This window comes from Lepidochelys kempii, chromosome 6, assembly GCF_965140265.1.
Source record: "Lepidochelys kempii isolate rLepKem1 chromosome 6, rLepKem1.hap2, whole genome shotgun sequence".
In the NCBI taxonomy this organism is placed as follows: domain Eukaryota; kingdom Metazoa; phylum Chordata; order Testudines; family Cheloniidae; genus Lepidochelys; species Lepidochelys kempii.
Window position 1 is genome coordinate 60,478,467 of NC_133261.1, and position 116,460 is coordinate 60,594,926.

General features: G+C 52.4%; 2 protein-coding genes across 20 annotated transcripts; both read left to right on the forward strand.

Moving 5' to 3' along the window:
* The first annotated feature begins 8,460 nt into the window (after positions 1 to 8,460).
* Positions 8,461 to 97,705, forward strand: DGKZ (diacylglycerol kinase zeta). 19 transcript variants are annotated; one of them, XM_073348180.1, is made up of 34 exons: positions 14,159 to 14,589; positions 30,300 to 30,398; positions 59,937 to 60,045; positions 61,131 to 61,226; positions 62,972 to 63,049; positions 63,403 to 63,459; positions 66,423 to 66,491; positions 66,945 to 67,016; positions 67,347 to 67,463; positions 67,552 to 67,623; positions 68,003 to 68,098; positions 68,388 to 68,470; positions 69,071 to 69,131; positions 69,988 to 70,101; positions 70,877 to 71,017; positions 71,798 to 71,876; positions 72,319 to 72,374; positions 73,320 to 73,382; positions 73,628 to 73,701; positions 73,816 to 73,927; positions 74,558 to 74,757; positions 75,368 to 75,468; positions 75,812 to 75,891; positions 77,136 to 77,180; positions 77,511 to 77,580; positions 81,121 to 81,161; positions 83,477 to 83,667; positions 86,580 to 86,611; positions 88,190 to 88,233; positions 88,757 to 88,877; positions 89,594 to 89,630; positions 89,947 to 90,046; positions 91,803 to 91,928; positions 94,035 to 97,705. In XM_073348180.1, exons 1-34 carry the CDS (start codon positions 14,432 to 14,434, stop codon positions 94,149 to 94,151), a joined length of 3,111 nt encoding a protein of 1,036 aa, XP_073204281.1. In that variant the 5' UTR covers positions 14,159 to 14,431; the 3' UTR covers positions 94,152 to 97,705. The 19 variants fall into 19 exon arrangements, with proteins under 19 accessions (XP_073204287.1, XP_073204281.1, XP_073204282.1 ...); XM_073348186.1 differs by lacking the exons at positions 14,159 to 14,589; positions 30,300 to 30,398 and adding an exon at positions 8,461 to 8,624; XM_073348181.1 differs by lacking the exon at positions 30,300 to 30,398.
* Positions 97,706 to 102,057: 4,352 nt separating this feature from the next.
* On the forward strand, positions 102,058 to 116,197 carry MDK (midkine). Its single transcript, XM_073348161.1, has 5 exons — positions 102,058 to 102,231; positions 111,967 to 112,046; positions 112,243 to 112,404; positions 113,823 to 113,984; positions 115,208 to 116,197. Exons 2-5 carry the CDS (start codon positions 111,968 to 111,970, stop codon positions 115,231 to 115,233), a joined length of 429 nt encoding a protein of 142 aa, XP_073204262.1. The 5' UTR covers positions 102,058 to 102,231; position 111,967; the 3' UTR covers positions 115,234 to 116,197.
* Positions 116,198 to 116,460: the final 263 nt, after the last annotated feature.

A 116,460-nucleotide genomic window follows, 5' to 3' on the forward strand; every position in this document is an offset into this window, starting at 1 on the left:
TTACATGAAAGTGCTAGGTTCTGTTTATTCAATAATTTGTTTTTATGCTATGTTGATTTTTAGGTGGTAGCTGGTAAACACAGCAAATAAGTTAAAACAAAAAATGACGGGTGATTAAATGATGAATGAAAATTGCATTTGTGATTTCAAGTACACTGTAACTTAAGTACCACTAACAATCAGTAAATCCGCAGTGAGACCTATGCCTATTATTAATAGTATTAGGACCCTTTCCTCCCCCAAATATAGAAGTCAAACTATGCCTATGCAGCTGGGCCTGTTTGCACTGCATCCCAGAAAGCAAACCGCAGGGGCCCAGAGGTTAGCCAGTGTGACAGCCTCCATGGCTCGGGCTTGTTGTTGCTCATGTGCTCAGGACAGGGAACGTGCTGTGGCTCTTGCAAGGCCAGCAGAGCAGCAGGGAGTGAATCCGTTTCCCTTTTCCTTCTCAACCAGCAGGGCTCCACCGGGGCTCTGGGAGACTCCCCCAAAGGCAGCAGCCAGCTCCAGCACCGACCACCTCAGCTGGCCCAACTGCACACTCAGCAATCCCTAGCTCTTGGACCTCATTTGCTCTAGCAAGGCTGGGGCTAATAGGTCTCATTCCTGCCCTGCCAGACCCTCTCCTCTGGGGCTGCTTGGGCCAGTCAGCCCCTCTGTTCTATCCTGACGCTCTTTGCTGACAGCCCCACGCTGCCCCTCTTGAGGCAGAGCAGGACCTGCCGCAGCAGCCTCATGCTTATTTCCTGCAGTGGTCCAACGATGAGTTCTCATCTCCCGCCCTGGTCTCCAGTGTGGCATTAGCCCCACAGGGAGACTGGTAGTGCTGCAGCGTGTCTTCTCCTATGCCTGCTTTGCAGAGAATGAGGCCCCAAGGTGAATCATGGGCCGCTAATGAGGGCTGGAGCTACAGCATCATGGCTTCTCAGCAGGGCCACAGGGATGGCAGGTAGGATGCACCTGATGCTTCTCACAGGCTGTGCCAGGGAGCTAAATATAACCCAGAGCAGTGGGAGGGGGCTGCTTTGCAATGTAAATAGCGAGGGGTGGGGGTGGGGGGGAGAGAGCTCTATGGCAGCCTGCTTCACATGCAAAGGGTGGAGTGGAGCCAGGGAGAGCCAGCAAGACCTGCAGAGACGAGGGAATCTGGAAAGCCAGGGGAGCTGGTTGCATCTGCACCTCTGCTCTCATTCAGCTGTGGCTGGCTCCTGTGCAGCCCAGGGGTTCCAGTTCATTCATTAGCTGCTCTGCTTGCTACGTTGCAGAGAAAAACTATTGAAACTCAGTGGTAAATCCAAGGCATCCAAACCCCACAGCAGGCAGCTGATACCAGGATGCTGAGCACAGGAGAGAAACTCTGCCCTGCTCCACTTCTGAGATGCAGTCCATTTGTAAACCCCTCCTGCTGAGCCACTGCCTAATGGCCCCTTTGCAGTTGCTGTGGGATAGACAGATTAAAGGAGCTGCATAGGGCCCTCAGGAGGGTACTCCCAATGGACAAGGCCCTCTGCAGGAGCTGCAGAGATGGTTATGAGCCATGGCAAAAGCCCTTGGGAACAGGATTGGGCTGGGGACAGGAGGAAGTGTGGCCGGGGTGTTCTTGCACCCTGGATTCTCCCCAGAAGCTGCAAGGCACCCAGGCACCTGGGCAGGAGTTAGGGCTCCTGGCAGCCCAAGTGCCTCCACTTTACTCTGTGCCAGGCTGTGTGCCAGCAGTCAGACAAACTACTAGCAGATGCTGTGTACTTGCAGGTGACATCATCTACCTATGGAGGGGACATTTCCCCTTGATCTGAAGTAAGGCCTGGGCTGAAATCAGAATAGGAGCTGCATCTGCGTGGTCAACACACTAATTCCTGTAGCCTCAGCTAGCACATGTTACTGCTCCCTGTATGGGTAACGGGCAGGTAAAGTAAAGGCTTATCCAGACCATTATCTGTTATAAGTGCATGGGATGTGCAGGGTTGGGTTTTGTTAATTCATAAAGTTAAACTCAGCAGAACTTGGCCCTTTGTAAACTATCCCATGTTTACACTGAGCCCAATGAACTCCCTTCCCCATCAATTACAAGGTGGTCTAAATCTCTCTCCTTGACTCTGCTGGCTGCATTAGGAACATAATATAATAGCTATCTGGGTAAGGCGGTGCACACCACTGTCCTCTTGTGGATGGAAATATGACTGCTCTGTTGTGTGTCATAGGTAAACAGGTAATGGAGATTCTTCTTTAGCCCATGTGACTTATGGAGCAGGAGCCCCTGAGCTCTGCCCCTGCTGCTCTTTGAGAGTCTCTGAGTGGTCTTGCTGTGCAGCTTGTCGACTGTCGTGAAGTCCTGGGTAGCTCAACACCGAGCAGAATGCTGGAGCTGCTGTCATTGAATGTGGGTGTGAGGAAACGAGGTGCAAGAGCACATCAAGTGCACCAGCTCCCAGCAGGGGGGCCGTGTGCGGAAGGGGAGAACAGCTTCTTCCAGCTCAGCCTCTCCTCTGAATCCTGTCTGCTAGCCTTTTAATCACATTAATCGGCTGCACAGAACCACGTAATCAAATTCCCAATTATTCCCACTAAGCTGTGCCTGCAGCTCTTTGACAGAGCCATCCATCTCTGCTTCCCTCTGTGCATCTGGGAGAAAGGGAGTGCTGCTGGAAGAGGGTGACGCTCACCAGCACTGCTGTGGCAAAGCTCACGCTTCTGGAGTCCCAGCTGGGTACCGCTGTGGGGAAGCTCCCGCTGCCAGAGTCTCAGCTACGCTCTGACAGGAAGTCCTGGGTAAACTGTTTGCTCCCTGTAGTTCAGATCTCTGAAGAGTTTGGGGAGGTGTCCCTGACTCTCTGTGTTTCCCTGGTTCCACATGGGTAGATGGATTCACTTGCTAATGTGTTCTCCTTCCACCTGCCCTGCTCTAGCTGAATCCTGTCCGTGGGACTGAGGAAGTGGAAAAAATCCAGCCTGTGCTATGTGTCAGGGACTCACTTGGCACATTTACTGCCACTCCTGCTCTGGAGCTCAGTCAGCTTTTTGACCAAGAGTTTGTTCCCCTCTCGGGAGCTGCATAGGGCTAGGCAGGTGCTTCCTGGGCTCAGCAGTCTGAGAGCTCCCAGGCAGGGGCCTCATTTCAGAAAAATGTTGTGGCAAAGTTGTGTCAGAATACAGAACATACGTGATATTCTAGCCTGAAAAGGTGGGAGCAGTGGAAGAGCGTATAGACCTATGAAAAGTCTGGGGGAGGGCAATTCCCATTGGAAACGAGGCCCCTGCTCCCAAATGCATGGGGTAGGAACTGACAGCCCCATTTCCTCCATGTAGGCGCAGGCTGTTTCACACTGAGTGTAGCGCAGGCCCTGGTTTGGGAACGGTTGGCATGCATGAGTTAAGTTGCTCTAAGAGGCAGGTGTGAAGCAAAGAGCTCACTAGGGCTGGCATATGTTGATTCCCTGTCCTCAGCCCTTCCTGCTGCTGGTCACAGTGCAGCCCAGCTTTGGGAATGCAGCAGGTTCAGCCTGATGGGAGGAGGTGTGGTGTGAGTGTGGGTCAGCCTTTCCAGGGAGTCTCCTCTTTCCAGCAGCACCATCCGCTCTGCACCTAGGGAGTTAGGGGGCTGCTTGATTTTCTTGAGCGATCCCCCTTCCCAGCAGGCTGTACCCTGCCCCGGGCTTGGTGGTTGCTGTAGCCCTAGGGGCTCAGCTCCCAGCCGGGGCTGCAGCACTGAGGAGAGGCAAGCAGGGGGGTCTGGGTGTGGGAGGTTCGGGGGGGTCCAGGTGCCGGGGGTGTGTGGCTTAGTGTGGTGGGGATCCAGATGCGACTGATTGGGGCTCAGTGGGGTGGTGATCTGGGTGCATAGGTGCTGGAACTAGAGGAGCTGGGGGTGCTTCTGCACCCCCTGGCTTGAAGTGGTTTCCATCATATACAGGGTTTACAGTTGGTTCAATGGCTCTCAGCACCCCCACTATACAAATTGTCCCAATCCTCCTGGAGGCAGCGGGCTGCAACGAAGCCTGGCTGCGTGGAGGGCAGGTATGTGCCATTCCTACCACCCTGCTCTAGCCCGGTCCTCCTCTCTTCCCTCCAGGACACATTCCCTGTGCACGCTCAATACGTGTGCAGTGCAGCGGAGAACCTTGTGCCATCTGCTGGCAGGCTTCTGGAAGCACAAGTACCATGCTGGCTGGCTGGGGAGCACTGGGGCAAAGAGATCCCGTCTCAGGGCTGCTACAAACTGCCCTGGGTCTGCTGCCTGCCTGCCAGGCTAGGGTGGACACGGCCAGCTGCATGGTAGGGGAGAGTCAGTTAGCAATTTCAGGTCCTCCCGCACGGGTGTTAGTGACACAGGGATGCAGCCTGTCTGTGCTTCCCTGAGTTTTCTGATGGCAGTGTCTGTGAGGGAGTGACAGGGGCAATGATCATCCCAAATCCAGGGCAGAGCAGGTTGGCATACAATCCCTGGTTCTTTTACCCTTGTAACCCTCATTCAGCAAGTCTGGGCTGTGTTAAATCTCTGGACCTGCCTGGTGTGATCTAGGTTTCCTGAAGCCTGAGCAGACTGACCAGGCTGCCTCCACTCCTGTACTGTTCACCAAAGACTGGCCCAGAGACTCCTTTCTGTCATTTATACTATGCCCGGTGTATGCTGGGGCAGGACTTTGGAAGTTCAGAGAGTCTTTCTTGAGGGGATACACATGCAATGTGAATGAGATCCAGTGAGGGACCTTGCTGGAGCATGTTTGTGTTTCCATTAACCTGCCACAGTAGGAACAGGTCGCAAAAGTGCCCAGCATTTCCCTGGAGTTATGCAGCCTAAGTAAGTAGGAGCTGCTGGAGGCTATAAAATGTACAGGGAAAGCAGGCTTGTGTTAGCCCTACTATCTAGTTTGTAATGAAAGAGGGGGAATGGGAGGGGGAGGTTACAGAAATGTGAAAGTCTCAAAGAATAGAGGGTTCCTTTGTGTGGCAAGGTCTTGATCAGTGGAACTGGAGTCAGAGGGCCAATGTTCCTTGGATAATGTCTGTAATGGCCAGGGGAATTATCATTCCAAATTCTGGGTCAGAGGCTGACATGCAGTGCTTGGCTCTTCCACCTTTATTCCTGAGGGCATCCTGAGCCAAAAAATTAAAAATTCTGCGCACAGTATTTTAAAATTCTGCACATTTTATTTGCCAAATAAACGTGGAGGCTCCAGCATGTCATTGAGGAGCACAGGCCACTGGCTGCACAGAGCTGGGAGATCACTGTGCAGCTCCCCCGCCACCCTGGACACAGACTCAGTGGGGAGGCTGCACCCAACCCTGACACAGCACAAGGACTGGGCCTGCCCCAGAAACACGCCCCCTCCTCTGTGCTAGGTACACCAGGTGTGGGCAGGAGGACTCATCAAGTCAGGATCCTTAGTGTGGGGGGATCCTGCTGTGGATTGAGAGGGTTCTGTGTGGGGTAATCTGGGTGTGGGCAGCTCAATGGGAGATCCAGGTGCGGGGTGGATCTGGATGCACAGGGGCTTATTGGGGGGTTCTGGGTGCAACGGTAATGGGACTGTGCAGGGGGGTCCAGGTGAAGGTGGTTGGGGCTCAGCGGGGGGGGTCTGGATGTGTGTGAGGGGATAGAGCTTGGCAGGGGGGTCTGGGTGTGGGAGGTTCGGGGGGGTCCAGGTGCCGGGGGGGTGTGGCTTAGTGTGGTGGGGATCCAGATGCGACTGATTGGGGCTTAGGGGGGTGGTGATCTGGGTGCGGGTCGCTTGTCAGGGTTGTCCAGGTGCTGGAGGAGTGGGGCTCATCGTGGAGGTTCTGAGTGTGGCGGGGTGGGGGTGAGGATCGGCAGGAGGGTCTGGGTATGAGGGGTTCTGGCTGCACAGGGGTTAGGTGGGTGCGGGAGCAGCTCCCTGTACAGGGATCCCTCTCCCTGAAGCTGAGGGGCAATGGGTGCAGGAATCAGGGTGGTGGTGGGGAGTTTACAGAGCTTCCTGCAGCTGGGGGAGAAATCTGGGGGTGGGGGAAGAGGAAGTCCCGTCCTCCCCAGCTCAACCAGGACTAGCAGCTGAGCCGAGCAGGTTAGGGAGCTGAGTCTTCCTCCATCCTGCTGCCTGCACCACAGTGATTTACCTCTCTGCTGGGTGCCCTGGATACCCGAAACATATCCCTGGGGAGGGTCGCGTGAGCACTCTTGTGGCTTCCCCTTGCTTCCCTGTCAGAAAGTCATTTTTCTGCGGGGAAGCAAAGAAATCTGTGGGGGACATAAATTCTGCATGTGCGCAGTGGCACAGAATTCCCCCAGGAGTACACCTTGTAACTGTATTCAGCAGGTATGGGCTGTGTTGAGCCTCTGGGCATGTCTGGTGAGATCTAAAGGTTTCCTAAAGCCTGAGCAGATTCAGACTAAGCTGAGTATCCATGTGCTTGTAAAAGTGCTCATTCTTGTCTAGCTCCCACCACATTACACCAGGCAGTCTCGCTTTTCCCTGCTGACGCAGGTGCTGGCTGTGAGTTTAGGTATGTTCAGTCATCATAATAGACATGTTCAGACATATCAGTCTCATAACAGAATGTGCTTTTGCCATTTCCACGAGGTCTGTAGCTTGTTTTTCCCGGCTTTCTTCTCAACTGCCTATGCTACTGTAACGATGTTGGCTTTGGTGGGACCCAACTGAGAGTACCAATTCAGGACAAATTGCTTAAAGCAGGGCAGTTACAGCCCAAGGCTGGGGTTCCTTTGCACACCAAGGCAAACCAAGCCAGCCAAACAGAGAAGACTTCAGTTTTACCCCACTGGCTAACCACAAGTCACACAAGCAATTTCCTTAGACATTCCAGTTTCCTAGTATCACCACCAGTGCCACTCATTATGGGGATGAATGGTTATGAAAACCAATACCCCAGTAAAAGAAAAAAGGTTCTCCCGATCCCAAAGGACCAAGCCCCCGACGCAGTTCAATATGCAAATTAGATCTTACCCACAAATCATGCTGTTGCCAATCCTTTAGAATCTAAAATCTAAAGGTTTATTCATAAAAGGAAAAAGATATAGATGAGAGCTAGAACTGGTTAAATGGAATCAATTACATAGAATAATGGCAAAGTTCTTGGTTCAGGCTTGCAGCAGCGATGGAATAAACTGCAGGTTCAAATCAAGTCTCTGGAGTACATCCACAGCTGGGATGGGTCTTTCAGTCCTTTGTTCAGAGCTTCAGTTTGTAGCAAAGACCCTCCAGAGGCAAGAAGCAGGATTGAAGACAAGATGGAGATGAGGCATCAGCCTTTTATAGTCTCTTGCCATGTGGTCTTTGCTTTCTTTGTCCTAAGGACACCCTATCCAGCACATGGCATAGAAAAACCTTAGAGTTCTGTCCACAGGCAGGTCCCTGCATACCTTGCTGAGTCACAAGGTGTGTCTGCTGTCTCTCAGTGGGTCAATTGTATGGCTGATGGTCCTTAATGGGCCATCAAGCAGGGTAGGCAGAGCTGACACCAACTTGTCTGGGGTATCACCCAGAAGCATAGCATAAGTTTGAAATACAGACAGTATAGAGCCAATATTCATAACTTCAACTACAAAAACAATACACATATACAGATAGCATAATTATAACCAGCAAATCATAACCGTCCCACGACAACCTTTGTACAATATTTGCTGTAAATATATAACAGTGGTTGCAACAGTGATCTATACGGTTATAGATTCTGTCAATAACATCACACTGCCACTGCCAGAGACTGGCTCAGTGTTATTTAGTGCTGTTTTGGAGTGAGAATGGGGTAGCTGCAATAAGACGGATTGAGTAGCTGTGCTTGTGACAGCTATGAGTTTTTCTGTGTACTGTCCCTTTAAATACCTCAGGTCTCTCTCTGCCTGTCTTGAGCAGCTGCCATTTTATATGACTGTATGATGGGGGGGAGAGAGACACCCTATGCTCTGCCTTGGAGACTTTACTCTTGTGCTTTCTTGTTTTGTTGGTCCCTTAATTTGTGGTGAAATTTACTGGATCTGAAAGGTGCTGGGATCCCACTGGTGGGTGCGATATAAGAACCTGGATAGATGAAACGTTCCCAAGCATGGGGAATACAACTGTCCCTACAGCATGTATTGTGGGCTACCTACTGTGTCTCAGTCAATCCTGAGTCCAGGCAGGCGGTGGCCTGGGGTGCCATTCAGTGCATTTGCTACTGAGGCTGCCTCTTTTGGGGTGTCTGGCTGATCTGAGGTGCTTTGCCCTTTCTCCATCCCAGAGTCCTGTGTACCAGGGCTTGTTTCCTCTTGCCTGGGATGGAGTAGAGGCTTCTCTGGACAGGCTTCTGGGCATCCCAGCTCTGCAAAGGAACTTAGCTTATGGTGTGGGCTGTCCGGTGCTGGAGCATTGTTTAGCGAGGTGAAGCAACAGCTTTAGCTGCGCTTTCAGGAAGTGCAGAAAGAGGAACCAGGTGAAGAGAATGAACAAAGCCACTAGTCCCCTACGATTCTGATGGCAGAGAGCTGGCAAGAACCTGCCCGTGGAATGACTCCAAAACTCAACCACAGGGGGAAGCAGGAGAGTGAAGCCAGGCTGCTGTGAGGAGCACCTGCCTGCACTGCAGCAGATGTGGCGGCACCAGTCATGGGACGTCCCCCAAAGCCTACCAGAGGCCACAGATACAAGGTACCCACTGTGCCTGGGTCTCTGCTCATTTTCTCTTGCTTGCTGGGCCGATGCCCTCTGCTTCTAATGCTGACAGCAGCCACTTATATCTTACCTTGAGGGGGAAGGTTTCTTTGGGGCTTGCCGTGTTCCCAGATCCTTGCCTGTAATCCCCTTCCCTTATCCCAATGCCTGTGGTCGGGTATTGAGATTTCCTGGCTCTAACATTCAATGGGTGTCTACCTATGTAGTCAGTTTGTTCCTGCATCTGATTCCATTAGCACATGGAGCATGTCATGTGTCCTGCTGGGAAAGGGGTGGGGGAGAGGGTCATAAGACTGTCTGCCCTCCCCCTGAACCCCCGAGTCTGCTGGAAATGGGTTGTGGATGAGGCTCCTTAACTCCTGCCTAGAAAAGGTTGTGGGGACACCCAGACTAAGCATTTCCCAGGGGTGCCTGGCCCACAATGACAAACCTACCCCTCACCCTCATCTCTAGGAGGGGATCTTCCTCTTCCAGCCTTTACACACTGAGCCCTCAGCCTGACTTTGCCTAATTCAGGGAGAGACACTGAGCTCATAGGGCCCTACCTCACTTCCAAAGTTACTTTCTTTCTGTGCAAAAAGGATTGGCAGCTCCAATTGCCAGGAAACAGGTTTCCTTGGTGAAATCAACATCTCCATTATTAAACCTAACTCTAAAACCTCGGTTTCAGAGTAGCAGGCGTGTTAGTCTGTATTCGCAAAAATAAAAGGAGGATTTGTGGCGCCTTAGAGACTAACAACCTCGGTGTGTCCTCAGGGATGTTGATCTACGGAGCAGGCCAGCACGTTTAAAGCTTTCGATTAGGGCTGTTGATTAATCGCAGTTAACTCACACAATTAACTTAAAAAAATTAACGGTGATTAATTGCAGTTAAACAATCGAATACCAATTGAAATGTATTAAATATTTTGGATGTTTTTCTACCTTTTCAAATATATTGATTTCTATTACAACATAAAATACAAAGTGTACACTGCTCACATTATATTATTATTTTTATTACAAATATTGCACTGTAAAATGATAAATAAAATAAAACTTGTTTGTCTTAGTGATTGGGTGAACAAGAAGTAGGACTGAGTTGACTTGTAACCTCTAAAGTTTTATATTGTTTTGCTTTTGAGTGCAGTTATGTAACAAAAAAAATCTACATTTGTGAGTTACACTTTCACAATAAAGAGATTGCACTGGAGTACTTGTCTGAGGTGAATTGAAAAATACTATTTCTTTTGTTTTGTTACAGTGGAAATATTTGTGATAAAAAATAAATATAAAGAGAGGACTGCACACTTTTTATTCTGTGTTGTAACTGAAATCAATATATTTGAAAATGTAGAAAACATCCAAAAATATTTAAATAAATGGTATTCTTTATTGTTTAACAGTGTGATTAATCACGATTAATTTTTTAATTGCTTGACAGCCCTACTTGCTATTTCAAAGTTCATGAGGAAAACATTTGAGCACCTGGGAGAAAACAGAAAGACCTTCGATGTGTGGAATAAGCTTGACGCTGACTTGGAAATGGATAGAGGGGATTAAACCCAAGTCCACTGTACAACCCCGTCCTGGGGAGATGCTGTCTCCAGCTCTGCAGCAACCCTGGGGTCTGCGTCTGACCTTTTAGTAGCGTTGCTACTGCTTGTTCTGACAGTTGAGAGTTATAGGCTTGAATTGTGGGTGTATGAGTGAGGCAGCAAAAGGAAGGGGCTTGGAGCCTGAAAGGTTGTGGGGGTAGGAGATGCTGAGGGAGGGCAGTCTGGGGGAATGATAGTTTCTGAGGCAGCTATGTGAGCTCAGCCTATGTCTCTCCCTGGGGTAAGCATTAGCTGGGCTGGTCTCTCATTCCCAACCACCAAGGAGATGGGGAGGGATTTTGACTCTGAATAAAATGCAGTGACCTGAAATCAGTAATAATGGAGAATGTAGTAAGGGGAGTTTCCAGCAAGCTCTTGGGCTGCCCTGAGATCCTGTTCCCACAAGCTTAGGTGCAGAATGGGAGGAAGCCTGTTTGGCTACTAGCCCATCCTGTGTCTGTGGTGTTGCTGCCCATTCTTCCACAGAAAACAGGAGCATGTGGCTAGGGCTGGCCAAGCAGCAGGTAACAATCCTGCATGCACAAGGCTGGAGTAGGTGATGTAACAGGTCTTTCTAGCCATACAGAATAAGAGACACTGCAATTCAGAACTTGTGCACAGGATATTGCTGGAGCTTGGTGCAAAGGGGGCAAATAGTGCTGGAGAGCAGAGCATGGTGAGTGATGTAATTTTACAGCTCTCTGCTTCTTGCAAAGATCTTGCCATTTAGCACGTATGATATGGCCACAACATGCTGCTAGGCTAGAGAATACTGGGGGTGGGGGAATAATGCTCACTGTTTGTCACAGGAACATATTGCTGCCTGTGTGGTGGTTTGGACAAGGAAATAAGCAACCCGCCTGGCTTCTGCCTTTCCTGGAATCATCCGTCTGCTGAGGAACTTGAGAACTAATGTGTCCAGGTCTCTGTGTGGCACGTGGGGGATAAAGAGAGAAGTGGACAGGGAGCATGGGGTCGCTTTTAAGGACAGTCCCTGCCATGTCTCTGGGGCTTTCCTGAATTGCTGTGTGCCAAGGGAGCTGATTTTAGGGCCTAAACAGCTGTTGGGGACACACCCAGGGAAAATTCAGATGGTTCCTTTGGGGAGATGCACAGTCAAGAATCTGGCCTCACTTGCCCTTTGCTTTGATTTTATTATCATCGTTATGTGTATCCAGAGGCCCTAATCAGCATTGGGCATCATTGAGCTGGACACTACATTTAACACAATGCTGCCCAGAAGGGCTCACAGTCCAATTTTAAACAGGATGCTACTGTGAGTGTAACAAAAGAGGGAAGGGGAAGCTCTCTTGTTTTTGAGTTTGGGCAGCAGCTTCCTGCTGAGAGAGGGAGTGTGAGCGACACTACTTTACTTCCTGAGCTGACAGGCTGCACTGGGAGGGGGCTCAGCACATAGAGGTCCCTGCACTCTAAGGTGCTGAACACACAGTTGAGGGACTGGATCTCTTGAGTTTTAATTCTGGCCCTGACAATGGTGCCCTACATGATCTTAGCAGGTCTCTTCCCCTCTCTGCCTCTGTTTTCCCATCTGTAACATGGGGGACATGGTCCTGGCCCTCTTGGCAGAGGGATTGTGAGGCTTCAGGAGTTAGTAGTGTCTGCAGAGAATTTTAACAATGGAAGGTTGTCACAGGGTTCCCGCCACTCACTGCTAGGGCACCTCTTTGTGGCTCGCCACTGGTTTGACACTTTGTCTTGTGGTTTCTCTGCCCTTTGTCCCGGTCTTTCATTCTGGGGCCTCTCTCGTACGCCACACACTTCAGCGCTGTCTCTTCATCGCTTGGCCGTCTGGCCAAGTCACGATAGTTTTTCCCCCTTTTGGAATATCAGTCTCTGTAAACAAACTGCCTCAGGCAATCTTCAAAGTCCAGTATCTTGTCCGTGCCACTCCCGCAGTGACTGGTAGGGAACCCAGGCCCACCTTCTACACTGGGTTCCAGCCTAGGGACCCTACAATCAGCAGCTAAGATCCAGATAACTTCAGCCTTGCTGTTGTTTCCCCTAGACTTCTTCCTACTCCTTTCTCTCAATCCTGAGAGTGACCGCTGACTCTCTTCCCCCTGGAGCAGCCCCTTTCTGCTCTCCTCTTCCTGCCTTGCTGGGCTTCAGATTCAATGAGGGCTGTATATCCAGCGTATAAGTCACCCGATGCAGCCCATCCTGGCAGGTAGATCCTTCTGAGCCATTTTAACTCCTTCAGGGGTGGTGTGGGATGAACACGCCATCACAGAAGTACTGGATAAGTGGTCAGCACTAGTTCGTCTCCTCCTCCTCCCTTTGCTGTGTAAACACCTTGCTATGGCCCATAGGCCAATAACAGTAGTAGCCACAGGAATCAGGCATGGGGTGGCCCTTGGGACAGGTCCTGAAACATCCTTGCCCCTCCAAGTATGCTGTGAGCTGGAATGGGTTCATTTCAAAGCTACCTGCTCCTATTGATACCAGCTCCCATTCCAGTAAGGCTTCACCACTCAAGCATCTACCAGTGTGGCTATCTGTGTCTTGCTGTGTGAGTTGCTTGCAGGCTACTGATCCAAAGGTGAGCAGCAGTAGCAGCTTCGCAGGGGGGAACCAAGTCTATGGAATGAAGGCTGTCCCTGGATAACACTTTCTTGCTGCCTGGTAAGTTGGGAGGTCTTGCTAAAGCATTTCTGAGACATGGACAGCCAGCTGAAGCCAAGGTGGCATTTACACAGAATGGATGAGGTTGGAGCTCAGCCTCTGACTTGCTTGGGGCGATGGTGACCTGAAATCTAGGATATAAACAGGGCACTACAGCAAGGAAGTTCACTCAGCTAGAGTCACAGATGGCATTGACTGGCAGTGCTGTGTGGAAGCTTGTGCTACTGGAGTCCTAGTTAACTCTTCCTTAACCAGAATGACACCATCCTCATTCTAATGTGGATCAGTGGCACTGAGTTTTGTCCCTGTGAGGCAACGTTTTGGCTAAGAGGTGTTAACTGTTGTCATATGAGGTTGATTTGGTGTCAGATAAAGTAAGGCTTCTTTAAAGCACTAAGACAAATAAGGTGTTGAGACAATTGCATGAAAGTGAAAGGGTTGGCAGGATGTGGCTTTGCTGCAGATGAACCAATCCAAACATGACTAAGGCACTGTCGGGAGAGTCTTTGTGTTGGCACCAACAAGGCACTGCTCTGAGGAAGCTCACATCAGTAGAACCTTAATTCAAGCTAAACAGGGTCAGTTCCGGTCAGTATTTAGATGGCAGACCTCCAAGGAACATCCCCAGGGCGTTAGTGCTTCGGCAGATGGCACTCTATGCACAGTCGGCACCAAAGTAGTCCCCCTGCACTGTGCAGGAGCCATATTTTGGATGAGCCCGACCGGCGGGGTCTTGTCCACCTGTGGTCATGAAGGATCCCACAGCGCTCTCTCCCCAGGGTCTCAGTCAAATCCAGGTGGCCTCTTTCATTCCCCCCCGGCAGTTTCCGCTGGCTAGAGTCATTTCCCTCCCTTCCTGCCCTACGCTGTTGGTGTGCGCTGGTCCCCCCAGAGTAGGGGGCCCAGTGCCCCGGGGAACTGTCCAGCGTGGAAGCGGGAGGGAGGGGGGCGGCGGCGGGCGATGCGGTGGCGTGGGGCCCCGAGCTCCTTCCAGCAGCTCGCTGGCCCTGAGGGGCCCGACCGGGAAGCGGCGGCTCCAGAGCGGGGCTGTCCCCTCCCCGGGGGCTCTGCACCGGCTGCCCCCGCGCCGCATCGCCCCGCTTCGCAGCCCGGCCCCGCCTGGAGGCCGGCGCGCGCCCCGCCGGCTGGCTGCAGTGCGGGGCTCGGGCGGCAGGTGGGGCTGCCGGCTCGGCGTTGCGGCGCGGAGGCAGCGGCGCGGGCAGCTATCGGGGTCCTCGGGCGCTACCTTGCGCCGCTCCACGCTGCCTCTTCCTGCATCGCTCCGGCTGCCCGCGGGGACGCGCCCGCGGCTGGGGCCGGCTGCCCGCGGGGACGCGCCCGCGGCTGGGGCATGAGCCGGGCTGCCTGCGGGGCGCGCGCCGTGCTCTCCCAGCCCCTGGGCCAGGCGCGGGGCCGGGCTGCCTCCGGCGCGCTGCTCCTGCCGCCGCCGCCGCCGCCCCGCATGGGCGGGGGGCTCCCGCTGGCCGCCGGCACCCACGGGTATGACAGGGGCTCCCGGCGGCGGGTGAGCGCAGAGCCCCTGGGCCGGGTCCGCCACGGGTCATGGAGCCGCGGGAGCAGGAGGGCTGCGCGGGGGCCCGCGCCTCCAGCTCCCCGTCCTCCAGCAGCTCGGAGGTCTCGCTGGAGCCGGAGAAGGGCCCCGCGCCGGGGCGCAGGCACAGCAGCAAGAGGTTCACGGGGCTCAGGATCTTCGGGCGCAGGTGAGCGGCGCGGGGCCCGCGCGCCCTTGGGGAATGGGGGCGTGGGGCAGGTAGCCAGGGGCTGCAGCGCTCGCGGCCGGCCTGTCCCCGGGGCCGCTTGCCTGCAGCTGCGTCTTAACGTGGGCGCTGGCTCAGGATCCTGAGGGCGCCCTAGCCGGACTTGCCCGAGCACAGGTGCCTGCGGTGCTCCTGCCCAGAGCTCGCTCCTTCTAGGCTCTGGTCTTCGCGTCTAACTACACTTAAGTTTTGTGGGTACTAACGAGTGCAGCAATGCCTGCAAAAGCCTCAGCCACATTATACCAGCAGAAAGGTACTTTTTGCCAGTATCGCTTATTTCATTTCGGGGGGCTGGCTTGAGCTGTACTGGCAAAAGAACTCTTGCTGGTGTAAGCTGCATCTCTGCTGGAAGGGTTTGTTAATATACCTAGGGCTTTCTAGTGTAGACAAGGCCCAAGTCTTTACAGTCATATTCCTGATGCTGCAACTTGCAGGGTGGGGGAGTTATTATGTAGAGTTTGGAGAGAACAAACTACAGTTTAGCGTTTCCAAAGAACTTCACAAGTCAGGCCCAACACCTCTTTCCCCTTCCCTCATGTTTGCCATTGGACTTCTTTATTTTGCTGCTTACTATATGGTTAAACTTCGGAACTCAATGCTGCAATATATTATGGAGTCAGGAAAAGAAAAAGCCCAGTAGTGTAACAGCAGTGACATTGGCTTTTGTACGAATGCAAGGGGTATTGATCCTCATACTTCAGGGCATCGGTTGATCACTAGGTGGGGTCAGCAAGAAATCCAAGCGTACAGTGTCATAAAACTAGCTTTTGGCTGTTGGAAATAAAAGAGGAGGCTAGATAGACCATTGGTCTGTTTTTTGCTGCGGTGGGAGGTGATCTGAGGCAAGAAACTCCCTATTATTCGTACACGGTCCATTTCCCCCAGACACGCCTTTCCTTTGCTCCTGGGACCCTCAGATAGTACCGCTCACCCTCTAGTGAGTGAACTTGAGCCATGTTGTTGCTGGTTCACACTTCCTGCCGTTTGCTGATTCCTGTAGAATTTAGGCTGTATGCTTCTTTGGAGCAGGGACCATGTCTTTGTACTGTTTGTGTATGTACAGTGCCAAGCACAATGGGGACCTGATCCTGACTGGAGCTTCTGGGTGCTAATGTAATAGAAATACTAAATAATCAGATTGGGAATTCTCCCTGCAAAACCAGTGGAAGAGGTTCCATGTGTGGGCTTATGTGGAGAGTCTAGCAGCTCATAGATATAAAGCCCCTGTCCCATCCTCTCCTTAAATTGCACTGGATCAGCCTGCCCTGGAGGTCTGAGAGGAAGCAGGACTGTTCATAGTTAGTAAGGCCAGAAGGGACCATTGTGGCCATCTAGCCTGACCTCCTGTGTAACACAGGCCATAGAACTTCCCCTAAATAATTCCTGGAGCAGAGCTTTTAGAAAAACATCCAGTCTTGGTTTAAGCATTGTCAGTGGTGAAGAATTCACAAAAACCGTTGGTAAATTGTTCCAATGGTTAATTACCTTCACTGTTTTAAAAAAAACCAAAAACAACCCCCCTCCCCCCCACAAATTTTCATTATTTCTAGTCTCTTATCCAATTAGAGATAAGAGCACAGCTGGAGTGAAGACAGTGCTTGGCTATCAAAGAGGTGTGTTGGGAGTTGCAACCCAGGAGTTGGTATTAGGGACAATATGCATCTCAGATGAACAGAGAGGCACATATCAGCTGGATTGAAGTATGGGGACTGGTGACCAGAAGGAGCTGTTTCTTCAGGTTCCCTGTTGCTCCAGTGTTTGTGTCTTTACTTAGTGCTTGTGGGGCAGGGGTATCTCCAGACCAGGAAGGGTTGGGTCTCTTAGGGTATGTCTGCACCGTGCGGGGAGGGAAATCCACAGCAGCGAGTCTCAGAGCCTGGGTCAGCTGACTTAGCCTTGTGCTACAAGGCTCAAAATGGCAGTATAGATACCCATAGTACAGTATAGATCAGAGGTTCTCAAACTGTGGTTCACGAGCTCCATTCGGGTGGTCCGCAGATAGTTCCCTCTAAGGTGCATGTCTGGCCAGCCACACGTGAGAGAATGAAGGGCCACCCACCTTATTAGTGGAGCCATGCAGGCGTGGCACCGACTAGGTACCTGGACCCTGGAGAAGACGCACATGTAAGGTGAGGTGGTGGCCTTGTGAGGCATGGGGGGGTAGGTGGGGGGGGGAGTGGGGTGAGAAGAGGGGGTGGGGGAAATATGGGACATGCAGGGCTGCGGCGGCCAGAGAAAGAGGCGACTTTCCCCAGCTCTAGGGCTGTGGTTGCCACGGAGAGACCCCCCCTCCTTCCCAGCCCCAGCTCGAGGGCTGCCGCGTTGTGGGAGAGAGGGAGAGAACCCCTCCTTCCCAGACCCAGCTCGAGGGCTGCCGCGGTGGGGGAGAGAGGGCACATCCATTTAGTTAGAAAGGTAAGACTACTGATATTAAAATATGAGTTGTGTGCTTTTATTTGTAGAACAAAAAGCCATTAATTATTATTCAGGTTTATTCACCTAGCGCTTTTATCCAAAGCACTTCACAATAGTTAGCTAATGGTACAAACAATATTTGGAAAGATTAAGTGGTCCGCCGAGACCCGCAGCAATTTTCAAGTGGTCCGTGGAAAAAAAAATGTTTGAGAACCACTGGTATAGATACTGTACTGCTATTTTGAGCCCTTTAGTGTGAACCTGAGTCAGTTGACCCGGGCTCTGAGATTCGCTGCGGTGAGTTGTTAGGTTTGGTCTCGTTTTGTTTTGCAATATAGCTGTAGCCATAGGAGCAGGCACCATGTCTTCCTCTGTATCTTGTACTCCTTTCTCCTTCATCTCACTGGGCCACATTCCATCCTTCGGCTGTGGAGCTGCTCTTCAGAAATCCACTACTTCAATCCAGCTGATATGTGCCTCTCTGCTTCCTCTTTGTGCAAGTAGCATCAGTACCACTTGCTTTGCTGGGGAGTGTGGGAAGGGGCTGTGTAGGTCTGTGCACCTGGCAAGCAGGGTCAGGCTGCTGTCCTTGGACCCACGGATTCTGTGTTTCATAGATGTACCCTCACTGGGCTGACTGGGATGCTCTGTGTGGGTGGCTGATGGTCATAATTTCAGTCCTAGAGATGTAATTAGAGGCTCCTGCCCACAAGAGAACGGCCTAGTGTCTGATTAGGCAGTGAACAATATGCAGTGGCAAAGGACTGGACCAGATGTTGTGGTGACAGCTGGTTGAGTCAGTGTGTAATCATGCTGGTCAGTGTGGAGGCTGCACTGTGCTCTGTATGGTGGGTGTTACTAAGCGGTTGCCAGTCTGTTCACACATTGCAAGATAATTCAAGGTAATATGTGGTGAATCAATGTGAATCAAATGCACCTTGTTCCTGGCCTCTGCTATTTCAGTCCTGGGCAGCCCATATACAGCTCTGACAATGCCCCTTGATCCTGACATACCACCTGCCCACACCCCACTGTTTCAGTCCTGAGACATCTCCACAACTGAAACTGCTGACTGTGTGAGGGGAGTATGTGAGGGTTATTTTTCCTGGTAATGTCAGAAGTGTTGAGGCAGGTGCAGAACCTTACAGGTTAAGAGCCTGGTTACGCTGTGAAGTGGCCTGGGGTGAGCTGGACACAAGGGTGATGGGGTCGGTGATGTGTTTGGAATCTCTCTGAGCACTGTTTCCTTTGACTCACTGAATGTAAATTGAGTAAAGGAAAACTGGGAATCATCCTCCCACACAGCCCTCTTTGCTGCAGATATGGGACTCTGGCATCTCTGGTTCTGCACTCTGAGCTGACTGAGTAACATCTCCTTTCCTCTCTGGCTGTGACAGAACAATCCTGCAGCCCCTGGGAGATGAGTGCCATCTGCCCCCTGCAGAGCATTAAGCCTGCAAGCCTACCAGGCGCTTCAGGCAATGATTGTGATGTCCCCTGGGCTGTGAGGCTCCGGGGTGCTTGCTTGCTTTTACCCCATTTTCCTTGTCTACAGGCCCCATGTGCTGCTTCCTCCCCCATCACTCACCTGAATTTGTCAGACTTCCAGTGTTTGCCCCATTCCTCCCCAGCCTTAATGCTGTGGGGCACTAGCTCATTGTTCAGTGTTCTGGAGACTGTTTGATTCCCATCCTCCTGGCAGTGCCTCATGCTGAGGTTCCATGCCCATGTGAGTGAGGGGCAAAGAGATGTACACCCATTCTGTGATGCACACGCTCCAGTCAGCTACGTAAAAGAATAAATGGACACAAATCAGATGTCAAGAATTATAACATTCATAAACCAGTCGGAGAACACTTCAATCTCTCTGGTCACGCAATCACAGACATGAAGGTCGCTATCTTAAAACAAAAAAACTTCAAATCCAGACTCCAGTGAGAAACTGCTGAATTGGAATTCATTTGCAAATTGGATACTATTAATTTAGGCTTAAATAGAGACTGGGAGTGGCTAAGTCATTATGCAAGGTAGCCTATTTCCTCTTGTTTTTTCCTACCCCCCCCCCCCCAGATGTTCAGGTTTAACTTGGATTTAAAAGCAAGCAAGTTTGGATGAGCTATTACCAGCAGGAGAGTGAGTTTGTGTGTGTATGGGGGTGGGGGTGTGTGTGAGAGAACCTGGATTTGTGCTGGAAATGGCCCACCTTGATTATCATGCACATTGTAGGGAGAATGGTCACTTTGGATGAGCTATTACCAGCAGGATAGTGAGTTTGTGTGTGTGGTTTTTGGGAGGGGGGTGAGGGGGTGAGAGAACCTGGATTTGTGCAGGAAATGGCCCAACTTGATTATCATGCACATTGTGTAAAGAGTTGTCACTTTGGATGGGCTATCACCAGCAGGAGAGTGAATTTGTGTGGGGGGGTGGAGGGTGAGAAAACCTGGATTTGTGCTGGAAATGGCCCAACCTGATGATCACTTTAGATAAGCTATTACCAGCAGGACAGTGGGGTGGGAGGAGGTATTGTTTCATATTCTGTGTGTGTATATAAAGTCTGCTGCAGTTTCCACGGTATGCATCCGATGAAGTGAGCTGTAGCTCACGAAAGCTCATGCTCAAATAAATTGGTTAGTCTCTAAGGTGCCACAAGTACTCCTTTTCTTTTTGCGAATACAGACTAACACGGCTGTTACTCTGAAACCTCTTTACTCTCTTTCTCTCATGCCAGCCCTTATATTGATATGAGCAGGCCTGACGTGTTGCCAAGGTGACTCCATCACAGGGCTGGCTTCCTTCTGCTCCGGTTTCAGATTTGGCAGCAGAGGCTGGCACAGTGCATGATGCCATCTCTGTCCTTCTCCCAAGATTAGATAGTCTCTCCTCTCCTTCTTAAGGACACGTACCCCCTTGTGGGGGTATATATACTGCAGTTTTAAGTGCAACATTATCTGTAGGGAGAGAACTGTGAGGTGTGTGTCTGTGTGGACCCCTAGGTGATGAGGAGGGTGGGAGTGTTACACAGGACAGTATAGAAAGAGGTAGGGTATGTGTGTGTGGGAAGGGACGTCCTGCATACTCATCACATTGTACTGTCCAGCATTGCTGGAATATCTAGTCCAGCAATCTGGTGGCTGTATCCTTTCTTGTACCTCTTCTTTCAGCAGAAGTACCGTGCTAGGTTGTTCCCCTCTGGATGGGGATACATCACTTAAGAACCTCAGTCATGGGCACTGCAGAAAAATATAGGGTAGCTAGAATTCTTTATGGGCCTTGGAGAAAGGGAAAGTCCTTGTACAGTGATCCTTGGAGTGGGGTGTGGGTACCGTGTAGGACATCAGCTGTGAGCTGCTTCAGTTGCTATGCAAGCGGCTCCCATCTGAATTTCAGAGTGGCAAATGGGTTTGAGTCCCACTTGATTGGGAGTGAGGTGGGGCTGGCATTTGGTGTATTTGGGGCAGTGTTTTGGGGAGGATAGTACTGGACAGTCTTTATCCCTGGTATGCGCTTCCTTCTAACCGTGATTGACTGAGAAGCGTACACCTCCCTTAGGCTGGAATGTGGCCAGCACATGGGGGTTAAATCCACAGGGACCTTTTGTGACCACAAGTGATCAGAAATTTGGGTTTATGTCCTGTCTGAAAGATGTCCCCTCCAGAATCACAATGACCCCTAACATTTGGGTCAATCCTCACTTAGATAGGAGGGCGCCCCCAGCTGAGTCATCCACACCATGCTCTGAAGCACCTGACTGCTCCTTGAAAGTCTCCCATCCTAGCACTGCCCAGACCTGACATTGCTTACTATAGCTTGAGCTGGTGATCTTTGTAGCCTCAGGTGACATGGCAACAGCCTTCTTGCATTTAATCAGGTAAGCAGTGAGTACATGGATCTACAGGCAATACTGTATAGGAGAGATTGAGCCATTGCCAGCCCCTCTGCCCTTTGCCTGGCATGTGCCTTCACCAGCCATGTATGCCCCAGATACCCGCCCACCCAAATAGCTGACACCTGATGTATCACCACTACCTCACTGCAATGGAATCCTGCGGGTGGATTGCAGCGTAGCCCAAGCTGCTTACAGCCACGCTCTGCTCTAATAAAAATAGTGTCACTGGAGGGGCAACAAATCCAAACGGTGAGGGCATTCCCCCTGCTTCCCACTCTTTTCTCTGGGATCCAGAGCGGGCATCAGTGGCACGTGATGCCTGTGAACTTGGTGCCACCTCTAATAAAGTGCTCCCTGGAGAGCTGAGATTGGGCCTGGTAGGCGGAAGAGGCAGTGGCACTAGCTTTCTCTGAAAGCCACAACTGCAGCAAGTTCGGTTCATGCATTCTGAGACCAGGCTGATTTCTGTATCTTGTAATTGTCTTAAAGGGAGGGTGGAGTAATTGGCTCTGGAATTGATACAGACAAGCGCACGGTGCATGCATCTGGGCCCCAGATGGGCAGTTCTTTTAATTGGGCTGATGAAGAGAGTGGAGCTGATCAGGTGATAAGGAATTTAATCCCCACCACCTTTCTGGCTACCCCACTCCTCACGTTGTAAGTGAGCCATCAGAATGAAGTCCCTCCCATGGGGTGGGGGTAGGGCGGGTTTGCATGTGATGGGGATTAAACCTTTCCTAACCTTCCTTTCCGTATAGGTGAGCAGTTGAAATAGGGCCGCATCCATGGGGTGTAATGGGCTCTTCATGAGAGGAGGTAAATAGGGTGATCAAACCAAACACTGAGAGTTATAAACCATGGGGATGTTCATGATCAGCAGTGATGGCAGTACAGGCCCCAGTCCAGGGTTGTAGATGGAGCTGCCAGCTAGCTTGTCGTATGAGTCTGGCTGACCTCCTTCCCTTGTCTCTGTGCTATCACACTGTGACCCTGGGAACGGGGTGAGAGGAGCAGTTATGCTAGGGAAGGTCTGTGGGGTGGGGCAGTATACAGGCAAACATGAAACCAAAGCAAGCTCCCGCCTACACCTCTCTGAGATGTTACTCAGTTTGGGAACTTGGTGTCTTTGTTTCATGTATGTGTGGAGGTGTGTGAGAGGAGTCTCTGTAGCCTGTACTCTGCTGGGCTGTCTCCTCCTCCCCCAGTTCCCATTGCACTAGCTGTATTGTTCACTGTCCTCTTTAATTGACTACCTTTCTGTATGTGAACTCTTCTAAATCTGCTACTTAATTTTCAGTCTGTTGCTCTTGTCACAAACCAGGGGGCCTTGCCACAGAATATGGGCCCAGTTTGCTGCGGTGTAGTACATGGGGCCGTGTATATATCTCCATATATCATGCATATATCACTTCAGACACAGCTGTACCTGGATGTGGCTCTTGAGCAGAGGGTGGGAAAAGATACCCCCCCTGCCCACCCACCCCCCCACACGCACACTAGCTGGGGTCCAGGAAGCCACCCATGGTGAAACCTTCAACCTCCAGTTCTTCCCGTTCCTTTCACTTCACAGGTAATGAGCATAGGCGGGAAGAAGGGCTTTGCTGTTTGCTTGCCTGTGCAGGAGCCAGTGCCTGGGCTCCTGAGCTAAGCTGTATCTGCAGGAGTTTTGGGCAGCTGCTTCTTCAAATCAGCGGCACTGCTATGGGTACCCGCATGTCCCCACAGTATGCCAACGTTTTTATAGCTGACTTAGAATAACGCTTCCTCAGCTCTCGTCCCCTAATGTCCCTACTCTACTTGCACTACATTGATGACATCTTCATCATCTGGACCCATGGAAAAGAAGCCCTTGAGGAATTCCACCATGATTTCAACAATTTCCATCCCACCATCAACCTCAGCCTGGACCAGTCCACAAAAGAGATCCACTTCCTGGACACTATGGCGCTAATAAGCGATGGTCACATAAACTCCACCCTATACTGGAAACCTACTGACCGCTATTCCTACCTACATGTCTCCAGCTTTCACCCAGATCACACCACATGATCCATTGTCTACAGCCAAGCTCTACGATACAACCACATTTGCACCAACGCCTCAGACAGAGACAAACACCTACAAGGTCTCTCTCAAGCATTCTTACAACTACAATACCCACCTGCTGAAGTGAAGAAACAGATTGACAGAGCCAGGAGAGTAGCCAGAAGTCACCTACTACAAGACAGGCCTAACAAAGAAAATAACAGAACGCCACTAGCTGTCACCTTCAGCCCCCAACTAAAACCTCTCCAACGCATCATCAAGGATCTACAACCTATCCTGAAGGACGACCTATCGCTCTCACAGAACTTGGGAGACAGGCCAGTCCTTGCTTACAGACAGCCCCCCAACCTGAAGCTAATACTCACCAGCAACCACACACCACAGAACAGAACCACTAACCCAGGAACCTGTCCTTGCAACAAAGCCCATTGCCAACTGTGTCCACATATCTATTCAGGGGACATCATCACAGGGCCTAATCACATCAGCCACACTATCAGAGGCTCGTTCACCTGCACATCTACCAATGTGATATAGGCCATCATGTGCCAGCAATGTCCCTCTGCCATGTACATCGGCCAAACTGGACAGTCTCTACGTAAAAGAATAAATGGACACAAATTGGATGTCAAGATTTAGAACATTCAAAAACCAGTCAGAGAACACTTCAATCTCTCTGGTCACTCAATTACAGACCTAAAAGTGGCAATTCTTCAACAAAAAGACTTCAGAAACAGACTCCAAGGAGAGACTGCTGAATTGGAATTAATTTGCAAACTGGATACAATTAACTTAGTCTTGAATAGAGACTGGGAGTGGATGGGTCATTACACAAAGTAAAACTATTTCCCCATGTTTATTCCCTCCCCCCTTCCTCAGACGTTCTTGTCAACTGCAAAAGGTTCCTCCTCCCCCACCCCCGCTCTCCTGCCTGTACTAGCTCATCTTAAGTGATCACTCTCGTTACAGTCTGTATGGTAACACCCATTGTTTCATGTTCTCTATGTATATAAATCTCCCCACTTTATTTTCCACAGTATGCATCCGATGAAGTAAGCTGTAGCTCACGAAAGCTTATGCTCAAATAAATTGGTTAGTCTCTAAGGTGCCACGAGTCCTCCTTTTCTTTTTGCGGATACGGACTAACAGGGCTGCTGCTCTGAATCCTCTCCTGCTGACACTTCTGTTTTAGTGGGGGAGGTGACAAGCTACAGCTCCTGCTTGTGCTGCCCTGCAGAGGTCAGAGCAGTGGGCTGCCTGTGTCTCCATGCTCACTGCTGTGGAGAAGGTGGCAGGTCTCCTAATCTGATTAGGGGCCAGAATGTGCCTTCCAGGAAACTCTGTAATCCAGTCAAGGGGACGAGATCCAGGGGAGGGCAACTAACCCTTTGTCCTGCGGGAGTGGGCCCTTCATTAGAGTGCAAAGGGGAACATTTCTGCCTGGGCCTGTTTCTCATTCCAGGGGCATTGGAAACTTGTTGGATATTGGTGTTGTGGGCATGGGGTGCGGCTAGAGGCACTTAGATTCATGGAGTCCAAGGCCAGAAGGGACCATTGTGATCAACTGGTCTGACCTCCTGTGTAACACAGGCCATAGAACTTCACTTGTGTTGGTACGGGCCATGTCAGGAGGGTTGTTGGGCATTGGAAATGTGGGTATGGGCCCTATTGGGGCAGAAATGCTGGGCATCAGGGCAGGGATAGGCCCTGGCAGCAGGGACAGGGGTCCCTCCCTGGCAAGGAGGGCAGGAGCTCGGGCAGAGAGAGGGGGAAGAAGTGCTACGAACAGGAATTGATGGAGTGATTAAGGGTCCCTGGATGGTGGGGGTGGAGAGGCGCTGCCCCAGTACAAGCAGTCATTAAAACTCAGGTCATCTTGTGTGTGGTATCTAGAGCAACGAAGGACTAGTACCTTCAACCATGCCCAGACTCTGTCAGTCCTCTCCTGTCTTTGTATGAGGATGCCATTCCCAGTGGAGTGCACTCCTATTTTCAGAAGGAACCCTTGGAGCATCTTTCCTGAGTCCTCTGGGTCCAGCTGTCCGGCTCCAAGAGCCAGCAGGTATCTCCCACTGCTGATCCCAACCTTCATCTCTTTCCAGCCTTCTCTGGCCTTGGCTCTCTGGCTTAGGAAGAACAGCTGGTTAGCCTCTCCCTGGCTTTTTCCCCCTCAGCCCTTTTCAGCCTCCCAGCACTGGCTTTGGGTCTATAAGATCAGCCAGTTAGTCCCTCTGCTTTAATTCCTGATAATTCCTTCCTCTTTGCAGGAAGCACCTGCAAATCTTTCCCTAGAGACCTCCTCCAGTCTCCTCCCCACTGCTCTGATTCACGGGGGTGTCACTTCTGACCTTTTTTAGCCCCCAGGTGCTGCCCCACCCTCTTAATTGGCCAAACTGGGAGCAACCATTTTGGCACAGGAGGGCTGGACATGCTTCCTTTACAGGGGCCAGCGACTCTGTGGTAGGACTGTAACTCTACAGCAAGATGAGTCTATGGTCTACTGAAAGTGTGGGGACAGCGTAAGTGTGGGGACAGCGTAAATTATACTGAGTTCAACATCAAAGCAAGCAACATGGATAGCTGCAGCAATTTCACACTTTCCAGCATGGATCGGAAGTAGCTGTAGAATGCTGAGACTTTCTGTGGAGTTTGGATCTGGCTAAGGAGAAAGTTGGGTGTGTGTGAAGTCTGCTTCCTGTGCTGTCCCCAGTCTGGGGAGAAATAGAGGCCTCTGTCTCCTGGGCTCTGAGTCAGGCATCTTTCTCTAGGCCAAAATTCAGCTAATAAAAAATTAAATTCTGCCTGGTCATGCTGTGTAGGTGGCCACTGCCTCACTCAGGGGAGCTGAAAGCCAGTGTCCAGTGGGAGAAGGGAATGGGAAGCAGAGGCATTTTTTTCCCTCTCCTCCCTGTATTGGGTATATTCAGCGAGACGCTGATATGAAATGCCTGCATTCAGTTTATATGTCATTGGCTTGACAAGCTATACAAACACAACCAGTGTGTAACGGAGGTGGAGCTGTCAGGTCTGTGTCATAATCCGCCTAGGGCAGGGCTTCACCCTATGTTGGGGGTTACTGCCCAGTGGTAGGTAGCTCGGTTCCATCTATACAACTCTCCCTCGTCCATGCCCAGCTCCTCCTCGTTGCTTTTTGATTAAGTCTTTTGTCCCTGATCATCTGGGGACTTTCTGGCTCCTTCATGTGCAGACCCTGGCCAGTCTCTCCCTGTTATGCTTTTTGCAGTTGCTCCTTGCTAGGTTTGGAATGTGCTTTGTGACTCAGTTTCCACCTCTGGTTTATGATCAGAAGTTCTGCATCTGATGAGAGTGTGCAATAAGTTTGCACCTCTCCCCACAATGAGGGATCTGCTGGGATGACAGATCCTTGCAGGCAACTTTAGTTATTTGTCCATCCCTATGATTTGGATGTTGGTCTGGTACACTGAGCATCATTCACCTTTGTGGAAGGTTGTGTGCTCTCCTGTTTGGGAGGTGAGACCTGACTATGGTGCTGTAGTACTGGAGCACGGTTTTGTTTGAATATAGTCAGACACCACGGATTAATCCCCACCAGCTGCTCGTGCAGGCACGTGCGCATGCCTGTGCCTGCTGCACTATGCTTACAAAGGCTACTGAACCGATCTTCCGAGTGCCCTGCAGAACGTTCCCTACTGTCAGTAACCCTCACTGCTGCGGTGTTAAACTACTCTGCTTAAACTATGCATGGAGCAGCAGCTAATGGCAGACTTGAGTCACAATGCGAAGGTGGTCGCAACCCCACGTTTGGGTGTGTTCCAATAAATGCTGCCCTGGTGCCATTCTCTTGGGGCACAGAAATCTGGTCCGGGTTAGTTTTTCCTCGCACTCCAGCCAAGGCTTCACCCCAGGTCCATTCCAAGGGAGCACAGGATGCAAGGTTCATCTCTTCCCAGGACGGCTACTTGGGGGCAGTCCTGGGCTTGGAAACCAAGTCTGTGCTGGAAGTCACATGAGTCCATAGGCTTCTGTCCCAGGAAGCTAACAAAGCACCTCACTGCACAGGGGGTTTCCCCTACTATGGTGCAGCTTGTCTCTACGGGAAGTGCTGGTGCCACAAACAGCCTGTTGTTCACCCGCTGCTTGAACTCTAGTGTGACAGATGGCCCAGGTGCAGCTCCACTGCATGTATCCAGTAGAGTAGATGCTCCAGCTCTTGGAGTCTCCCTTTCCCTTCCCCCTAGGTCATATATCTCTCTTCCCCCTCCCTCTCCTGAAGTCTGGGTCTGGAGCCTGGAGCTGAATTCTCCTCTCCCCCTAGGGGAGGTTGTCTGGCTCCATTGGTGGGGTGAGGAATTTCAAGCCTCAACAGACATCAGCCCTGAAGCGCTCAAGGAGCGGGGGTCCATGCAGATGCTGATTGGGACCCAACTTCCCCATGTAGCCCTCAGGGGAAGGGGAATGTGCTGGGCCACGTGCTGGCTGCTCTGTGTGAAAGTTCTCTCAATCGGATTATTTGTATCTTATCGTATAGTCAGTGCCTTCAGTTGCCCTGATTCTGCTGTAAGCCTCTTACTGCAAAACCCGGGGTCACCATTAAACAGCACATCACACCCAGGAGCATTGCTGCAGGCACTTGGCAGCCAGCTGACTGTGTTAAAATATGGGAGGTTCTCCATGGATTTTGCCCCTCTCAAGGGCTAGCAGATGGCAGGATTAAGGGGCTGCTCCACTAGTATGGGGTCCCTCAGTGACTTTCTCTGAGTGTTGAAGTGGGATCTGTCTTACTGGGGCTTGCAGGGGGGTTAACACAGTAGGAGCTGGCTAAGAGGGATGCTAATCAGGGAGGAGATGAGATCCAGCATCCTGCCTTTCCTCTGTGGAGCAGTAGATCCACCCAGTGTAGGGGACAGCAGGGCCTAGGCCAGGGGCTTGGACACACTTGTTGAGCTGGTTTCTTGCTGTTGCGCACTTGTGCTAGATGCTGGCGGACATAGGCCTGCAGGTGTCATTGCTCTTCCAGACCCAGCTAATTCCACTTTAAATCCATCTGCCTTTCTACCTATCTAGGTATAGTACTTCTTGTAACTGGAGTAATCCCTCTTCCCCAGCAAACACACCCACCTTGCCTTGCTGTCCCATGTTTTCCAGGTGCATGTGACAAGGGCTCCTTTCTTGCGATCTTCCCCATGAGCGTCCCTCTCTCCCTTCAATAGGGGGCATGGTTATCAGGGGCACACTGCCATCAGATAGGTGATCATGTGGTTATCAGATCAGTGGGAGAGGCACACAGAGGCTCCCTGGCTCTAGGAGCTGGTGGTGTCCTATGGTGAGGGCTGGTGGGCTGCCCAAGAGAGAGAGAGGCTGGGATGTATCACTGGGCTGGCCTGTGTGGTACATGGGGAGGAGCAGCAGGGCAATTCAAGTTTCACATTTTAAGGTTGGCAGCATTGCGGTCCTGTGGCCCTCTCAGGCTTTGCTGGGGCTGCCTTATACACCTTATTTCAAGGATATGTCATTCAGCTGGAGCTTGTAATCGGTACTGTTGGCCCAGGTAGGGGCTTTTTATAGACAGTGTTGTTCATCGGCGACTTGGGTGCTGTGTGTGCATCTCATCACTGCCCTGCACGCCCCCTCTGGGAAGTAAAGGGTGACAGCGGGATGTCACACCTCCTGTCTGAGGCTTCCAGCAAGGACCCAATTGTACATGTCTGACATCAGGCCGTCACCTGCCTGAAAACTTTGACTGTAATTTGAATACTGTGGAGAGCAGGCAGCAGGCTAAATGGGCCCTTTTCCATCTGCAGTTTCTGTGGTGACTAACTCACTTCACACACAGGCCACTCATTTGGTTTGGATTTGAACTGCTGACCGAAAGCCCAGTAAGCCATTCCCACTGCCCCTTGGCTTGGTCGGAAGTGCGACTGCTTTTCCGTAAGGCTGGTGTCCGTGGTTGAGCCATGGTGGAATTCAGGGTGCAAATATCTTGGCTTGTTTTCCCAGCTGCCCTGACTAAACAAGGCTTCGTGCTGGTTCACGCAAAGTTTGTCAGGTGCCTCTGTCATTTATTTGAAATTCAAATAAATAGCTGTGACTGGCAGCCAAGGTGCTGGATTGAGGGCTGCCAAGGGACAGGAGCCACTGTGGTGCCGTGGGCAGGAGGGTGGGGGAGGTGAGCACAGTTCCTGCTGTTAGATCAATCACCTGACTCTCCTCCCTCAGCCTTGCTAAAAAGTATCTGGGTCACACACAGGCAGCTGTTTAAAGCACATTGACACAGGCCTGTGCACTCTTGCTGCTTGTAGTGCAGTGCTGCCACCTGGTGGTGAAAGTCATTTGCTGCATCTATTCTGTTGTCTGAGTTGAGCCTACAGATCCTGTAAAAAGAAAAGGAGTACTTGTGGCACCTTAGAGACACGTACTCCTTTTCTTTTTGCGACTACAGACTAACACAGCTGCTACTCTGTCATACAGATCCTGTGAATCGGTGGAAGAGGATATAAAAGAGATACGGTCTAATTCTTCCCCCCCTCCCTCCCCCAGCCCCCCGCAGTTCCTGAGATCCCCACAGTGTTTCTAGGGGTGCAGGAATTAGAGATGTGACCTGAAGGGCATCCAGTCCTCCTGGCCAGAGGCTGAGGGATCCCATGCAGAGGGTCAGTAGTGCAAATTTTCAGACTTTGCCCCATGTGTTTTGGGCTTGGTGGCTGATTGGCTATGGGCACAAAGCGGCTCTGCTGCCCACTTATCAGGATAGTCCCAGCTGATGGCAGTAGTGGCCTGAGTGCTGTGTTTGGTCTTTGCTGGCTGTAAAATGGAAACGGAGGTCTTTCCCGTCCCACCATGGTGTGGCCTTTTTATTGTATTTAAAGTGAATTTAGTAATGTGGTGTTACACTCAAGGTACCAATTGGGGATTGGTCCTGCTTTGAGCAGGGGGTTGGGCTAGATGACCTCCTGAGGCCCCTTCCAACCCTGATATTCTATGATTCTATACAGGTATGGGCTCCAGTGACATGCTGCTGGAGTGACTCATAGATTCCAAGGTCAGAAGGGACCATTGTGGTCATCTAATCTGACCTGTGTAACATAAGCCACAGAACTTCGTCCCCCCCCCCCCCCCAAAAAAAAAAAAAAAGAATAACTTCCCAGGAATGGTGGTGCATACACTGGGGGAAGTGCAACCAAGGTGGGGGCTTCAGAGTGCTGGGTGTTGAGGATGGGGGTGACAGGGCAAGGTTGCTTCGTGGTGGGAGGGGAGGCTGTGCGTGTCATGGTACTGGCAGGTGGGGGTATGTGGAGCTTGCTGACCACTCTCTTTGTGTCCCTAGACTCCACCTGCCCCACAAAGGCGTCCTCCCTTCCCTCCAGGGCAGCCAGCCCAGCCGTTGGGGATCCAGGAGGATAAAGCACAGGCCAGCAGTGTATAAGTATGTGGCATTTTTATTAGCTTCCCCAAGCTGTGTAGTTTCAGCAGCTGCAGCAACATCACTGTTCAAGAGCTCTCCTCCCTCCCACTCGCATCTCACCTTATGTTACCCTCTTGTGTCTGCATGAAACCAGGCTGCTGAGGGCCAGGCTGCCTGCCCATCTTGTGTGTCACTAACCTTGTCCCAGAGGGCAGCGCTCTGAGCTGGACTTTAATCTGCTAACGTGGCAGCCTTGCCCTGGTTGTTCTGCTACCGAGAAGCTTGTGACCTTCCGATGTCACCGTCCATGAGCATTTCTGCTGGCTGCAGAGGTGGGGGACAGTGGAGCAGCTGGTGGCTCCCCTTATGACACTGTAGTGCCAAGAACCTTGACAACTGGAGCTCTATAAAGACCTAAGACTGGTAGATGATCTAAATCAGTCGTTCTCAACCCCGGGTACTCAGAGATCTTCCAGGGGATAGGTATATCAACTCATCTAGATATTTGCCTAATTTTACAGCAGGCTACATAAAAAGCACTAGCAAAGTCAGTACAAACTAAAATGTCATACACACAATGACTTGTTTATACTGCTCTATATACTATACACTGAAATGTAAGTGCAATATTTATATTCCAATTGATTTTTTTTAATAATTATATGGTAAAAATGAGACAGTAAGCAATATTTCAGTAGTAGTGGGCTGTGACACTTTTGTATTTTTGTGTCTGATTTTGAAAGCAAGTCATTTTTAAGTGAGGTGAAAGTTGGAGGTATGCAAGACCAGTCAAACTCCTGAAAGGGGTACAGTAGTCTGGAAAGGTTGAGAGCTACTGATCTAAACAAGGCTGTCCAAGGGGTTGAGGGAAGGCATTCGAGTCGGACCAGGGCATGAAGCCAAGCTTCAGGAGAGTCTGAGCATGCCAGGTATGGTGGGGTATGGATGGGAACCCCTTTGGTCAGGTCATGTCTGGTGATAGACAAGTTGTGCCCCAGGAGTGAGACCTCAGACCATCTCACTTCATTGAAGTGGGGCAGGACCTAGAGAGGTGAGTCCTGAGGGCAGATTCCATTGGGTGAGCTGAGGTGGTGTTCCCAGGTCTTGGTCCCAAATTCTCTTTAATTGTTCTTTGTAGTATGGTAGCACTCAGAGGCTCCCATTGTGCCCACTGAGCTGCGTGCTACAGAGACACACGGGAGCATGTGGTGCCTGCTCTGAAGATCTTTGTTTCCTTGTTTCCGTTTAATGAGCTTGTGCCATCCCCTCTGTGTTATACCAATAAAATAAAAACCAGCAGGCTCTTATTAAAGGGGAAAAGGCAAAATGCCACATTTATTATGAATACAGAAAGAATCATAGTAAGCAGTTAGTTATCGCTATAACATTCCATTCAATCTCATATTTATTCACACATTCATTCATGCACGCGCGCGCGCGCGCACACACACACAGGTTCTGCAAGGTTGTTATCATAGTTACCAGCCTTAGAGTTGCTCGTGCCAAGCCACTGGCCAGGTGGCCTGGACATGAGGAGGGAGCAGGGCCTTGTCAGATACTCATCTGATGCTCCTGGAAGTTGATTTGCAGAATCAGACCCCAAAGTTCTCACTTTCTAGAGTCCATTTTTATAGGAATTTCTTCCTATACCATTCTATGGGAATTGCTTCATCATGCTGCTGCTGAATCAATCAGCAGATGGCACATTCCTGATGGCTCCGTGCTGCTAGATGTTATCTTGTTGTTTGGTTCTCCCATCCTTGAGGCTGTTGGGTGGATTCCAGTCTGCCCTCCGGGGGGTCCTCTGGTTATTTCCACTTGACGCCTTCTTCAGCCAATGGACATTGGATTCTTACCCCCTGATCTACACTAGGACTTTAGGTCAAATTTAGCAGCGTTAAATCGATGTAAACCTGCACCCGTCCACACAATGAAGCCCTTTGATTCGACTTAAAGGGCTCTTAAAATCGATTTCCTTACTCCACCCCTGACAAGTGGATTAGTGCTTAAATCGGCCTTGCCGGGTCGAATTTGGGGTACTGTGGACACAATTCGACAGTATTGGCCTCTGGGAGCTATCCCAGAGTGTTCCATTGTGACCGCTCTGGACAGCACTCTCAACTCCGATGCACTGGCCAGGTAGACAGGAAAAGAACCGTGAACTTTTGAATCTCATTTCCGGAGACTGCGGGAACTGTGGGATAGCTATCCACAGTGCAACACTCCGGAAGTCGACGCTTGCCTCGGTACTGTGGAAGCACTCCGCCGAGTTAATGCACTTAATGCACTTAGAGCATTTTCTGTGGGGACACACACACTCAAATATATAAAAACGATTTCTAAAAAACCGACTTCTATAAATTCGACCTAATTTTGTAGTGTAGACATACCCTTAGGCTGGCACCTCCCTGATCATTCAGTTATTATCCACACCAAGCATCCATCCTCTGTCTCTATTTTAATCACAATTGTTAACAAAGCGAGATGAATACAGCAAAAGGGTGGGGAGTCTCTGGGTGCTGTTTCTGTTGTTACAGAGTATTGTTTTGAGTCTCTCTGTGTGAGAGTAGTTGTTGTTACAAAGAATTGCTTTGAGAACAGACTCTGTCTTAGAATGTAATAACACAATTAGCAGCTTGCAAGTTTCACACAGAGAGGGAGAGAAACAGTACCAAAAACCAAGAGACCTCTTAATTAGTAATACCCTGGAATTTAAACTAGGGGGAATCAAACTCATTTGTGATTTTAATACAGAACTTCTTTAATATGATCCAACATCTGCACAATGACCCCCGTGTTTCCATGTTTCCCTCAGTGCCTTGTGTGGTGGGTGGCAGGTTCGTGGTGAGCAGTGCCTTCCGGGCCAAGTCCCTTTGTGATCCCCAGTCCAGTGTCCCTCCTTTGTTAGATACCAAAGGCTTAACCAGGTAGAGATGTAAGCAGTTCGCTGCTCAGTCTGGGGCTTCTTGGAAGTCTTTTGGGTGGAGGCAGTGTGGCTGAGACGCTGCATCTTTGTGTAGCACCATGGGAGACAAAGGGAGCGAGCCCCAAATCTGTGTGAGGCAGAATGAAGAGGTTTGGCAGGAAGTGAAGTGCTTCAGGTTTCAGAGTAGCAGCCGTGTTAGTCTGTATCCGCAAAAAGAAAAGGAGTACTTGTGGCACCTTAGAGACTAACGCATTTATTTGAGCATAAGCTTTCGTGAGCTACAGCTCACTTCTTCGGATGCATACAGTGGAAAATGCAGTGGGGAGATTTTATATACACAGAGAACATGAAACAATGGGTGTTACCATACAGACTATAACGAGAATGATCAGGGAAGGTGAGCTATTACCAGCAGAGGGGGGAGAGAGAAAGAAAACACCTTTTGTAGTGATAATCAAGGTGGGCCATTTCCAGCAGTTGACAAGAACGTGTGAGGAACAGTAGGGGGAGAAAAATAAACAAGGGGGAAAAGTTTTACTTTGTGTAATGACACATCCACTCCCAGTCTTTATTCAAGCCTAATGTAACGATGTCCAGTTTGCAAATTAATTCCAATTCAGCAGTCTCTTGTTGGAGTCTGTTTTTGAAGTTTTTCTGTTGAAGAATTGCCACTTTTAGGTCTGTAATCGAGTGACCAGAGAGATTGAAGTGTTCTCTGACTGGTTTTTGAATGTTCTAATTCTTGACGTCCGATTTGTGTCCATTTATTCTTTTACATAGAGACTGTCCAGTTTGGCCAATGTATGCGGCAGAGGGGCATTGCTGGCACATGATGACATATATCATATTGGTAGATGTGCAGGTGAACGAGCCTCTGATAGTGTGGCTGATGTGATTAGGCCCTAGGATGATGTCCCCTAAATAGATATGTGGACACAGTTGGCAGCGGGCTTTGTTGCAAGGATAGGTTCCTGGGTTAGTGTTTTTTGGTGTGTGGTTGCTGGTGAGTATTAGCTTCAGGTTGGGGGGCTGTCTGTAAGCAAGGACTGGCCTGTCTCCCAAGATCTGTGAGAGCGATGGGTCGTCCTTCAGGATAGGTTGTAGATCCTTGATGATGCGTTGGAGAGGTTTTAGTTGGGGGCTGAAGGTGACAGCTAGTGGCGTTCCGTTATTTTCTTTGTTAGGCCTGTCCTGTACTAGGTGTCTTCTGGGTACTCTCCTGGCTCTGTCAATCTGTTTCTTCTCTTCAGCAGGTGGGTATTGTAGTTGTAAGAACACTTGATAGAGACCTTGTAGGTGTTTGTCGAGAGGTTGGTGCAAATGTGGTTGTATTGTAGAGCTTGGCTGTAGACAATGGATCGTGCGGTGTGGTCTTGTCTGGATGAAAGCTGGAGGCATGTAGGTAAGTATAGCGGTCAGTAGGTTTCCGGTATAGGGTGGTGTTTGTGACCATCGCTTATTAGCACTGTAGTGTCCAGGAAGTGGATCTCTTTTGTGGACTGGTCCAGGCTGAGGTTGATGATGGGATGGAAATTGTTGAAATCATGGTGGAATTCGTCAAGGGCTTCTTTTCCATGGGTCCAGATGATGAAGATGTCATCAGTGTAGCGCAAGTAGAGTTAGGGGCATTAGGGGACGAGAGCCGAGGAAGCATTGTTCTAAGTCAGCTATAAAAACGTTGGCATACTGTGGGGCCATGCGGGTACCCATAGCAGTGCCGCTGATTTGAAGGTATACATTGTCTCCAAATGTGAAATAATTACGGATGAGGACAAAGTCACAAAGTTCAGCCACAAGGTTTGCCGTGACATTGTCAGAGATACTGTTCCTGATGGCTTGTAGTCCATCTTTGTGTGGAATGTTGGTGTAGAGGGCTTCTACATCCATAGTGGCGAGGATGGTGTTTTCAGGAGGATCACCGATGGATTGTAGTTTCCTCAGGAGGTCCGTGGTGTCTCGAAGATAGCTAGGAGTGCTGGTAGCATAGGGCCTGAGGTGGGAGTCTACATAGCCAGACAATCCTGCTGTCAGGGTGCCAATGCCTGAGATGATGGGCCATCCAGGATTCCCAGGTTTATGGATCTTGCGTAGCAGATAGAATACCCCTGCTCGGGGTTCTAGGGTTGTGTCTGTGCGGATTTGTTCTTGTGCTTTTTAAGGGAGTTTCTTTAGCAGATGGTGTAGTTTCTTTTGGTAACCCTCAGTGGGATCAGAGGGTAATGGCTTGTAGAATGAAGATCTCTATCAAGTGTTCTTACAACTACAGTACCCACCTGCTGAAGTGAAGAAACAGATTTACAGAGCCAGAAGTTACCTACTACAGGACAGGCCCAACAAAGAAAATAACAGAACGCCACTAGCTGTCACCTTCAGCCCCCAACTAAAACCTCTCCAACGCATCATCAAGGATCTTCAACCTATCCTGAAGGACAACCCATCACTTTCACTGATCTTGGGAGACAGGCCAGTCCTTGCTTACAGACAGCCCCCCAACCTGAAGCTAATACCAGCAACCACACACTTGTCAACTGCAAAAGGTTCTCCCTCCCCGGCTCTCCTGCTGGTACTAGCTCATCTTAAGTGATCACTCTCGTTACAGTCTGTATGGTAACACCCATTGTTTCATGTTCTCTGTGTATATAAAATCTCCCCATTGCATTTTCCACTGAACGCAACTGATGAAGTGAGCTGTAGCTCACGAAAGCTTTTGCTCAAATAAATTTGTTAATCTCTGAGGTGCCACAAGTCCTCCTTTGCTTCAGGTTAAACGCCAGGGGGCATGGGCGTTATTCTGTGCTGTACACTTAGAGGAGTTTGAGATGGAGGAAAGCTCTCCAGGGCTCAGTGCAGAGTTACTGCAACCGCAGTTTTCTGGTGCTTTGTCCAGCTATGCTATACCATCCCCATTGATGGGACTGCCACCAGGAGATAATTCCCCAGCCTCGTCCATCTTGCTGCTGGGGCATTTTTCCAGAGCTCAGCTTGTTGTCCTGTTAGCAGGCTTGGCAAATTTGATTTTGATTTTGTTTAATCATTTGATGGATGACACTGATGTTTATTTTTAAGCCTTTTCCCCCAATTTTTATTTATTTAAATTTTTGCAGTTGTAGGAAATTATGAAGGGTCAGACAATGGGTGGGGGGTGTCAGCCAGCAATTATGTAATGATGGTAGATGCTGAGATTCAGAAAGTTAAAGCTGTATTACCATTCAAACACAAACTGTCCATAGTGTGTGTCCAGATTTTCACCTTAAATCAAACTCTAAGTTCTTACGCAGCATTTTTCTTACTTTGCCTCTCTGCATTTTGATTATTATCAATGGAAATGTTTGTTTGTATACAGTGACATAAACATTTACCAACAAAAATCTTAAGCCTTCCAAACCAACCCATTGTCACTTCATCGCATGCTCCAAGTTCTGCCCCAAGTTTCTTCTAACTAAGTCATCTCCCTCCTTTGAAATTTACCCCACCTAACATTTGGAGACTGTTCTGACACACATACGCCTTAGCCCAGTCAGAGAGGCAGATTATTTAGCTTTTAAAAATCACTCCTCTGAGAGGAAGCTCAGCAGAATCTGCACACATGGGTTATTTAGTTCTGGTATGGAGTGGAATGAGTGAGATCAATAGCATTTATCCATTAACTCTGGCCTCGGTTCCCCTGTCACTCAGGCCTGCCCCCTCAGGGGCAAATATATAGCCAAAGGAAGCCGTTAGCCAGCTAACTGGCTTCTGTGCTGACAGCAGTTCTTGGGTCCCATTAGTGTGTATGTTAACCCTTTAGTGCCCATTCCTGAAACATCCACACAGCCGTTGTGAGACACTGACCTGGTGTTTGGATTGCTCTCCTATACTGGGGCTCCCAGAGTGCTTTCTCCAGCAGTGCTGGAAGCAAGTGAGCAAAGGCAGCAGTCTGGGGTTGAGGGTACTAGCAGTCATCTTATTGTGGGGCGAAGGCAGTGTCAACAAGCAATATGCAGAAACCTGGCCAGTTCCCAAGTGTCTTTTTGCATGATGCAGCATGGCAGGGGATGGGGCCAGACAAGGAAGCCCTGGACTGCTAGCTCGTATCAGAGTGCCCAGCTATATAAAGGACAGAAGAGAATATTATGGCATTCTACAAGTGAATGTTACCTCCTGGCCTGGAATTCTGGAGTTTTGGTCTCCTTGTCTCCAAAAGGACAGCACAGAAAAAGAAACAGGCCAGACAGACCATCCATGAAAAAGATTAGTGGCCTGGAGAGACTTTCACATGAAGAGAGACTGAGAATGATAAGTTTAGAGAGAGGGAAAATAAGAGGGGACATGAGAGAGGTACACAGAAAAATGAATGGTCTGGAGAAGGGAAATTGCTCTTACTTACCCTTTCTCATAATACAAAATCCAGTGGACATTTTGTGAAAGGCAATAAATTTTAAACTGCTAAAAGGAATTCCTATTTACATAATGCATGATTAACCTGTGGAACTCACTGCCACAAAGTTATAAGTGACACCAAAGGTTAAAAATAGGATTAGACGCTTATGTGAATAGTAAGATCCACAGTTATATTAGCTAGGATGGACATGGGCCAGAGCGTGCCATGCTTGGGCTTGTGGTTAAAGCACTTGCCTGGGCCCCGGAAGTCTGGTTTTCATTTCCTGGCTCTGCCATGGACTTCCTGTATGACTCTGGGCAAATCACTTTGGGCCTGATTTTTCAGAAGTGCCACTGATTTCTAGCCCTCCAAGTCCTCTCTCTCCTCTTCATTACAGACTCTGCTACATGACTGGGCACCTGCAGGAACTGCTGCTTGCTCTGTGGTTACAGGTGCATTTCCCAGAATGGAGCCCAAGCTCAGTTGCTTGGAAAACTCGACTCAGGGCTGTGTGGTGGTGGCTCAGGGGGAACAGCCCTTTGGAGGATCATTGCTGAGAGCTGTGGTTTCTGCTTGAATGCATCAGACTGAAACTGGTGACAGCAGTAGAAGGCGACAGAGGCCTTTAGTTTCCCCGTCCAAACTGCACATGGGGGTTAGTCTCTCACGTATGTGGGCTTCAGAAAGAGATTTGTATTGTTGATTCAGTGCAAGAGTTCTCTCTCTCCTTTTGAACCGCACTGGAGGGGACACCAGCCTATTTGGGAAGAGAGGAGAGTTCAGCCTCTATAGCCCACTCAATTCCCAGGCTCTGTGCTGTGATTGTCATCCACGCACTGGGAACTGGATGAGACCCTCAATTTATTCCACACTGGCCTCTAAACAGTCTTCTGACAGACAGGACTTTGGAGGACTAGATGGGTCCATGGAGGGGCCTTTGGCCGCTTTGCCTTTTCCTAGTACCTTGGAAATGGAGCATTGCTTGTTAACTCAGGATTATGAAGGGCTTTCTAGGAGGTGACCAGAATCCACATGGAGCTGAGCACCTGCTCTTGTGGGGGTGGTATTTTCACTTGCATGTCCACCTCCTGCAGGGCCAAAACAGGAAGTCTGCTTGTGACATAGTTGAGAAACAGGAATTGATGGAGCCTCTGTTCTCTCCTAGGGCTGTCCGAACCGCTGGGCTCGGAGATGCAAAGTGTGTCAGTAGGACACAAGTGCCTCTGGGTGATCTCTGCAGGGTGAATGTTACTGCCTACGATGGGGACCTAGAAAGATCTGTGCTGCCGCTCCCAACCACCCTGATCTGGCATCTCACTGACACTTGAAAGTAATGGAGGCCAATTGCATATCACTTTTTATGTCTTAAAAAAAAATAAATTGGAAAAATAATCCCCCGGTCCCACTATGTGAATCTGGATGATGATGATGGGCTCAGGAACCACTTTCTAGGCAGCCCAGTTACAATCTCTGCCCTCCACCTTTCAGCATCACACCCATGCTTGTTACAGCTAGCACCCCAACCACTCTGGGAGCATGGGGGGACACCTGGATGCCCAAGAAATCCCCACTCCCTCCAAGTCCTGAGATCAGGCACCCCTTGGCAGGCCCTTTAGGCTCCTTTGGAACATCATGCAGAGCTAATGGCTGTTGTTCATAGCTAGAAGGGACAAGTACTTGGGAAATGGCCCAGAGCCTGGAATGGAGTGGGGGCTGTGAGCTGGCAGGAAAAGGGGTACTTAGGGGCTGGAGAGGCACAGTGTCTGCTCTCTGCTAGGCCCTTCCCTGCAGGAGCTCTCTGCAGATGCCTTTTGGTATCAGAAGGGGAGATATAAGTGATTGTGTTTATGCAGGGAGTAGGAGGAGGACAGATTCCTCCCCTGTGTGCGAACTGGGCTTTACTGAAGAGGGAGCTGAGCATGGGCTTCAGCAAGTTAATGTTTACTGCTGCCTCCCCTTGAGCGTCTGCAGGACTCTGGTTTCCTTCCCAGCCAGCAAAACAAAAACAGGGCCGAAACCAACTGCATTTGCTGCAAAAACAGCAGCTCTGTACTGCAAGGTTCAAGAATTGCTAATGTCTCGTCCTACTGGCATCTCCTACTGCTGCTTTGCTAAGACTGTGTGTTCCCTCTGCAGCGACAAAGATCTTGTCAGGATATATAGCTGCATGTAATGGTAGCTGCTGCTCAGCCTTTGGGCCCTGGCTCTCCTCTGGTTAATGGTTTCCTGTGCGCTGCTTTCTAGATACCCATCAGCAGCAACCCTGTGTTTGACTGTGCTGCTCTGGCAGAAAGAACCTTGACATTTGGTTATTATGAATTTACTATAGTCTCTTGCCAGCCCCCAAAGTGTGCTGGGTGCTGTTCAAACAAATGCAAAGAGCGCTCCCAGTCTAATTTTAGAGGTGACGTGGTGAGGTGAGGGGAACAAACCGTCAAAGGAGACAAGGGGAGAAAAGACGAGGTCCAGCAGTAAGGTCATGCAGTGACTCAGTACAACTGTGTGCATTTCTAGAGGCTCTAATTACCAGTGGTTTTGTCTTAAATAACAATAACCATTGACTCATTTCTTATGAGTATCGTGGGAAGAGTGAGTCTTCAGTGCCGCTCTGCTCTGCAAAATGACTGCAGCAATGGCCCCTTCAGATCCCGCGGATCTGTTCCTCGTGTGTCAGTCACAGCCCTGCCATCTGGGCAGATAAGAATTGGGAGGGGGCCCTGTCGGAAGAGGGCAGCCTGAAAAAACTTGGGAGGGGATGTGTTCAAAATGTCAGCAGCAGATAACACCCTCCAGCCCCTGCATTCTCTACAGTCTCATCCCCAGACTACTTTCTGGGTGTCATGGATGGACATATTCAACACTTGGGCAAAGCACAATAACACTTCTACAGGTCACAAGAGAGAATCCTGAGGGACTGACAGGCCCAAGTGAACTCTGCTGTAGGGCTGTAATCCTCTAGGTCAATGGTTCCTATCTGGACCTGATCAAGGGGACTGGCAGGCTAAGGGGTCCTGGTGAATAGGATACATGCAGCCTTTCACCTCTAGGTCACTGGTTCCAGTCTAGCATATGTCAGTAGTGACCAAAGGCTCTTCCCATCTGATACTTGTTCTTTAGCTGCTGTGTGAAATGATTTGATGGTCCTCAATACAGTTTCTGGTGGGCTGGTATCCACAGCACATGTACCACCCCTAGCTTGGATGCTAGTCTCCCTCCTTGTTGGTAGACCCAGCAGAGAGGCCAAGAACTGAATGAGCTATGGAGACCTCTTGCCCCAAAGGGGGGGGTCTCAGGTGGGGAAGAGGGATTTTGTACTTGACCTGTGGAAAAACAGAGACCTCAGTCTCCAGGGCTGTCAATTCGGCACCTTTCAGGAGTACTAAATTTACTTTTTTTTCTTTTTTCTTTTTTTTTAATTGCTAAGTGAGCAGGAAACCCCCACCACCCCAGCCACCTCTCTGTCTTACTGCCTGGGCTCAAGAAGAAACTTGTTACATGTACAAATGCAGTTGCAGAAGTGGGTTGTTTGTGAAAGGAACGTACAGGGTGTGTGCCCCTCACTGTGTCACTGCAAGGAGGCCAGGCAGGGACTGTCCAACAGGGAGTTAGTTCCCTGCTCTCGGCCAGCCTCCAGCCCAGGGTGGTGCCTGGAGCAGGCAGGGGGTTGGATTGGGGTTACTCCATAAAATCACATCTGAATGCAACAGCAATGTCATTGCACACAGAGAAGGCAATACGTCACTGTGTGCCGGGGTTGCATCCCTCCCGAAGAATGGAGTGTCCCTGTAAGTGGGAGCCACTGTCACTAAATCTATTTATCTAGAGAAGCTGTTAACAAAGGGAAGGAAATGAGTTGGAAGGGTGACGTTTGCTGGAGTGACTGGCTCCGGGCATGTCCTTGCCCTGGCTGAATGGCAGGGACACATGGGAGGGAGAGCCGAGGGGTGACTGGGGAAATGAGGACAGTTATTTGAGTTGGTATTGGGCTGCCTGCAACCTTTTGCTGTGTCCGTGAGTGTTTGGGGGAGAGGTTTGGAATACACGGCAGCCTGCCATTGTGTCGTGAATAGACACTAATGACAGTGGTCATGAATGGGGTGGGGGTACCTTGAACATAGGATGAAGTTCTGTCCCAGGCAGATTGTCCCCATCTCGGACACAGAGCAGCTGAGAGCTCGTTCTCTTACACTTGAGTTTGTCAGACCAATAAAGTCTCATTGCACTCAGGTGTGTGCGCTGGGGTGTCTGAGAGTTGAGAGGCAGCGAGAGTCTCTTCCCCCCGCACTCCTCCCCCTGGGAGAGCCTGCCTTCAGGGCTGCTCGAAGAGGAAGTACAGTCAGTTATTTTAACAAGCGCTGTCACTGTTTTCAGCGTGGGGAGGAGGCGGAGGGATAAACAGAGCCCTCGCTCTCCAAACTAGGACTTAATCTGTGCAGGGCTGGGTCTGCTCCTCCTCTGCCACTACCGCGGGCTCTTCACCTACAGGAACTCGGCTCCGCTGCATCGGATCAGGTCACAAGGGCTTTTCCCACCTTTTCCCCTTTCTCCTTTCCCTTAGTTTTGTGTCTTCCGTTTATGTGGTGTTGGGGGAGGAAGTGAGGGCTTTGGAGAAGGGGGTAAATCTCTGGCTCAGTGAGTATAGTCTGAGCGGGTACTTCACCCCACCATACTTGTTAAAAGGCAGGGAGGACAGGCCCTGGGCAGGAGGAGATAACCAGATCCCAGGGTGAACTCTGAGCCCTTCAGCCTACTCCTTGCTGAACTGTTTCACTGGGGAATGGAACAGAGCTGCCCTGTTGTGCTGCCAGTTTCCTGCATGTTGACACAAAGGGTCTTGGAGCAGAGGCCCCCAGTGCATGCAACTTTAGTCACAGTGCCACCCTGCTGCACACAAGTGTGAATTGACCTTGGAGAGGAAGGGAGGGGTCTCCTGGGGGATACGAGTCTCTAGCTGCACGACCTGCCTGTTGGTTTGTTGTTGCCTGTGTGCCATCAATGCACCCAGCACGCTAACGGGGCTCAGGAAATAACAAAGTCATTCTGTGCAGCCAGGGACTCTTGTTTGCAGGAAAAGCCCCTGGCGCAGATCTGCCCTGAAGAGCTGATAATCTCACCGGGAATTCATCCTCTACTAGTTTGTGAGGATGGGACAATGACTCCTGGGCTCTCAGAAGCTCCCTTCTCTCTGGCATTAGTGAGCAGTTCCCTTGTACTGGGGTTCTGCTGGGAGCTGTCCCCACGCCATGTCACAGGGAGGCCCATGGCTTTTGTGTGGGTCTCTGTGTTTTCAGCTGCCCATGAGCCTGTAGCTGAGTGACTAGGACTCTGCTGCCTTCCCTGCATGCTTTCAGCTAGTCTTTCCAGCTTCCCCATTGGGAAGCACTTACCCTTGTTTACACACGACCTTGTCCAGCTGTAACGTTATGGGCAAAGCTATACTCTTCTGAGTCCTTTAGCCTGGTGTCATTGTATCCATGCTAGGCAGCTGTCATAGCGTACAAACAGCCCTTCAGATGGACCCCTGCCAGGAATTTCTCCACCTTGCTCCTGTGTGGCTGGGGGAAAACACTGGAACCCAGGCAGGGAGCTGCAAATCAGACAGCTGGGCTGTTGGACAAACTTTTTGTAAACAGTGTGTCCCTTGGTTTGAGTCTGCTGAAACCCCAGTGTGTGAGCCCCAGAACTGTATATACTGTAAGATAGGATGGCCCTGAGGGATGATACTGGAGTCTGCTGCAGAGCATCAGCTCAGGACCAGTTTAGCTTCCTTATGCTGTGCATCTCGGGCCTCGCAGTGCACCCAAGGTGCCGGGGGAGCCAGTCTAACTCCCACCATGCTTTACTTTGCTCTTATGCATGGAATTCTGCAGAGGGCACTTGGATAGATAAGAAACACTAATGTCCTTCCTTTCCTGAGTCTCGAGTAACCCCTAAGACAGTGGTTTTCAACCTTTTTTTCATTTGCGGACCCCTAAAAAATTTCAGATGCAAGTGCAGACCTCTTTGGAAATCTTAGACATAGTCTGTGGACCCCCAGGATTCATGGACCACAGGTTGAAAACCACTGCCCTAAGATGATTAAAACAGAAACCAAATGGTCTTCTCTTCTCCCCCCTCCCCCATCCCTACCCCTCCACACTCCTGGTGCCTGCTCAGTTTTTGTACTTCATTCTGCTTGGACAATGGAACTGGATCAGTCATTTTTGCTTTATGGATCTCCCACGCTAGCTCAAGGCTGCAGTGTTGGTGTTGCAAACACAATAGGGGATTGCTTAAATCCATACAAAACACTTTTATCTTTGGCCTTTGTTTAAAAAAAAAAATCTAATATTGCACAGGAATATTTTCTTTGGTCTTAAGATTGGCAAACCCTTAATTTTACAAAACTTAAATGTAGGGCCTTAGTCAGTTTGATGGGATCCCTTTAAGCAGGCTGAGAGCTGACTTTGGGCTGTAGGCAGAGCGGTGAAAAGAGTGTCGCTGATGAGGAGAGGAGTGCACTGAGAGGCTGAGGCAGCCTGTGCTGTCTGTGCTCTGTCTCCTGGGGTTGGTGTATAGCTGTGGGAATTGTGAAATGCTCTGCTCTTTGGTGCCAGCCTGAGGCTTGCATTGCTTGTGGGCCACCTAGGAAGAGGGGAGCTAGGATGTTCTTATTTGGTAACTCTTTATAGGAGCATGTGCTGAAGTTGGTCAGGATGGCTGGGTATGTTTTGGGAGTGCAATGGGGAAGACTACCTGTGAAGTCTCAGAGGCACTACCATGCAGAATGGCAGGGGCAAGAAGTGGTCAGTAAAATTCCCAGCTTGTTTCTGACTCTCCCTCTCCCACTGTCCTACAGACAGAACCATGAAAGAGTTCAGTTCCTGTGCAGGGTAGTGGGGAGAGTTGTCACCCTTTGCTTCGTCCAGACATTTTGCTTGTAATGGTGGATGGCGAGAAATCACACGTTCAGGAGTAACCCATCCCCATTGCACTTGCTCCCTCTAAAGAACCGCAAAGCCCCTGTATTCTCCTCCTTAAAACTAACTTCTGCTTTGATGTCTACAAAACACTCGGTGATGGCTAGGCAGTCAGTGTGCTATGACGGCTGTTTATTACTCCAACTGTCGCCATCTTGCTGTCACCTGCAGCTCCCTGCCTCAGTTTAGTGTCTCCACTTTTTTTTTTTTTTGGCTTATACTCACCAGAAAAATGTGTGACTTTGTTCACTGGTTTAAAAAAAAAATTGTGTTTTTTAGATGGAGTTAGGCCTCTCAGTGTAAAATCGCAATGCAGACAAGTCACAGGTGGTTTTATTTTGATGTAGATAGCGGAGGTAAACCCAATACCACCCTACACACACCTGAAGTTTACTTCATTCGCTGTATCCAGGTGAAAGCTACTCATGCCTTGCTTCCACTGGGATTTGATATCAAAAAAGCTGTCTTGATGTAAAAATGCACCTCTTTACCAGTAAAGACATGGCCAGAGTGCTTTGGGGGAGTGTAGGGTTGTGGGGGTTGGTAGCAGGGGTTGGGGGAGTTAGGGAGCAGGTCTTACCAGCACTCCTGTGAGTCGGATCCTTATTGCATGAGAGCAGGAGGGAGCCTGTCAGAGAGCCTGCAGGTCTGGGCAGTGCCGGGGTGGGTGTCTGAAGAGGGCAGGCAATGGTTGTTTGGGGGTGAGTGGTGTTTGCTCAGCTTCTCTCCAGGCCTTGTCTTGACTGGGAAAAGGGTGTTTGTTAGCTGGTCATGTTAACCCTAGGGCGGCTGCCCTTGGTTACAACAGGACCAGCCAACTAATGTGTTTTTCAGCTATTTCAATCAAGGGGTATTTATGGTATAAGTCATGGACTGGTCACAGGCCATGATTTTTTGTTCTTGCTTGTGACCTGTCCATGACTGTTACTAAAAATACCCATGATTAAATTGTAGCCTTAATTACAACATGAGGCTTGAAGGTGTGAGGGTGCTTGGCAGGCCAAAGCTGAGGGATCTGGGGTTTTATTGAGAGAGGCTCTTTGTGAGAAGACCTTGAGGAGGGATTATTCAATGTGATGACTTCAGGCAGTGAGGCAAGGGGAGACAGGCAGCCTTAATATATTTAAGGAAGAATGGAATGACCAGGAATTTATCAAATGGAAGTGGGCTGAGTCAGTTCCATGTTTGCTGGGAAAGGAGGTAGCCACCTGACTTGCCCTTAGGTGGGTTTGGAGGGAAATTTTGTAATGACCATGCCTTTCTCTCCCAATTGCATTTGATGGTGGAAGGGTTATTGGCTGCTTGCTCCTTTTTTCCTGGGAGTCTGCATGCTGCCCTCTGGCACAAAAAATATAAAGGTGCATGATGAACTGGGATAGTAGAGGTGTCAGCAAAGTTGTCTTTTTTTTCTGGTTCTTTACCCCTGTGTAAGCTACTCTGGGCTTCCGAGTCAGAAGTAATTCTGTAGTATAGCCCTTTCACTGAACTGGGCTGCTGTTGACTGGGATGTCCTCTGGCTGTGCCATGAAATTCCTGCCCTATGGAGTAAAGCGTGTGAGTTAGCAGCCTCTGCACTGATGCTGCATGCCACTGCTCTTCCGTCTGTTCCATTCTTGGTGGGAGCTAGGCACTAAAGTGAGAGTGACAAGATTGCCTGTTTCAGGAGCATCTCATTATCTCTGTGCTGTTTCCTTCCTAGGTGGAGCAGGCTGGAGAAAGCAAACTAGAAGGGGAGGGAGATGTAACCAGGTCACTAGGGTGGGTCTGGGGACCTGAAGAAAGAGAGAGAGATGGAAAAGAGTAAGGAAAAAGAGGAGGAGTGGCAGACAGGGTTGGGGAGGAAGAGCCAGACAGAAAGGCAGTCCCTGGCTATTGAGTGCAATATAATGACAGTGAATAAGGGGAAATGAACCCACCCCACTGAGCTCACAACCCTGGAGCACGTGCATTTTTTTTCAGATATAGCTTGAGTATCTTGTGCCTAGTGTTACGCATTTAGGGAATGACCAGTGTCTGCAGCTATGGACTGTTGGCTACACATGGTTAGCAAGAGAGGATGGTTCCTGTGTCCAGTGAAATGTTGTCTAGAGCAGTGCTACTTAAAGTGGTGGTCTGCGGACTGGTGCCAGTCCGCGAGCCATTGGCTGCCGGTCTGCGCGCACATTGGAAAAAAGAAAATTCTGGTCTAGAGCAGTGGATCTCAACCAGGGGTATGTGTACCCCTGGGGGTAAGCAGAGGTCTTCCAAGGGGTGCATCAACTCTAGATATTTGCCTAGTTTTACAACTGGCAACAAGCACTAGCGAAGTCAGTGCAAACTAAAATGTCATACAGACAATGACTTGTTTATTCTGCTTTAGATACTATACGCTGAAGGGTAAGTACAATATTTATATTCCAATTGATTTAATTTACAATTATATAGTGAAAATGAGACTGCAATTTTTCAGTACTAGTGGCTGTGAGACTTTTGTATTTTATGTCTGATTTTTGTAAAGCAAGTTTGTTTTTAAGTGAGGTGAAACTTGGGGATATGCAAGACAAATCAGACTCCTGCAAGGGGCACAATAGTCTGGAAAGGTTGAGAGCCACTGGTCTAGAGTAGCTGGGAGGAGCCCCTGATGAAGGTGGCTGACATGTCATGTTAGTGTGTGATGGAGTTGGTCTCTCAGTGGTTACTGCTGGGTGTCTCTGAGGTGCCACCCGCAGAGAGGCCTTCGCTGGGCACTGTGAGCTGCACATGCAGAGATCTCAGGGCCGTGGGGAAGTCATTTGCTGCTTACTGCACTGTGAATAGCCAGTCTGTTCCTAGGCACGTCACCGGCATGCTGGGGGCCCCATCCCTTCATGTGGTTTCAGAGTTCCCTGAGTCAAACTGACTGGAACCGAGGATTGTCTAGAGGATTGTCTTAGATTTCACAAGAAATAGGGAGATCATACTGCTCAGAGAGCCCGGGCCACAGCCAGACTGAGGGATAGCAAAGGGCTTTTGTATATCATGTGTTCATGGCACTCTGTCACTAGCCACTAAGCCTGAAGGTGAGCAGCTGCACCCGTTCCTCACACATACATTGGCACTTGTTGCAGTTCATCAACTGAATGAAGCTTAAAATAGAAAACAAACACAACCAGGAGCCCAACCCCCTCAGCAGCTGCTCCCTGTACAATAATTCAGCATCTCAGTTGTAGAGGTGGGGAGCCCAGAAGGGGCTGAGACCTCTGTGCTGTCAGCTCCAATGTATTCCAGAGCCCTCCGTGTCCTAGCAGCCCTTCCGCTGGGGTCAAATGGCAGATAAGGAGGGGCAGTTGTCTCACTAAGGGCCTGATCCTGCAAAGTGCTGAGGGCTCATATCAAGGTGTTGAACAGTAGGAGCTTCAAGGGGAGCCGTGCACCTCCCAATATCAGGCCTGTTGTCTTGCTCTCATGAGCAGGGGCTGTGTGTGTTGTGTTGTTCATGCACAGTCTGATAGCGAATGGGAGTGATAGCAGGGGCTGGGTGACAGCAGATGGGAGAGCTGGTGTATATGAGGCAAGCTCTCTGCTAAATTTTGGTCCCTGCTGTGAAAACTGTCGAAGAATCCTGTAGCTCAGAGATTTTCATCTGCTGTCATAAAACCATTGTGGAGTGTTGCTCTGTGTGATTAAACTGCTGCTACATCCTTCCCCAGAGGTGTGTGCATTTCGGTGCTGTGTGAGATGTCTGTACCCTAAGTATAAAGTTAATAGAGTGCTTGCGTTCCCTGGGGTGGCAAGAGCAGTGTATAGAAATGTCAGTTGATGCTCAATTATTTTCAGACTCTGCTACCCTAGGGCCCTTATTCTGGCTGAAGTTCCCCCACAGGCAGCTTCTGACTCTGTTTAACTGGATGCTGTGTGTGCGGCAGATTATTTTTACCAGAGATTTTCCCTAGCAATAAACCACAGAAAGCTTGGTGTCTCCCTGAAACCACAGAAAGCACACCCTCCCACCTGTAAGACCACAGGGTCACAAGCACACCAGCTTTCCTGCACCACATCAGACGGTTGTCTCATCTAATCTGGTGTCCAGTCTCTGGTAATGGCCAGTGCCTAGTACTTGAAAGGAAAAGAAATCTTCCCCCAGTGCGCCTGGCCAATTGTGCAGCACTGCGTGTGGGCTGGGGAAGTCATGGAGGAGGGAGCTGCAATGGCCCAGGCCGGGAAGGGAGATGGGTAGGGATCTCAGCAAATGGGAAATGAGGCAGCATCATACATGGGAAAATTAAATCCTGCAGTGCTTAGAGAGTGGAGGAGTAGGAGATTTCTATGGAAACCAAAGCTGAAGGAAAGCTATGGTATGTGAACTGAGCAGGAGTCCTAATGCGCTCCCTGGACGAGCTCCCAGGCCTGTGCCCCTGGTCCCCTCAGCATCCTGATTGCAAGGACACAGCAGATCCCAGAAGGTCTCTGTTATGCAGTGAGGGCTATTAATAGCGCTCATACTTTCTGTGTTTTCCTGAGCTGAGGAGGCTGGCAGATCTTGACAGAGGAAAAACCCCATCTAGCAAACCAGAAAGGGCCTTTTACACACCCTGCCAGCCTTGGCATCCTGTTACCCTTCTAGCAGACTGCTGATTTACTATTGCTGTAGCTATTCAAAACATTCATGCCATGCTCTTGGCTTTGTGCAGTCAGGGATGGGGAAGTTCTTGTGGCCTCCTGTCTGCCCCTCCCCTCTGTTTGAAACAAATTCTTGCCAAATCACTAACAATGCAGGGAGGAGGCTACAGGAACCCACCCACTGCCCAAGGGCAAGAGCATATTCTGAATGCTGCTGGTCTAAGCCTCTGGAGCGCTGCCCTCCCAGCAGACTTGGTGGTGGAAGATGGTGTGCCAGGACTGGCAGGGTATGTAGGGTAGAATGCCACTTTGGGATCTCATTCGGTTCTGGGCAGCTCAGTACCAGGAACAGATGGAGAAAGTGGAGGAGCTCAAACAAGCAGTGCTAGAGGGACATCTAAAGGGTGAGCAAAGTAGCAGTCTGCAATCAGAGAAAGGTGTAAAGGGATCATTCCGTGTGATGTGCAGGGATGTAACTAGGGATAATTGGGGAGACCAGGAAACTGAGGCTAAATCTCAGGAAGCACTTCTGGAAAGAGAGATGTGCAAAGCCCTGGAAAATGTGCAGGAGGGGCCAATCATGCCTGGGCTCCAGGAGATGGAGTGACTGATTCTCCAGGCACTTTCCATCTCTGTTTATACCCTTTTTGAAGACATCATCGATATATTGTGTTACGCTCTTGTGGACTTGCTCTTGTGGACACTGGCCTCGTCTAAAGACAGCTTGAACAAAGGGCAGTTGTACTTCAGTAACTTCGTTGGTGCACATCAGAGTCACAAGCTTACTGAAAGAGTATGTGACACAGAGGAAAGAGATGGGTTGGTAGCTCTTGGGATCTTCCAGTGTTTTTCCTGGTTTTGAAATAGCTACGACCTTTGCCCTGCATGAGATTTTTGAGATGCAGTTATCCTGGAAACATCAGTTGAGGAGGCGAAGCAGTCAGCTTTTGGGCCTAGGTGAAGTAGGAACTCTACAGATATAATCCAGACCTTTATAAGCTTCATGGCCTAGTCCAGTTCTTTGTTTGGAAAAGGAGCCATCTGGTTTGAATCCACACTAGGAGCCTGCTACCTCTCTGAAAGCTCAATTTTGACTGCATGGCTGAAGACTTATCCAAGTTCTGTGTATGTCCACTAGCTGGGATGCATTTGTGGTGACTGGAAACGCCTTTTTTGCAAAGGGTAGAATAATTTCCAAAAAGTCTTTTGATGGTTTGCCAGGCTAGCCGGCTAGAGTGAGAACAGTCTATCTTAGTTGACTCCCTGTCTGTCCATCGATCACATCTGGTTTGATCCAGCAGTTGAATGAATTCCTGTTTGTCACCAGCTGATTTGAATTCCTGGTAGAGCTTAATTGCCTCTGACCACCACCTAGGGATATACTGTCGGCAATAGCCTCTAGGGATCAATTTATTAGCAGCTACCCAAATTAATTTGCAGAGAATTTGGTAAGTGTCACTTACTGGTTGGACATGTTAAGTCCAACTCAGCCAGTTTGCTGACAGATGTATCTAGTTCTGTTTGAAAGCTCCACTGAGCTTTCAGAAAATTCCACTGGGCCTTGGTAAGCCATTTGTTGTTGTTAGCCACAGGTCTGTGGTGATCAAAGATGGCTGATGCAGAGACTTTGGAAAAGCTTTAAACACCTTCTGCTTTATGGCCACTGGCAGCATTTGCCTAGAAGATTGATGTTGGGTGAAGAACCTGTGGCCCATCTGCTACTGTGAAAGCTTGCCATTTGCTTTGGTCACAGAGAGGCTGTAGATCAGCAACTGGCTACCTTGCCACTGGACCGACGACAACACTCTCCACCTGTGTTGTTGTTAGGGTATCCCCAATTGTGACTCTGCAGTGGGGTCAGCAACCAAGGTGAATGGTTAGGATTCCTGACATCTTTCCTTATTGTCTTCCTGCTAGTGCCCAGGCATTCTTGTGTGCTCCTCCACTGGCTCTCCTGACCTACAGTGCTGTCCCTGCAGGGTTGGTGCCCAAGGCTGCATGTAGGGGGGCTCTGAATCTGCAGCCGCTTCTCTTTGTGCAAACTAAACCTGGGCAGGAAACTCCCAAGGGTGGGACCGTGGAGGTGTGTTGCCTGGGGGAAAAGGCTCTTTCCAAGGTTACTTTATTCATGGTCTCTTCCAGCTATAGGAGCCAGAGGACCGTGCCTCCATGACTTTGCCAGCCTGTTTATTATGCTGGGGCCCCATCTGCCTCTTGTCAGAGTTATATGGTCCCCATTAGGAAAGCTCATCATGACCCTGATTGCAGTTCATTAGCAGATCAAAGCTACCACATTGTGAGTACAGAGGGATTATAAAGCTGCTTGTGACAAGAGCCAAGGCCCTCAAGTATGCAACATTATTTCTCTTCCCTCACCCCCCCCCCCCCCCCGTGAATGCCAAATTGCCTCTGCAAGGCCCTTTTGTGCAACATATCACGAGTGATGTTCACTCTGAAATAATCACAGGCACTGAACATTCCTTCCCATCTTACCATCAAATGATATTTTAAAAAGCTTCCAAATCACAGCAAGAGCATAGAAATCTGAAAGGCTAAGACAAATGGCTGTTGTGGGGTCTCTCGCAGCTCTGTGCATGCCCCTTGATCCCAACATGCAGTCGTCTTCCAGGTCTGGGCTCTGCACACAGCTCTGCCCCTCAAACCTGGGCTGTGGCACCCCCTTGCTTGTCCTCCCCTCCTACAGCACTGCCAAAGCACATTAGTCCTGGCCCTCCAAGATATGTCTACATATTTTGGAGCAAGCCTCCCAGCCCAGGCTGATAGATTTGGGCTAGCAGGGCTCGCACTAGTAGTCTAAAACTAGCTGGGCAGCTGGTGCTTTGAAATCGCCGTTTTGGCTGGAGCTTGGGCTCTAAAGCCTAGTGACAGGGTTGGGCTTCAGAGCCTGAGCTCCAGCCCGAGTCGCGACTCCAAAGCACTGACTACACGGCTAGTTTTAGAGCACAAGCCTGACTAGCCGGAGTCTGTCAACCCGGGCTGGGGGGACTCACCCCTGCACACTCAAAAAAATGCTGTGTAGACAAACCCAAGTAGGCCCTAAAAGATCCCATGATGTGGTTTGGAAGATTGCTTTTGTTCTGCCAACCTGCTCTAAAATTCCCTGCAGTTTCCACTGGACACGGGTTTATTTCTTCTTCCCTCTTGGATCTAAGATGTTGTGTAGCATTGCTGTGCAGCTGTTAAATAGCTGCCATGTGTGTCCCAGCCCGACAGTAAGTAACGCGATTCTTGTGTGAACTGGATGTAGCATTTTGGGACTCTTCCAGATAGAAGGAGCCGTAGTAAAGTACCGTACAAAACCATTTAGCTCAGAGTTCAGATTGCTCAAGTGTATTTGCTCTCAAGAATGTAAACCTGAAAAAGGAAAGAAATGGTGTTGAGACAAGTCATTCCCACCCACCACAATAGCAGCATCCAGGCATTTAGTGTACCACCAGCATGACCCTGAGTGTGCCCATGTACCAGTGCGCGAGCAACTCTGTAAGGCTGCTCAGAGCTGTTCTAGATGACTTGGTGGTTAAAGTTCCGTTGGCCAGCTTGCGTTAGCCCTGTCACTGTTGCTCACTGTGGTGGAGCTGCATGATGCTAGTGCAATGGTAGGAGAATATCGGAAAATCTGCCATCTAGACAAAGCCTTTCATGTTCACTTTCGATTTAGCAGGACTGTAGCCCACAAGACACCCATGCTAGAACTTCAAAGACCTCTGCAGTGCACAATCATGCCTCCCACCTTCCAGCACTATGCTACTGTAGTGTAATGATACTTAGTTTAAAATTACAGTTCTGGGATTTTTACGTACCATATGCCAGGCAGAGGGGGAAGGAGGAATTAATCATATGCTCACTACCTTACTTATCAGGACTGTGGTAACTACGGCAGCATTAAACTCATGAGTCACACGATGAAGATCTTGGAGAAAGTTATTGGTAAGAGACAATGAAGAAAAGTAAAGGTCAGTGACAATCAGTTTGGATTTGTGACAGGCAAGTCACCAGTGGATGCTATCTTTGCATTAAGATTGCTGTGGAAAAATATAGAAAAAAGAGGAAAACGTTGCACCTGGTATTCGTGGATCTTAAGAAGGCTTATGACCGTGTTTCGAGAGAGGTTGTCTGGTGGTATGAGAATGAAGCAGATACCTGACGACTATATCAGACTTGTCCAGAAAGAAAAGGAGTACTTGTGGCACCTTAGAGACTAACCAATTTATTAGAGCATAAGCTTTCGTGAGCTACAGCTCACTTCCTCAGATGCATATCGTGTAAACTGCAGCAGGCTTTATATATACACAGAGAATATGAACCAATACCTCCTCCCACCCCACTGTCCTGCTGGTAATAGCTTATCTAAAGTGATCGTCAGGTGGGTCATTTCCAGCACAAATCCCATGGCCCACCTGATGATCACTTTAGATAAGCTATTACCAGCAGGACAGTGGGGTGGGAGGAGGTATTGTTTCATATTCTCTGTGTATATATAAAGCCTGCTGCAGTTTCCACGATATGCATCTGAGGAAGTGAGCTGTAGCTCACGAAAGCTCATGCTCTAATAAATTGGTTAGTCTCTAAGGTGCCACAAGTACTCCTTTTCTTTTTGCGAATACAGACTAACACGGCTGTTACTCTGAGACTTGTCCAGGGCATTTATGAGGGTGGTGTAACCACAGTTAAAAGGCCACGTGGAGAAACTGTACAGTTTCTAGTAAGAACAGGAATGTGTCAAGGCTCATTACTGACCCCCTTTTTGTTTGCCTTGGTGCTTGATGCGCTTACAGAAAACACCCAGGTGCATGTTTTTGCAGACAATGTGCTCGTACGTGGAAGAAGATGGAGATGCGTACTTAAAAGAAATGGCATGAAAATCAGCAGAAATAAAACTGTGTGTGTGTCTGTAGATTTGATTAGACGTGAAAGGAAGACAATGAGACTGTAAGTCTCTGGGGCCAGCCACTATCAAAGGCACAGAGGTTCAAGTGCGTAGGTTGGATAGTACAGGGTAATAGTGAACTCAACAATGAATTCATAAGCAGAACAGGAAAGGTATGGACTAACTGGAGAGAAGTGAGCGGAGTGGTTTATGATAGGAGAGTGCCTATCAAATTGAAAAGTAAGCCCTGGTCTACACTGGGGGGTGGAGTGGGCGGGAATCTATCTAAATTACACAACTTCAGCTAAGTGAATAACGTAGCTGAAGTCAATGTACTTAGATCAACTTACTGTGGTGTCTTCACCGCAGTGAGTCAACTGCTACCGCTCCCCCGTCGACTCCGCCTGCGCCTCTTGTGGCGGTGGAGTACAGGAGTCGACAGGAGAGCTCTCAGGGATCGATTTATCGCATCTAGAGTAGATGCGATAAATGGACCCCTGCTGGATCGATAGCTGCCTGCCGATCCGGCACGTAGTGTAGACATACCCTTAAATCTACAAGACCGTAATTAGGCCTTCACTTTTGTATGGCTCTGAATGCTGGGGACTGAGGAAGAGAAAGGGGCACATATTGAATGTAGTGAAAATTAAATTATTAAGGTGCATTCTTGGAGTTATACGGGTGGACCATGTTTGGAATGAACAAATTAAGGGAAGTGTGAAAGTGGTACCACTTATAGAGATGCTGAGGGAGTTGAGGCTTAGGTATGGGCATGTGAAAAGAAGATTGGAAGAATATATAGGAAACAGGGTGTTAAACTTAGAAGTGGAGGGTAAGAGAAGGGTTAGAAAACCTAAACCTAAGTGGATGCATGTCATACAAAAGGATTTCATTAGCTGTAGCCTTGCCAAGAAACTTCAAGACAGTGGAATGGAGAAGGAGGACTCCAAGAGCCAACCCTGTATAGCTGAGATTAAGGCTAGAAGAAATAGATGGAGGCTGAGGACACATGGCTGGAAACTGTGACGGTTGGAAAGGCAGAACAGAATTGCTAGCTGAAGAATGGGAGTGTGGATCTGGCCAAATAACATCGCCTGCATTTAAAAATGTGCCCATCAGGCAGAGTGTTTTAACCAGTGCTGAAGCCTTCTCCATCTGCTGTTCAAAGCTTTTCTCCTGCAGCTGCAGTATCTTGGCAACCTGACAGTACTGGGCAGAGAGAGCTTGAGAGTCATTTAAAGCTCTCTCCAGCAGAAGAGTGAGGTTTTGAGCAGATAACGATTATTTTCCCAGCACTGCTCCAAGTCTCTTAGCCAGTCTCTATTCTCTTCAAGTCCTAGGCAGGCACCTTCTGCCCTACATTTATTGTTAGTTTCTACTTGTAAACTCTGAGTGCTTAGATCTGATATGTTTAGAATTTTGTAATGTCTGAAATGTCAGCACTTAGAATTTACGAGTAGAAACCTTGATGGGGGTGGCAGGAGAGGGAGGAAATGGAGTAGTGGGCGAAGAGGGGCATCTTCCCAAGATCTCCCTGGGGGGAGCTGTCTTCATGCACCCTTGGGATGTGCACAGACTGTTCTCCTGCAGACTATGGGAAATACTGGAGCAGGGAGCTCCCAGATACCTGCCCTGAAAGCATCCTGTGCCATGCTCAGCATGTTACCTCATCCTCAAGTGAGAATGTAGGCGAATGTCAGTTTGGTTTAAAGGGAATCGCCTCTCAGCAGAGCCAAGTCCAACATTTACACCTGGCTTTAAAATATGTCAGTTCCATTTTTTACCTAAAGTTCTCTGCAGAGAAATGGTTCTAGGAACTGGCTGTAAACTCAGTGCTGACAGGGCATTTGCGTTTAAACAGTGTGATCCTTCAACTCCTTCCAGTGCTGGGAACCAGGAGATCAGTAGCAGCCTGGGCTAGTCACTGAGACATAGAAAGGGAGAACTAGAGCACAAGAGAGGGCGCCTCAGAAGCCAGCTCCCATGGTGATGGAAGCAGGATACAGAGGAAACTAGCAGCAGAGAGTAACCCTGCCCAGCTCAGCACGCTGGGAAAGGCATAGAAACCGTCTCAGTGGGGACAAGTGCATCAGGTGCTTGGTTCCTAACCCAAGGGACGAGTGGTGTTTAGTGGCTGCATCTCTTTAAGGCCGTGCCTACACTGCAGGTGCTGCAGCAGCACAGCTACGGTGCTGTATCTTTGTCGCTGTAGTGCCATAGTGTAGACACTTCCCAGAGCAACTGAAGAGGTCTTTCTGGCACTGTAGGTAATCCACCTCCCTGAGTGGCGGTGGCTAGGGCGACAGAAGTGTTCTTCCATTGACCTTAGAGCATCTGCACTGGGGGTGGCTTGGTATGGTTACAGTGCTCAGGGACAGGAATTTTTCACAGCTACGTGGAGAAAACTTTTAAGCGTAGACCAGGGCAAAGCACTTGTCTGCAGAGTGGCACTGTGACTCTCACTGAGGTGCTCCATCATTGCACAACTGCCCACAGGTGTCCTTTTAACCAGCAAGTGGTGGACTGAGTTTGCACCCGGGCCCAGACTCCCCAGGGATGTCGTGACTCTGCTCGGTTAGGTCTGAGGTTGGAGTCCTGTACTCAAGAGGGTGCTGTGGATCTCACTCTGTGGAAAGCTGCTGCAGGAGCATACACTGTTCTGCTGTTATTAACCAGGAGACTTGGTTGGAGTTCGGGGTCCCCTTGTGCAGACTCCTTCCTGCTTGCGTCCTTTTCCAGCACCATCAGACATGCACTTTTTTTAGTAGTCAAGACGAGCGGGGGCTTAGAATCCATTCACTGTTCAGCGGAAGGGCTGGGATCTGCAGTCCTGACCCCTTCCCAGAACTGGACCATGATGCTGGAGCTGTGCCTCTTTGGTTTGGTCCCAGCTCTGCTCCCTCCCCGGGCAGAATGGATGGCACTCGTCTCTGCAGGGACCCTGTAACCCAGATGGAGGCCAGATCATACCCAAGCTCGGGGGGCGGGGGGTGAAATTGAAGCATCCTTGAGGGGCTCTGTGTATTGGCAGGTAGGGAGCAATGTTGTACACCCCACAGTGGGGCTGAGTATGGTGCCTCCACAGCATTCCCACCCCCAGCTGCCTTGGAAGGCAGAGGCTGGCTGCAAATCCATGCTGGTGTCTCCTGCATGGAGAGAACTGCTCCTAGCTGTCCTCAGGTGCAGGGTTGGGACTCGTCTCCGATCTGCCAGTTGGTCCATTATGGGAAGTCCCCAAATCCAGGTGTTCTGCCTCATCACTCATGACCAACTCCTGAGCCACCAGACAAGCCCTTCAGGCTTCACACCATCCCACTTCTCCTTTTTGCCTTGCACAGGGGTTTCCTTGCCCTGCATCGGCCTCTAATGTAGTATCCAGTATAGGTCTCCTGGCAGCAGTACCGCATGTTAGCCTTCCCCTGTGTCCCCCTCCCCTCCTCTTTCTCTCTGATGTCCCTCGCACCAGTACCCTTTGAGTCCCCCCAGAGCTCCCTCATAGCATCCTTCTTCCCTGCAAAGAGTTGAAGACCTTGTAGGTGGTTTGATGAGAGCCCCTCCCCCTTTAATTGCTGGTTTCTGTGTTAACAGCCACTGTTCGGGGCACCCCCAGTCACTATGGACACCTTTTTTAAAAGGCACTTCAGGAGGAAGGTGTCGTCGTTGGGTTTCCAGCATGCCAGCGTTGTGTCAGTGCCCACTGGCAAAGCCAGGCGGCGCTCCATGGTGGGCATGCCCTCGGCCTCCCTGGCACAGTGCCGCCGCAGGTCCAGTACCCAGCTGCAGAGCGTTTCCTGCCTGGGCTCCCCAGACAAGGGCAGCCTGAGCCCCCGGCGACGCTCCAGCACCACCCCGCCCCACCTCAGCCCCAGGTTTGCTGTCCAGAAGAAGCGTGGGGGCCAGGTGCGCACCATTGATACCCAACTCATGGGCCCCTCCATGCTGCTGGCCAGCCTCATCCAAGTGAGCGAGGCAGAGGAAGGGAGGCGGATGGCCTGTGCCGAAGGCTCTGGATCCGAGTCGCCCTGGGAGGAGCTAAAGGAGGGCTGTGGCAGGGAGGAGACTGTCGCCTCAGGAGCCAGGTTGGATCGGCGTGAGCTGCAGGCCACGCTTCCCCCAAGGAGCAGGCGCCCTGCCCTGCACCCTATCAGCATGAGGTCTCTCCTGCAAGCTCAAGGCTGCCTGCACCACCACTCCACCCACCTCCTACCTGCAGAGTTTGTGTACAGCAAGGCAGCCTGCGGGCTGCAGGGGTATTACCGACGCCTCAGCCAGCCACGGCTCTCAGGGGAGAGCCCCAGGCCAGGCGCTCGGCTTCCACCATGCAGAGCGCGGCTGGCTGCCAAAAGATGGAAGGTTCCTCCTAGAGCCAGGCGGCCATCAGAAGCCATATATGAATGCTTGGGAGTGGAGCCTGCCTATGGCAACTATGCCAGTGCCTTCCCTAAAGCCTGGAGCCCCCAGCTGCTGTATGTATGGTGTTCCCAAGTGGCAGGGGAGAGGGGAGATTCAGAGGGATAGTCCAGGCCATGGCTGGGGCAGTATTGAAGGGAGCAGAGATTGGCACAGGGTATCTAGCTTGTCTGGCTTGGGGTAGGGAAAATGAGGGCATGGCTGATGCATTGGCATGGAGTCCCAAACCCCTCTGGATCAGGGCAAGTGGAGGGGGTGGGGAGAGGGAGCTGGAGGGTCTGCATAGGGCCTCAGGGTAGGATGAGGGAAGGGGCTAGCACAGGACCCTCTGCCAGGCCTAGCTGCAGCTCCCACCCATGTGCTCGGTATGTTTGTGGACTAGGAGAGGCCAGGGAGTCGGTGTCTCCATTTCCTTCACCACTGATCAAAGGCCACTCAGCCTCTTGTCCATCTGTGTGTGTCTGACTGGCTGCTGAGTTTGCTTTCAGGCTGTTGGCAGTACCCCTGTGCTTGCTGGCTTCTCCCAACTGCTGGCGCCAGGTGCAGGCGTGAATAAGGGATCATGAGAAGGGTTTTGGAAGAGAGGGGATGTTTCTGGGATGGGGGAAGGATGTGTCCAGTTTCTCCAGTTGGCTTGCTCTGCCCGGCTCCACTGGCTGCTGGGCTCAGAGGCTGCACAACTCCTTGCCTGGGCAGCTACTGGAAATGGCACTGCCATGGTGGGAGGGGTCAAAATCTTTGCTGAGGTGGTCGGTCCCAGGCCAGTGGCTGTTGACCTGGAGACAGCGAGAGCCTCTTGTGAGCAGGGGCCGGGAGCTGCTTCCCCCACTTCTCACCGCACTCTGCCCCACTTCTGCTGGCTCTTGATTCTCTGTCCATTTGTGACATTCAAGTGAGAGGGGGCATCTCTGGGATGTCTGTGTCTTCAGAAAGAGTCCCCACCCTTGTGACCTTCACCCGTCTTTGGGAAGAGGGGCTACTCCCACCAGGTCAAGTCTGAAGCTTTTTGTATGTAATGTGACGCTCCTGAGTGGGGCATCAACCCTCAGGGCCTCTGGATCTAAAAACATGAGCATCTACTGTCTGGGCAAAACCCAGCTCTGTAGCTCAAGGGCTCTAGCAGACTCCCAAGCCGCTCTGTGGCCCAGCCACCGCTAGAGGGGCATACTGTGTAGGTGTGGCTTGTGAGACCCTACATCTCACCACTGCAGGGAACCCTTCACTGGCTCATCCTCATGGCGTATGCTGGGAGGGTGGGTATTGCCCAGCCTGTCGTTATAGTGAATTCAGCCTCAGCCAGGTTTCTGGCTTTGAGTGATACTAACAAATGATGCTCTGCCACCCCTTACCATTCCCTTCCTTCTGAAGGGCTCATGATGTCTTGCGTGTATCTATGTTCCTGCCTGTTTTTATAGCCACCCCTCCCTCTTTCTTCCAGGAAAGCCATCGCCAAGTCCGGCCTCCAGCACATGGTAGCCCAGCCGAACCCCACACTAGCCCTGAGGAGTGAATCAGAGAGGCAGATCCGCAGCACTGTGGACTGGAGTGTAGGTTGACTTTAATTTTCCTTGGCGCTTGGGAAGGGACTCTCTGATGTTACAGCGGCTGCACTCGAGTTGTCGCCATTCCCAGGAGGAGGGCTATGAGGCTGTACCAGGTGGCTCCAGTTTTGACACGTGTAGCCTTGTGACTAGCAGCTGGTGCTTTCTGATGTTGCTGGGTAAAGCACCTTGATGCTGGGGAAAATGGACAGTGCATTCACTCTCATTCCCCACTGGTACTACACAGCCATCCATTCTGCACCTGGGAATGGAGACTCGGGGAGTGGTGGGAGGCACTGCTCTTCTTTTCGGAGATGCACAAGCACCTCTGCTCCACCTCCTGTTCTGCACAGGCAAAGCTGAACCCATTGTGAGGCCTTCAGAGGCCTCGTCCTGGCGTAGGGTGGGGACAATCCCTCTCTACAACTGTGGGGAGACCTAGCTGGGATAGTGCCTTCTGCTCTGGGCCCCTCGTCCCCAGAGGCCTTGTGTTTGGAAGCTGAGAAAGGATGCTTCTCACCTGGAACACCGTGAAGGGCAGAAACAGTCAGGGCACTGAAGGGATTGACCTGTGAGGAGAGAGGTGTCCAGTTGAGCTCAGCAATGAGTGAGTGGGGACATGACAGTCTGCCAATAACGGAGTGAGGGGTGCAGACCTCTGGATGGGACACTGGGTCGGAGCATGTGACGGGAAGTAAGGGGAAAATATAAACTGAATCTCAGGAAAACTCCCTAGCAATGGGGTGAATTTGCCCAGGAGAATCCTTTCCCGGACAGCCCCATTGTTTACAGCTAGATGGGATAGTATCCTACAGGCTGTACTTTTCCATTTCTGACAGATCTGGGCCACGGTGGGAGCTTTGGGCAGGTTTCCTGCATGTGCCATCGCTCTGGAGAGTGGGGCCTCTGTGCAGCCTGCGATCACAGGGGTGCCCCATAGGCGCCCTCCAGCTGACTGTAACATAGCACAGTGTATTTGTGGGTCTGGGATATTCATCATGTTGGAGGTGACTGCTGGGATCCAAGGTTAGGCAGTGTGGGGACTCTTGTGGCCCATTGGAGAAGTGCAGCGTATCTCTTGTGCCTTCCAGGAAACTGCAATCTACGGGGAGCACATCTGGTTTGAGACCAGCGGCTCTGGGGATTTCTGCTATGTGGGGGAACAGAACTGTGTGGCCAAGATGCTGGTAAGTCAGGCACAGTGACCCCGTTGTCAGCTCGGCTTGGTCAATATACAAGACTGCAGTGCCACCTAGTGGAAAAACCTGGGTATCCCTTTCTGCACTAAGTAGCCTGGGGGCATTTCTCAAATGCAGCCACCATGGTCTTTTCTTGCAGCCACAGCCTGATGGGGAGGGTGGGTGGGTAGCAGCCCCTCCCCTAGGGCTGCCATCGGTGGTTGGGCCTTTCCCCCCTTCTGGGGAGATACAAGCTGGAGGAGTAGACAGCCAATGTGAGTTACCCACTTTCCCCAGGGGTGGTGGGGTCAGGCTTCAGCCATGGGGTGGCTGGTGGCGTGCTCCACCCATGTGGCTTCGGGCTCCATCCCTGGTCCCCATCCCCTGGGCTTGAGGCTTCAGTCTCCGTTCCCTGAGTGCGCGGTGGCAGGCTCTAGTCCCAAGTTTAGCCCTCGTCATCACCTCTAGCCCCTGCTGCCTCTGTACCCACCTTCCTATCCAGGGCTTAATTTGTCCCTAGGCTTGCTGGGGCTGAGTAAGTCTGTTGTGAGAAGTGATATTTGTATGTTTGTTAATATCACTTTTCATAGCAGACTTCCTAGCTAGCCAGTCGTCCCCCCCCCACCCCCCCAAGCAACCAGAAATCTAAAAGAAAAAAGACAAGAACAGGCGAAGCACCTTATTTGTTTGTTCTGTTTATAAAGAATAGAGACAACAATACATTATTTTTATTATTGAGTCTGCAAAAAAACCCTACATAAATAAATTTACGATATTTGGACGTGTGTATTTGCATATTTATTGGTTTTTCCTAAAGTTGAGCAAGTATTTTAGGAAAAATTGTCAGAGCAGCCACCAGCAAGAGTTGGTGGCTGCACTCTGAGCCCACCAAAAAATTTGTTGAGAACCCCAGTGGAAGTTTTCAGGCATTCTGGAGTCCAACAAAGAAGGGGTTAACACTTGTGGGGCCAGTGAGGGAGATGGAAAATATTCTGCTCCAGACTCTGCCTGCTACTAATGCTGCTTTGAATCTGGAAAGTTGCTGCATCTGAGCTGGCAGCAGGCGCCAAGGCCTCTGGGTATCTCTGTGGCTGGGATCCAGCTGGCTGAGTTGATACAGAGTTTCTGTGAGGGGGTGTCATGACCCCAGATGCCCCAAGAGAGAAGTTAATTCCAGAACTTTCCAGGAAGGATCTTGCAGTAAAAGGAAGGTCCAAGAAATGGAAGCCCAAGCCCTGCAGTTACGTGACTGCAGGTTGGGTCGCTCACAGGGGCAACGCCCTCTGAGACGCTGCAGCCATCCCCCTCTAAGTGCAGGTCGCGTCCAGCTGTGAGATCTGGGGCCTGAGGACGGTGCCCATCCGATGGCTGTTCGTTGGTTTGGGTGAAATGAGCTTGGGGTCTCGGTCTGATGGGCAGCACCAAAACCGCCACAGATGGCAGTGATTGGCTGCCTGGTGCCAGTGTCAAAAGAGATTGAGGACTGATTGGCCAATGGAGACTGCCTTCACCTCTTGCCCCAGGGCAGAGCTGAGGCAGGCTGGGGGTGGGGCATTTAAATCAAGGGACAAGGTTTTTACCTGCGGTGATCTTAAGGGTATATTTGTTCCTTATGGCTTCCCATCCTGCAGAGTACTGAGCTGCTCGCTCTCAGGAGTGCCCTGCTGGGAGTGGAGGAGGAGTGAGTGGCGCTCCAAGGCTTCCTGAATGTAAATAAATACTGATGTTAACATAGGGGCTTTTCCCTTTTTCAGCAGAAACCTCTGACCAGACGCAAGTGTGCAGCCTGCAAAATCGTAGTGCATACGCCCTGCATAGAACAGCTGGAGAAAGTGAGTAAAGCCCAACACAGGCCGCTCCTGGGCCTGACGAGCTGGTTACCCCTTACCTGGGCAACATTCAGCATGGGGCCAGCGCTGAGTCCCCTGTGCTTTGGTTAGCCATTGTCATGACAGGCAGGTGCCTCCTGAGGGGACATTAGTGAGGAAACAGACTTCTAGCAGATCTCCTGGCATTTTAGCCCCAAGGGCTGGTGAATTGCCCCTTCGGTAGGGGGTTGGATGAGGATCCCGGATAAGCATCAAATGTCCCAGGAAGCTCCCAAGCCTGCCACATTGAACTCGACTCCAGTAGGTTTTAGCAGATGGTTTCACTGATGTTTCCCTTGTGTGTGTTAAATCTGCAGATAAATTTCCGCTGCAAACCTTCCTTCAGGGAGTCGGGATCAAGGAACGTTCGGGAGGTGAGAGACTCAGCTGGACCGCTTGCCGTGTTTGCCAGGAGGAAGTCCCGTCCCCTTCTGGTTTGGTGGCAGAGGGCTCAGGGTGCCAAGGAAGAGGCTTAGCTGGGTTTGTTGTGAAAGCAGCAGAAAGTCTGGGCATTTTCAAGTGTGGCAGGAGCCCCTGAGTCTGTGCTACCTGTGAAACCTCTGAACGTGGTCACCCATCCTGTGGGGCATTTATTTGAAATGCACCTGCACGGGATTGGTGCTAGTGTGGGGTGAATCTCAAATCATTCATAGGAAGATCCGCTTCTGGTCAGTCAGCTGCTGATCTGCATTCTCAGAACCTCCTGGGCCTGCCAGGCTGGGCCAAAGACACCTCAAGGCCAACCTTTCCCAGGAGGAATTTCAGCCCATCTCATGCTGGCCCTGGGAGAATGAAAGAACAGTTGAACTTTTGCAGGCCTCCTGGAAAGTTTTGTGTGGAGTCTGGGGAGAAGAGCTGGGTTTTTGCTCTATCGCCCAGCCCAGGTTAGCTGCACCTATTGCCACAGTACGTGAACTTGACCCTGGTTAACCCCTGTGCACCCCTTACCTGTGGGGACTCTGGTGTATGTCAGGTCCGATCCACTTCATTTCTCCCAGACAGGGCAGGATTGCCCCTATACAGTCTGTACTGCATGGCTGTGTCCAGGCCAGGTTAAATGTGCACTGTAGCACTTTAAACCATTTCCCCTGCGGTGCCCCTTGCTGCCATCTCTCCGGTATGCCCTACAGTGCCTTCCAGGAAGGAGTAAATGGCTGCCTAGCACCGAGGTAATTCCCCCTCAGGAGCTCTCCTGCAAACCTCTGTGCTGCAGGGGTGTGACCAGCAACAGCACCCTGTGCCTTCCCTAGGGATGTGGAGCTCTCCGTGGTGCTGAAAGTGGGGGTGGAGGGAACTGGAGAGTATCTACACAAATAGTCCTAAGGCAGTTCCAAACTAGCAGGCATGTCTAGAGGAGCTTTTGGTAGGACACAGGCCAGGGGTCTCCATGGGCCATACGCACACCTGGGATTCACCTGAACAGGCACTGCACTAGCTTTTAGATTAGAAGCACCCGAGGATCTCTCCTCTGCGGTCTCCATAGAGAACCTAATCCAGTCTGTTTCCAAGGTGCCTATCAGTATGGTATCTGGGGTCTCTTATCCCTCAAACTTACCTTACCAGCTTTAACCAGGAAATAGGGGTTAGATCCCAGGCCCTGACTGTGCTATAAGGAAAGCACCCTCCAGAATTCATCATTCCAACTGCTGTACAGTAGGAAACAGAACCTAGAGAAAGAAGAATAAACAAACCTGTGGACACGTGGACAGCAGCTGTTCAGCAGCAAGGGGGGCAGAGAGTGCTCTTGGACTAAGCAGCAAACTCAGACTCCCCTGTGCTCCCCACCCTATGAGCCTTCCTTCTCCCCTCCGGATGGAGGTTTAAAACTGGGGAGAAGAGAAGAAACGCTGTGTTTAAACAGACGCACCTCTTCCCTTCCTCACCGCCCAGTACAAGCTGAGGGAAATGTACTGCTGCCTCCTCCCATCTCTCCCTAAAATTACTCCCCTGACTGGGGAGGATGGACATGCCATCCCCGTAGCCGTGAGGGACGGGCACTGTGCTTGGCTGTCAGAACGAGCAGCCCCTGCCCCGCGGTGCTCCCAGGCTGAGGCACAGAGAAGATGGCTGTGTTTGAATGATCCTGCACCTGTTGCTGCCAGTGGGAAGAGGTGCCAGGTCAGGCAGGACGTGCTGGCTGGCTGATGGCACATGGATTTAGCTCCACTCATGATTAAGTTGGAGGGCTGGGAGAACCGGGTGAGCAAAGGGAGTTCGGAGGAACTTAATCTCTCTCCTCAGTGACTGCTGTGGTCTGGAGCTCTGCAGTTTCAGCTCTTTGCCTTCAGCATCTGTGTTCAGGGCCGCAGGTGTCTCTGCTGTGACCATGAGGTGGGGCATCTGTTTTCCATTAGGCCTGTGGCAGAGAAATGGTTTGCCGTGGGGGGAAGCAGCGTGGATTCACAGCATTTCTTTTTCTGATTATTTGTCATAATTGTGACACTTTCTGGGGTACCCAGGGCTGTGAGGCACCTCGCTGTCATCTGTCCTCAGGGTGAGGAAATCTTGTCTGTGCCTGTGGTGTGTCAGCTCTCTGTCTCCACCAGCCTCTAGCAACACAAACACTCCCCTCCAAGCTTCTGCCGGCCTCATTTTCTCTCTTCAGGTTAGCAATAGGCACCCCAATCTCCCTGTCCTCCTAGCATCCACTGTAGAGTCCAGCCCCTGCTCCACTGGACGCTTACAGAATTACCAGGCCTGCTGTCCTAAGGCTGACTACACAGCTCTTCTAAATACACAACGCTTACATGTATTCCCAGTGAAAACAAGAATACATTTATTTTCAAAGAGCAGAGAGACAGGTGACAGTAAGAATATTGGAAATAAATGGTTATGTATAATACAAAATCACAATACGATTTTTAGAGACTAAACGTAATGAACAAGTTACCCTCTTGTCTAACGCAGCTCATCTCACCCACAGTTCTCTCTAGCATTTTCAACCAAGCCTGGTTGGGGTTCCTTTCTCATGACATGAACTTGCCCCTCCCCTCCCCACATGGGTTTCTCCTGGGGGTTGTTGAGAGCAGCACTGGGGGATAAGGCACCTAGCATCTCAGCCAGGTGCCCTGTGGTCTGGACTCTCTCATCTCCTTGGCCTCTCCCAGAGCTGAGTGCTCGTGCTTCTGAACCTCTCCAGTGTCTGGGCTGAGATGTTCCCAGGGGCTTCTGCAGTGTCGTCTCGGTGCTAAAGAGACTGCAAAGGAGGATTCCATTCCATATGGGCCGGAGAAGAGGCCAGGCCACTGTGGGTCCCAGCCAAGGAGTGCGCTAACAGGATCATGTCCATACCTTTCTCTGCGTTCTCTTTGAACCTGGCCCTTGTGTTTCCGTTTAGCCCATAGTTGTCCGGCATCACTGGGTGCACCGGAGACGCCAGGAAGGGAAGTGCCGGCAGTGTGGAAAGGTGAGAAGGGCTGAAGAAAATCCAAAGTTAGGTGGGGAAGGGGAAGGTGATAGGTGTGGGGAACACAGAGAGGAACCACTTGGAGCACAACCCCTGCTGGGAGGGAGCAGCCCCTTCACAGCCAGTGATCCTGTATTCTCTATATTGCCGCCTATTGGCAGCACAGATATCTCCGTCGATCCCTACGTTCATCCAGTCATAGAATTTCCACACAAACTGATCTCCTTTGCCCTTGGTTCCAGAGATGCTTGTCCCAAGCATGCTGAATTCTCTCATGCCAGGGCTGGGGGTGGGGAACTGTCCGACTGAGACCTGAGCTGCACTGGCTGCAGAAGGACCCTAGTTGCTAACATCTTGCATAGCTGGGGAGCTGCTGTTCCCCTTCCTGTGGGCCCCTCGCTGCACTGCGGAGAGTTGTCAGGAGCTTCACGACCCACCTCCTTCCCTCCGCAGGGTTTCCAGCAGAAGTTTGCCTTTCACAGCAAGGAGATTGTAGCCATCAGCTGTTCCTGGTGTAAGCAAGCGGTGAGTGCAGCCCTACCCTGAGTAAATGGCCTAATGACTTCTGATGGCCAAGAGAAACTGCGAGCTCCCCACAGCTGCTGCTCCTGCCCCATACCCTGCAGCACCTCTTACGGAGAGAGGCTGGGATTGGAGTACCTGGGAGTGCCTCTCACAGCCAGAATTCCTGCCCTTTCCCTGCAATGCCTCCTGTTGGGAGCCGTCACATTGTTAGGCTCCTGCCACATTTCCTACAGCACCCCCTGCTGGGGGCAGGTGTGCTGTGTGTGTTCAGAGCTGGGCTCCCCAGGCCAGGCTTCAGCAAGCGAGTGCTGCGTTCTCTCTCCCTCGCAGTATCACAGTAAGGTGTCATGCTTCATGCTGCAATGCATCGAGGAGCCGTGCTCGTTGGGGGCTCATGCTGCTGTTGTCGTCCCTCCGACCTGGATTCTGCGGGTCCGGCGCCCCCAGGTGAGTTGCTCCCTCAGGCTTCGCTCCTGTTTAATCAGCAACTCCTGCTCAACTGGCAGCTGGTGATGTGGTTTTTCTCCTTTTCTAGAATCCACTGAAGTCCAGTAAGAAAAAGAAGAGGACGTCGTTCAAGCGGAAATCCAGCAAAAAGGGGGCGGAGGTCAGTGAATGAGGCCTGCGTTGACTGGGAATTGGTGGGCAGGGGAGTGGGAGTTGGAGAAGGAAGATCGCTGGTCACAGGGTATGGTCTGAGACATGGAGCAGAGAAAAATGAGGTGGAGGGAAGGTGCTGGGTTATGAGGGTCATTTGCAATTGTAAGATATCTCAGAGGGGTGTTTAAAAAGAGAACAGAAAGGCTGGCATGTGGATCCCACTCCCACTGGAGCTGGGAGGGTAGATCCCAGTGCTAGGGCCCTTGGGGTAGTTGGAATGTTCGGTATTTTGTCTCCATTTCAGACCTTAGTGACTTTAAATTTCAGTTGCAGGCAAGAGCTTGCGTTTCCCATGTTTGTTGATGGTGTTGTGGTGTCCCTTGCAGGAGGGGCGATGGAAACCCTTTGTCATCAAGCCTACGCCAGCCCCACTCATGAAGCCCCTGCTGGTGTTTGTGAACCCCAAGAGTGGTGGGAATCAGGTAGGGACACTTTTCCGACATTTTCATGGATAGCCAGCTCCATAGACGCCTCGCATCCCAACTGCTGAGAATCCAGCATGTTTGGTGATATCTCAGCTGCAAATACAGAAGCAGGCAGTGTGATGCCAGCTTACTCCCTGGCATCTCCTCTTGAGGCCAGGTCTTGCCTGACTGTCCAGGACTACAGATTCCCATCACCTCTGTCTAAGACCCTGCTTCCTCCCCACCTTCCCCCTCCCACTATTGGGATTGTCTGTATCCTATTTCCTGAAGTCTTTCATCCTTTTAGGGAGCCAAGATCATCCAGTCCTTCATGTGGTATCTCAATCCACGGCAAGTCTTTGACCTCAACCAGGGCGGTCCCAAAGAGGCGTGAGTACTGACTCAGGGAGCCCCATCCCCCTTCTCCCACTGTCTCCCCCCAGTAGGAGCCTTGGCCCCTTCTCTGCCAGCTGGCCACTAGTGAGGGACTGAGGCTCTAGGAAAGGCCCTTGGGAAGAGCTGTGTGACTGGATACCCATTGTAGGTTCAAAGCCTGGGAAGTGTCTCTGGGGACTGATCCCATTTCACTTCCCAGTCAGTCCTGGCTCCCTTATGTTTCCAGGAGGAAGAATGGCCAAATGGTTAAGGCACAGGGCTGGGAGCCAGAACTCCTGGGTTCTATTCCCAGCCCTGTCATTAGCCTGTTCTGTGACCTGGGGCCAGTCCCATTCCCTCTCTATACCAGCATCTCTCTATCTGTACAATGGGGATAAAGATCCTGACTTCCTTTTCCAGGGGCCTGTGAAGATAAACTCATTACAGTGTGTCAAATGCCATGAGGCTGTAGGGTATCCAGGATTGTGACTCCTCCAATGGACAGCCTGAGAGAGGAACCCATTGTAAACACTGGCCAGTGCAGTCCCAGCTTCAAGTGTCTTCGGTGATTCTCCCACCTTTCCCTGATCCCCTCCACTTTCTGCTTCCCTGCAGGCTGGAGATGTATCGGAAAGTGCACAACCTGCGGATCCTGGCATGCGGGGGGGATGGCACGGTGAGTGACCCTGACCTCTCACTGAGTTATCAAGGGATGTGGCTGGTGCCTTTATCCAAACCCCTTGCCCTTCCAGGAGAGGTGGCGGCTTCCTTTCTCTAATTTAGAGGTGGGCAAAATTGGTCCCCCAAGTTCTGTAATGTGGCTCACAGCCCCTAGTGACTACAGGTCCCAGCTTGCCATACTCCATCTTCATCTCAGAAGCTAGCTGCATGGTATGCTGGGGCCAGTAGTCTTTGTGGGCTATGTCTCCATACTAGAGATGAGGGCGGCTGTAATGGTCTTTTGATGCCGTTTAGGTGCAGCCCTTGAGCTCCTGACGAGCTGCTGGCGTAGCCCTCAGCTGGGCAAAGTTTGGGAGCTAGAGTAAGTTCAGGCTTCCCCCATCTAAGCTCTGTCTGCAGCACTCCTGGAAGATTAACACTCTCGCTCCCAGTGTAAGTTAGGCATAGAAGGGGGCTGATCAGCCTTTGAGGCAAACAGCAGTGGGGATTCTCAACCCCATGGGTCCTAGCAGAATCCACCGTACAGGGCCATTGACATGTACTAGGGCACCAACGTGCTGTGAACTGCGTGAGATGTCACCTCTGGGAGCCTCACTCGCTTGCCATTTGGGGTGGGGCAGGTATTTCCCCAGAACATTGGGTAAAAGATAGGGTTTGTCCCTTGTCTGGAGCACTGACGGTTATTGGCTGAGCATCTCCTGTAATGGCTGGGGAGTGGGGGCGGGGGGCGCCAGTCTCCATGTCCTCCTCATCTCTGGCTCTTGGTAACACTCTCTACCCCCTCAAGCTGATCACCTCATAGGTCTCTAAAGTAACCAGCTGCTTCTTTGGTTTCTGTCCTGTTTGGCCAGGTGGGGTGGATCCTCTCCATCCTGGACCAGTTACGTCTGAATCCCCCTCCTCCTGTAGCCATCCTCCCTCTGGGGACAGGGAATGACCTGGCCAGGACTCTGAACTGGGGCGGGGTAAGTGTCTTGGGGGGAGGGGGCGGAGAAGTGTACTTGCTCTGTGCGGGGGGGTGCTCATAGGGCCCTGCTCTCTGGTACTATTGGCTCCCGAGCTTGGGCACAGGTGGTTGGAGAGGAGGAGGGATCTGAGCTGTGATGGAAGGACAGAGGTTTGGTGTGTCGGGGAAGGGGAGCTAAGCCTCTAGGTTCAGGGTTGTGGGTGGGGAGCTGAGCTCTTTTCTCTGGCATGGGGAGTTTTCCCACTTGCACTCCACGCACGGCCATCTAAGAGCGGTGCACGGTGTGCCCAAGAGTTCCCAGCAGAGGAGGTGAGTGCAGCGAGGGGCGGTTGTGGCTGGATGTGGTAAGTGCTACGTGCTGGAGGTGTGGCGTAGTTGCCACAGGGCTGGGACTGGCCCGTGGCTGGCACATGGGGATCCCTGTGGTGTATGCATCACTCAGAGGACTGGTCTCTATCCAGATCACCTTTGCCCCCACCAGCGATATCAGCTGTAAATAGGAATCCATCCCCTTGGGAGAAGTAACTAATTGTGCCACCTGGCAAGCCGCTGTGGTGGGCTGGGAGTCACTGTGGAAAGCACCTCCTGGTCACAGAGACGGAGCCTCTTAGGCTGCAGGTTACGCAGTGGCAAATCCTGGCCCTATGTACCCTGTGTTCTCCACACTCTTTGCTTTGGGGCACCTGGCCCTGCAGCCCCCTCAGCCCCCTCCCCCCGCCTCTGGTTAGGGGAGTCAGGTTGGGCGGCTCACTGAGCTCCACTTTGGCCCATAGGGTTACACGGATGAGCCCTTGTCAAAGATCCTCTCTCATGTGGAGGAGGGAAACATTGTGCAGCTTGACCGCTGGAATCTCCAGGTGGAGCCAAACTCCGAGGTGAACCCTGAGGAAAAGGACGAGACGGCCACAGACAAGGTGAGACACACACACAGTGCTTCTCCATCTATTCCCAGCTCAGACAGCACTCTGCTCCTCAGGGAGTGTCCCCCCCCCCCCGTTTCCGCTTTCTCTCCTCGTGGCTCAGGGGCCCCTCCCTGCTTCCCATCTGGGAGAAACTGCCCCATGGGCTAGTGGCAGCCAGAGCTGGCCCAAAGGTGCAGGTCTGGAAGAGGCTTGGAGGATTGCAACCATTCCTTTGGCGCAGAGACCCCAAGAACAGCAAGCGTCTCAAGGAGCAGAGATTGTCTGGCTGCTTGGTGAGCTAGCAGTGACCCTGTAAGAAGGGGGACTGAGCAGTTGGAATGGGGTTTGGTGGAGAGGAGACATCCCTGCTTCTCTGGAAAACTCTCTCTGGGGATCCTGAAGGTTTCTGGGGAAACAGGCCCCAACCCCTGGTGCATTTGGCACAGAGAAAGTGTCCTCTGCACTGCAGTTGCCACTCCATTCCACCCTAGGTGCTGACCTGGGCTGGACACTGCATCCACATTGCGTGTGTGGATGCTGAGCCTGGGCTGAGGGCTGAGCATGGATGTGCTCAGGGCAACAGAAGGGGCTATTCCGTCCCCCTCAGTGTATCCCTCTTTCAGGCCAATAGCCGCCTCTGTCTCAGTTACTCCCTCCGCCTCCCTCTGCTGGCAGCGGCCCCTGTACATGGCTAGTGAAGTGTGGTCTCTCCCTTGCAGTAATTCTACATTCCTAGCCCCATGTCTGGGCACCACAGTTCCCAGCCTCAGCCTCCTCCTTTTCCCTTTTCAGCTTCCCCTCGATGTCTTCAATAACTATTTCAGCCTCGGCTTTGATGCTCGCGTGACACTGGAGTTCCACGAATCTCGAGGTAGGTGGGAGCTAGAGTAGGGCTGTCTGGTGCCCTCTGTGCAAAGCTGTGGGGCTGGGCTGCAGCATGGGAGACTCTTGGGATTTAGAGGGAGGAGTGAGCAGGGGGGAAGCAGGTTTATAACCTGGAGGTACCCCCAGCTTGGTCAATTGAAACACTTTGTGGTAGGGAGATGGCAGAGAGAGAACCAACAGGGGAGCGGGCGGGGGGAACTGACCAGGAAGAGGGTGGGAACAACCAGATAGGGGAGAGGAAGCTGCAGAGAGTGTGCGAGTGAATGGGAGGAAGAAACTGAGGAGTGTAAGAGGCAGCTGGGGAGGCTGGTTTGCAAGCCTGGGAGAGTGAGGTGAAGCTGGGGCGACAGGCGGCTGAGTTGCTCCTGGCAGTCAGTGAGTGAGTGACACTAAAGTCTGTCTTCCTTTTTTTTCTCCTCTTTCCCTAGAGGCCAATCCAGAGAAATTTAACAGCCGGTTTCGGAATAAAATGTTCTATGCTGGGGTGAGTGTGTAGGACTCCTTGGAGATGAGCGTTGTCTGTCTAAGCTCCAGCTACTCTTAGAGATTTCCAAAGTGGCTTTCTCTGGGTAGCTACAAACGGGGTGTCTGAACTATAAGGACTCAGCTCTTTTAATCTCCCCATCAGTCTGTCCCTTTAGCCCCATGATAATTGTTTTAGCTCTTCTCTGAACTCCTCCCACTAGCTTTCTTGTACTGAGGGGCCTGGGCCCAAACACAGTGTCCCAGTCTGTACTTCCCCAGACCTGTATTAGAGGGTGATTATCCGCTCCCTGCCCTGGGATGAGGTCTCCGCATATGCAGTCCCCAGGTTGCATTAGCCTTTGTAAAACCCTATCGCAGTGCAGACCCCTGGCTAATTTTTCTCTTCCCCTTGAGTCTTGGCTGCTTCTGCTTCCCAGAGCTGTCCCTCCCATTGAGGATCTGGGTTTGGGGGATTAGCTGTATTACCCTAGATTGCATGTCATATTGTTTCATGCCCTCTCAGAACTACCTCGCACTGACGAGGCTGGTGTCTTGCTCCTGTATGGGGCCCAATAACTTGTTTGGCCATATTTTCTCACAGCCAGAGAATGAATTTGCATTCCGTGCCCCAAGTATTGCGTCCCACCTGGAGAAGGAGGTGCCCTAGCCCTAGATCACAGCTGCTCCTGGAGGCCCGGCCTGGACATGGGGGGGCTGCAAGTTAGGACAGAAATCCATTGTCAGAGCTGGGTTATCATGGGGTGCATCAGGTCAGGAGTGAGGTGCATCTGCAGCCCTGTATCAGGAGGGGGAATCTGCCAAAGGTGCAGTGAGACCTGGAAGAGGATTTGCCCAATCTCGAGGGCTTGACTTGAGACTCAGTAAAGCATGAAGGGTCCATGCGATCCAGCTGCTACTCAGGGATGCGGTCTCCAGGCACTGACCTTGTCTCTTGTGTTGGCAGACGGCATTTTCTGACTTTCTCACGGGCAGCTCCAAAGACTTAGCGAAGCACGTCAAAGTGGTGGTGAGTGTCTGGAGAGGAGGGGCTGAGACCGTTCCCTGGGAGCGGTGGGGATTGGTGAATGCGGGGCATCATTCCTTTAGGGGTAACAGTAACTGGTATCGCGGTGGCTGAGGCAGCTTTTGCAGGGCGACAACTCCCACTCAGAAGGCAACGGGGAGTTCATTCCCCCCAGAGTACGAGGGCTGGGCTGGGCCCCTCTCCTTCAGCCAGCCTGGGTGTCTGACTCTCCGTTTGTCTGTTTTCAGTGCGACGGGACAGACCTGACCCCCAAGATCCAGGACCTGAAGCCCCAGTGCCTTGTCTTTCTGAACATTCCAAGGTGAGTGGCTCCTGCACCCCTGGATGCTGAGCAGCCCGGGCTCCCTGCCTGGTGTGTTTGAGGAGCGCTCCCGTTGGTCCCAGGTGATACTCTGCTCCCTTTGTGTCTCTGCAGGTACTGCGCGGGCACCATGCCCTGGGGCAACCCCGGGGAGCACCACGACTTCGAGCCCCAGCGCCATGACGATGGCTGCATTGAGGTCATCGGCTTCACCATGACATCCCTGGTAAATCAGCTCAGCCACTGGCAGCAGGCAAGGGAGTTGCAGGTTCTGGCCCTGTTGCCCTGCACCTTGCCTGCCCCCCGACAGTTCCCGACCCTGCAACCTTGACTTGAAATCCAGCTGTGCCTGAGAGCTCCTGGCAGCACCCATCCTCTGAGCCAGTGGGACCTTCCAGTCTGCAGACAGCATGGCTCAGTGTAGTCAGGAGCAGGACCCTGGAGGTGCACCCCCAGGTTTAGCTTGGGGGGACCTCTGCCAGGAACAGTGGAGCCCTTGTGTGCAGGACAGCAGAGCAGCCCTCCCTAGAACGCTCACCAGCCTGCGCCCTGTGCCTGGGTGGCTAGTGGTGGGAGAGAACTCAAACACCATAAGCCTTGTTTGCTGGGGTCTTTGGATGCCTCTGCATCCTCTCACCTGCCTCCCCACCCAGGGCTTCTCCAGAGTTGAGACACCTGTGAGGACTCCAGCGTGTGCTGGTCTTTGTGGATTCCTTCTGCCGGGGGACTGAGCTGAGCCCCTCCAAGCTCAGTTGGCTTGTGACTCCACTGGGTGTTGGATGCTGCTGCTCTGAGGTATGGCCTGTGAACCTTTTCGCCACAGGCAGCCCCACTGTAACCCTGGTTTTGTTTGCAGGCTGCCTTGCAAGTAGGCGGACATGGAGAGCGGCTGCACCAGTGCCGGGAGGTGATGCTCACCACGTCCAAGGCCATTCCTATGCAGGTGGATGGGGAGCCATGCAAGCTGGCAGCCTCCTGTATTCACATCTCCCTGCGCAACCAGGCCAATATGGTGCAGAAGACGAAGCGACGCAACTCCATGCCCCTGCTCAATGAGTACGTTCACCTGGCTTAAGGCAACTCTGGGGGCCCCAAACCCAGCAACTTGTCCAATCTGGGTCAGTTCCTCAGGGCATGGGGGTGGTACCATTCCAAGAGGGCATTATTCACCCATTTATCCTGGGTGGCCTCTCCCGGCTCTTCACACTTCACAGTCACCTCCAAGAGGCGTGAGCAGGGAGCCTTCCAAAGGATCTCTGGGCAACACTGGAAGGAGAGTGAGAGGAGGCTTGAGTTTTGGCAGCCATCTGGTGCAGAAAATGAAGCCTTTAACTGTTGTCACCTGCTGCTGGGACTGGGTTAGCAAGGAATTCTGCCACACTGCCTGCAGCACCACTCCCTGTGGGAATCAAGTACTGGAGTGGCTGGGCACATCACCCCATGTCCCTAGCCTGCCACACCAGTGCTCCTCCCATTCTGCTTACGGCACCACTTGCTGGGAGAGACAAGTACAGGATAGCTGGGAGCTCCCTAAGACAGTGCTCTTGCCTAGCTTCCTCAGTTGCCTCTTGCTGGAGAAGGCTGGGCTACTGTAGCTACGAGCTTCTGCCTACATCTATAGGGCCTCCTTTCTAACCCCTGCCCTTCTCCTCCTGCTTGCATGCAGCCAGCAACCAGTGCCCGAGCAGCTGCGAATCCAGGTGAACCGAATCAGCATGCACAACTATGAGGCACTTCACTATGACAAGGAGAAGCTCAAGGAAGCCTGTGAGTGACCAGCCTGGGTGCCTGGGGGCTTTAGGAATGTGCTATCCCAGGGGGTGATGGGTGAGGCCTCCTTGAGCACTTTGGGCCATAGACAGAGCTCTGGGCAGCCGCAGCTCTGCCGTAATGAAGCCATGGTCTGCAGATGGAATGTTGCGTGCTTGAAGTGTAGTCTCCGTGGGTGGCCGTGGTCAGCCCCATTTTATACAAAGTGGCCATGCCCTATTGTTCTCACCATGTCTCTGGTGCTGTCCTCAGCTGGGCGGTGGCCGTGCTGTCTCAGGGGCTCAGTGACAGGAGGACTGGCAGCAGGCAGCTCCTTGAGATGTCTGTGCTTTGCTTTCAGCTATGCCCCTGGGGATCATTGTGGTTCCGGGAGATAGTGACCTGGAGGTCTGTCGGACCCACATCGAGAGGCTGCAGAAGGTGAGGCACTGCAGGTGGCGTGGGTGATGGCGGGAACTGATTGTTGAGGGGAGGGAGGCACAGGAGAGGTCTCTCCTGACCCCTAGTTATTGTAACCTCACACAGTTGGCATTCTGAACATCCAGCATTGGCCTTTGATGGAGACCAGATCCCAGGCTAGAGGGACCATTGATCTGTTGAGTCTGACAGCTCCTGTGTATCGGCCTCACTATTTCCCTTTTTGCCATCCTGCTCACCCTGCCCTCTAGCCCTCCCCAGGGTGTTGGGCAAGGAGAGGCTGCTAGGCAGGTAGAAAGAGAAGGCTTTTGTCCTCCACTGAAGTATGTTCCACAAGATCTTAGTCCTTTCCCCCAAACCTGGGTACACTGCAGAGTCAGTCTCCCCTGTGTTGGGTGTCCCTTTCTCTCCCCTCTTTCACTAGTGTGAGCTCCTTCTCAGCCCTCACCTCCCGGGGGCAGAGGGTTCTGCTTCTCCTCAGTGCCCGTGGGGTTATGCTTTTCCCTACCTCCTGGAAGGGATTTGGCCTTGCCTGGAGGGGCACTGCACAGCCTGAAAGTGGGCTCCTTGTGGCCTAGGAAGTGCTGAAGGATCCCTGTCTGGTTTGAGTCAGTGACCACAGAGAGGGGAGCAATCTACCGTGTTTAATTACAGAGCATATTATGCAGGCTGGCATGAAGGGACCTGCCTATCCCTCTCTCTTGTGTCTGCATTTCTGATGGCCCCTTCCCTGCAGTGGCTGAGTAGGGTGTTCAGGAAGGGGGACACTCGCAGGCAGGTGGCTGGACAACCATAGTGATGGGTTTGGTGAGGGCCTAGCATCTCTGCCCTTACTGAGTCCCATCCCTCTCATAGTCACGTGAAGCAACTATGGCCACAACATGGGGAAGTTCCTGCAGCTGGAGGGGGTGGAGGTTCGAGAGAGTGGCCTGGCCTGTCTCCTGGCTGATGCTTTAGATGACATGTTTGAGCACACAGAAGCTCAACACGTTGGGACACGTAGCTCTTGGTTTCAGCTGCAACCTTTCTCCCCTCTTTCTCGTTCCATCTGGAGCTTGTCATCACTAAACTCTGAACCCAGCTGCATGTCCCTGAGCTGCAGGGACTGGGAATGCATAGGCCCAAGTGGCTACATGCAGTGGCAGGGGCTGGCTCCTCATACAGGAGGGGGCACAGAACAGGCTCTGCTGAGACAGAGTGGGGGCAGCTGAATGAATGTGGTAACCCACCCCCTTCCCTCTTCGCAGGGTTTTCTTCCATGCCCTTCTTCTTTACAGTGCCTGCTCCTTCAGGTGTGTATCACCCGCCTCCCTCCCCTCCCGGGGGGTCTCTGTCATGTACATGGTGCCAGTCTTGTGGGCTTGTTTGGACACCTCCCCAGTGAGTTTGGTGTATTGTTTGGACACCTCCACAGCTGCACCCCATGCCATGCCTGTGTTCTCCACCCCTTGTGCCATGCCCCTATGTGCCCCACTGTCTCCGTGCCACACCTGGGTGCAAACTGCTTCTGTCAAAGGGCCATAAATCTGAGCCTGTCTGAAGGCCCAGTGCAGGAATGAACCCAGGAAGGTTGGGGGGAACGACAAGGAGCCGGGAAACGTCACTGTCCTCTCTTTGTGCAGGAAGAGGATGGAGCCAAATTAAAGACGCTTTCATCTCAGAAGCTGTCTCCCAAGTGGTGTTTCTTAGACTGTAAGTATCCTTTCCATACAGTACAGTAGCACTGGTCTGCCCTGGGAGGTGGGGTCGAGCCCTGATCTGCCCTAGGGATGTAGCAAAAGTCCCAAACCAATGATGCCCCCTGGGAATGCTCATTCCATGGGATACGCTGACCGGCTCGACCCATGGCAGCATTTCCATCAGCCTGGTGCTATCTGCATGTGGCTCCCTGGCAGTCAGGCAGTTGCCCCATTACTTTTTGCTCAGTTTGTTTGGGTGCCTGAGTGCAGCAGCTTTGAGCTGAGGGGAATATGCCTTCCCTGCCCTTAGAGCAGCAGCTGTGCCCAGTGCCACTGGTCATGTGAATCCAGCAAAGACTGCCAGCTGTGGAGTGTTTTTAACAGCACACCTGGCCTCAAGTCCTTACTCCTGGCCTGTGCATGGAGCAGGCCTCTCCAGGATTGGGCTGAGGTGCTGTGCCTGTGTCTGACGGACAGGGGGCTCCCTCGGGCTGGGAACACATCCTCAGAGAGGCACTGCAGAATCTTCTGTGCCTGTTGGGTGCAGCCACTGGATACGTTCTGTGCCTGGCTGACACCGACTGGCTTTTTCATGCAAACAGCTTCTCCTTCCCAGTACTCGGGGTGCTAGCCCAGTCAGAAGGACCCACTGTTCTCCCTCTGTATGGGGGAGAGGACTACCAGTGGCACTCCAGTCACATGATTTCCAAGGGGAGTTTCCTAACTACAGATAACATGTGGTCTTTAATAGCGCAAGTGAGTACTGCTAGCCCGGTACTAAGGGTTTGGAGCATAGCTGGTTGAGGGAGAAGTGAATTAGGAGCCCTGCTCCTGAAAAATAAGTCCAGTGCGATAATGACAAGTCAGCGTGGGCCAGAGGGGAAGCGGGCCAGGGAGAGGGAGGGTGAAAACTGAGAGCTGGGCCCAGATTCTCCCAGCAGGAGGTACTGCAGTGAATAGTGTTGGAGCTTTGGTCAGGAGGGAGCTGCTGCAGTGGCAGCCTTCTCCAGCAGGAGGTGCTCTACAGAGCAGCATAGGTGCTGCAGTGGGAGATGCCTTTGTACATCTAATTCAGTTACAAGCTGTACACTGATGCCTTGTGGAGAAGGAGGAGGAGGGTGCCAGGTGTGCTGAGCCTGTGACCTAGCCGGCTGTGTTTGCAGGAGCCCCCGAGTGCTGTGGCAAAGCAGTGGGGACTTGTTTACAAACACGGCTTTGTTCCAGCTCCTTTCTCAGCCCCATCTCCCCTTTTCGCCCCCGCCCGCAGTCGAGACTTTGTTCCCGAAGCTCCAGGCTGCACGTTCACTTTTACTAGCATATTTTTGGTGTCTCTGTTTCTGGTTTGAGCGATTCCCTGGGAATCCCCCACAGCCTGCGACAATAGGGGCTTTTGGGCCCTCGTAATGGTGCTGGAGCGAGTTCCCAAACATACAGGGAGAAGCTCACGCAGGGGCACCAAACAGGGCAGGCCTGTGTCATTGCACTGATCCTCAGAGCCAGCGGGCCTGCACCAGGCACTCACTGGGCACCAGCTGCACCACCTGAGGAGCCTGACTGCAGACGGACAAGCTGGGGGTCAATGGGGAGACCAGCATTTGGCCTCACCCCAGGGGAGACACTGGAGGGACCAGGGGAATGAAAAGGCCAGAGCCTTTTCCCAGACGCTGTGGGGATAGGTTGCTCTTTCCTATCCAGGTTCTGGAGTTTCTGCTTCTCCCTGTTTCTCTTGTGTTCGTTTCCCTCAGATTCTGCCTCCTTCCAGGCTCCCCACCAAATCTCTGATTTCAGGAGCGCAGCTTGGGCTCCCTCACTTCCACGTCGTCTGGGGGGGCGGGGGGTTTCCAGGAGCAGTCCCAGAAGGGTTGCAGCCATTGCTCCCTGAATTTGGTCGGTGATGGGGAGCCAAGCCAAGTGAGGTTCATTCCAGTGAGAGGAGTGTTGTCCCTTGTCTCTTGGAAGGGTGGGGTCCCACCCAGCGGGGGTGGAGTGGACACCCCACTGCATGCACCGCTCACATGATCCCTGCTCCCAGATATTGCTGCTGTGGATTATTTCCTCCTTTCGCTGGTTTCCCAGCAGCAGGTTCGGTGCTGAGGAAAATGTGCCAGGAAAGAGGCTGGAGCTACATTCAAGGGCGACGCAGGCTCATTAAAGTGGCTGAATTACAGACCTTCGTTAGCAGCTCCGTGGCTGTAAATCTCTTGCAGGGACAGGATAAACGGGGCTCTTTCACTCCTCTAATCTGCTCTGGCTTGTGTCACGGACACCCCTCCCCCACATTCTTGTTCTGTTCCGAGAGAGAATTCTCCAGTCCCTTTAGGGCCCAGCCATAGCAACCCCAGACTGGGCAGCAGTCCTCAGCCTTGTGGGGGGCACAGAGCCCATGGAGAAAATGCCCATAAAGCACTGGAGCCCACTAACCCTGGCCTGTCCCTCCTCTCCCCACCACATTGAAACAAGGCTCAGGAGCCCCCGTTCCCTCCCCAGCCCTTTCACCTTGCTGGAATTTTGATTGTGAGTTTCAGAGTTACCGGCTGCATCCCAGAGTTGCAAAGTGCTTCCCAAACACACACACACGCCCAGTCCGCACCGCTCCTCTCGCCCCAGTATATCAATGTGGGGCTTTTCTGTCCCTCAAGCTGGTGCTCAGCAGGGGAGCAACAAGCATCTCGGAACAGACTATGGACTGGCTTGGGTACAATTCTTAGCCCACACAGGGAGAGTGGATGTTGGGTGCTGGTTTAAAACTGTGCTGCCATCCCAGGGGACAGGGACCAATGTCCATCCCATGCCCTATTGGGGAAGTGTGCTCTGCCAAGGCCAGGGATGCACAGCAGGCCTGGAGTCTTGGTGCTGGTTTGTGATGAGCCCTAGTCAATAATGTAAACGTGTAGCTGCACCAAGTCCCCGAGAGCGGAGAACAGATAGGCCCAAGCTCTCCCCATGTCCCTGCAGTTACTCTGTGACAATAAAAGTGACCATGAGTGATTTTAAGCCAAAGGAATAATCTCTCCCCTGGGTGTAAGCAAGTCCTGACAGCGATGGGCTGTCATCTCCGCAGCCTGCTCAGGCAAGGCTCTGCTCTGTACAAGGTCAGTGTCAGAGCATCAGCAGCAAAAGCCCTGAGAGTCAGGAGGCAGGTCGGAGGGGCCTGACAATCCCCAGAAAGCTGGAATTCCAGGCCAGCAGCCTGAAGGTAGCCAGGTATATCCTGCTTCTGCTCCTTATGGTGATCAGGGCCTAGAACAATGGCTGGTTGCTCAGTCAGGCGGGAACGTTGCATGCTGCGATCTGTAGTCTGTGAAGAGAACAGATGTGTCGTTAGGGCACATTATGGAAGTCAATGGGCCACCCGTGGTCAAGAGTTATCTGGTTTCCCTGCTGTGTCCTGCTGCTGTGTGGGTGCACTCACTCACGGGGTTGTAAGGTGGCTGAACAGTTTCATGTTGCCCAGGGGTGGAGTGCAGTGGTTCTAGGCAGTCCCATTGCCCCTTTGTCTCTTGCCAGATTCTGGGGACAGGAATCTCACAGGTTCTCTCTCTCTCTCTCTCAGCAACTACAGCTGATCGGTTTTACAGGATAGACCGCGCACAGGTGAGTGCCGACTCATTCGCCAGGGACCATGGGAACCAAGGCGCTGTTGTGCAGCTACACTTGACCAGCAGCACATGTGTGTTCAGACATGCAGACACATGCATTGCCAAGGGCCACTGCTTAGTGTGCTTTGTCCCCACACTGCCCAAATCCTGTGATTACTTTATGGACAAGGGGATACAATTTCCTGGGAAGGTTGTAAACACCCGGAAATAGAGGTGCTCTGCCCTCTGCAGTCAGGCACCTCTGGGATCAACTGGTATTGGATGCTTCAGGTGCATCTCCTTCAACCTCTGTCCTAGTGAATTAATGGAAGAAATATTGAGAGGAAAAACTGATGAAAGGTCTGGAGGACAATGCCGCCCACGAGCAGTGGGCAGTGTTGAGGATTAGTGAGAAGCCTTGCCATGCTGATTTCATTGCCCTGGTTGATAATATCACAGAGTTAGAGGATGGAGGCAATGCAGTAGCTGGATATAACTGGATGCAAGTCACATATCTCAGACTGTGGCCCCCATTCTGGGCTCCGGCTGAGCTGAGCGGCACACAGCCTAGGCCATGGGGACAAAGGTGACTTTAGCCACCTCTGCACCACTTGGATTATGAGGCTGCTGGAAGCTCATTCAGCCCCCATCCTAAACCAGTGGTCCCAGGGATTGCTCTAACTTGCACCCTAGATACAGCAGTCTGTAAGGGACTACCTGACATCCCAGAATAGCTAGAGCTTAGAGTATAACCAAGCATACTCCGTCCCTCACTCAGATACACCCCTACTCCTGGGGACAGCAAAGGGTCATGCTGCTGGCCCTACTCACTGGGAAATCCACCTTATACCGGGTTATTCCCAGTAGTGAGATCTGGGTGGGCACTGGGCCCATTATGCTGCTGGAATGATGTAAAGGGGCTGGCATGTAGCTCAGACTTAGGATCAATGTCTCACAGTCTTAACTTGAAAAATGGATGCAAGTTGGCTTGGCTAGGAACACTGAGATATGGGCTGGAAAGTGCCTGAAGGAGCTGAACAAAGGACGGTGATAAATGGCAGGGTATTGATTTGAAGAAGGTGTCCATGAGGACCTGCAGGGCTTGATCTCAGGTGTAAACTTAAGTGTTATTAAATATCTCCATTCATTAGCTAGAAAGAGGGCAAACAGGAGCATGATGCAATCAACAGGTCACACTGAAACGGGAGGAGTTGTAAATCCTAGAGAGGATAGAGAAAATGCAGAGGGACCCAGAGACGTTAAGACACATGGGCAGGAAACAACTAAGTGAGGCTCAGCCTGGGGAAATGTAGATTCTGCAGCAAGGGGAAAAATAACCCAAAACCACGATCCTCAATGGGAGGAGAATGCCGGGAGCAGGAATGGCTGAGAGAGACTCTGCAAGGAGAGGGAGAAGCAAAAGACTTTACGGTGAGATGGCTGCAAAACACCAGGGATGTTCTGGGGAGTGAGGATGCAAAGTCCTCAGTCCCAGCATAGGGAGGGCCCAGTCCCTCTAGCTACAGCTCTGGAGAGACCCCACCTGGAGTCAGCTCTGGGTCTCCTAAACCAAGAAGCCTCACATCAAGATGCAGGGAGATGGTCCCTTCCTGTGTGGTTCTAGGGCGCCCACACCTGGCCTGTGACAGTCAGCTCTGGGCCCCTTGCTGACAGAGGAAGATTGGAAGGCAAGATTAGAGGAGGGCAACAGGAATGAACACGGGCTTGTGAGGAGAGATTAATAGAGTTGAATCCGTCCAGGTTGGCTAAGGGGCACTTAGCCTGTGCTGACAGTCTGCAAACATCATCCCGGGGTAGCTGCTGAGGGTGGAAAGGGATTACATAGGGTCATAATGAGGGATGTGGGCGGGGATTTGGAGAGGAGATGTTCTAGTGGAGTCTCTGCAGACGCCCTGACAGTGAGACGTGCGAGGCTGTGGAAGAGTTTTCCAGGAAAGGGGCAACACCTTAAAAATAGACTGGGCACAACCTACACTCTGCTGGAGACAAGAGACCCTGATAGGACTTTTCCATCTCTCGTTGAGACTCCACTCCACACAGCGATCATTGTTCAGAAGCATCTGACCTGGCCAGGGTCATGGTGATCAGTCTAAGAGCTGTGTGGCAAGCTGGGGCTGCCCTTGCTAAGTTGCCATGGGCACCAGTCCCAACTCCAGTCCCAACTCCACTCCCATGCCGGCCCCTTTGAGCTGCCATGGGCCATCACCCCCCTGAATGCTGCTCTGGTTGCTAGTGGGGGGGTGTTTCCCCAGGGTGACTGGCCTGGGGTGGGTGGATCCCCTCTCTGAAGGGCTGATCTCTACCTTCCAGGAGCACCTCAACTACGTGACGGAGATCTCCCAGGATGAGCTCTTTGTGCTGGACCCAGAGCTGGTGATCACCCACACTGTGGGCACCTCACCCGCCATTCCTGACCTCGTTGACTTGTCCTCCACTCCCACAGGGCACCATTTTGCTTTCCCTTCTTCCTCATCCTCTCCACCCTCCTCACCAGCCCTCAGGTGAGACTGACCAATCTGGTCTGCAGGTGAGAATGGCCTTGTGGGGTGGGGAGAAGGGTCTGAGGGAGGAGTGGAAGAAGGACCAGCCTGAGAGGCTTAGCGCTGGCTTAGCTGCTCTGAATCCTGAGCTCTGAAGCGAAACACCAGCTCTGTGTGACGCAAGTGAGAATTGTCTCTGCAGCTTGCCTCTATGGAGACCAACAATCTTCCCTTCCTCCCCATGCATATTCCACCCTAGGAAAGTGTGACTCTGGGGCAGTGGGGCTGCACTGGAGGGTTGCACCCATGGCTCTAGTTTAGCTGTATCAGTCCAGGGCTGACTGAGACTCCAGAACTCGTTTCCCATTGCTAGCCCCCATGGCAAAGGGAGATGGTTCTCTGGGGGGAGCTGAGACACAGAGCTGGGATAGGGGTAGGTGTCACTGACTGAGCTGGGAAGGGAAGAAATTAGTGGTGGAGATGGGCCAGGGAGGGGAAAGAAACCAAGTCATGGAAGGAATGGGTGTCATTGCTAAGGCAAGGTTAATTTCCTCAATCTTTCAATTTGTAAGCACCTGGAAGGATAATAGGGTTATAAGGAATATCCAGCATGGATTTGTCAAGAACAAATCATCCCAAACCAACCTAATTTCCTTGTTTAACAGAGTTACAGTACAGCTTGACACAATCCCATATGGGAGTCTCATAAGCAAACTAGGGAAATGTGGTCTATATGAAATTACTATGAGGTGGATATACAACTCGTTGAAAAACTGTACTCAAAGTAGTTCTCAATGGTTCACTGTCAAACTGGGACAATGTATCTAGTGGGGTCCCACAGGGGTGAATCCTGGGCCTGACACTATTCAATATTGTCATTAGTGAGGTGGATAACCAAGTGGAAAGTATTCTTATACAATGGGAATACTAGCAAGCTGGGAGGGGCTGGAAGCACTTTGGAGGGCAGGATGAGAATTCAAAACAACCTTGATCAATTAGAGAATTGGTCTGAAATCAATCAAATTAAATTCAGTGAAGACAAGTGCAAAGTACTTCACTAGGGAGAGAAAATCAGATGTACAACTACAAAATGGAGAATAACTGGCTAGGTGGGAGTGCAACTGAAGAGGGTCGGAGGGTTCTAGTGGATCACAAATTGAATATGAGTAACCATGTAAAGCAAGTGGGAAAACAGCTCCTGCCTTTCTGGGGTGTATTAACAGGAGTGTTGTATGTAAGACAGGGGAGGTAACTCCTGTTCTACTCAGCACTGAGAAGGCCTCAGCTGGAGTGCTGTGTCCAGTTCTGGGCACCACACTTTAGGAAGAATGGGGACAAACTGAAGAGAGTCCCGAGGAGAGCCACTAAAATGATCAAAGGTTTAGAAAACATGAGCTATGAGGAAAGGTTAAAAAAACTGGGCATGTTCCATCTTGAGAAAAGAAGACGGCGGGGGACCTGATACCAGTCTGCTAAATGTTACGGGGTGTTCTAGAGAGGATGGTGATCAGTCGTTCTCCAGGCCCACTGAAGGTAGGACAAGAAAACTGGCTTAATCTTCTGAAAGAGAGATTTAGGTTAGATATTAGGAAAAACTTTCTAGCTATAAGGGTAGTTAAACTCTGGACCAAGCTTCAAAGGGAGGTTGTGGAATCCCCATCTTTGGAGGTGTTTAAGACCAAGCTGGATGAACACCTGTCAGGGATGGTCAAGGTTTGTTTGGCCCTGCCACAGCGCAGGGGGCTGGACTAGATGATCTCTCGAGGTCCCACCCAGCCCTACATTTCTATGATTCTGTGATTCCTTTTTCCCGTCCTATCCCAGCCGGCATCCATGCAGCTGGTCTCTCAGCAGCAGTGTCTCTCCAGTGGCAGGCTGGTACACAGGAAACTTCTGCTGCTCACACAGCCCCAGCTTGACTAGCCATCAGGCAGGGCTCCCGCAGTGGGGAAGTGTCACAGAGCCACAGGATCGGTGCTACCACCCCATCTTTAGAACAGTTTCGGGGGGGACCCCTTCAGTGTGCCAGACCCCAAAGGAGTCTCTCACTTCCTCCAGAGTAAGCCATGCGGCTTCACTGCCTCCTTAGGCTGGACCTTTGTGCCTGCAGTGCTCCTGCTTCACACCGAGAGTGCTCTTGAGCACATCCAGCTGAGAGAGGAGATTTGTATGCTCTTTAGGGATTAATGCACCTTGCCAAGCGTGTGCAGTGACATGCAGCATTGTCAAAACGGGGGGGTTTAGAAGTTACCTGGAACAAAGCATAGCAACTTCCTTAAGTGAGCAAAGAGGCAGGAAGGTTAAAGCCTGGTCCATTCAGGTTTGCCCAGAGGCCAGCCAAGCTGTAGTGAACCCCGTTGTTCAAGCTTGCTCTCTCTCCTTGGTCAGGCTCCAGGTGAGAGCCTCCCTGGCTGCCTCCAGCAGCCAACACTTATCCCCACACCTAGAGTCCTCCTTTGTTCCAGACCTGGGAAATACTGCTCAGCTGTGCGCCCCTCCCGCACCCCCCCGGGGAAGTGGGGAAGTGTATCTCTCTAGGTAGTTGATTGCTAGGTCTCAATGTCCAGAGAGTTGGATTTGCTGTCTTCTTTTCAGAGGCTCCATTGATATGGGGACCAAGCCCCACACATTTAAGTGACACCCGAATCTACATCTGAGCAAACAGCCCTTTTCTACCCCCTAAGTAACAGCACAGCCCATAGGGGAAACTGAGGCACAAACAGGACTCATAAAATATTACAGAAAATTCCCACTTCATCACAAGGAGTTCCCAACTAGTCCAGTCCTAGCCTCTCCCAGCAAGGGATGCTGATGGGCTATGCCTGTGAGGATCACAGAGACCAGTGCAGGGGAGGGGAGTTTGCTGCAGAAGACTTGCTTATCATGGCTTTTGACAGCGTCAGTTCTGAATCTCTCCCTCTCTTCTCTTCCAGCTCAGAAGCAGGGGGCTGCCCCTGCCACGAAGGTAAGTCCTTCAATCTGTGCTGCAGGCCTTTGGTAAGTCTCTGGCTTCCCTGTTCCTGTCACACTTAGGGTTATACTAGCAGATGCACCTGAGTCCCTGCCCTGATTCTGTGTTCCCCACAAACTGAGCGCTATCGTTGTCTGAGAAAACGGGGGTGATGGGAATGTCTGGAGAGCCCCGCCCCTGCTGGTGTCACATGGCACTGCTCTGTCTGGGATCCAGACCCAACCATAGGCTCTGCGAGAACTGCACAGCCTATGGGGTGGCAAGGGAGAGGGTCACACTTGACGCTGCAGTGACTGCACAATGCACTGCCATTCAGGGGGATCGGGGCTCAGGTTCTCCAGGGAGGTTCCCCGAGGGGAGCGGCAGGAGTGACTGGCTGGAGAGACCTGATAGCCATTTGCTTGCATAGTGGAGCAGTGCAGGGAGCCTTTTCCCAGCCTGCTTGTGAAGTGTGGGGCAGGAAATGACAGGGTGGTGAGGTTAATCTCCCACCTGCAGAATCCAGGCCTTGAGATGTGTTGCTGGGGGTGGTGTTTGTCTCTGCCAGGCACTGGCAGGGGCTCTGGGAGGGGGGAGCACAAGGTCAGGGGCCTCCCTCAGCTGAGCAAATGGAAAAAGTTTCCTGGAGCTTGAACAGAGCCGGTTCCTGGACGTGTGAATGAGTCACTGGTGAGAGGCATCCCAGCTGGCTGGCTCCCCAGGGACCCCCTCATTTGCCCTTCACCCTGCTCTTCCCCTCCACCTCAGGAGTTACTTTTTCCATGGTCTTGAAAACATTCCTTCTGGACCTCGCCAAAGCTGGGGCCTGGCCTTGCACCCGGGGAATGTGGTCTAACTCCTCCCCCCTCCCATGGGTGTTTCTCCCCTCACACCTCATCCCGTGGGCTGCCCCCATTTTCTCCTTACCTCTCCCCCACCCCTGGGGGCACCCAGCATTATAAAGCTGAGCCCCCCACTAACCCTCTGGTGCATGCCGTGTTCCAGGCAAAACCAGCCTGGCCAGTGGCTCCCCTGAACCCTTCTCCTCCCAAGCCCTGCGTGAGGGGATTGGACTCAGGGGAATTCCAGGCCCAGGGATGCCCTGCCAGCAGCACCCTGATGTTCAGGGACTGTCAGCAGGAAGCAGCCAGCTGTGCCCAGCAGCTGGGGAGGGAGGGGAGATTTTGGCCCTGCTCCCACACTGGGAGGAGGTCACTGGCACAGACTGTGGTGCTGGAGAAACATGCTTCTGGCAGCTCCCATTGCACAGGCACTAACAGGCTGTGAGCCGTGTCCTAAGGCAGCTCCAGAAGTGCACGATGTGAACTGGCCTGGGGTGAGGACTGTGTCACTCTGCCATTGAAACTGCCTCTTAGCCCAGAAGAGACTGAAACGGAAGAGAGCCTGGGAAAAAGGTTGCCTTCCACTTGCACCTCCTTGGTGTTTCCACCTGCCCCACTGTAGGATACATGGCAGCTCAGTCAGTGCGCGTGCATGTGCAGAGAGAGAGAGTTTCCCCCTGCACAAGCAGCCCTCTCTCTTCCCATCTCCTGCTTGGCTTCTGTCATCCTGACCAGTGTCTCCTCTCTGCAGATAACGCCTTGATAGCTGCTGCCAAGAGTAATGATTTCCAGAAGGTAAGAGCTGCCATGTGCCACGAATGCAGCCACAGTGCTAGGGGGGTGCTGTGCCTTTCCCCACAGCAGCTAGCTAGGACCCCAGTGTGGCGTGAGCATCCCTTCTCCAGCACCCTGTTGGTGCCTGTTAGCCAGGCTTTGTCATTGCCCTGCTAGCCCCAGCTGTGACTCCTTCCTCACAGCGGTGCATGAAGAGTCCTTAGCAGTGTGAGCTTCCTCCGAGCAGTGCCGGATGGGGTCCAGATAGGCTCACAACAAGGAATCCTGTTCTGGGAGGGCTGCATGTGCCGCGTTAGATGAAGGCAGCTGTAGCCTTGCTGGCTGAGTTTGGAGAGCAGTTCAGTTCCCTACCCTGGGGCATATACTCAGGTAATCTTGCTGCAGGTTCTGCTGGCAAAGACCCGCCCTGCAGGGTGTGAGTGGGAAGGGCCTTCCCACAGGCACAGCTCTTGCCCTGGTGCTCAGAGGTTAGAGGAGGCCTGAGTAGGAGACTCTAATCCAGAGCTGACGTGTGTTCCTGTAGTTTCGAGAGCTGCACCAGGCAGGAGGGGACCTGATGATGCGAGACTCCTCAGGTCAGACCGTGCTGCACCATGCCGTCAAATCGGGGAGCAAGGAGATTGTCAAATACGTCATTGAGAATGGTAAGCTGGGAGCCTGGATCCAGCTGTTGGTACAGCTCTGGGCTGGGGGTGCCATGACCCCTGGAACTGGCACAGAGGGATGGAGGCCGAATTCACTGCGCCTCTCTACAAGTCTCTGCTCGAAGGGGATGATGCTAGTGTTCAGATGCCCTTCTCTCTGCCTTGCTTTGTTTGTGGCAACCTCTCGCCTCTCTGCAAGGCTTGGGAAGTGTCCCGTCCCTCCTTCCTGTTTGTATTCTCGCTGGCAAATACAAGGCCAGGTTCAGCCTCAGACTTATGTGATACCCGTGTGATCTCACCGAAGCCAGAGGCAACTGAAGCTGCAACATGGCCTGGAGTATTTTGGTCAGTTTCAAGTATTGATGCCTGTCTGTTTTCTAGTTACCTGCTTTTGCCAGTGGGGGCAGCTCACAGCTTGGGTTTTGGTGGGTCTCACCAGAATGAGGGCTGGTTTTTCTTTTACATTTCTCTGTATTTGAGTCCAGGGGCAACTCCTCCTCCCCAACCCTACCGGCCAGATTCCGCCACTGTTCCCAGGCAGCTACATCTCTAGCTGCTTGGGTCTCTCTCAGTTATCAGATGAGGTCTCCGCAGTGGTATGCAGGAGACCCCAGGTGTGTGAGAAGAGACTGTGCTGTGCATTGCTGGGGAGTGTGCAAGAAGGTCTCTGTCAAGCAGGCTGGTCTCATTACCCCACATTGTCTTTCTCTCTCCAGCCCCTGCAGAGATCCTCGATGCGACAGAAGACGAGAAGTAAGTTGCTTGTGGTTTGTATTATTTGATGCCCAAACCCTCTGTTTTCTATACCCAGCTGCCTTCACTGCAACCGCCAGCCACCACTTCCACACCAGGCTTGGACTGAACAGCCCCAGGGACTGAATTCTCCTCCCACCCAGGTGCTCTCTGAGGCAGGGGTGGGGTCCTTTGCTGCAGAAGTGTGACCAGACTGAATTCGCCTCCCATCCCAGGCCTCCCTAGGAGGGGTCCCTCACTGCAGCCCCTGTGTATGTCACTTGCCCTCTCGCTTTGCCTGGGGATCTCATTCCTTCCTCTTGTCTCTTCTCCCCAGTGGCGAGACCAGCCTGCACCAGGCGGCTGCCCTGCGCCAACGCACTATCTGCCACTACATTGTGGAGGCTGGGGCTTCGCTCATGAAAACAGACCTGCAGGTAAGGTCAGATGGGCTGGGAATGGGAGATGGGAGTTCTGGGAATAAGGGTGTACATGGGGCACTGGTGAATGGCTGGAGCAGAGATTCAGAAGGTGTGAGCCAGCTGGCTCAGCAGAGGAGCAGTGAAGGGAATGTGAGGGCACTAGCTTAGAGCCCAGCCAAATGTGCCACACATTCCCTATGTGAAGGGGGTCCCTGGATACAGTCTGGAGCCTCGGGCTTCTCCAGTAGTTCAGCATGGAGCACAAAATCTCACCTACCCCTGCCCACTCACTGAGCAGCAGATCCTTAGAGCTGCACAAAGGGTGTCTCCTCCTAGCTCTTCTGTGCTGCCCCAGTGCTTTTTCTAAATGAGTAGGTGGAATGTTTCTTTTCCCCTCTTCCCACCATCTGAGGTCATTGCAAGGACAGTCTCGCCAGAGAGTTCCCCTCCCAGCAGCGCTGTCAGCTCTCCCGAGTGGGGGGATGGGGAGAGGAGGGAGCTCTGAGAGATGCAAAGGCAGGGCGTGTTTTCAAATAGCCAGCCCCACAGAGAGTGTTAGCAAGTGGGTCAGGCAGTGTCACTTATGCGTAGAATAAATTCTGCTGTGTCTTGGTGCCAGTGGCTCGTGAAGACCAAGACACAGTGGTTGGGATGCAGTCATGTCTCTGCCAGAGGAGTTGTAGCAAAAAGGGCAAGGTTATGTTTTGATACAAGAGGTTCCCAGGGGCTGGCATACAGCGGCGGGGAAGTAGACGTGTCTCTGTGTCAAAGCTCTGTGTATCGGGATATAGCACAGGGAACATAATAGCATCTCAGTGCCGGGCCAGCTCTGGGACCTGGTAGATAGCCAAGAGGTGCGGTTATGTCTTGGTGCCAGAGGTTCCCAGGGCTGGGATACAGCAGAGGAGTTCACCTGGGCAGCCAACCCTAATGAGGCTATAAAAACTTCTGAATGCTTTAGGCTGCAATCAAACCCTTTGCCAGCAGCCAGGGAGATGCTCTACAAACACTCCCTGGCAGCTGCCCTGCCTTCCTAACTTCCAGCAAACGACTCGGGCCTTGTCATGTGCCCAGATCAGGAATGGCTTTGCTTGGGGGCACATCGAGTGGCCATAGAAACAAAGGAGAAAAGGACCAAAGTAGGAGGCTGAGGCCTGGGCTGGGGCTAGGAAGACTTTGCCAAAACAGCTTTGCTGAGGTCCCACCACAAGATCTCTGGGCATGGAATCCTCTCTGTTGAAGTGAGAAGGACCCAGATGTCTGTCACCCTGAGTTCTCAGGTGCAAGTGCCCCTCCCCCCCCCCCCCCCCCGCCAGTGCTGAAGGGAATTTTTTTAAGGACTGACTGCCCAGCTGGAGGAGAGGGGGCCCAGCGGGGGTGTGTCTGTTTGTATAAATGCACACCTGGCCTTGTGACTGTCAAGGAAGTCCCATGTCCTCCCCAGCACTGATCGCTTAGAACTTTCCTGTAGTATGGGCAAGAACAAACCACATTCTGGAAGCTGTATGTGAACCCTGATCCTTACAGAGTGTAATACAGTTTGGTAATGTGCATACAATACAGTTGGGTCCCATACACCTCTGGCAAAGCAAACCAGGGTAGATGGGGCTGGGCTTCGTCATGTTACATGAATCAGTTGGGCTGCACGGAGGGCCTCTTGCAGCTCTTGTTTCAGACTGTGTTTCTGCAGACTTGAGCAGGCAGCGCTGCATCAGGGCTTGTGCAGTCAGAAGGGAAACACAGTATTTCCTTTTGCTAAATGAGCGTTTAGATTCTGCCTACTGAGGAGACCCCTGGAGGAGCACTGGGCAGTGAAGCACAACACACTGGCTCCAGCCCTGCTGGGGGAGATCCCTGTGAGATCCTGGGCCTACACTCTGTGACTGCAAGTGGACCTGTGTGTGCCTTGCATCTATCTGCCTTTGTACCTCTGTGTTCCTCTGTGTGTGTGGGCTTCTGTCTGCAGCTGCATCCGTGTTTGTGAGACCCTTGCGTGTTTGAGCATTGTTTGCCCCAATGAAATATAGATGTGGATTGTCCCAGAGGCTTGGGATCCCTTCCCCCTTGTTCTGGCTGCCTTCACCCTGCTGAGCTCTGAGAGCCAGTGTGGATAAGTTGCACTCTCCTTGGGGAGGGGGTTTTCAATGGAAGTGGCAGAGTGCCAGGTTTCCTTGGCCCTGCTCAGTAGAGGGTTTGTTCAGCGCAGAGGAGCAGGGGCAGTTAACCAGCGGGAGGGGGAAGGGAGGAGAGAGGAGACGGAGCTGAAAGCTGTTAACAGATTTGCTTTTTATGGAGTGCGGGAGTTCATTAGTGGACACAGTCCAGATGGCTGCAATAAGCTGGTGAAATGTGAGCCTCCTTGAGGAGCAGGAGCAGTTACTGGGGGGAGGAAGGAGGGATGGTGTTTCAAAGTGCTCCTCAGACGTACACCTCACTCCTCCCCCCACATGTCCTTCAGCTCTCTCCCCCTCACTCTGCCTAGCCTGCTTTCCACAGAGCTGAAAAAGCAGCAGGTTACAGAGACTGGACAGTCAGAGAGACCAGTCTTGGTCGTCTTTATATGCAGTGCGTGAAGAGGGGAATACATGACAGGACAGTCTCTGTCCTAGCCAGCAGGAGGTGCAAATGGGCTTGACAGGGACTTATCTAGCCCGCACCTTCCAGTCTCTTAGCAAAATCTAAATATCCTTTCCAGCATGCACCTATATCTTCCAGTCATGCTTCCCTTCCCTTTATGGCAAACCTATTATCACCAGACATTGCACGCCGCACATCTTGGCCACATGCCCTGCAGGGAACCAAATATGGACAGCAGCAGTGTGACCCTGGGCTCTGCACTCCTAGAAACCCTACTCCCAGCCTGCGGCTTTGTGGGAAAGCAGCACTTCTGCTAGGCCTGAAGTTCCCAAACTCTTTTGCTGGGTCCCCCTTCAGAGATTCATGTCCCAGGAGCACCTCCCCTCCTTCTTATAAACAGAAATTTCCAGGGGGGCTGGGAGCCCAACCTAGCCAGGGTGCCCCCTTGCTCCCCAGCCCATGAGCATCCCCTGCCTGTGACCCACTCCAGGTGGGTGACCCCAGCAGGACACAGACAGGTGGGCTGCACCCCTCTCCTTATGCCCTTGCCTCTGGGACCTGCTAGAATCACTGAGAGGTCATAGGCTCCTTTGGCTCTAGTGTGATCCCCACCACACATGCACAAGAGCCTGTGGGGGCAGGGAGAAACTATGTCCCCAGGGGGCCTCTATGCATCAGCCTCAGGAGAGGCCAGTGAGCTGTAAGGGCCCCTCTCCTTCCCCGCAACCTCCTGTGGAAGGAGAGGTCCCTCCTCCTCCATCTTTCAGCCTGGCAGCTAGTGTGAGGAATTCTTATTTTGTCATCAATATTTTGAAGAAACAAGAAAAAATTTGTAACCAGTCAGGTCCTCGCACCCTCCCAGTAACTTAATTGTGCACCCTCCCACCCCCAGACATGCCTCACAGTTTGAAAACCAGTTTACTAGGCTACAAACAACACAGCCATGAAAGGGGAAGCCATGGGGGGGGGCCTACCCCAGGCACGGAGCTGTTGAGGCAGGGAGGGACGTAGGTGTCTGGTGGAAGGAGAGCAGCATAATGCTAGTGGTGTCCCAGCTCTTCACTAGAGACACCAGGCCAAGCAGAGGCTGTAAGCAGAGCTCTCCCCACATGGTAAGAGCAGCTCTCTCATGCCCATGGTCAGCCCTGCAGGATGTAAAATGGCAGGGAGAAAGGGGTGCAAATGTGGCGGCCGCCATCTTGGCCCCCACACCAGGGATTGAGCTGAGGGGACAGCTGCTACAACTGGAGCTCTAGGTTCAGTGCTCTGTGATGGGGGCTGTAACAGACTCTCAGCCTCTGCAGATTTGGTATGGAGGAGCCCCTCTGGCACTCAGAGTTACTGGCTGCAGGCTGTGGGGAGGGATCTCCTGTGGGTCTGTGTTTGGATGTTTCACCTCTGCTTTGCTCCCTTTTCCTCTGCACAGGGAGACACCCCCAAGCACAGAGCTGAGAAGGCCAACGACCCTGACCTGGCTGCCTACCTCGAACATCGTCAGCACTACCAGATGATCCAGCGGGAGGATCAGGAGACGGCTGTGTAGTGCTCAGTGTGCCTTACCACGTGGTCCTGCCAGTGCGGGCAGGACAGGAGGGCGACTCCCATGCTGCGGGTCCGGCTCAGCCCTTCCCAGATCTCTACTTAGTCCCAGAGGAGGGGGAAGAGGCGACAGCAGCTCTGTCCCAGGCCTGGCTGAGACTGTATTCATTTGTATGGACATTTGGGACTCACTCCCCCCCCAGCTATCTCCCACCACTTTCCATACACCCTGCACTGGATGGACTCTGCTCCGGCAGCTCTCCCACCCGCGCATCCTATAGGAGCCATCTCCGCGGTTGGGGAGAGATGGAGCCTCTGTGCTGCCCCTGTTGGTGGGAGTGATGGCTGGTGCCCCCTCAAGAGACTCGGTAGTCCTTGTGGACTCTTGTTGTTCAGCCTCCACCTGCCTGCCCCAGTCATGGCTCCATGTGCTGCGGTTCCACTGGGCTCATCACCACTAGTACTGCCCCCGCCAGCCCTCAGGGGCCTACCCCCAGAACCTGCCCACATCACTCCCTGAGACCGCCACAGGGGGTCACCAGAGAGCAGCCCTGCTCCTGCAGTTGGCACTAGCTCTGCTGTCCCGACTGCAGAATAATTGGGGATGCTTGTGGGCCTGAGAGAAGTTAACTGCTATCCAGCTGCCATACCACCTCCTACTCCGGCTTCCTCCCTTTGCTCTGAGGCCCTATGCAGCCGCACAGGGGGCCCCCAACAGCTGGCCAGAACCCCTGGCATGTCCAGTGGAGCCATGCCCATAAATCTGCCCCGAGTTCCAAGCAAGCTGTCTGCTTGTTAAAACTGGACCCAGGTGCCACAACAAAATGTCAGCAATGTGCCTGGGTCTCGCAAGCCGCCTCCTTCTGGCACTCCCCCTCCCCCCCCTTCCTGATTCCTCTCCCGGAGTTCATCTGCTGCCTCCCTTTCCTCCACATGTGCTTCTAATTTGCTGCACACCAGCCTGCTGGAAATGTGGGTAAAAATATGTGCTGCTTACGCAGCAGGGAGGCTGCCAGGCTGAGGAGGGAGCTTGTCTCTAACCTTAGTACCGGGTTCCTGCCGCGCCAGCACCCACATTGGGAGCGCTTGCCCTGGACCCCTTCAATGTGCAGTTAGGGAGGCTTCTGGGGGGTTGGAGCGTGCCATAGACCAGATACTCCTGTACCGAGAGCGCTGGGGAGCTGGATCCAGCATCTGGTAAAAGCAGCCCAGGGCCCAAGAACTACAGCTCCTAGAGGTAAGGGCTAGATGAGGCCCTGTCTAGCCCTCTGGCCCCATGGCCAGGGCAGGAGTAGTCCCTTCAGTCTATTCCCAGGGCTTTGCCCAAGCAATGGGACTCCCACGCCAGCCCCCTATCAGCATGGTTCACGAGATGCAGTCTGAGTCCCTTTGCCCAGCTCTCCCCGCTTTGCTCCCTTCTGGGCCCTGCATAATCCCACCCCTTGCTCCTTAGCTTTCATGTAGATTCCCACTGTCTGGGCTGGGGCCCCCAGTTCTCTGTGTGGCCCCTCCTGTCTGCCCCGAGCTGCTTGGAGCTCCCTGCTCCCCCAGTTTCACGCACATGCCCCATTGCCATCTTAGTCACTTCATTTGCCGCCTTTTCAACAGATAAGGGGAGTGGGAGCTACCTCCCCGCAGTGGCCCCCATCCCTGGCAGAGGCAGTGCAGTCTGCCCCAAACATTCCAGAACAATGAGGCTCACTCCTCTGCTCCCGGGGGAGCTCTAATCCTGGGACCTGGGAGACGTATCAAGCCGGTAGTCAGCTGGCCTGCACTTGGCTTTGTGCTGGGGTGGGTGCAGCAGCCTTAAATAGTCCAGGGCTGTTTGGGGTGTGACCCTTCACACTGCCCCAGTGTCTGACCCTGCCAGAGCATGGTGGCTGGGAGCTGGCTGAGGGAGGGCAGGCTGGTACCAGGCCTGTCCAGACCAGAAGTTGAGTAGTTCAGGGGTGAATCTCTGGTGTGGAGCACAAGCAGTGAAACATGAAGGCTCAGTGGTGCCATGTTGTGCTCTGAAGCAGCCAGGAGGTGAGTGCCTTCCGGTGAGTTCATCTCAGCCTTGGGTTCCTAGGTGGCTCTGAGAAACAGGAAGCTCCACTCGCCCAGCAGGTCTTTGACTACTGGGGCTGTGGGGGGCTGCGATCGGAGCTCAGGGAGGGTGGGGCTGGTGTTCCTTAGGACCCTTCTGGTTTTGTTTACAGAGGCGGGAACCTGCTTTTTACTTTGTTTTCAGTAGTTAATTGTTCCCGGCATGGGTGGAAGGAGAGCAGGATCGGGGGCAAGAAGGACCTGGAGCCACTTCTCCCCCCCACCCCCACCCCCCATTATTCCTGTTGGCGTGGGGCTGATGTCTGTGGGAGCTGCTCTGACACAGAGCTGGTTGCTGTGATCTGCCCTTGGGGCTGTTTCGCTTAACCTGCTGTGTCAGTACTATGATGACAGGAGTGTTGGGTCTCTGCTGCTGCCAGGGATTCCCCCTCCTGTGCTGTGTGTGCCTGTCCTCTGCGTGGCCTTGCCACACACGCACCCCCACCCACCCACCCCAGGTGAAGACAGAACCATATGGTGAGAACTAACACGTGCCTGGCCACCACAGTTGCAAGCCAGATGCCCCCGGTTCTGAGGCAAAAGGGGGATTTGGACCTGCAGGAGATGTGTGGGGCACCAGCGAAGAATGCAAACAACCAGCACATGTTCTGTCGGGGTGAGGGGGACTTTCTTGCATACAGCTATGCCCCATGGCACAAATGGGCCAGTGACCCATCTCTCCAGATGGTTGGGGGGGGGGCAAGGCAGTTTAGCAAGCCTGCACCCAGCATCCATAAAATGTGTGGTGCTCTCCTATGCAGGAGTGCAGCAGCCCCTGGGAACTAAAGGCCCTGGCATGCACTGTGAGCAAGCTGCTTGGGTCAGGTGGGCCATCATGGGCCTGCCCTTGTGCATTAAAGAGGAAGGTGATTCTGAACCAGTTTAGGCTGTTTGTCATGTGCTGGGCACCATTGGAGGATGCTGCCTAATGGATGGATCTCCATGTCCATCTCTCACGCATATGCAGAGGGTCAGGGTAAAGGGCCTCATCGTCCAGCTGTGGCTGCCGCTAGCCAACAGCAGGACAGACACTATGTCTCCTTAGTGGCACAAACTGCTCGCTCTCTGCTGGGACACTGAGCCTGGCCTGGAAGCGTTTACACCCTGAGCCCGTCCTCTCGTTCCCCGATTTGTATGCTCTCTTCGTCTTTGTACAGGTAGTTCAAACACACGCTGACCACTTCCCCCATGTGTGCGCGCGCCCATGAGCTGAGTTGCTGTGCAATTCCAAGCCTGGCTTGTTTTTATGCGAGGAGGAGAGTATTTTGTAATACTGGAGGGTGGAGATTCTGTGCAATGCCTGGTTCCTGTCTCCTAGACTCTTAGGACTGGTATATTTGTAACTCTGTTGGGACTGCGGCTCTGGCAGGCCGTGTGCCTGGACAGCAGCCTGTGCTCCCATCGCTTTTCATCTTTGACCGTTTGGATGTTGTTGTTTCTTGCCATTAAAATAAAAAGATGAACATTTTACTACCTGTTTCCCTCCCTCTCTGAGACCTGCAAGGATGATAGATGCTACAGGAATGAGCTAATCAGCCTTATGTGTGACACTAAGGTGCCCCTTCAGCAACACCGCTTGGCCAGGAGCTCAGAAGGTGTTGGGTTTCCCTGCTGGATCAGATCCTCCCTACCTAGGCCCAAGGCCTTTCTTTTCAGAGACCCCTCCCCACCCATATGCACCTGGCCAGCAATCCAACAGTGCAGTGTAGCATGGAGAAAACTCTCCCCCTTACCCTGATGATCAGCATGACTGAAGCAGGGACTGTGAGCTCCTAATTTGCTGCCTGTTGTCTTGAGCATCTTGTTCTTTCTTTTGGGGTCAGGCTTCTGGGAGTTTGTCCCCCCAGAATCAGACCCTTTGCAGCTGCAGGGTTGTTTGTTCATTATAATTTGAAATGTTTCTATTTGTATTAACTATTCCCAAAGAGCACTTGTAGCATTGATAGCAACCTACCCATGAGAGATCATGTCACTGGGAAGAGATGCACTCTGGGGGTTAGAGCAAGGACTGGGACCCAAGGTTCCTGTGTTCTTTTCCCATTTCTGGAAGGGTGTATGTTCTAGTAGATAGAGCTGGGGCTTGGAAGGCAGGATTCCTGGGTGGTCTTCCTATGTCCAGGAGAGGAATGTGGGGTGGTCACTGGATCAGAGGGCTAGGAGCTAGGACTCTTGAGTTCTGTTTCCAGCTCTGGTATTGAATCATTCATATGAGCGTGAGCAATTCATCTGTTTATTTCTATGTAAAATAGAGACAACAATCCTGATCTACCCCCACAGTGCTCTGAGCTGCACTCATGAAGGTGTTGGAGATGGACACAGCATCTTGCTAATTAATGAGGTGGGGTGAGGGCTGGGAAATTTAACTCACACCTCAAATTCGGAACCCTGAGGGTTGCATAGTAATCTGACCCACCTTCACACCCCTACATTCCGTAAATTGTTTGGGGTTTATAAGCTTCCCCTCTGCCCCCAATATACACATTCCCTCCGTCCCCTGGGAGCCTTGTGTCACTAACAGCCCCTTGAAGCTAAGGGCAGGAGTGTGTGGCTGGTGTCGTACATGCTAAATTGCCCCAGCCCTTCTGGCTCTGGGGCCAGGGATCAAACATACATGCTGGGATTTCAGGGACGGGTCAGTTCCACTTCAGTGCCCAGACCCCTCAGCATTTGGACAATTTCTCCCCAGCAGGGACTGTCAGTAAGCACAGAGACCAGAGATTTCCAGCTTGTGGGAGGGGGAAGAGAATTCAAAAATCCCATTGCTCTTCTGGGAGGTTTTGGGACTCTGCCTCCAGCTCCCTGGGCTGGGGCTGGGGGATTGTACTGTTCCATACAGAGGGTAGTGAATTTTTGAAACTCCCCCTGGCCAGCAGGACATGGACTGCAGAGGTTCCTATGGAATCCTGTGTGTGTTAGAGGTGGTTGGAGGTGTGTGCCAGAAATACCTTTGTGTGCATCTGCACGCTCATGTGTGTCGGGGTACCCGAGTGAGTGCCAGATGCATGCCCTGCCAGCATACGTATGTCACTGAATATACACACAAACCTGGCCTGCACTAACCAGGTGCTGAGGGCAGGACAGTGCACATATGGCCGTGTTAATCATTACCCGCATCAGCTACCCTCCAGACCAACTACAAACGAGACAAGGCTACCCTTCCAGAGGACCCATGCCATGTTCTCCCAGGACAGAGCTACACCCAGGCAGTGCCACCTTCCTTTAAGGCATGTGCCATCTTAAAAATCAGGGCATCTTAAAAATCAAGCCAACAGGCAGTGGATTATATTTTGCCTTACAGATATCCACGCAGCTGCAGGGAAATGCCCTTGGGTTTCTGGCCCTGGGCCCCCTCCCTACTCTGCTCCCTCTTTGCAAACATAGAGCTTTGTTTCTGAGCCAGAGGAGGACATAATGTCCCCCTGCATCCCCTCCCTGAGGGCTCAGAAGGGACAAGTACAGGACTGTCACCTCCATTGCAATTAGAAAGAGAACCCTACAAATGCACTCTGCTCCCCACTCACCTTCCAACCAGTCATCACCATCCTCTGGTCCCCCAGGGACCAAGGGGGAGTATGGGAGAAAGCCAGGGGGAGGAGCAGAAATAGAGGGGAGAGAGAGCGAGGAAAGAAAAACAATACTATTGACCTTCAGTATCGAAGCACTTTGGGCAGATTCAGCTTGAGACACTAGCAGGGCCCTGGTACCTCCTGTTCTCATGCTCCATGGTCCAGAAACGACTGAGCAAAACGAGCAGCTCTTGCCTTCAGAACTGGCTATTTCACTGGTACCACAAGCCAGGGTCTGTTACGTCACAGGTCATGCCCATGGGCATAATGGTGATGCTAATGTTAGAGACTTGCAAGCCCGACCAGCTTGCCACACCCAGGGCAGGCAGCTCCTCACATTCTGTGCGGTTGAACTTTGTTTATCCCTTTCGGGCTCTGGTTCAATCTCATTTTAAATATCCCCACTGATGGTTTTTTCACTTTGGCCCCTTGGGGAAACAATTATCCAGCCTTCAAGATGCTTTTTGTGAGATTCAACTGGGATGTCCCCTTGCTTAAATTCACTCCGATTGCTCCTTATTACATCCCTGTGGAGAACGTGAAAGAATCACTCTTGTTCCTCTCCGGGGTTTTCCCTCTTCAGCTGTATACTGCCTTGTTCTCACATCCCCACACAGTCCTGGCTTGGCCAGACACCACACAGAGCTGGGCCTGGGATAACAATGAATGGAGAAGGAGGCAGGTGATTGTCACGGATCACAGTAGGAGCTTCTGCTTGCCCACTAGTATCTGAGTAATGGACAAAGAAACAAGACAATGCAAAAGGCATGTGCTCTCTGCTCTGCTTTGGGGTCTCACTCACCCCCTGTATGCTCTAGACATCATTCCAGAATGATGGGTAGGGACCTTGAGAAGTCATCAAATCCAGCCCCCTGCACTGAGGCAGGGCCAAGTAAACCTAGATCATCACTGACAGGTGTTCGTCCAACCTGTTCTTAAAAACCTCCAATGATAGGGATCCACAACCTCCCTTGGAAGCCTAGTCCAGAGTTTAACTACATGTGAGCTTGTGCTTACTCACGCATGCACATATATGCCATGCTGGACAGTCAGTCAGGAAACTGCCAGCAATGGGTGAGTCAAAAGTGGGACTCTCTTGGAAAGAGATTTCAGATTCTGAAGCGGTTTATGAAATCTGCAGCTTCTCAGCTCTCTCTACAACATCCTTCCAGAGGGGATGGTGGAAAAATGACTTCATTCCCCACCACAACCCCATTCCTTAGGCATGACACCAGTCCTGCAGTCTGCTGGGCAGCAAAGCAGGAGAGCTGGCTTGGCTCCTGCATTCCCCTCCTCACTGGAGATGAGTGTGGGTGGGGGAAGAAATCATTGTCACCAGTGTGCTTTTATTTCCCTGAATGGCTTTTTTTGCTTTGTGCCCAGTGTGAGAGCTCCAAGTGGGGGGGAAAGATGCATCCAAGGCTAAGGGTTGCAGAGTTGCTGGACCAGATTCAGAGGTGGGTCTGATTCTAAGGGGTGGAACAGACCCCTTGTCTCAGGTCCCCTCCGTGGGTAAGTGATGCCCCTTTGATCCACTCTTTGACGTGTAATCTCCCCTGCCGTGCCACATCCCCCTTGAATCTGCCTCTGAGTCAATTCAATTCAACCTAAGAGACTTCACTGGCATGACCACTATTGCAAACGGGTAACAAAGACACAGACCTCTTCAAGCCTCTGTCTGGGGTGGATACAAGGCAGTGGGGAAAAGGTCAAAAACTGTGTTTGCTCCCAGTGTCTGTTGGTCACTGCTGCCCATGCCTGATCTGGAGGCAGGTTACTGAGTGGGTGATGCCCATCTCTACTATCTCCCCAGCTGGGTTACAGTTTTCCTTCTTCACTGTTTGATCAGATGTTTTTCAGGATGCCTGATCCTTTGCGGGGGTCTCCTGGCACTGGGGTAGAAAGGGTCTGGCAGTCCAGGTCTCTTCCCGTGCTTTGTCTGCGTACCTTACTTGCTGGGGGGTGGGGGGTGAAGGTGTAAATTACCCCAGACCCCCTCTCCTCGGGAGCTGGCCCAATGTCTTTACCACCAGGTCTTGTAATGGGGTTCAAGCCAGCAGGCCTGGGGCTGGGAGCAGGCCGAGGACAGACAGACGGGCAGTTTCTTCCTGCCCCAAGGCCGGGCGGCCCGGGCCAGGATTCGCCGCTGGAGCGCGGCTGGGCTCCTGCTTTTGTTGCCGGGCCTGGCTCTCGGCCAGGGGGGCGGAGCCGGCGAAGTTTGGGCTCGAGCTACCTTTTGTTGTCAGCTGGGAGCGACGTCAGGGGCCGCTGCGCTCCGCGAGGTGGTGTCCACATGTGACCAGCTGAAACTAGTTCTGAAGACACAAAGGGAAGGAGCTGGGGAGCGCGGCGGCGGCGGGGCAGCGAGCGATTAACCCCCGGGAGCCGCGCGGAGACCGAGCACCGGAGCAAAGCTCAGCGCCCAGACAAGTAAGTGCGGAGCCGGAGCGCAGGGCGACGCTCCCCCGCTGCCGGCGGCTCCTCTGGGTGGCGAACGCGGCTCAGAGCCGTGGGCAGCGGCCCCCGGGGCGATGCTGCCCGGAGTCTCGCCGCAGCCCGGGGCCCGGGACAGGTTGCTGGGGAACATTGATCCGCGCCGGAGGGGAACGCTCCTTCCCGGGCGAGGGGCTGCCCGGGGGGATCCTCGCAGGGGCTGTCATCTGCCGGGCACGCTGGGGCCACCGCGGTGCATCTAGGAAATGGGGGGAAAGGGGTGGTGTCTGCCCAGCCCCCTCCGCACAGAAAAGGGGGATCTGTGCCCCAGCCCCTCCTGCCAGCCTGAGAGCCGCGCATGGCCGGCCGCCAGGACACCCCCCTGGTGGGCACCTTAGCAGTGCCCGGTGCCTCAAGGAGGCAGAACCCTGTCACTGACTCGCTGTGTGACCTGGGGCAAGTCCCTGCGCCGTGCCTCAGTTTCCCCACCCCTAACAAGGGGCCCTCGGTCTTCCCTTGGGGAGGCGAAGGTGAAGTGCCTGCCCTCTGCCCGGCTGGACTCAGGGTTCCTCGGACTACCGTGCCTCCGTGTCCAGCCCTGATCCCGCGGCTAGGGCCCACCAAGCACATTCCCGGGGGGGAGCTCGCTCGGATCCGGCACCCCGACCCCCTGCGCGGTTCATCCCCAGCTCTGGCTCGTGGCCCCTCTCCAGCCTGCAGCGGAAGGAGGCGAGGCGGCTCTTTCTCCCCCTGCTGCGGAAGGAGGAGCAGCGCTAGAGCGGGACTCCGCCACACCGGGGCTTTCCAGGAGCCCCGCTCCGCAGGAAGAACCCCGCCCCGGGGCCGGCTGCAGCCCAGTCTCACCCTCCTGCCCTGCTGAGCCCCCGCCTCTCCAGCATCTGGGGGGAGGGGGGCGGAGGGTTCGGGGCCGTGACCCCCCCCCATCCCGAAGGCTCAGGGGTGGGCTGCTGGGGCCTCTGTTCTGTGTTAAATTCCAACCCTGGCCTTGGGCTATCAGGCTGGCCCCCAGGAGCTCCCTTGCTGGGCTGAGTTGAGGGCTGTGGGCGTGGGAGGAGTGTGGGGCCCAGGAGAGTCCCTGCCGGCTCTGGGCACAGCCCCAGTTCTCACAGTCCCTGCAGCGCCTCCTCCTGCTCTGCTGGCTGCGGCTGCCCGCCTGGTGTGTGCCTCCCATCCTCTCCAGCACCTGCACTGGCTCCCCGGCCTTTGCTTGGGCCAGTGACACATCACCTCCTTAAAACCGCCCATGGACGTCTCCAGTCAACCACCCAGACCTTGCCTCTCTCCTCCCTGTGCTCCTCTAGACAGGCCTCCCCCTCTCTGTCCCCTCACGTGCTCCCCACCCTCGGTGGGTCGGTCGTGCAAGAGCCTTCTTCTCTATACCACCTGGAGCAGCCTCCCCTCTCCTAACTCCTGCTCTGCTAACACCCTCCTCCCCCCCAGGGTGGGGCCAGTCCCCAGAGATTGCTAGCTGTGACCAGAGGCCTATATAGTGACAGGCTCCCACTAGGTGCCTAGGTGAAAGGTCGGTGGAGAAGAGGAGAGGGCTAAGAAATCAGTTGCATGGGAGGCCCCAGCACAGGTGTCTTGAAAGGCAGGATCAGAAGCAGGGGAGGGAATCTAGCCCCACAGTGTGGAAGCTGCAGGACGGCCAGGGAGCATGAGGAGGGAGCTACAGGTTAACTACAAGGAGGAGGGGGTAGCTTGGATGGTGAAGCTCAGACAGAAATGGCCCAGGAAGCCCTTGGGTGAGTAGGGAGTGCTGCTCTCCTGCACTTTGTTGAGAAGAGGAAGGGGAGAGAGCAGCAGAATGAGCCGGGGAAGGCGCTGCCCACACGAGCAGTAATGGGGGAGCAGGAACCAAAGGGCACTAGAGGGAAGGGATGATTGCAAACTGGCAGTGCTGGAGGAGGCGGTGCTGTTATGGGTGCCCTCGTGAACTGGGGCCAGATAAAGAGAAGGCCGTGGATTCCTTTGCCAGGTGGTGGTTGGGGGAGAAAGTTCTCACCAGATTGGCAGGGGGAGCAGGAGAGGCAGAACTTTGGGGAGATTCTGGGAGGGCATCTGTAGAGTCTGTGAGGAGTCTCCTGGGGCTGGATGGCTATGGAGCTGGGGCACTGCCCGTGTCTGGATCTGCAGGGGAAGGCGGGGTCCTTGGGAAGGGGAGGTTGGGCTGTGGGGACAGTTCTCTGTGCAGAAGGAGGTGTTAGAGTGACCTGACAACGCAGGGGAGTGAGGAGAGCTGGCAGCTGGGACACTTTCTGCTTCATTCTGCAAAATCCAAGGAAACCCAAGAACGGTGCCGCCCCATCTCCAGGGAAAGGACTGAGCATAACTGGGGAGAAAACAGCCCATAGTGATACAGTCTCACACTACAGAGCAGCTGCCACCCAGTCCAAGGAGATGCTTAGTGGGGAGGAAGGAGGGGTCAAGGCAACAAGCCTGAGAGGGTGTGGAGGGAGAGGCCGGGGGTGCTCAGAGGAAGAGAATGGCATGGAGACATCCAGAGGGATATGACTATTGAAGGGGAAGGATGTCTTGGAGGGGAGGAGAGGGGAAGGGGGGTGGCGGCGTCAGAGCAGGGGGCTGGTCTAAGCATGGTAGAGAGGTCAGTGGCCTTCCCTGAAAGGGCCATCGGCAAGGAGCAGCGGGGCAGGGCAGATTTAGCAGGAGGTGCATGTGATGGATGGGTAGGCAGCCAGCCTCCCCAGTCTCCCTCCCTGCTGCAGCTTTAACCACAGACAGCCAGGCTCCTGCAAGCCAGGGCTGAAGGGGAGTCTGTGGAATGAATCAGCCCATCCCTGGTGATAGGGGGCAACAGGCAACCCGTCCCGACTCAGAATAGGCGTTTTTCCCTACCACAAAGGGCAGGTTATCATGGTCCTCGGAGAAAGCTGAGTAACTCCAGACAGTTGTGCTCTCCCCCTGGCCCCAGGGCATTAGGGTACCAGCCCCTTGTTACATATAAGGAGTCCATGGGGAAGGTTTAGCATCCCCTGCCCTGATTCCCTCCTGTACCGAGATCCTGGCAGGGAGGATGTGCTGCTCCCGTCCCTGGGGAATAAGAGCTGCTCAGCTCTAGGGAAAGCACCAAGGTTCCAAAGGGAGGGGGCGGTGGTTAACCCCCTTCTCCCCCTGCCCTCTGCTTCACAGACTCAGAGGCTCTGCTGTCCGACCCAGCTGCAGTGTGAGTCAAGCAGAGGGGTCCCCATGTTGAAAGCAAGGGGTGCAGATAGGATTAGCAGCAAAGCGATGTCCCTCCCTCCCTAGGGTCTCTCAGGACCTTTCCAGGCAGCAGCAACAGGAACCAGGTCTAGTGGCTGCAGAGGGAGCAGTCAGGCTTCAGGGGCAGGGAAGTTTGCAGCTGCGCCTGCTTCAGGAGTGGTAATCGCAGCTGGCCTTGCCTTGCACAGAGTGCAGCTCAGATGGGGTCCCAAGACCCCTCATGATTATGTTTTGCATTTCGGATCCCATTCCAATATCACCCAGAGGGCTGAGCCAAAGTGTGTGAAATCCTTGGCAATGGGAGATGCTGTCAAAATCTGTATAAACTCTCACAGCTCAGCCGGCTTGGGAGAGAGCAGGCATGGGGGATAGGTACCCTGGATTTGAACATCTGAGGAGCCGAACAAATGTAACCAGCCAGCAAGGGGGCAGGAGTCAGTTGCAAAAAGGACCAACAGTTTTGCAAGCACATTTCAAGTCATTTTCATCTGGAACTGGAACCATCAGGGGGATTGAAATTATTCTGAGCATTTTTGATATTTTAGTTCGCTCCCTTTCTCCACAGAATACCATAGACTGAATAATGGCCAGAACTGATCTCCAAAGGTTGGGTTGTTCTTTTTTCTTTCCGACTCGGGCACAGGGATGGAAAGTGACTTGCACAGCAACTCAGTAGTAGAGCTTGGCACAGAACTCCTTGCTCCCTAGGCCAGGGCTTTAGCCAAGCCTGTCCATACCCTGCCCTGTTTTTCTTGTCTGTCCTACACTTGTCTGTCACTGGGTCAGCATTCTGAAACTAGTGTTTAGCTGCTGCCCCTGCAAGGGGAGCTCACACACAGAGTTCTGGTAGGTCACGCTGAAATGAGGACTCTTGTTTTGTTTTTGGAACTGTTTCCTGGGGGTTTTGCTCACAGGCAAAGGACAGGGTAGTGCATCCTGCCTCCAGAAGTTGGAGGACATGCTTACTGTGCACCAGGGAGGGCAGTCACGCCGGTGTGGTATCCCAGACAGCAGTCATGCCGATGTGGTATCCCAGCTGCAGAGGAGAAGGCTCTCACACCATACTGGGGAGAAGCTGTGGGACATAGCAGAAAGGAGGCTGGTACTAGAAGAGCAGAAGAAACAAGGAGACAAAGTTCATGATGTAGAATGGACTAAATCCATGAGGAGTTTTAAAAGTAAGGACAGCCAGTTTGCAGTGAGCAGCCAATAAAGAGGGCTGCAAGTATTGGAAGCTGGAGAGGAGGGAGCTGCATTAGCCCAGGCCAGAGGAGATGGGAATATCACCCTAAGCAGACTGGAGGCTGTGTTACACAAGGTCATGCTGTAGAGGTGGGCAGAGGATAGCCCAGGGCCAAGGCAGAAGCAGAGGTTACAGAGTGGAGGTGAATGGGAGAGTCAGAGTAAAAGGGGAGATAGTTTGAAGGTGCTGCTCTGAGGGCCCAGTAGGAAATTGGATAGGGCACTGTCTCTGGGGCAGCTCTTAGTTACCTTAGTCCCATCCACTCCCAGCAGGAGGTGCTGTAGAGAGTAGGGCAGGAACACAGGCTGTGGGGAGCTCCTTTCTACTCCAGTCCCATCCACTCCCAGCAGGAGGTGCTGTAGAGAGCAGGGCAGCAGTGTTGGCTGTAGCAAGCTCTCAGCCTCTGCCTCCGGAAGGTGGGCTGTTCCATCTCGTTCTCAATGCTGAGCACTTGTCCTTGCAGCCTCTTTGAGGAGAGTGTGGTGGGAAGGGGCTTGAGCTGTGTTCTGGCTGGCCCTGGGCTCCCCAGGATAATTCCCAGCTGAGGTGGGGAAAGCGGAAGGCGGCTCTCGTCCCCTCAGCTTTGCCTTCAACCAGCCGGGCTGTGTAATTCTCTGTGACAGTTCAATTCAGAGTGAAGCCGAGAGCTTCACAGCAACGGACACACAAAAGGTGAGTGCACTGGAGCCTGAATAACGAACGGAGCTGCTTTCCCCAGCGTGCTGCCAGGGTGACCGTGTGGGGGAAGGGAGCAAAAGTTGACCCAGTGTTTCTCCCTCCACGCTGCACCCAGTGTGTCCCCTCCTGTAACAGGCCTGCAGGGAGGGTCTCACACAGCAGGGGCAGTTGATTCACTGGAGCCAGGGTGGGTGTGCCGCCATCACACTGGGGAGCTGCCTCGTCAGAAGCAACAGTGAGAAGGGGTGTGCCATGTTTCCCTGGTTTCCTGGGGCTTGTAGGTGGGGGAAAGGGGCCGACAAGTGAATAGCCTGGCAATGCACTTGGTACAGGGCAGAAGGTGAAGCCAAGCAGAGCTGCGCCCCCTGCATATGGACCTAGTGGGGAGCATCACATCTGCAAACGCATTGGCTCCAAGCAGCTGTAACCTTAATGCTCAGCTAGTCTAATCTCCTCCCCTCCTAGTACCCAGATTTCACCTGCTCCCTGGGTTGGCAGTTACCATTCCCTGTATAGGGGTTTTCTCCCTCTTCTGCACAAACTGCCTGGGGCCTGTCCCCTCCTGTTTAAGCTCCAAGCCTGGGTGAGGTGTACAGGATTTGTAATGGAAAGACTGGGGCCTGGCCTTCCAGAATGGGACAAAGTCTGGTGTGGGAGCTATGGTCCTCTCCCCTTTGATCTCTGCTGTACTTGAGACGCTGTGGACCCACAAATCCAGCTGGCTCAGCACCTCTAAGAATCAGGCATCACTTTGGAAAATGGGGCTGTTAATGACACAATTTCCAGGGCAACCTCTGCTTGACACTCTCTTCCCCCTCACCCCATCTCTTCAATCAGAATGATGCTGCATGCTAAAAAAGCATCTTGAGCAGTAGCTTAGTGCAGTCCCTGCTGCCTTGATCTTTCTGCCAGCTGGGAGCCTGGACTTCAGTTGCAACCTGTCTGGCTCCCCATGGTGGTGAAGTTGTGCCTGTTTATTTAATGTGCATGTTACCCTCTGGCATTGCCACCCACCAACCCCTTGGTATTGGCCCTCGGTGGGTGTGGGGGAAGTTGGCATTGTCACTGGCTGTACCAGCTCCATGTGTCTATTGCTGTCCTTCACTGAACTGCCACCAATGGGGAAAACATCAGAGGAATTCTTGTTGGTCATGGGAAGAGCAGGTGAAAAGCTGTTGCCCATCCCGCCGCTGCCAGGACCTGGCACTGCTCTGCCAGGGCCCTTTGTTCACACCCACAATGCTGCCGGATCGATTTCCTGGAGCTATGAGGAGGGGACAGATGCACTGATGTCAGCAGCAGCTCAGACCCCACCAACGAAGGGACAGCTTTCTGCAGAGAGGGCTCCAGAGCCAGATTTCAAACCCATCAGATGCAGGGGCATCTGGGCTTAGGGTTCAGCTTACAGTGGAAACGGGTGAGCTGGGGAATTCTGAGTCTGGATTCTGGGTCCCACCCTCCAGGTCTCTGATTTGGGGTTGGACCCATTTCTAGCCACCTTATTTACTGGAAACTAACAGGGTGTAGTGAGTGGGGGGAGAGTCGAGTCACTGACCTGCCCACGCAGGGACACTGCGCCTCTGACTGCAACCCTGGCCAGGGGCCCTCTCAGAGAAGTCAGCAGGTGTGGGGCTAAAGTAGAAACTAAGCCAACTTAACAAATGTACCCACTGCTCAATAGTGCAAACACATGCACGGTCCCAGTGTGCACATACTCAGTGCATACACGCTCCCCCATCATGCATCCACAGATGCATGACACACACACACTCTCCCACTGTGCACAGGTTCCTCCATTGCACATTCAAACACAGAGGCATGTGCACGCACACATGTAACACTGACAGACCTCGGTCGCTGGCGGGCAGGATCGAACCTGGGACCTCTGAAGGTCAGGGCAGGAGCCTCTACTGCATGAGCTAAAAGCCAAGTAGCTGTTAGCTAAGGCTGTAGAGCAGACTCATTTTATCTCTCTCTTTATCTGGTCTCGGTGCCGCTAGATGGGACAGAGCACCACACCCAGGAAATGTGTGTGTTACATATGCACAACTCCTACTTCCATTTCTCCCCCTTCCCTGCCCCTTCTCCCCCCCCCCAACCACACACACAGACTGGCCTTCTGCATCCATGGTCCCTTTGTGGCGATATGGTAATGGGCTGACATTAAGGGAGCCAGCAGGGGGAGCAGCTTCACTTCTAAAGCTCCACATGAGCTCCGCATTGTGTGGGGTTTTTTTAATCTTCTGTTTTAGTTCTCAAAAACCGATGGTCATGATTTTTTTCTGCCCTGGATTCTTTTGGAGCCGGATAAAGGTTCCATGGCAGCTGCCGTCCCCGCAACGTCAGGGATCTTTGGCGTGGGCGAGGTGGCCTGCTGGGCGCTGGATAAAAGAGGCACTGGGAAATGTGGGCATGGAAGGGGGCTGGGGAATCACTGGGGATGGGGAGTAGGGAGCAGGGCCTCATTACTGCCAGCAGGCAAACGGGACAAACAGCTTTCCAAGGGCCGGAGCGGCACAAATCCCACCCTCTGGCGGATTGGCTTTCCCAACCTCCTCTTGGCTGCTCCTGGTTTGAAGCTGGGGGTGGGGATTGTGATGTTAATGTGCTGACCCACACCCTGTACCAGGAGGCCTGAGCCCTCTTCTCATCCTGATACTCACCGGAAGGGGTCCCACCAGCAGAGGGGGGACAGAGAAGGTGACTCCAGAGAAGCTGAAAAGCGGGGCCCAATCCTGCACTTTCCCACCACCGTACGTCAATGGGGGGTGGGGGGGTGAGAAAGGATCAGGCCCAAGTGTTGTGCAGAGCTAAGGGCCTTCTCTGAGTTGCACACAGAGCCTGGTTTTTCACATGGCTACAGCAGAGCCTGTAGAGCCCAGGAGAAGAGGTCAGGAGTTCAGCTGCTTCCACAGCGAAACTCGACCCTCTGTACACAGAGGCATATAAAGATAGTTACAGCTTTGTGGTCATCCATGATCCTTTCAGGGTGGGCTCTGCATGTGGCTGTGAGTTGCTTCCTCACCAGGCTGGTGTGGACAAGCTTTGGCTGGTGCCTTTGGCTTCCCCCTCCTTTTCACTCTGCGGTCTTCTTCACCTGGAAGCCAGCTAGGGTTGCCAGTTTTGGTTGGACATATTCCTGGAGGTTTTGTCATGTGACATAATCTTGAATTAACAATTAATCTTCGACTTCTGGAGTTTCCAAGACTGTCCTGGAGGGTTGGCAACTTAAAACCAGAGTCTGCTCACATCTGGCTGGTGACATACCCATCCAGATGTGCCTTCCTAGCTAGTTCAGGGAGGAGGCGACTGCCTTTTGATGTGAGCAAGATCTTGGGATTCCCAACGGTTTGTCTGCATTTAGCATATGAAGGCCTTCCCCTCCCCCTGCCTGCCCTCCCCCACCCAGGTGCTTCTCCACTAGGAGCTGACTTTCCTCTTTGTTTGTGCCTGTGGACCCCTGAAAGTCAAATCCCCTCAGGCCCCCTGCTCCTGGTCCAGGTGGGGCTGGGGTGGCAGCATTTAGACTACACTGAGTTCCCAGAGGGAGAGGCATATGGTTGTGAGGTAGGGACATGCATGCTGGACCCACTGCCTCATGCCCGTAGGCCCAGTATTGAGGTCGCTGGGGAGCTCATTATTGGGGGGGGGGGGGAGCTCCTCCTCCTCACACGCCAAGCTAGAGGGCTGGGCTGGACAGGGTGTCTGGGGTCACCTTATCCACCCCTCACTCTGTAGTGGGACGGACGCACCCCTCCTTCCTTCATGCACCTCTGTAACCAGAGGTAGCATCTATTTAAATATGGCTGCAGCCACCCCACTGTGAGCACTGACCATCCAGCTTGGAAGGGGAGGATTGGGGTGGGAGCTGGATTGCACCATGGACTCTCTGCAGCCTCTGTCTATGTCTGAATGTCCCACAGCCTGGAGGGCTTGTAAGTTGGGGACACACACAGACTGGGGAGTCTAGCCCTGTCACACTCACCGTTTGTTGGTCTCTGGTGGGAAGCCAGCCACACTTCCCTCCAGACTACAATGGCTGTCTGTGTCCCAACCCTGTCCCTGAGGCTGGCTTAGGAACCCCCCGAATGCTGCAGCTAGGTGAGGCTCCCACTTGACACACAGAGCCCTAGAAAGGGCCCTGACCCCCCTCCTGCTAGGCCAGGCCAAGCAGGGGCTGGTGGAGCTCAGAGTGGTAGCCTCTCCCCCATTTCCTGTCCCTTGGTCCCTCCTCCAGCCCTGGGCTTCGCCTAGGGAAGAGAGATCTCTGCTCAGAGTTTGGGGCTGCATATGTTTCCAGCTCTGTCCTGCAGAGGGGGCTGCACAGCCCCAAGCCAGAGGGACTGAAATCTCTGGGACCTGGGCCACCATAAGCCCAGAAGAGAGTGACTCAGACACCCTCCCCTGAGCCCATGCAATCCTGCCCATCAGTTCCAGAACCCTCTTTCCCTCCCCACCATCAACCCCATGTCCCGCTCCTCACATGTGCCATCCCTCACACCTGGGTCTTCCCCCTCAGTGCACAGGCTTGGCTTTCTGTGCTGATATATTTCCCTTCTTCCCCGCAGAATGCAGGTCCGTGGGTTCTTCCTCCTCCTGGTGCTGATCCTCATGGCTGCAGCCTCTGAGGCTGGTAAAAACAAGAAAGGTGAGGGGCAAACTCATGGCTGCTTAGGAAGAGAACTCGTCCCTCACCCTCTGCTCCGTGGGGCTGGTTATGGGTGGGGTCAGGGGATGTTCATGTCCCTGGCTGCAAGTGAGGGAGGGCAGAGTCCCTGTCTATGGGACCAGCTGCAGTTCTGTATCCTTCAGAGTGACTGCCTGCTCCCTCCTCTGCACTGCAGACAAGGTGAAGAAGAACGGCTCCGAGTGTGAGGATTGGCGCTGGGGGCCTTGCACCCCAAACAGCAAAGACTGTGGTGTGGGCTACCGCGAGGGGACCTGCAAGGAGGAGACTAAGAGACTCAAGTGCAAGATCCCCTGCAACTGGAAGAAGGAGTTTGGAGGTGAGTGCACAGCCCCATCCCAGAGACACTCACCAGAGGTTCAGAGGGCCACCAGCTTCCCATGGCTGTGGGAAACTAGCAGGACTTTTGTCCAAAAGCTGGAGTCTTTGTGGTTGTTGTCCTGTTAACATATGGGAGCCCCAACATTACCCTTCTCAAGGACCTACAAGCAAGCAGCCAGCCAGGAGCCCAAGTGTGCACCTATGACCTCACCTTCCACTACCTTGCACCCAATGTGCTCATGTATCTGTGTCTCATATAGAGCTTGCATGTCCCGGTTTGCAATGGTCTGGTCTGGCCCTTCCTACCTGGCAGAGGATTGCCTGGTGAACATGTAGTTTCTGCAGACCACACCTTTGTTAAAAGCTGGGGTGGCCACAAGCTGCACAGTGAACACTCCTGGGTTCAGCATATCTCCTGTGAGATAGGGTCTCTTTCCCTGCCGAAAGGAAAAGAGCAGTGCGTTGTTGGTGCACTGCAATGGAAGAAAGGCTAGACACAAGTCAGGTTAGCTCTGCCATAGGAGCAGTAGCCATTGCTGAGCTCTCCACTTCCCAGAGAACGTAGGGCACCTGGTCAACAGGAATTTACTACAGGGGACGGGGCAGGCTGAAATGAGCAGAGACTAACCCTTGCTGGAGGGTTCCAAATTCAGCTGCTGCTACTGGAGTCCATTTGGGAAGGCCCTTGCAGTAAAGGTTCTGCAGGCCACATTAGGCCCTTGGTGACACCTAGGGATATCAGGCTGTATGGGCCATTGATCTGACCCAGTGCAGCAGGGGCAGGTTAGATAGACCAGTGGTCTGATGCAGAATGGGGTTCACCGGACGGTCTGACTCAGTAGTACCACACAACCGATCTTTGCTTTACACTTGCCCGGCTTGTGAGTCCTGCTTCCCTTCCCAAAAGTTCAGACCTGGTGATCCCTGAGCTTTTCTTGCCAAGCCCCCTCTGAAACTACATGATAGCTGGTGCTGCGATCTTCAAAGTTTGAGCTGCCCTCCAGCTGCCTAACTTGTGCCTCACCATTTGGGTATCAGGCCTTTTGGAATGGCCTGTTTGTTTGTTGAGGCAGCCCCGTGAAGAACAGAGTTCAGGTGTCAAGTCCCCATGAGGGAGCATGAGAGCTGGACAGATGCTATCAGGATGTTGCATCCGTGTGACACGGGGCAGTAGTGGACCCACATGCTGCATGTAGCCGGGTGCTGTTCACTCAAGTGGGATGACCCAATGCCTTGCAGGGCCTGAAGAGGCAGTGTGATTGCTAGCTGGAGCCATGTGAATGCAATACCAGGCTGTCCGATCAAGCAGCATGAGCATTGTTTGGCCACCAGCCCAACACTGTTCCCGGGGCTCCTAACGGGCTGCCATTTACTCTGGTCCCTGCATGGAACTAATGGCTCCAACCTCTCTTCCAGCTGACTGCAAGTATAAGTTTGAGAGCTGGGGCGGGTGCGATGCTGCCACAGGTCTAAAGGCCCGTTCAGGCACCCTGAAGAAAGCCCTGTACAATGCCGAGTGTCAGGAGACCATTCAAGTGACCAAGCCCTGTTCTCCCAAGACCAAGTCAAAATCCAAAGGTCAGTCCCCACCACTAGAAATCCTCATCCCACCTCTGTGTGGGAAGAGCCGCTGTATGTCAGGTGCATGACACATTCAAGAGGAATGCAGCCGTCTAAGCTGGTCTGTCTGGATTGTACTTCCAAGGGTAACACTGCCGAGTGGTGCTGGTGATTCATTAGGAAGGGCTCTGAGTCAGTACTGACCCTGTGTGCTGGCAGGGTCTGCGGAGCTCTCTGCAAATGCAAGAGTAATCTGTTGGAGGAAACAAAACGCTGAGGTCCTGGATACATGGTCTCCTTAAGACCCTGGTTCTTTTCACAAGAGCTGGGTTGTTAACTCTACCTTGGTGAAATTCCTATTCAGATCATTACATTCCACAAGGCTCAAAATCCCACTGCAGGAGTCTTTAGGTGAAATCCTGTCTCCACTGGCAAAACTCCCATGGACTTCAGCAGAGCCAGGATTTCACCCTGTCTCGCTCCCTTACATAACTGGTGTGTTGCATCGCAGTGCACCCTATAGAGAGTTACATTTCAATGGGGCTTAAGCAATTTCTGCTTATAAAATCTGAGAGGCATTTTGGGATCCTTCAAGGTGTGAAAGGCCCCCAGTCCATTCTCGCTGCTGGTCATTAAAGGGTCTTGATACAGTTTGCTTGTGCCCACTGGAGTCAAAGCTGTAGCTGGGAACTTCCAGCTGGGCTTGCCGTCTACTTTCAAGTGCAATCCAGTGTATATAAATTACTGAGCTGGTACCCCAATGCCCGGGCAGGCCTCACTCTGTGATTGTGACAGGACATGACCAGTTGTTGGATATTCTCCCCAGCTATTGCCCTTACAGCCCTTCCTAGTCACTACACCCGCAAAACATAACTGAGTTTAGTGCAAATAATATGATGCCTCCTGATATGTCAAAGAACAGAAGGTCCAGGTGATCCACCAGCAGATGGTAGCACCACATGGGATGGCAAGCATTGTACCCACTGAGCAGAGACTTTACAGGCAAGTGCACTGACTAGCAGGGTGCACCCTCCCTTGGTCCTGGCTGGATTCACTGCAGCTGCCTGGCTTATGTGCCACTGCAGCCAAAACCCAAGCCAGTGGCATGCAGGCAGCTTTGTAACAGGTGAGCTACAGACATGCTGAAGTGACTTCTCCAGATACAGCAGGGTCGGTAAGGCAGCAGATGGGGGTGTCCCGCAGATGCACTAACTCATGTCTTGTTCCATTGTTCCAAACAGCCAGGAAAGGGAAGGGGAAGGACTAGAAGGGACGGGCTGACCCTCCCGTCTCCTAGACACGGTGCCTGAACCCATCTGGACATACACCACTCGGCGCTGCAGCATGGCCCCCCCGCTCGGCGATGTTTTGCCAAATTCCATTCTTCCTCCTCCCCCAACTTCATCCTTAACTGTGATGCCTTTTTTAATCACTAGTTGTGTAGAGACCAAATCCGCCCTTGCCCGAAGGAGGTGCTGTTTACCTTCCCCGTACCCACTCTGTGCCACTGTCTGGCGCCTTTTTTGGACCCCAGTGTTCCCTTCTCTGCTTCTGTTTTCAGCTATTCAGTGCGATGCGCGTGGGGCGCTCTGGGCTGGGAGCAGCTGGAGCCCTTCACATTTTTGGACCCTTTGTTGGAGCTCAGTGGCCTTTGGCACATCTCTGGGACGCTCGTGACCTGTCTGAGTCACAGTGGTGCTTTAAGGAAAAAGAAAAGCTAACCAGTGAACTAGCAAGTGACCCAGTCACAGAGGGCAGGGATGATGAGAGCAGGAAGGAATGAGCCCCAGTACCCTGCTGGGCTCACATGCGATGGAAACATTTGGAGATGTCTCGTTATTTCTGGTTTCCTTGACTTTGCAAGAGGCACAATGTATGCCTCCCAGCAGTGGTCTGCTGTGTGCCTCTAGCCTCCCCCACTTCACCTGCCTTCGCTCACAAGTTGTTCACCCAAGGACTGGCCTCTTTGGTCATGGTGACCCCTTCCTGCTGCCTGCTTTTCTACCAGCAGGTGCAAACCCAAGGGTCCTGCAGCAACCAGGAAAGAATCTCCCCCAGGTTCATGGGCCTTTCCCTTTTCTCTTCCTTTCCCTTCTGTTTCTTCTAATCCGTGTCTGTGCCGGGGCGCTGTGGCCTCTCCCCGCTTTCCGCTCTCACACTGGTGTTGGGCCAGCCCGCACCACTTTTGGATTTTTTTTTTCTTTTCCAATAAAAGTCTTTAAAAAAACAAACCCACCTCTAGTACCACATTCTGCTTCTGTGCTGGGAACTCTGCCGTGGTGCCAGCCAGGAGAGGCTGTGACATACTAGCTGCAGTGATGGTTACTGCTGGATCAGTCCAGTGGCTGCTGCCTAGCCTGGAAGGTTAGCCAGGGCTCCACTGGGGTGGTTGGGCCAGGTCTCTGTTAAACTGAGCATGACTTACTTGAAGTGAATAAGCCAATAACTGGGTAGGAAAGGGCAAGCAGAACAAGAATTTCAGGTAGGCCAACAT

What these genes read in the sequence shown, in the direction of transcription:
- DGKZ (XM_073348171.1), top strand. Translation starts at nt 57,704, where the DNA reads ATGGACACCTTTTTTAAAAGGCACTTCAGGAGGAAGGTGTCGTCGTTG. An exon ending in ACTGTGTGGCCAAGATGCTG is followed by an intron (nt 61,227 to 62,971) that starts GTAAGTCAGGCA and finishes TCCCTTTTTCAG; the next exon opens with CAGAAACCTCTGACCAGACG. An exon ending in GCTTCACCATGACATCCCTG is followed by an intron (nt 73,928 to 74,557) that starts GTAAATCAGCTC and finishes TTTTGTTTGCAG; the next exon opens with GCTGCCTTGCAAGTAGGCGG.
- MDK (XM_073348161.1), top strand. Translation starts at nt 111,968, where the DNA reads ATGCAGGTCCGTGGGTTCTTCCTCCTCCTGGTGCTGATCCTCATGGCT. An exon ending in GGCTGGTAAAAACAAGAAAG is followed by an intron (nt 112,047 to 112,242) that starts GTGAGGGGCAAA and finishes TCTGCACTGCAG; the next exon opens with ACAAGGTGAAGAAGAACGGC. An exon ending in GACCAAGTCAAAATCCAAAG is followed by an intron (nt 113,985 to 115,207) that starts GTCAGTCCCCAC and finishes TGTTCCAAACAG; the next exon opens with CCAGGAAAGGGAAGGGGAAG.